The 127,499-nt window shown below is 41.8% G+C and overlaps 7 protein-coding genes across 9 annotated transcripts in view; 3 read left to right on the top strand and 4 right to left on the bottom strand.

The window, feature by feature from the left end:
- FKBP1B (FK506 binding protein 1B) overlaps positions 1–4,127 on the top strand; it is a 35,833-nt gene extending 31,706 nt beyond the window's left edge. Inside the window, exons 2-3 of the mRNA XM_026044902.1 lie at positions 1,931–2,043; positions 3,701–4,127. Of these exons, the coding sequence (XP_025900687.1) occupies positions 1,933–2,043; positions 3,701–3,829 (240 nt within the window). The 5' untranslated portion in view covers positions 1,931–1,932 and the 3' untranslated portion in view covers positions 3,830–4,127. The remainder of the gene's footprint in view (positions 1–1,930; positions 2,044–3,700) is intronic.
- A 3,444-nt stretch (positions 4,128–7,571) lies between these two features.
- Positions 7,572–11,919, bottom strand: SF3B6 (splicing factor 3b subunit 6). The gene is made up of 4 exons (XM_026044901.1): positions 11,889–11,919; positions 11,675–11,793; positions 9,209–9,347; positions 7,572–8,700 (listed from the first exon to the last, which is right to left on the bottom strand). Exons 1-4 carry the CDS (start codon positions 11,916–11,918, stop codon positions 8,611–8,613), a joined length of 378 nt encoding a protein of 125 aa, XP_025900686.1. The 5' UTR covers position 11,919; the 3' UTR covers positions 7,572–8,610.
- A 746-nt stretch (positions 11,920–12,665) lies between these two features.
- On the bottom strand, positions 12,666–17,069 carry TP53I3 (tumor protein p53 inducible protein 3). Its single transcript, XM_026044921.1, has 6 exons — positions 17,015–17,069; positions 16,007–16,149; positions 15,199–15,466; positions 14,052–14,264; positions 13,725–13,921; positions 12,666–12,947 (listed from the first exon to the last, which is right to left on the bottom strand). The coding sequence occupies exons 2-6, from the start codon at positions 16,142–16,144 to the stop codon at positions 12,759–12,761; spliced, it is 1,005 nt and encodes a 334-aa protein (XP_025900706.1). The 5' UTR covers positions 16,145–16,149; positions 17,015–17,069; the 3' UTR covers positions 12,666–12,758.
- Positions 17,070–18,185: 1,116 nt separating this feature from the next.
- Positions 18,186–21,164, bottom strand: PFN4 (profilin family member 4). Its single transcript, XM_026044926.1, has 4 exons — positions 21,048–21,164; positions 20,250–20,387; positions 19,467–19,572; positions 18,186–18,355 (listed from the first exon to the last, which is right to left on the bottom strand). Exons 1-4 carry the CDS (start codon positions 21,162–21,164, stop codon positions 18,327–18,329), a joined length of 390 nt encoding a protein of 129 aa, XP_025900711.1. The 3' UTR covers positions 18,186–18,326.
- A 3,786-nt stretch (positions 21,165–24,950) lies between these two features.
- On the top strand, positions 24,951–29,901 carry FAM228B (family with sequence similarity 228 member B). The gene is made up of 7 exons (XM_026044884.1): positions 24,951–25,100; positions 26,683–26,757; positions 26,893–27,090; positions 27,993–28,070; positions 28,441–28,528; positions 28,634–28,778; positions 29,832–29,901. Exons 1-7 carry the CDS (start codon positions 24,951–24,953, stop codon positions 29,899–29,901), a joined length of 804 nt encoding a protein of 267 aa, XP_025900669.1.
- A 1,262-nt stretch (positions 29,902–31,163) lies between these two features.
- ITSN2 (intersectin 2) lies at positions 31,164–93,955 on the bottom strand. 3 transcript variants are annotated; one of them, XM_026044937.1, is made up of 39 exons: positions 93,898–93,955; positions 78,406–78,498; positions 76,735–76,798; positions 75,169–75,332; positions 74,012–74,212; positions 73,240–73,336; positions 71,940–72,082; positions 71,219–71,282; positions 69,451–69,588; positions 69,249–69,334; positions 68,023–68,285; positions 67,181–67,330; positions 66,887–67,027; positions 66,014–66,101; positions 65,222–65,361; positions 64,210–64,290; positions 62,376–62,512; positions 60,397–60,842; positions 59,093–59,214; positions 57,227–57,402; positions 56,802–56,946; positions 56,166–56,371; positions 55,249–55,313; positions 54,350–54,516; positions 53,605–53,650; positions 53,179–53,300; positions 52,743–52,839; positions 51,845–52,036; positions 40,364–40,485; positions 39,687–39,793; positions 38,836–39,019; positions 38,430–38,528; positions 38,104–38,271; positions 36,638–36,850; positions 35,747–35,868; positions 35,189–35,271; positions 34,966–35,049; positions 33,776–33,949; positions 31,164–32,373 (listed from the first exon to the last, which is right to left on the bottom strand). In XM_026044937.1, exons 1-39 carry the CDS (start codon positions 93,926–93,928, stop codon positions 32,216–32,218), a joined length of 5,379 nt encoding a protein of 1,792 aa, XP_025900722.1. In that variant the 5' UTR covers positions 93,929–93,955; the 3' UTR covers positions 31,164–32,215. The 3 variants fall into 3 exon arrangements, with proteins under 3 accessions (XP_025900722.1, XP_025900719.1, XP_025900721.1); XM_026044934.1 differs by lacking the exon at positions 64,210–64,290; XM_026044936.1 differs by lacking the exons at positions 31,164–32,373; positions 33,776–33,949; positions 34,966–35,049; ... (7 more) ...; positions 40,364–40,485; positions 64,210–64,290 and adding an exon at positions 44,160–46,492.
- Positions 93,956–112,175: 18,220 nt separating this feature from the next.
- The window catches only part of GCFC2 (GC-rich sequence DNA-binding factor 2), a 16,082-nt gene continuing 758 nt past the window's right edge, over positions 112,176–127,499 (top strand). The window contains exons 1-18 of the mRNA XM_026044883.1: positions 112,176–112,446; positions 112,670–112,780; positions 113,619–113,714; positions 114,429–114,647; positions 115,412–115,497; positions 116,768–116,883; positions 118,327–118,513; positions 119,212–119,335; positions 120,505–120,583; positions 120,751–120,863; positions 121,625–121,824; positions 122,549–122,702; positions 122,987–123,108; positions 123,826–123,902; positions 124,756–124,822; positions 125,965–126,111; positions 126,463–126,587; positions 127,254–127,499. The exon at positions 127,254–127,499 is cut by the window's right edge and continues 758 nt beyond it. Coding sequence (XP_025900668.1) covers positions 112,176–112,446; positions 112,670–112,780; positions 113,619–113,714; positions 114,429–114,647; positions 115,412–115,497; positions 116,768–116,883; positions 118,327–118,513; positions 119,212–119,335; positions 120,505–120,583; positions 120,751–120,863; positions 121,625–121,824; positions 122,549–122,702; positions 122,987–123,108; positions 123,826–123,902; positions 124,756–124,822; positions 125,965–126,111; positions 126,463–126,587; positions 127,254–127,368 — 2,409 coding nt within the window. The 3' untranslated portion in view covers positions 127,369–127,499. The remainder of the gene's footprint in view (positions 112,447–112,669; positions 112,781–113,618; positions 113,715–114,428; positions 114,648–115,411; positions 115,498–116,767; positions 116,884–118,326; positions 118,514–119,211; positions 119,336–120,504; positions 120,584–120,750; positions 120,864–121,624; positions 121,825–122,548; positions 122,703–122,986; positions 123,109–123,825; positions 123,903–124,755; positions 124,823–125,964; positions 126,112–126,462; positions 126,588–127,253) is intronic.

Below are 127,499 nucleotides of genomic sequence, written 5' to 3'. Positions count from 1 at the left end.
AATTGATTTTGTACAATTATTTTGATACAATGATTGCTGCTTTCCAGAACTGAATGTGAGCTTATTGAATCAAGCAAGGATACCAGCATCTGAAAGTCCTCACTCGGTCAAAACTCTCATTGATTGCCAGGAGGTTTTTGACTTTGCAAAGCAGTGTCATTGCTCAGGTCCAGATTGGCTTTTCCTTCCTCCGTGGTGTTAGCTAGATAAATAGATGTGCTAAGAGGCTGGAGATGGGCATCTATCCTCGTTGGAGAATCTCAACCCAATCAATTTTTTCACCAGAAGAAAATCAATTAGATGCATTAGCAAGACAGAAAACAAAACACTGTGCTCTTTTAGCTCCCAGGAGATTGAAGAGTCAACTCAAACTGTAAGAAATAGATAACAAAGATCAGCTGCAAAGTTCAGCTCTAAATCCAGATCAGAGCTTCTGCAGGACACACGGACACTCCTACTCGTTTCTAAACTAGATGCACATTTAAAGGGTAGTCATATAAAAATCAGGTCTCCTGACAGAGCTTCAGCAAATGTCAGCACATCTGACTCTCTAAATCTCAGGTTGTCTCTGGGAGCAAAACRATGGGGTGGTGATAGGCGAGGTTACATTTCTGCAGTCATCCCGTCGTGGTCAGTGCTAGAAAATAGGATGTTTTTTCTGAACATAGGAGAACAAGCCTGTTTATTTTCTCCCATGGCCTGACACATCTTCTATAGATGGTAAAATGAGAGTTTCATGTGCTGTGTGTAAGACCAGCAGGTCCACAGGGAGACAGAACATGGTTTTAAATGGGAAACACTGTCTATTAGCCGAGGTGGACGGATTTAGTAAACCAGCAAATCTTTAAATGGAGTATTTGGATAGGATATGGCTACCAAACAGAATGAAAGCATACTAAAATGCCACTAAAGGGTCACTTTTTATTGACTCTGAACTTTCCAAATCAGGCAATTTTATAATAAATATCCCCTTGGCTGCTGAGGAGCGTAAGTRAAGTTTGCATAATGCTTTGAACATGCAGGGTGTAATGGCAATGTGAAGTTTTAATATTAAAACTATTAAATATGGTGATTCTAGAATAATCTTCCGCTGTTCCACAGAAACCTAAGATTTTATAGTATGTTTAAAAATAAAATTCCTYCAAGGAAAGAGTGTCATTTATGATCATACACTTCAGAAAGGATTACGTGCCGTGCCAAAGAGTTCCCCCGAGCTGCTGCTCCCTTCCTGCCCCCTCCATATGGGTGCTATTTTTTACTGTCCAAATGAAACCTCATTTGTTTGTCACTAAAGAGCCTTGTGCAGGCAGCTGCTCTGGCTGCCCAGGCTGCAGCGGGGAGCTCAGRGCTGTCACTGAGCAGATATATTGCATAATATTTGTGTAGAGGGCATGYGCTTGCACGGGAGCCTGCAGAAAACACTGTTGCTGTAGGCATTTCATGACAACCACTAAYGGTGAAGGTTGGGGAAAAATATCCSTRATAGTCAGATTATTCTGTAATTCCTTTCCTAAGGTCTTCTACAAACACACACTTTTCTTTGAAGCTCCTCCTGAGGTGCTTCCCGCTTGCTCCTCACCTCCTTCTATCCCTTTAGCCTGGAAGCTCCGCTGGGCCAGGAACAGCTTTTCCTGGATCTTCCTACAACATTTGACAGAATGGGATTTCTAACCTGCTGTGGTGAGACTAACGAGGAGAATATATTGCCATTTCTTCTGTTTTAGAGCCTGAATTACAGGAAGGCAAAAGTAGTAATTTAGCAGCACTGTTTTTGACTCCTCTACCTTAGCAGTTTTGGACTTTGCTTCAAAGTGAAAATGGATATGAGCAGCTCATGTGACCAAAATGTTGCTTTTTCCCCTCTTTCCACCCTCCAAGCACTTAAATTCAGATGTGGCTGGGACTGAAGCTCTGCATGTTGTTTTGGCAGGGATGCTACAGAATGGGAAGAAGTTTGATTCCTCCAGAGACCGAAACAAGCCCTTCAGGTTCAAGATTGGCAGGCAAGAAGTCATTAAGGGATTTGAAGAAGGCATTACACAGGTACAAAGGAATGATGCTGGCTGAATTTCAGGTGAAGGGTGTGTGAACATGGTAATGCCCAGTGCAGTAATCACAATCTCTGGAAATCACAATGTAGAGTTCTAGGTGGGTTTTGAGAGGTGCTCTATTGGAGCACAATGTTGACTTTCCAGGGACAYATCCCACTCAGGAGCATCGCCATGTTGTTTGTGTTTGGCAGGGGGAGGTTCAGTCCCTTTCCCAGGGGCAGCTGCCACAAAGGGGCACAGAAGCAGCTGGGATGTTGCAGGTGGCAGCATTTTACCTCCATTTGGTGACCCCATAAAAAGCCAAGCTGCTGCTCTTGGTAGCACCCATGGCCATGCTGCAGAGTTTGATCCTTTCCGAGTAGGGTACCAAACTGCACCGTTAAACTTGTGTCACTTCAGATGGGCCAGCTACAAAATTCAACATTCAATGATCTGCACTAAGCCTAGAAGACGGAAAATGTCATCCATTAAWTACAGTTTATCACCACCACAGTAAAATCATAATGGAGCCAAGCAGTGCATCCTGTTGCCAACTCTGCAGCCCAAGCACAAGAGTGAATGAGATCTGGGCGCGAAACCCTTGAGGCTCCCCATTTCTGAGCCCTAGCACGCAGTGTAGGAGGCAACTGCTCCAGTGTCACTATAAACGAGAACAACTTACATATAAATAAAAGGAAAGAGTGCAATGGGAAATGAAACGATGATGCTTTTCYAGGGGAATGGAAGGGAATCTGATTTCCAGCCTTATGGTGCAAGCAAAGCACACACTCCCTTCTCTCTAGCCAGAGAAGGAGCAAGCCCTTTAGATGSGCCCTGAACTCTCTGAAAAGTTTCCCTTTTCCTCTCTATCATTTAGGCTTCCCTCTCTATTATCTGCCTTGCAGTAATGCCCAAGAGGAGTTCAGGACCCATTTGCAAAGTACTGTAGAATTACAGAACATACAGCCTGGCTAGAGCGAAGGGACAAAAGTTCACGAAAGAGGAAGCATTCRTTCTCATGTTCATTCATTCATGTTCATTCTCATGTTGCTGTGAGAGAAGAGCAGGAGGCTCCTATAAACAAAGAACCCGAAAGTGACTTGAGGGGCCAAAACTCCAGAGTTTTATCCCAGTGAGTCAGAAACCACAGCAGATAAAGCACTGGGTAAATCCGTGTATCCCTCACTCACTGACTCCTGTCCTTCAGTTAATGAGTGGCCAAAATTAATTCCAGGAATCATTCTAGCAACAAACTACCCTCCTGCTCCTCCTAGTGGATGATTCTGCTTAAGATTTAAGCAAGTGACTGCCTCCAGCTCAGGCTTTGGAGGGATTTGGGGAGCCTGACTGCCAGGAGAGTTAAAAGCTCTGCTCCAAACTAGGGATCAGTTCTTGATAAATATTTAGTCACCACCCTGTGATGTTGAGCACCTAATGGAAGGAACCTGTGAAGGAACCAAGTTGGCTCTGGGTGTCTAGATCTCATCTGTCAGGAGACCTCAGCAAGGGCTGCTCAGCACCTTGCACATTTCTTCAGAAGCTGAGAGATGAATATCCTGACGGTCTCCCTCTCCTAGCGAGGGCACCAGCCACCTCACAGTGATTTGGYGTTTGCCTCCTTCCTAACACTGTTTCTCCTCTCATCTTTCCCCTTCTCCAACTTCCATAAGATGAGTTTAGGACAAAGAGCCAAGTTGACCTGCACACCCGAGATGGCCTACGGAGCCACCGGCCACCCCGGAGTCATCCCTCCCAACGCGACCCTCCTCTTCGACGTGGAGCTCCTCAGGTTAGAGTGAACCAGGGAGCTCCCTTCCAAGGGAGCTGCTGGAGACATCTGTCCATAACCACCCACCCATCACCTCTTCCCGGCGGTAGGAGAAGCCTTCACTGGAATCCCCATCTTCCCTGCCCAAGCTCTCGTGTCAATCGCTCCTCTCACCTCTTTTCTCTCTTTTTTTTTTTTTAATTTTCGTGATATCTGTATTTGCCTTTCCCTAGAAGCTTTGCTTTGAGAAAAAAAAAATGCCTACCTACCGGTGTAACATTTTCAAGTTGTACATTTTATTTAATTTGCATGTAACAAAAAAAAAAACAGTGATGATTGAAAATATATATAAATATAAATATATATATATATTCCTTATTGAAAAACCACTGCCTTACTGTACACTTAAAGAAAAAAACAAAAAAGGTGCTCAAAAAAATCCAGTGTACACCTTGTACATGAAGGGGCATTAGCCAAACAGAGTTACCTGCGCTGCCACTTTTCTCAACTTGTACGTTCTGCTTGCTGCTGTTTTGAAAAATACTGTCTCATTTAAAAATTAAAGTATATATATATATATAAACAATAAAATCTTGTTACTTTACAGTTTCTCCATTTCCTGTTTTTCTGCTTGTGTAAATATGTCTACTGGAACTGAAAGAAGTTAAAGTGGAATTACACCCGTTCCACCCACAAAATAAATCCTACCTATGGAATGAGGGGGCTGCTGGAAGTGTATTTTTTCAGGCTGCACTTTGTGGTTGTTTATGGATCTCACAAACTTAATTTGTACCTGGGCTCATGGCATTTGAATGCAATAAATATTGCCCAGTCTCAATAGTTATATAAATTTATTAAGCTGGTTCTCCCTCTGTAGGTAGACAGATGAACAACAAGTCATTTACCTGGGTTTCGGAGGAGAATCTATTAAACAAATTTGTCTCCATGCTGTTATTTTGGTTTGGCTTAAACTTAATTTCTAGCATACTACGCTTGTTAAACTGTTGGTTATAGTTCAATTAAATAGTCCCCTTTTTTTTTCTTTACCCTGTGCTGCAGAAAAAAAGAACATACATGGAGATCACGATGCTATTTTTGACTATAAATGACTGGCTTTTCAACTACTGTGGTTTTGATGCATTGATGTTTGCAAATTGGTTATTTTCTTGGGGGAGTATATGCAAAAAAATACAAGTAGCATGAAGAAGCAGATTGCAAARCTTAAAGCAAATGGACAGTGTGGGATGGGATGATCCTTCCTAGAACGGAAATATGAAATGAGCACAGAAAATCCAAACTGGAATCTGATCATCAKCAGCTACAGATCTTATTTCTGTAGTTATTTCTCCTGGCCACAAAGCAGCATTTTAGCATACTAATATATAAATAATGCCATCTCTTACAAACTATTATTCCTTAATTTTGGGGGGCAAAAGTCCAGGGACACCACAGTAACTAGATGACACTTTGTGTTTCACTAATAGGTCTTAAGATAGAGTAATTTTGTGCTATTAAATGGGAATTTTCCTGCTAACCAAGAGGGAAGAAGCCTGCCTGATGCTCCCCAGCTCTCCTGATGTCTTCTCAAAGGTCACCCTCTCTTTGCACTTCCCCGTGTCTGATGCTGGGCTTGATTTCAGCTTGAGTGTGTCCCACATCACAGCCCAGAGAGCTGCCTCCAGCAGCACAACGTGGCCACTGGCGAGTCTGTAAAATCCCTATTAGGGCTAGTTGATAAATTCTCTCTCCCCCATCACCCTTCAGGGACCTTGGCTGGAAGCGAAGCTGACTATTTTTCATGCCACTTTAATGAAAGGAAGTCTGAAAGGAAAGTTAGCTGTGCTTCGTGATGCTTAGGGAAATTAGGTCTTCAAGGAAATGTAATCTCCAGGTCTTTATTTGCCTGCAAATGTGTTAATTTAATTGTACCATCTATCAACAGGGTACATATAATTATTACCGCTATATAATGGATTAGAAAAATCTACTGTCATTGCCTGTGCAATCAGATAGGCTCTTGTTACTAATTTCTGAACAGTAGAGATGGAAAAAAATGACCTTCCAGGCTTAATTTCATGCCCTACTTCCTGAAATATTAAATGGAACATGAACACTTGTAAAAACAACAACATAGATGTAGAATACAAGGCTGGTAACATCTGCCTTATGTGCTGCCCCCTCTGCCATTCACGTAACTGAACTCATTTCCCTGCCCTTTCATATTACATTTCAAACCAAATTTTGAGCAGACCTCATCACCATGATCCTCTGGGCATTCGATTTCCATTCCCTCTGTCTTGCAGGTACAAATTATTGTTTCATTTTACATGCGCAGGGACCCTGGCAGCCCTGAGCAGAAGTATGAAATAGAATAYTTAATGAAAGGCAGCAGCTGAGCTCTCAGAGAAACCCAAAGCTGCTGATCTTGGGGATTCACTGAAGGAATTTTTATTAATCTTATTACCCTAAAGAATTGCTTTTTATATATATTTTTCAAAGAGCATCAAATTCTCATCAAAACAGACACTATAACGAAAGGAATAGGCCTGCCTTAGACAGAAGGAAATGCACTATTTGCTCATGATTTTAAACATATTTAATGAGGCCAACAGAACGTGACTTGAGTCTTACTTTGGTAATTTATTATCAGCATTGTTATTACTACTATCTATTATTTAATATCTATAGGTAGCAGGAATCCAGCATGGCAGCAAGCACCTCTGCTTCCTATTGCAACTTGAGGCCTTCTTAATGCCCAGAACTTTGTGGGCACCAAACCAGTTCTCCTAGCAAGTGTGTTCGTGTGTGTGTGTGTGTGTGTGTGCATATATATATTTATGTAACTTTTAAAAGCCCTAGATTTTCAGCTAGCAGTAATGCCACCTGTAAAGCTTAAGCTAAACCTTTTAAAGTCAATCCTTAAACCAGGAACCTTAAAGTTTCTGGTAACCTGACAGCTGAAGCCTGATGACCAAGGTGGCTCAGGAGGGAGCAGCTATTGCCTAAGAGTAGTGACAAGGACCAGGCTGCAGGTCCTTGGTGTTTCACCCGTTTGTGACAGTTGTACCTGGCAGGAGAGGCCAAGTGAGCCAGAGAGCTGCACAAGAGAGCAGCAATTTACCTTTACAGAGCTCAGAGAAGGGACCCCAAGTCCTGCCTGCTGCTTCCAAGTCTCCCACATCCATCCTCTCCTCCAGACTTCTCCTCTTGTGCCGTGGTTCCATACGGGGTTTTCTCTTCTGACGGACAGGATGGCTCCAGTTTCACTGTTGCAAAGAGAATCTGAAGGGAATGACATCAATACAGAGGAGACACAGAGCAGCTGCCCCCCCTTCCCTCATCACAACACGAGCAAAAGGGTGTTTGTACAAACACAGTTATAACTAAGCCGGGCCAACCCCAGGACAATGGCTGCTTTACTATTAAACAAACAAACAAAMAAAAGTTTATGTAAGACATAAACTACATGTGGAAGCTATATAGTATAAAGCAAGCCTCGATTAAACAAAATGCAGACAAGCATATTTATTCTCATACTAAACGAATGCAGTAACAATATGTTTGAAATAACATTTTCTGAAAAAAAAAAAAGGATAAAAAGTCGAAGTACTTTGTTAAGACAACATACTACACTGAGTATTTTTTAACCTAAATCACAACTCCTAAAGCAAAATATTTAATATCTGTTCARGTCCTGCACTGGCAGAAAGTTGTGCAGACACAAGTTAAATATAAAATTCAAGGTAACAAACTGTCCCCAGAGACAGGGCACCTGTAAATCACACAAGTTCTGCTTGTTCAGGACAGAGGCAGATCTTTCTTTCGAGCACCCTGGCCAGGCATACTCAGCATCACACTCATTTTTATTCACCAGACATGATGCTGATATTTTTAGGAAAAAGCCTAAGGTTTTAAATCTCTGTTTTCTGTCCAAGAGAGGGTACATCTAAAAACTATGTACATAGAATGCCTTAAACTTGAGAATAAAAACTGTAGAAAACAATCACTTCAAGGTATCTAAAATTACAACTATCATCTACTGCCTTACTTTGGCTCACATGTTCTCTATATTCAGTGGCATGAAGTTTATTCCCATTGCTTCTATTAACTGCAGCACAAATCTGATGCACGTAATGAAAATCTCTTACGGCACAAAGTCAGTCCTGCAGGTCAGTACTATTTGAGGGAAATTATTTCACTACAGCTATTCCATCCCAGTCCCTGGGAACAAGTCACCTGTGCTGTTATTTTAAGAGGCCAGTCACTTTTTGTAACTTGCAAAAGAAATTTTATTAACATGGGTTTGGGTGCTGCTTCTAGTAAGAAGTGGCCTAAAAATCAATTTACAGAGTTAAACTCCTTCAAACATTCCCAGAAGCAGAATGTCACACTACCCTCAGTGCAATATGAGTATATAGGTATGATGAGTTACCAAACCATGATTATTTTTCAATTAACAAAACCAAAAAAACTCCATGCTAGGTCACAGAGACTCTTTTTAGTTGCAGTATCTCATATTTAGTAAGTGGTAAATGAAATTCATCTCTGTGGAGACAGTTCATGCATAGCCCTTTGAACTAACTCTTCATATTAATGACAGAAATGTGGTAATTTCAGAAGGTCGGAATCACTGAACATACTTGGTCCCGTTTTGTAGGATCCTACCAGAAAGACTCAAATTAGAGCATTATATCAATAAAACAAGAATACTTAGACTTGATTGAAAGTCCCTACGTTTAGTTCAAGAACACAACAGCGAGGCTTAAAATGAGTTTTTCCAGAGAATTTTTTTTTTTCCAGAGAAAGATCAGTTTATTTTGGTGGGTCTGTATTAATTCCRTATTTTTCCTTGAGAAGCTTAAGCTGTTCTTCTTTCTTCTTTGTATCCATCTTCTGGAAYGCCTGTAATCAAGAATAAAGAAGAACAATCTCAGTACACACTGTTTCCCCAGGAACTGTACCTCATCCCAGAGAACTACATCACTATTTCATACAAGCAGTGCTGCTTAYTTCTCAACCTTGGAGGATTCCACAGTGCACTGGATATTATCAGTGCCAGAAAAGCATCAAGGACTTTGAGGGTTTTTTACTTTTAAACAAAATCTCAGACCCATAATCACACAACAAATCTTGGAGTTGCAACTGTTAAGCTTTTAGGTCCCTGCTACCTCCTCCTCCCTAAAGTGCTGACCAGAAGCACTTTTTTCATATCCTCCATCTCAATGTATTTTTTGAGCATCAAAGAGTCAGAGGTGGAATCTCCAACCAGCCCCTACCTGTCTGGATTTATTTTTTAAGAATTATCCAAGCAACTGCCTTTTCAGACTGAAAGTTGTTTATGTTAAACCAGGTGCACAGGTATCTCAACAAAATAAAATTAAAATAAAATAAAAMCCCCAAGCGTGCTTACCCTGTTTGCATTGTAGTACAAAACGACAAGGTATCTGTTGCACACGTTGAATCCTGACAGGTGATCACAAGCGTTTTTGGCATCAAAGATGTCTTCATAGACAACATATGCTGTTCCTCTCGTTTCGGGAGTGTTCCCACTGCAGAGCAGCATCAGTTTTAATATTAAACAAAATAAATATAAAAYATCTCTATTTGGATTGAGCAACGACAGGTTAGATCAATTAACGTGTCTTCGAAAAAGATGATTTTTAAGTATTTTATCTAGACACTGAAATGCATCCCTACTCTCCAAAATGATATTCCTTTACAATTCAGAGTCAAAAACTACATCAAAACCCAACAGGGCCCCATATTGGATGATATTCCAAGTAAAGCCTATCTCTCCACGGTGAGTACCTGAAGCTGTTGCCGTTAGCAGGTTGTTTTTTACAGGAATTAAGTGGGTCAGCAGTTCCCTAGACAGCAGCTCCCCAGATTAGGAGCACGAGTTGCCCTAGGAATGGTGCTCTTTGCACATCACAAGTCAATTTAAGACACTCACACCAGCAACGYTGGTGCAGCAGCACTTGGGAAAGAGCTGCGTCGCCTGCCAGGCCATCGATTCAGCTCCCTTTGCCTGAGGGATATGAAACATCACAGAAYGGYTSAGGTTGGAAGGGACCTCWAGAGATCATCTAGTCCAACCCCCCTGCTCCAGCAGGGACACCCAGAGCACAGRGTGGCATCSAGGCGGGTTTGGAAGATCTCCAGAGAAGGAGACTCCACAACCTCCCTGGGCAGCCTGTTCCAGGCCTCTGTCACCCTCACAGGAAGGAAGTTCTTCCTCACACAGGGATGGAACTTCCTGGGTTTCAGCTTACACCCTTTGCCCCTTGTCCTGTCACTGGCCACCACCAAGAAGAGCTTGGCAACTTCTTCCCTGCATTCCCCCTTCATGTACCTATACGTACTGATCAGATCCCCTCTCAGCTTTCTCTTCTCCAAGCTGAACAGGCCCAACTCACTCAGTCTCTCSTCATACGAGAGATGTTCCAGTCCCTTAAAACATCTCCAAGCACAAAATCCTAACCRTCCTGGAAAGGTCACAGAGCTGGCAAAATAATCACTCAGATCCCCCTAAAAAGTGAAGATGGTTACAGTAAACCTGATTATCAGAAGAACACAGCTCTCAGGTACTGTACTCTATACAGGTTATAAGGAGAGAACTCCTGAGGACAACGTGTGGCATGAGCCCACACAGGACTGTGGATGAAAATCAGGAGAGATTAAGAACCAAGCAAAGAAAAGGATCAAAATCATTAAAAAAAAAAAAAAAAAAAGCTCAAATGAATGATTTTACCCAATTATCAAGGAAGTTGCCAGCAGTTTTCCTGAAAAGGACATTCCTGCAAATCTCACCTGATGGACCATTCCTCTAACACTCAAATGAACTCCAGTTAATGTGAGTTCTCTCAGTGAGAGCCCCTTGTCCTTTCAGCCACTTCCCCCATCACTTTAGTTGCTCTTTGCTATGGAAGGCAAGATTTAATTGGCTCCAAAACAGCATTATGTAAAGAACTTAGTTCTCTCTCAGTTCTACTTTGTTTGCTGAAGACAGCTATATAATGAAGATATCTTTGTTCTATACACTGAATTTTTAATTTCAACAGTTCTGATTTAAAAAAAAAAAAAAAAAGCCTCTGTATTTGGGACTATAAAGCCTGGTCTGCTTAACTGAGCCCATATTTATGTCCTGCATGGTCAAAACAATCAAAACTTTTGGTATCAATGCATTGGTATCAGTCATTCTAACCCATCTTACTACCATTCTCACTAGCTTTTCCAAAATTGCAGCCTCAGTGAACTCTTTCTGCCTCAAAACAAACAAAAMCCCCCCAAGCAATTTCAGAGCTCAGACCTTCAATAGCTGATGGCACTAAAGGAAGGATCCAAGGTTTGGCTTCGGCTTGTGTAACCTCAGAGCACTAAAAAGGTCTGTTATTACAGTCAGTTCTTCATGACTCACTGACCAGGCAGTGCCTGGCGCACAGTGAGTCCTATATTACTCCGTGAGAAACAGCTTCAGGGGCAGCAGGAATTTATTTTTAGTTAGACTGGCAAACAAAATAGAAAGGGAAGCTGGCTCTGCTCAACTGCTGTCCTTACTCTGCAGGCTAGGGTGCTGCTTACACAGGTGTCTCTTCTCCTTATGAAGTTGCTTAGAATAAGAGATTCCTGGTTCATCCAACAGTTCCTATCAGAGCAAATTTTCCCCTGCTCACTCGCTTGAGATTTTTCACTTATTTTAGGGCCGTATTCTTGTCTAAAGACCTTTGTGCATAACGGAAAAGCTACACATACAACTTTGATCCACGGAGACACCAATGAAGTGCATTGAGCGTGTCCATTTTCATCTGAAAACCGCTGGAAACGGGCGAAAAGGGGCGGGCCGCCGTGGGGTTCCCGCGGGGCGCGCGGCACTTACACCCTGATCTGCCGGATGGGCCCGTACTTCCCGAAGATGTCGTACATCTCCTCGGCCGTGATCTTGTAGGGCAGGTTCCTGATGTAGAGGATGCGGTTGACCTCGGGGGGCAGCCGGATCTGCGGAGAGGCAGCGCGTTAAGGCGGCGGGCCGGGCCCCCCCCGCGGGGGTCACGCGCCGCGCGGCTCCCCGCGCCGCTCGCGGGCTCACTCACGTTGGCGCGTTTCGCCGCCTGCATCGCCATGATGGCGGCGCGCGGGGGGCCGGGGCCTGCGGGACGCGGCGGACACGCGAGGCGGCGGCGGCACGGAAGCGATCCCGGCCTGCCCCGCGGCGGCGCGCGGGAAATGACGTAGCGCGCGGGGGCAGCGCCCTGAGACCCGGCGGGTGGGAGCGGGGAGGAGTCACGTGACCCGCGCGCCGTGCGGGATCGCGCGCCCCGCCCCCAGCCCTACGTCACGGCTCCAGACCCCGCGCAACCAATCACTGTCCCGCACATCGCCCCGCCCTTCGGAATTCGCCCCGCCCCTTCACCCCTTCCCTGTTCGACGTCCCGTCCCCAGACACGCGTCACCCCTCTCGCTCCGCCCCAACCATCGCCCCGCCCCCAGCTGCCCGTCACCCCTCTCGCCCCCCCCCAACTATCGCCCCGCCCTCAGCAGTCGGTCACCCCTCTCGCCCCGCCCCGTCTGGCGCCCCGCCCCCAGCTGCCCGTCACCCCTCTCGCCCCCCCCCAACTATCGCCCCGCCCTCAGCAGTCGGTCACCCCTCTCGCCCCGCCMCCAACCATCGCCCCGCCCCCACCCCATCGCCTTAGGCGGGGGGGACCACCCCTCCCCATGGAAAATCTCAATGGGGGAAAAACCACCACAAATGAACCCAAATCTGGTCCCGGAGGGAATGGCCTCACCACGGAGCTTGCCCAGATCACGCTCTTGCCTCTGGGCTGCCAAGATGGCCGCTCCCGCCCTTTTATTAGTCCTCCTTGGCAGGAGGACTTCCGCGCAGCAGGAATTGCAGCTCCCTGTTCCCAAAGCGCCGCCAACCACCCTGCCCGGGCCTGGCGGCCGCAGCAGGCCATGCCTCAGGGCGCAGGCGGCATCTCGATGACGATTTTGCCAATGTTCCTGTTCTCCTCCATGGCGATGTGCGCCTCGGYGATGCGGTGCAGGGGGTAGACGCTGTGTACCAGCGGCCGCAGGCCAGGGCCGGTGGCCCCRCGGAGATGGGGCAGCACGGTCCTCGTGAAGGCCCGAACCAGCCGCTCCTTGTACTGCCGGAAAAAACAGGGTTTCCGCCGTTATTCCCAGGCCTTTCGGGCCCCGAGGTGTCCCTGTGCACAGCACCCAAAAATGGCCTGTTTCTCAAAGAAATTCTGGCTTTCTGACTGTGTTTCAGACACAGAAACACTAAAGTGCAAAGAAGAAACCCCTTAGATGAATTGCAGTGGCACGGGATGCAGTTCTTTTGGGTTAGACTCATTTAAAACTTCCTTAAAACTCTTGAGAGCATTAGAGATGATCTCAAGGACAAAATCCATCCTAGGGCACCTCTTTTTGCAATATTGGGCGATTTTCCACAATAAAGTCTTTTTAGTTGATACTTTCTGGGCTTCTAAATGGACCTGGTCTCTGCTCAGACACGTGTGGTTCCAGACCATTTCATACGGCTGCTTCTCGCCCTGACCCCAACTTAAAGCACTCTGATCCTTTGAATTTTGTTTCTTTTAGGACTAATCTTTCAACAGTACTTTCAAGTACTGTTCAAGGACAGAACTTAAGAAATACATATATGTAATTTTGGATCTCATTCCTCTGAATTTAGCAGTTATAAATGGTAGAAAGTAGAAAAAAAAAGGAAAAATATAACTTAATTTTGCAGTGCTTTGCTGAGCAGGTAATAATAGCTCAAAGTGTTGCTTCTTCCTTTTTCTGGTGATAATTCTTTAGATGCTACTTCAGCACAGATATGAGAAGACAACTCTCAAAACCCTCAGAGATTTTAAGATCGAACTGTGCTGTGCTATATACTGCTGATAGCCATTACTTGCCTCTTTATCTCGTGATCTCAGCAGGCTGGTGTGTATGCTTGCTCTTTTGGCAAGCAACCTCGCCAAGAAATCTCCGTGCACGTCCCCTCCGCCCAGCAGTCCGTATATGATCCACCGGCCATCAGTCTTCAGACAGTTGAGGTTCTTCTCCCAGTATGAGCCACCAACACAGTCTAAGATAATATCTACTCCAGCACCTTGGGTGGAAACAGAAGAGAGCTTAGAAAATGTAGGGTCAGTGCAAATTCTACAAATCAGTGTCTTTGAAAAGATTATTGGAAGTCCTGGTTGAAATTGAGTTGTTGCCTTCCTCCTAGAGGGTCTTACCTTGGGTGAAAGCCAAGACCTTTTCACTGAAATCTTCCGTCTTGTAGTTGAAGCCCACAGCCGCTCCAAGGTTGGCCGTCGCTTCCAGTTTCTCCTGCGTTCCAGCTGTTACAATGGGAATGGCCTTGGCCAGGCGGACCAGCTGAATGGCCGCGACACCAACTCCACTGGCGCCAGCGTGGATGAGCACGGTCTCTCCCTCCTCTACCTTTCCTGATTACGATAGGGAGCTGATTAAAATTTATCATCAGCTTGGGATGAGAACATGATGGAGGGGGACAAAAGTAAATAGCAAGCTGAAAGAGATGTCCTTGACCAAGGTAGATGTTGTYGAATATAGTTCCACAGGCAGCATGGGACATAGTGAGCAAGTTCATGACATGGGCGACTTTGCAGTGAAGTCAAACCTTTTGGCACAGAATAAGGAACTTCTAGAGAGGGTCCAGCGGAGGGCAACAAAGATGATTAAGGGACTGGAGCATCTGTCGTATGAGAAGAAACTAAGGGAGCTGGGCCTGTTTGGCCTGGAGAAGAGAAGGCTGAGACGGGATCTGGTTAATATGTATAAGTAGCTGAAGCGGGAATGCAGGGAGGAAGGGGCCAAGCTCTTCTCAGTGGTGGCCAGCGACAGGACAAGGGGCAGTGGGTACAAACTGCAACACAGGAAGTTCCATCTCCATGTGAGGAGGAACTTCTTCACTGTGAGGGTGCCAGAGCCCTGGCACAGGCTGCCCAGGGAGGTTGTGGAGTCTCCTTCTTTGGAGATCTTCCAAACCCACCTGGATGCCACCCTGTGCCCTGTGCTCTGGGTGTCCCTACTGGAGCAGGGGGTTGGACTAGATGATCTCTAGAGGTCCCTTCCAACCTCAACCATTCTGTGGTTCTGTGTGATTCTGTGGTTCTGGGAACATGTCAGTTATTTCAGGGTTTAGGCTAAGTGGAAGTTGCGATTCAAGCGCAGAAGCAGATGGAAAGAAACGTCAATCGCCTTCCATTTTCTTCCCTGTGAATACACAGTTTGTGGTGGGTGTTGCAGGACGGGGGCCTGTGCCATGCCAAAAAACAAGCAAACCAACAACCAAACAGAGGGTTTAACCAAAGGACCATCTGTTTCGATGGGAGGGGGTTGCGAGTACAAAATACCAACCTACAAAATGCAGCAGCTGGAAGGCGGTGAGCCAGGCTTCGGGAATGGCCGCAGCCTGGGTGAACGTCATGTCTGCCGGCACGGGCATGAGGTGGCCCTCGGGGACGGCGACGAACTGCGCGTGGCCGCCCCCGGAGAGCAGGGCCATCACCGGGGCCCCCAGGCGCCAGCGGCCCTCGCAGGCGCCGCCGACTGCGGCCACCGTCCCGGCCGCCTCCAAGCCCAAAATCTCACTGGCGCCTCGGGGCGGAGGGTATTTCCCCCTCCTCTGAAGGGAAGCAGAGCGAGAGACAGGGAGGTGTTAGGGGTTCCTTGTGAGCCTTGCAGTGCAAACTGGAGGAACTCGGATGAGAGTGGGACAGACTGAGATGTTTTCCAAGTTGGACTTAGCCAAGGGAACATTTCTATGGTCATCAGGTGTAAATTAAAACACAGGCAGTTCCATCTCCACTTGAGGAAGAACAACTTTCCTGTGAGGGTGGCAGAGCCCTGGAATAGGCTGCCCAGGGAGGTTGTGGAGTCTCCTTCTCTGGAGATCTTCCAAACCCTCCTGGATGCCACCCTGTGCCCCGTGCTCTGGGTGTCCCTGCTGGAGCAGGGCCTTGGACTAGATCATCTCCAGAGGTCACTTCCAACCTCAACTGTTCTGAGATTCTGTGATCTCCAACGCCCAAAGAGCTGTCTGAGCATCCAGGCAGATCAGGACTCCAGTTCCACCTCTCACCCAGTCTCTTATCAATACTTTGGGTGGGGACTTGCAAATCTGAGGTCATTTTCAACCGCCTAAACCCACTTAATGTGCACAAACCTGGAGTAAATCAGCCCTGTTGAGCGCGCTGGCCGCGACCTTCACGAGCACTTCCCCTTCTCCTGGCTCTGGTTTCAGCACTTCCTTCACGTAGAGGTTCTCGGGGCCTCCCGGGCAATCGAAATGCGCAGCCAACATCTTCTCTACCAAAAAAAAAAAAAAAAAAAAAAAAAATTAAATATGAAATAAAGACAGCAGGAGGGCAGACACACTTTTCACACAGATAATATGGGATATTCCTTGGATTTTGCTGCCTGCACAAGAAAGATTTGTGTTTTGGTACTCGGTATGAAGATTCGGACCAACCTGGAAACCTTGGGAACGTCAGTCCCCACAGGGTGGAGCTGTGTGGCTATTTCATAGTGAAAAAGCAACTGCCACCAGTGAGAAGACTTAAAGTAAAGAAAGGTTCTTCTTTTAGACAACTGTTTATTTGTTTCCAGTAATATTGTTTAATCTAATGCCACCAAATTTGCCTATTTTAGCACAGAAGTGGCATGGGAAGGCAGCTTTCCTGTGACAACAGCCCCCTGGCTCCCCTTGCATGACACGTGCTTCTAGGCTCTTTAATTTCCAAATGAAATAAATTAAAACACATAGGAAAAACGAGGGCTTTTTGGGTTGTTACATCTGTCCCATAGTCCCTTTGCCAAAGATCACATTTTTATAAAATTTACTCCTATTTACTGCTATTTACTCCTCCTATTTACTGATAGAGGCTGAGCCCCAAGAGTGYAAGAAAAAAAAACAGTAAGATAACAAGCCTGTGTTGCTTTCAAATATGAGAGTAGCGAATGTTGCTCACTCCTATTTTTATTTCACCTCTTAAATTCCAGAGATGGGCAGCGATAGGAAAAGTGTTTGAAAACAGAGATTGATTTCAGTCAGCACATTTCAAAACAAGTTTCCTCTCAGCGCAACCCTTTTAGGTCATCCGATATGGTAGTAGAAGCCAAAAACAACAACTTAAAGCAAATATTTGGGTCCTGGCTATTATTTATGGCTCACCTGTTTGCTGGAAAGAAAGGAATACTTTCTCCGTGGTGGGATGAACCCCAGCCCGTCCTCGGGAGCAGAGTTTGATCCCATTTCCCCTTCTCCAAGCTCAGCCCCTGGAATCAGCTATTCCCAAGCCAGCGAGGGGTGGGAAGGAGGACACTGTGCTTTATGTTGGAGCAAAACCCCCAAACAGAGTGGGAAATAATTGACTCCAGTCACCTTTCTTGCTCCCCACAGACCTGCTTGTCCCCCGATGGAGGCAGGAATCTCCTTTTCCCWTTGAATACAAGGTTAAGGTCTAATGCTCCCCCCACGGGAAGCAGGGAAGTTGGATCTGGAGCTTTTACTGTTTTTACTGCTCTTTGTACATGCCAAAGCAAAATTGTCAAAGAGTTTTGCTCTCTTAAGTTTGACATTTGTTGATTCAGGCTTTTAAACCTGAAATTAAATTCTTTTTAAAATAAATGAGCTAAAAATTTGTTCTTGTGGCGCTCCGGGAGCTGGTACCTCACTTGTTTCTGCAGTGGAAATGATTGTGGGGCCTGGTCTTCAGCTGGTCCAACCAGAACCTCAGTTTTGCACCATACAGAAACAGGGATCAATCCCACATGGATCCTTTGTGGCCCAAGACTTTGCAAAGACTCATTAAATCCTGGTAATAACATTGTCCCCCCTCCTCCTTATCCTTTTCCTTCTCGGAAGAGGGACGATGGAAGAGAAAACTCTGCAATTCACCACAGTTTTCAAACTTCATATAGGAGTTGATGACAGTGCAGATCAATATGTTAAAAATATGCTTTATTTTTAACATTCCAAGGTACATAGGGCACTGGAAATCTGCTAATACAGCCGTTTCCTTAGTCCCCTGGATTTGTGGGGCTGGGCAAAGCTCAGGGAAATGCTAGAACTGTCTCAGCTTAGGGAGATTCTTAGTTTTCTGATCTGAAATAGGTTAAAAATCAATATATGAAAAAATAAGCATGTTAAACCAAATGTCTTGAGGACATCAGTSTCAATTCTATTAAGAAACTTACTCTCAGGGTAATCCTCTTATAAGCAAGTGCTATTGAAAGTAGTTTTTTAACTACCGAAAAAAATAACAACAACAACAAAAAGGAAAAGGAAAAAAGATCCTCAGACCTCAAGGGAAAAAAAAAAAGTGGGATTTTTGCTGATTCCCCCTGGCAAAAGGCTTCGCTCAGKACTTGGGATGTTGTAAAACAGCAGACAGTTTCGTTCTTGAATTTAATAATTCTTCAAACTTCTGTATTAGATTTTCCAGCGCACAGTCCTTAGGAGCTTGATGAAGTTTTCTGTTGGTTCAGCTCCCCTTCTCTCTGAAGTAGTCTGCTACAAAAGCAAAATAAATAATTTTTTTTWAAAAAGGAATCAACAGTTACAGAAATCAAACACCTTTGCTGTCAAAGATGAATTTTTTCAAGTTCAAAACCATTGCAGACCCTGTTGTAATTGAACAGACAGCAGCATTTCTAGATTRACGTTAAAAATATTGGTACCTATGTGTATGAGGTTTTCTTTCTATTCTACATGGCAAAACCCGAGCATAACTTCATAACTTCAAGCATAAAACATTAGGAGAAACCTCCCATAAGATGCAAAGTCACTGCTATTTTATTTCCTCTGCACAATCACCCAAAACAGCAAGAATAACCTCAAAAAAAAAAAATCCAAAAAAAAAAAAAACCTAAACCTCTGAAAATCTGACCCTGAAGACAGCAACTTCATTCAATAACAGCAGCCCACTACAGACACTGTGACTATTTACAAGATCAAATGGCTTGTGTGCCAGTTGTGAGAGGATTTTCCAAGTGTTGGCATTTTTAGTCGTCTCCTAACTTTCTGCCTTCCTTCCGTGGCAGCATGGAAACGAATCTGAATTTGGACATGGCTCCTGAGTCAGCGAGACTGGCATGGGGCTCAAAAACACAGCAGCACCATTAGGAAGTGCTCCAACAGATCCAGTGTGAAATCGACTTAAAATACAAGGACCAGCTTTTAGATTTAGTAACACTCTTTAATCCTGGTCTAGGTGGAAACAAGCTATAGGGAAAGTTCAAAACCCTTGAAGAGCTCACGTGTCCTTGAAGTAGACTGTAAGTAAATATCAAAGCTGATGCTTTAAGGGGGTGTCTTTAAAACCCTGTGTTAATTGTATTTGTGTTATTACAGGGGAGCAAGGCACCAATTTGGTTAAGGGGAGGTAGCCCTGTTCCAGGGAACATGCCACACAGGCCAAGGAAAGAGAGTTCTGTGCTGTGTTCATCCATGTAGTGACCTTGGAGCACATTCCCTTGGACATGAGCTCTGGAGAGGGATTTCACGGATTTTGGGGGTTTCACAGATTTCTGGGATTTCTGGAATATTGTCATCTGTCCCATTAATGTCTGCAGGGTCCGAGCTAAGCCGTGAGCTGCTGGTGCAGACACTGCATTTCTCTTACCCAGTTTCTCCACGGCTTCAACACACACGCTCGGATACATGCCCGCTCTGTAGGTAGCGATCAGGATGAAAGCATTGGTCTTCACAACTATCAAGCCTCCATCTGGCTAGATAATGAAGAAAACCTGTGTAAAATTACAAGGTTCAAAAAGAAAAGATTCRTATATACATACTGCTTTACATTTTTGGCTGATGCCAGACATTTTCTTTGTCATGAAACCAGTTTTCCTGCAGAAAGAGAATACCTGCAAGCCTAGCCCAGAACACAAATATTGACAGTGCGTGTTTTTTTAAGAGTATTAACTATTAAAACAAATCAATCAACTGCTTTATTATATCGCACAATCTCACTCGTATTGATTAATGTGTCACTGCGCAGCATTTTGGAGACCTTTTACCTTAGTACTGAATGTAACATGCAAGTGAATATTATAAATTTTATGCAAGTGAATTTTATGAAACCTACGTGTCAAACTACCTCACTGATCTGTAATGATGCGGGAAAAAAAGTCACTGAAAAACACTGTGCTTTCTGAAAATCCAAATTTAAGAGCTGCTAAACTTGAATGGAGCGGTGTTCCCTGTTTCATTTGTGTCTCATAGCTGACAATTTCTGTATTCTGATCTCACCCCACACCTCCTACGTGGTACCAACAGAAAGAAAGGAACACGAGAGGGATTTCTGCTGGTGTTCAGATATTCCCATAAGCAGGCAGTGAGGGAGGAAGGCAGGAATTCTTTCCAAGCCCATTTCTCAGGAGCGCAGCAGCACTTGCCAACCTACGTTGTGCAGATAGAGGGAATGCTCATCTGCTCGGACACACTTGTAGTATTTCTGCTTGAAGTAGAGGCCTTCCCTCCTCACTTGCACCAAGTTCTTGTAGAAGGCGTAGATGAGGTTTAAAACATTCTCTTCGGGCACCTGTGTTCATAAAAGGCAGCGTTACAGACCAGCCGTGTGCAATGACAAGCACAGTTCCACCCTCCCGCTTCCATAATGATTAACTGGTTATAATTGTGGTATCTCAAAGGGAAAATAAACTTGMTGGGTTTGAAGCTAGACCTCTAGCCTCTGTATAGTGAGACAGACTGTGTGTTGTGTGCTGCTTTCAGTGTCGCAGCTGAAATTGCTTGGGCTCTGCTTGCTCTCCAGTTCCTCCATGTGTCTTTTAATTATGGTACAAGACTCTGTTCTGTAATTAGAGCCACAAGGAAGCCAATTTCAAATGATCTTTATCTAGGGAAGTGTAACCTTGAGGAGGCTAAATCCCCACATGGCAGCAGAGCAGCGGACACAGGAGCCAGGTTCAGGCTGTCACACATTCACACTAATGAGCTCCAGGGCTGGGTTTGTGCTTAACCGAGAGGMTGAAACAGCAGATTTATGCCCAGCTAGTCCATTGGGATGATCCAATGATCCCTCCCGGCCTGAAATTCCTTCAACCCAACGCAGCCGACAACAGCCACCAGCAGCAGAGGCCTTTGCTGGAGACCTCGGCRCGCCATGCACCTTGCTGGAGGCTGCGCTATCCATTAAGGAGCACGTGCACAGCAAACCCCACGGCACGTGGCGGTCGCTTACGCGGAAGCCGGCRGTGGAGGCGCACACGGTCCTGCCCTGCAGGCGCACGAGGGCCGCGCTCTCCACGTGCCGCGTGCCCAGCAGGCTGCCCTGCAGCAGCGCCTGCAGCTCCTCCATCGCCTCCCACCGCTTCCCGTGGGTGGCTCCCGCCRTGCTGGAAGGGAAAGGGAAAGGGAAAGGAGCAACGAGGGAGTGGCGGGAACGCGGCCCTTTCCCTCAGGCAGCCCACGAGTCCAGCTGTGTTTCTGCAACGCAAGCACTTCTACGTTCTTACTCTTTCTTTCTTTCTTGGTGYTTAGTTTTCCTCTCAGTGAGGAAACAGCCCTCAGTAAAAATACTAAAAGAAAATGAGGGAAAAAAAAAAAAAAACAAACTTGCTACCTTCAGCAAACCAAAGCAGAAAACTCTGAGGAACTCAGTGTTTTGTGGTAATGTAGCAAAAGCTACAGCATTTAACGAGCAACACTGACTCTGGATAGACCTTGTATCCTTATTGCTACATATCCTGAAGGTTATATGAGGGTACAGGAAAATAATGTCAGTCAGATGAGCCTGCAAGGCTTCCACTGGGGCAGCTGTCACGAGGACATCAGACTAGGTCGTTAGGAACACCAACCTCCGGCTAACGGGCATTTAACTGAACAAATAACTGACATGGCGGGGGAAGGAGGCCGCGGGCCGCTGCCATAGCGACCCCGCCGCGGAGCCGCGACTGCGCCTGCGCAGCGCCACTACCCACCTCAGTCGCCTGAACTACAATTCCCAGCATGCAGCGCGCGCACCCTACCAAGGCAGGCCGGCGGGACGCGCGCGAAGGATGCTGGGAGCTGTAGTCCTCCCCGTCGCCGCGGCAAAGCTGGGGAGAAGCGCCCTTGGCCGCTCCGCCGCCCCTCTTTCCCACTAGGCCTCCACAAGGGGCGGGAGGCACTAGCTTCTGATTGGCTGACTCGGCACCACACTCCCTTTCTGATTGGCGGAGAGCGCGGCGTGAGCGGGCGGGCTTCAGTCGCCATGGGAGCCAGGGACGCTTGGCGGACTGCGGCGGCGGCGGAGGGATTCGGGCCTCCGCCCGTTCCTCGCCCCGGTCACTGCCCGGAGCGGCCGCCGGGCGGTGCTCGCCCTGGGGACGGAGACCCGGCTCGTTCTCTCTTCCCCTTTTCCCTGGCCGCTCCTTCTCCCCGCTTTCCCTCGAGCATGACGGTGGCGGGTAGGGACTACTTTCTAAGGCGGAGGGGCACGTCCCGGCGGTGCGTGGAGAGCCCTGAGGCGGCGCCATCTTTCCCGCGCGGGGCTCCGTCATGAGGCGCTGCCACCCGCCGCCCGGGGCGCCYGCGGAGCCGGTGAGCGGCCTCCGTCCTCGGCGTCCCCTGCCCTGCGCTCACCGCCCCGCAGGGCCGTGCTGGGGTGCGCAAACAGACGTCGGTCCCGTGTGCTGCCCTCTCCGGCTGGGTTTGCTGGCGTTATCCGTTACCTTAGTGTTCTTTCTTCCACTCCAAAGCCAGGCGCTGCTGCCCAGCTGCTCGCAATCACACCTTGTTTTATCCTTTCAGACTTCAGAAGTGGTTTATGGTGTTTCTGTCATAACAGATGACCGAATTTAAGTCCCACAAAACAGTGGGTGTTCAAGCAAGTAGGTCCTGCCTTGGTTAAGCAAAAAAAGAGTTGCCATCTCCTACTAAAAGTGCAAGTCAAGTAGAAAAATAGTCTCAGTGATAGCTTGAATTTTTGAAATTAAGAAAAATATCCTGCAGCTAGAAACTTTGCCACTTGTGATTTCTTTAATTAAATAGGTTTGCCAATTAAATAGGTTTGCTCTGTTTTTTTTTTCTTTATCCTGGGATCTCATTCCACTGTCATCTCCTGCTCACAGAAAAGCTCCATCTCTCTGTCAAGCTGGATTAAGAGGGAGACTTAATATTTCTTATTGCAAATTGATGGATGGGATGGTTGCATTGTTTTTCGGTGAGTGATGAGCTTGGAAATTATTAAAGTGTATTTTCCTTATCTTAAGCTCGCCCAGGGAATTACAGCATCCCTGTCGCGGAAGACCAGAAGCCYGAATACTTCTAGCGGAAGAAAATCTGCCAAAGATGGTCCAAAGCAGGAGCCCTTGGCACCTTTGCAGGTAGATGAAGTTATATTTCTCATAGGAAGGTACAAGCACTTGTGTCATCCAGTCATGGGCATTTTTCACCATCTTCGTGTCCATCAGTCCTCAGTGTTTTGCTTGTTTTATATCATAAATGAGTTCAGTGCTAGGTCTGCTGTTGTTTCTAGTGCAGGAAATATAACGCACAGCTCCTTTAATCACTCATTACAATGTATGAAAACCTTTCAGGAGCCATGAAAACTCCTTGCAAGTTTAGAAAGGTTGCATAAACCCTGAGATCAGATGTGCTTTACAGCCTGCAGCTCAGCAGTTTGGGGCTGGGTGGGAAAAGGGGAAATCATTTTAAGAGCTGGGGAGGTTTCATGGAGAACATTGTCCCCCCAGACCCCGTTTTCCTTCTCTGACRGACGCAACACTCCGCATTTGCAGGCTAAACCCTCCTTTCCAGGTGGAGGAAGGCAGCAGGTAGCAGCTGCTTTGCAAATCATGTAGTAGTTTCCTAATTGTAAACCTTTTCCCTGTGTAATTCTGCTTTCTCCTTGTTACAAATTGATCCCGAGATGCTGGTGCACATAAAATAGAGCATGTGGAATTTCCGGGCTGGATCTCGCAGTTAATACTTTAGCATAAACTTCATCTGTTAGAACTCACTAAAAACCACTAAAATGCAGCCAGCCCTATGGTGGAATGCAGTGATTACTGAAAAAGAGCTTTTATATAACTGCAGAGGGCACAAAGGGAAAAAAGAAAAGTCAAGAGGTGCAATCTGATAAGTCTTGAAATCCTTTTGGAGCTGTCAAGCATTCTGTAATAATTTGTGAACCACTTTGTTCTTTGAAACAGAACCTGCTCCCCATTTAACGTGGAGCTCAAAAAAGACATTGGCTAATGGAGTTAGAGTCCAGCTGAAAACCTAACATTTCATCTCCTTCAGTGTAATTTACTGTAGTAGAAAAGAGACTGTTGGTATCTGCTGACAGCAGTTAGAATTCCTTTGCAGATTTGTTATGTTGTTTGGCAAGAATTGTAAAAAAAAAAAATTTATATTTATATTTATATTTATATTTATATTTATATTTATATTTATATTTATATTTATATTTATATTTATATTTATATTTATATTTATACTTTTGAGGCTTTATATAAAGGAGTTTTTTCGAGTGTTTTAATGCTTCTCCCAGGCTAGTCCAACAACATGTTTGTGGATAGCCCAGAGTAACTTACTGGTTGCTGAGACTTGAGTGTCCATGACTGGTTGACAGCAAAACCCTTAGCAGGTGCATTAGTCTACTTGCCATCAAGTGTAAATTTTGCTGTGAAAAAAAMCACAGTTCTGGACATCAAAAATCAAGACCCCAGGACATCTGGGTGTAGTTGAGCTCCTATGTTGGGACTCATGACTCAAGACCCACTGAATTTACCTGCTTTCCAGGACAGCCTTTGTGGCGTGTGCCCGATTTCATTCCTGAATCCTGCTTAGATCCTGGGGCCATCCCTTTTGAAGAGYATCTAAACAATTAAAGTCCTTACTTTAAATTGCTGTGTCCAGTTTCCGTCATTTTTGTTTCATCTGGGTGAAGTGTTGCCTTCTTCCTATCCTATAATATTTCTGAGAACTGCTAAAACAATGCTTTGTTGCCCAGCCTGCTATATTATTTGAAACACAAATAATGTTTACAAGGCAACATGATGTAGAGATGTTAGGTAAATTTACAGTTATACCCCAGTTTGTAACCTGATTGTAGAACCTAGAGGTGAACCTGATTTTTACAAGCAGGGTGACTTTTAATATGGACCTTTTCCTTTTAACATCTGTTCAGAGGTTCTCCTCAGCAGCAGCGAAGAGCACCACAGCAAATACTTTTGGCTGCAGTGTTTGTTTGGGGAAGAAAAACACTACCAGAGATCAGCTAACACAGAAGAACTTCCATCATGTGAAGGTGGGAATGACAATGTATTTTCAAGGCTGGAATGAAAATGATTTTGTGCAAATTCCTGTACAGTCTGAGGTGTATGTGCCGTTGGGAAGAGGAATGAAGATCTTTAAAACTGTTAAGACATCCTTTGAAGCAGCCATATTGAGTTCCATGCAATTTGGAGTGTGGAAAGGTTTCACATGATGCCTTAGACAAGTTTCTGGCTAGCTCTGTAATCATTTTTCCAAGTATCTCATCCTTAAGGGAAGCTTTTCACTGTTTGTCAGTGCACAGTCTGTGTGAGTCTCTGAGCTCGAGAGAGGGCTGAGCTTCCCTGTGTTCACAGAGTCATAGAATGGTTGAGGTTGGAAGGGACCTCTAGAGATCATCTAGTCCAACCCCCCTGCTCCAGCAGSGACACCCAGAGCACGGGGCACAGGGTGGCATCCAGGCGGGTTGGGAAGATCTCCAGAGAAGGAGACTCCACAACCTCCCTGGGCAGCCTGTTCCAGGGCTCTGTCACCCTCACAGGAAAGAAGTTCCTCCTCACCTGGAGATGCAACTTCCTGGGTTTCAAATTACACCCATTGCCCTTGTCCTGTCACTGGCCACCACTGAGAAGAGTTTGGCCCCTTCCTCCCTACATTCCCCCTTCAGGTATTTGTACATATTCATCAGATCTCCTCTCAACCTTCTCTTCTCCAGACTAAACAGGCCAAACTCACTTAGCCTTTCCTCAYACGAGAGAAGCTCCAGTCCCTTAATCATCCTTGTCGCTCTCCGCCGCAYCCTGTATTGCTAAGGTGCTGTTTCTGGAGGGGTGCTGTGATTTGTGGTGCAGATTGGCTGGGTGTAACATAACGTGCTGCCTTAAACAGAGAYATTGTGGCCAAGCTCCATTCTCAAATGGCACCAGCCTGCAGCACAGCTGAGTGTGAGCTCACTCTGGATGCCCCAGGAGGGGGACAGTAGGTGTAGCAGATGTTTTCAGCCTTGCCCCTGGTTTAGGTCTAGGTTGCAAATAAAGCTGGGTTAATGTAGTATTAATCTACTTACATTGGTGGAAATGCTTAGCATAGATAAGCTGAAAGGAGTTTAAACTTTCAGTGATACCTCAGCTGACGTGAGTCTGAAGTGCAAGGGCTGCTGTTCTGAAACCATGTTCTTAGTATCCTGATATTTGTGGTGTGGAGAACAGTTTCTCCCCATTTTAATCTTCAGAAAGGGTAAGATGAGGATGGTGCTGGAAAACTTCACTGATGCTTTGAAGGTTCTTGAGTTTTAAAAGGCACACAAATCCACAAGCAGAGGGAGAAGCAAAGCAGTTTCCTATTTTGGAACGGTTTCTCATTATCTTCCCTCTTACTGACTTACTGACTGGCTATTTTCTTCTGTTTCCTTTTTATACTTGGGCACTTAAATAAACTTTATACAGCTATCACGTTGCTGCTGCTACATCTACAGAGTAAATCCAGCAAGGATTTTGTTGTCTGGGCAATCTCCCTGCCTCTGCCTTACAGGATAACCTTAACCACAGCACAGTAATTATTCCAAATACAAAGGTAATTCTCACTCCTCTTCCCATTTTCTGTTGATTTTTTGTTAGGCAGAATGTGATGAAAGTCAAGCCATCATCACTCGTGCTCAGTCTGTCTTGGAAAGAGAAGATTATTTTGTTAGGGTAAGGAGTGATGTCTCTTTTCTCACTTGCAGTTTGCTTTCCTGCATGTCAAAGTGTTTTGCTACACTAACTACAGCTTACTGAATTCTGAATACAGGGTATAGCTGGGATTTTGTTTTCCCATTCCTCACTTAGGAGGTGGACAGGTATTTGAGGCACAGTGACTTCTTGCACCTGAGAAAGAAGGAGATCCTGTATAAGAAATGGCTGGGGGATGTTTCGGAGCCCCTGCTGCAGAAAATCGAGGAGAAAGTTGACAGCAAATCGAGTGAAGAAATACGGAAAAGGAACGAAGAGCAGCTCTCCCTCTATATAGACTACTGTAACAAGAAGGTATCAACAAGGAGTAAATTTCTATACATTTCTTGAGGTTTGCAGACAGGGGAATAGAAACAAGCCTTGGATTCTGTAGTTCCAGGTGTTTCAGTACTCAAAAATTGCTGTCACTCTAGGAAATATTTGCTTGTTTGTGTATTGAGCACCACATGCCATGACTTAAATTGCAGCATACAGAGAGGAAAAAGAACAAGGACAGCATTTGGTCAGCCCAAATCATGGTGATTTCCTGCTGCCAAAAGATTTTTTGCTGCCTGGCTGGGGTTGGTGAAGGTGACACTCTGGTCTTGTGCTTTTTTTCCTGTCTTTGTCCATTTTCCCTTAACTGCTTAGATTAACTGATTAGATTATACTGTTTAAAGTATAATATATAAATATATATATATATATAATATATAAATATATATATATATTTTAAATATATATATATAATATATAAAGTATAATATTTTCAGTTCTAATCTTGAAATCACGTCCAGAGAGATGCATAAGAAAGGACCTGTGTAAGGATTTAGAGCGCCAGAGGTTGGATGCTCCTGGGACCTCAGGAATGTTGTTTCCCCAGGAAAGCCAGAAATCTTAACTAGAAACATTTTGCAACAATGAGACTGACCTGAGATATTAGGTGGAACTATTGTGTGTGCCCCTGTAGCCATTGCTGGTGGCCTCTGTTCTTTTAGCTTCTCAACTTTATTTTCTTGTCACTACAGCCCCTGTCAAATACAATTTCAGTGAGTCTAGTCTTGTTGGCTCTAAACATTGCAGTGTAAGTTGGAAACAAATAGATGTAATGGATTCCTCAGCACGTTCAGCTTTTTGACAGCCCGTTGGATCTGTTGCCTTTGGGGTCTGGACATGAGCAATGAAGGCTGCAGTGGTGCTGCCTGCTTCTCCTGCAGGGCTACGTGGCTTTGGACACTTACAGCCCTTCCGAGTACGATCCGCTTTTCCTGAGGACGTCTACGGACTGCTGGAAGGTGGGATGATTATTTATGTTGTGGGTTTTCAAAGCACCCTTTGACCTGAGGGAAGCTTAATGGTTAAAGAGGAGGTAGTGTTTTGTTACTGACTTGCTGCTCTGSGGCTGGTGTAAAGCAACACATCCCAGTTTTACAGGCTGAGCAAATACAGATCCCARCTGCTTCTGCAGGAGTGTTTGAAAACGGGTGTCTCTGGGAATGGGGTTTGGGGAGTAAACACAGGCTGGAGAGCACAGGAGGCAGTGGGAGCAGGTCTGTTTCCCTGTGTTCATGTTCAGTGGGGGTCACGTGGGAAGCCTCCTGTCTAAGGAGGGTTGGCTGCCTGACAAAGTGCTTGTGGAGCAGGAAATAATTCTCCCTGTCACAGGTTTCAATACCAGCTTTGCAGGATCCGCTGTTGCAAGACATGCAGAGAAACCTTACTGAGAAAGGCATCATCAAGCAGTGTGAAACAGGTATTAAGGTCCTCAGGAAGACTTTTCTTAGAAGCACCTCGTATTGAGGGCCACCCCTGCTTGGGGCAGTAGATGCTCACTCTGTGTGTGTCACCTTCCCCTCAGGAAGGCTCTGTTCCTCCAGAGACCTGAGCGAGCTGCGCAGGGCACAACTGCCGCTGCTTCCCTTAGGCCGGCAACGCGTGGATGCGGCCCAGTGGCCGAGGATCCTCCACGCCTACATTGCCAGCGAGGTCCACCAGYGGAAGCGGTAAGAAAGAGCCAGTGTGCTTGGAGCAAGGCTGCCCTGGGGCTGCAGCAACCAGCTCTGCGCTTGGCTGTGGAGGAAAAGGGCTAAAAGTGTTGAAATCTCAGGCGGAATGCAGGTTTTTGCCTGAGTAAAGAGTGTTGGGGAAGGGAAAACCTTCAGGATGTGCTAAAAGTTGAGCTTGGTAGCTAAGCTGAGCCTTGGAGTAGGCTCSGGTGGAAAGTTTCATGCTGTTTCTGTAAAGGAGCTGCTTGTCCTCAGGAGCTAAACAGCACTACGGAGAGCTGCACCCAGAGCTCAGGTTCCTAACAGGTGTTTTTTGCCTAGAGGATGCTTAGATTCCAAGCTCAGCAGCAGTCAGTAACATTAAAGGGATGTGGTAAAATATAAAGAAAAGGAGAAATGATCGTTTCTGGGTCTGCACGTGGGCTGAAGCAAAATGCTCAACTGGGGTCCTGTCAGTGTCCTGGTGAGGGTGAAGGGTGTTGAGCAGATGGAGCTGCCCTCAGTTCTGGGCTCTGGCAACTCTGCAAGCCCTGCGCTGGCACCGCGGTGGCCACTGCTGCTCTGCTCCCCGGGCTGGCAACAGCAGAGAGCCCCAGCTGGCCTGCCCCACAGCGAGAGCGCCCTTTGGGCTCAGTGAAGGGCAGGTTCTGCTTTGTTCTGAAAGTCCCAGGGCTCTCAGGCTGCCCTGCTGAAAGCTGGTTCTGCATCTCAGTACGCAGCCCCTAAAGGAACTGCCCTTCCCCAGCGACAGGAGCATCAGAGCTGAAGTGAGAGCCTGATCTTGTCCACTCTATTCCTGCTTTCCGTGCTGCCCTCCTGCACTTTTTTCATACAAGAATTCTTGTAATGACTGTTATTGACTCAAGGCTTCATCCTGTGTGTGATTTAAAGCTCTTACAGGTAATTTCAGGTTTTAGGAGGAAAACTAGTCACAAAACCCACATTTCCTGCAGTGACTCAGCGGGGAAAAAGCTAGTGCAGGAAGCTGGGCTGGGCTGCAGCAATCCCAGCACTGGATGCACTAATAGTAGTTTCTATTTCTGCTTAAAGGCGCAAAGTTGTGGAGCCCCCCAAAGACAGCAGGAGCTCGGGCCAGCTGTCCTCACGCAGCCATCAGTGAGAAGGTACCGCTCAAACACACATGTCAGAGCGCCTGCCAAAGCAAGTGGTAACAGAGCCGTCAGTCTGGTAGTCTGCAATAAACCTGGCCCCTTATACATGAGATTCTGAAGTAATTTTTACCACGTCAGCCAAAGAAATGTAGGAGATGTTGCTCCTTTTATTTCTCGTTACAAGTCTGTAACCTGTGTGGATCCAAAATAATATTTTAGGAAACTTAATTTAAGCTCGGCCCTAGGAAGACATTGCAGAAGTTCTCTAGTTTATTATAAGCTAATGGGTGTCTTTGTATTAAAAGAGAAAAATAACAATTAAAATTAGAATTTCTAAGCCACTCTTGTGTGCTTAGACTCTGTTTCCCCAGGACTGGAGACAGCTACAAGTCTGAATCTGCTGTATCCCATATTACAAGAATATTACATGAATTACAGGAAGTGTGAACCTAAGTAGTGGTCAGAGGGGAAAGCAGATTTCGCCTCCAGCTTCAGCTCTTCCCACTTTGCAAAAGGAGCTCAAAGAGGTTAACTGGGGTGAAGAACCAACCCTCTCTTTAAAGGACAAGGGAGGTGCTCTTGGCTTTGTGCCTGGCTGGTGGACATGTGGCAGATTAGAAAGCACCAAGCAGATAATGATTTTTGTTTTCTTTAGATCTCCATCAGAACTCAATTACTGAATGCCTTGCAAAATAATACTAAGGTGCTACTACCAAGGCAAGGTCATTAGAAGATTTGCTCTGACAGCATGCATGAAATCAACCTGTAAAATGCATATTCATTGCTTGGAGAGGCAGGAAATAATCATATGATCCACAGCGGGAGATGGTATCTCTTTTTGTTGAGAATGTCTAGTACCTTTCAGCTGATCACCAAGCAACAAAAAACGAACAATAGAAGCTGCCAGTGCCCTATAAATTATTTCCTTACTGTGCCCTCAGGGTTCCTGTGCTAGTTTGACTCCATAGGAGCTTAGATGTAAAGCCTGACAAGACGCAGAGTTTTCTCTGTGCAGACAAGTTCCTATCTCCGCCCATACAGACACCAGCTCTCCAAGAGTTGCCAAGACTTGGTTTTATTTAGGGTTAGAACTTCTGAGCCCTGAGACCTGGCAGGAGGGACAGCAGGGCCTGCACTCAGGTGTGGAGCCATCAGGAGCTGCTCAGCTCCCGGGATAAAAAGGGGCACGCGGCGCTCGGAAGTGCTGAGGTGCTTTATCAACAGAGCAGCTGAAGGAGGCAGTAAAAGGACAACAATATCAACCACTTCATCAACAAACTCTCTTTTACCATCCCCGACACGAGCGCCAAGAGAAAGATGGTGTTTTACAACCACTCTCATTTTACAGATTCTTGCAGGGCTTAGCAGCTGCCCAGAATAAACATTTAAACTTATTAARCTTCTCTTGAATTCAATCTTTTAGGTTTTTCTCATTATTTCACATTCTCTGTACAATAAAATATACTTTTTTAAAAATCACTATGCATCAATAAACATCTGTAGACAAATTACATTAATAAACTTCATATCTTTCTCTCTATATACATGTTGGCAATGACAAAGCTTCAAGATTCAGGTGGAGGTCTGCAAACCCGAGGATATGTACATAAATAACTTAGAGTTAGGAAAAAAATCAAAAGCTGAAGGGTATTTTTCCACATAAATGTGGGTCACAGTATTTAAAATATTTTTATAGTTGTTCTTTACAACCACATTGTCTCAGCAGAGAATGATTAAACGGAAGCAGAAAGAAAAATCAAGTTGCAGCGACGGATTCAGTGCAGAACTAAGTCAAGTAAAGAACTACACTCGATTTTTAAGGAACATACAAGGTATTGGAGATTCCTCCAGTGCTAAGGCTTCTTCAGCTTTTCATCTTTAAAGTTATCATCCTGAGATGGGAAGGTTCCAGTGGATATCACTTTTCAGATTCAAATGGAATGATTTATAGCACTAAACTAAACCATTCCTCAGTCTATATGCTAGACTAAGTGGTAAAATACATACATCTTGATGCCACATTTTTACTTAATACTTTTTATGGCCCTGAAATTGGAAACATTGGCATCTAAACCCAGCATATTTCAATATAAAAAGGCACTGAGCTATACTACTGTACACATACACGTATATAGTGCACATGTATGTATGCTGGATACAGTAACATTTTTGTTTGCATAGATCAACAGCAACTTTGAACACAGCAAAGAAGTCACACACAACCAGTAACCAAGAGGAATATGGAAGCAGCAGGAATTCTTGCTCAATAACCAGCTTAGGGCAAAGAAGCTTCATTTGTCCTTCATAAATAAAAACGTGCTCTTAAAGGAGTGTTTTCTGCTCAAAGAGCTGCAGGTCGAAACGCACCCAGACTTCACCGGTTGGAACTTCATGCAGCAGCAGGTGTTTAGTCGTGGGTCCCTTGCTCTCTTGTTCTGTTCTGATCTTTGCTACTGGAATTTCAGTGCGACCCAAAAAATCTGTTGGAGAGAGGCAAACGAGTGGGAAATGTCATTCAGCAAAGACCTGTTGGCTTGGAAGGGTTGAAAGCGCAAGGTTAAACAGCAGCACTGGGAGTCTACAGACCAGAACAACGTGATGCCAATACCAGCTAGAGAGGACACTGTCCCTGACAGGAGGGCTCAGGTCTACGCAGCCGTTTCTCCAGCTGGCACACGCAGCATCCTTACAAACCCTTTTTTATTTCTATCTTTTTCTGCTTTTCATCTTTTACTGCTGTCGTTAAGGTTGCTGTAGGATCACACTTGTGTCTGTAGCAGCTAGAAGTGACGACGTGGGAGAATCTCAACAGACAGAGCAAGGTCATAGGCACTAAGTACTGAGTACCAGAGCATTAGCCTCAGGCTTCCTTGTGACTGGACTTACACTCTTGTGTAAATCAGACAGTAGGACCAAAAAAAAGGGGGGKTTTCAGAAGACAAAATGCTATAGAATTAGAATGGAAAACATGCCTTTATGTCGCAGCTTGATCTGAGGGYTTCAGAAATATCAGTTCTCTTTTCAGTAATGCTGTTTCAAATGTCCTCCAGACTTTGTGTTGGAAGAACAAAACTAAGTGATGAAGCACAAAAAAAAATCCACCTATTCTGGCTCAGCCAACTTCTAATTAGACTTTTAGATAGATAAATTGATTGACTGATCAATCATGGTTTTCACAAGGACAATGATCCTGAAAAAAACACTCTCACTAGTAGGTTTACAGTCCTGTTGAAGAATGATGTAGCTTCTTTGTGGCCATTTCATACACAGACGGGTATGGGCACGAGTGGATGTGTATGGAGAGGTGCTGGTTTACCAGGAATGCCCAGCAGCAGCTGCAGGAGCGTCACCAACCCCATGGAGCCACAGGAATGGGCAGCAAAGTCCCACAAGGGGAAGCCCAAGCTGTGCTTACACATGTGACAACTCCACTCACAGCAAGACACGGCTTATCTGTGTATCTGTGTATCACTGCCCTGAAAAAACGTTGTGGTCCTTTCAAAGCCTGCTGCAAACTCCTGCTTGGCATGTGCTCAGTTGACAAGGGAGAAAAGAACAATCTGCAAATACAACCCACAATCTGCAAATACAACCCAGCACCTTATTTTCAGTATTGGCTGTAGTGATAGAAGCTGCAGTGAGAGTTCTGCTTTCAGTGGTTCTGCCTCCCCAGCTTAACAAAAACCAATTCTGTTGTTGAAGCATGAGATGGGGTACGGTGTGGCTGCCCAGACTGCCCTCTTGAGGAAGGAGCCCTAATTTGGATGGGTTTCTCAGAAAGTGATCACATCTGTAGGCTCTTGGTGACAAGCTMTAAACTCCAAGTCAGACACAGACAAGAAAACCCACATTCTTTTCCTGAAAACAGATGTTTGCACTTACCATCAGGTGCAAACTGATCCCTGTCAAACACAGTGATGCAGAGGACATCCTGATACAGGTCCTTAATGAAGAACTGGCAGGTGAAGTTCCACTTGGGGTTGAGGGTGTCCTGCACAGTCCGCGTCGTGTAGCTCTGCGAGCCCATGCTGATCTCACAGTACGGGTTGCTCTTCCCTGGACAGAAATTAGGGAAACCCCTCAGTGATGCAAGGCTGCTGGACACATCAGCCCTGCTACCACCCAGAAAATGGGGTGGTGCAACCCCTGTATGTGAGACAGCACAGAGCTCATCCTTCACAGAACCACAGAATGGCTGAGRTTGGAAYGAACCTCTAGAGATCATCTAGTCCAACCCCCCTGCTCCAGCAGGGACACCCAGAGCACGGRGCACAGGGTGGCATCCAGGTGGGTTTGAAGACCTCCAGAGAAGGAGACTCCACAAGCTCCCTGGGCAGCCTGTGCCAGGGTTCTGTTGCCCTCACAGGAAAGAAGTTCTTCCTCACATGGAGATGGAACTGCCTGGGTTTCACCTTACACCCATTACTCCTTGTCCTGTCACTGGCCACCACTGAGAAGAGTTTGGCCCCTTCCTCCCTACGTTCCCCCCTCAGGTATTAATACATATTGAGCAGATCGCCTTTCAGTCTTCTCTTCTCCAGAGAAAACAGGCCCAGTTCACTCAGCCACTCCTCATACAAGAGATGTTCCATTCCCTTAATCATCTTTGTCGCTCTCCGCTGGACCCCCTCGAGAAGCTCCACGTCCCTCTAATACTGGGGAGCGCAGAACTGCACACAATACTCCAGGTGCGGCCTCACCAGAGCTGAGCAGAGGGGCAGRATCACCTCCCTTGACCTGCTGGCAACACTGCTCCTGATGCAGCCAGGAGCCCATTGGCCTTCTTGGCCACGAGGGCACACTGCTCACTCATGGTTAACTTGGTGTCAGCCAGGACTCCCAGGTCCCTCTCCGTGGAGCTGCTCTCCAGCAGGTCAGTCCCTAATCTGTACTGGTGCCTGGGGTTATTCCTCCCCAGGTGCAGGACCCTGCACTTGTCACGTGGGCCTCCAGAGCCCAGCAGTGCCCAGTTCATTCAGTGCAGCTGAAGCCACCATGTTCCCAAGTCACCGAGCTGCTGGCTACCCAACAGGGCACCAGTAAAGTCACTTACCACTAGCTCCTTCACTTACCGTTGGGCTTACAGGCCTTCAGCTCCGTCGCTTCTATCACCTGCACCATCAAGCGCCCTATTCCCGAGGTCTTTTGTGAGCGAGCTGGGAACAAAAAGGTAGAACTGAATGGTCTGGTTGCAGACAAAGCAATGGACAGAGCAACAGATGCAGCGAGATCCCACACAGACACTGCTGTGTCCCCCAGGAAAGGCCCCGGGCCGGGACTGGAGGCAGCGGGTACCTTGATAGGCCTTTTCACGCTTCTTCTTCTCCGTCTCGATGTACTGCTCTGATGCTGCTTTGATTTTCTGCACCCAGGCAGTCCTGCAAGAAAAGCGACGCCCATGGTCCAAGCTGCACCTCGGGCTGGACCTGCCTCCCCCAGCAACTCTGTCCCAACAGCTTTTTTTGCCAGTTTTCGCCCACTGGGTTTCAGAGGCATCACGAATCAGTCAAATGAATTCAACRACTGAAGTTCTGGAGCTTCTAGATTTAGCCTAAATTAATGGCACTGGAGGTGCCTTTTCAGTCGGGATTGCTGGGCCACCTTCAGCACTGACCAGGACTCTGTACAACTCCATAAAATTGTAGCATCCAGGGGTGCTACACATGGCTCTGGGCTCCACTGCAAGAGCTGCAGAACAAGCAAAACATTGCAATTCCAATGAGAGTGCAGTGAGCTTAATTCCTGCTTGGSAAGCTACATCCTGCTCCCTGAGCTCCAACCTCTGTCTCTGTCCATAGGAAACGTGGCTGTGTTCAAAGTGCTCAGCCTCAGAGCAGCGCTGGCCCCACTCACCTCTCGTTGATGTTGTCAGTTTTGAGCGTGTAGACCCTGTCAATGTGCGATATGTGGAAAACGGGCTCGTCGCTCGACGGGTCYGTTGGCAGCTTCACCAGGACCTCGTTGAGGAAAACAGGCTGAGGGAAAAGCAAAGGTCACCGAGGCTGCATCACCCTCATGATAAACGGCAGCGCTGCAGGGACTGCATGGGTGTTCCTAAACACCCYGCTTTGCTGCACAAAGAAGGGGTCTTGGAACACAAAATCCCAGATCACTGCGTTAAGGTGGCAGGACTGAAAGGAAAGCTTAAATTCTGGCAATAACCTCCATTCTCCCAGGTTAACAGCTTTGCAATGGGTTGTGCTGCGCAAGGGGAGCAGCAGGGCGAACCCTGGAGACCCTCAGCACAAGCTCAGGTGGCTGCTCTGAATGCAGCCCGGACCCCGACTTGTCCCCAGGACGCTAAGCATGACGGTGTGGACACACACTAAGGTTTTACCGAGCGTGGCCCACATCCCTGTCCACRTTCCCAAACCAAAGGCTGCTTTCAGGAAGCAGTAGCACGCTGCACCTTCTGCCCTCTTCAGAAGCTCAACTATTTTCACCAAAATGCAAGAACCTGCCCAGCCCCGGAGCTCCTGACCCTCTCAGCAGGGCTATGCCCAGGCTCGATGCTATTTCTGGCTTGTTAAACCCAAGCCAAAACACTTCTCCTGTGCAAGGGTCTGGCCAAGCAGCCTCTGCACGTGCTGGCTGCCGGGGAATGTCTGTGTGGTACACGATCCTGTCCGTGTGGTACGTGATCCATTGGGGCTGGATGGCTAATCCGGGCAGACACAAGAGCCTTCCTCACCAGCCCCAYGTCCTGCTGTGCAAACAGTGCGCGGGACCTCTGCGTCCACTCACCATTTTGTACATTTTGAACTGGGAGTTGGATTTGGGGCTGAAGAGCTTATCGGAGCCGGAGGAGACGAACTGCTTCACCATGTAGGTGAGGAGCAGGAAGTCGTTGAAGAGGAAGCCGTAGAGCTCCTTGCTGCTCTTCGCCTTGTAGAGCTTCCCGCTGTGCAGCAGCTTCCGYGGGCCCAGGCAGTTCGTGAGGGAGTTGAAAACCGGTTGCTGGGAGAGACCAAATGCAGCAGCAGCAGCAGCAGGTTAATGCAGGCGCTCGTTCCTGCTCATCCCCACAGCTCCCCGCACTGTCACTGAGAGGTGACACCTCARCTGAGCAGGTCGAAGGCTGCCCTGAAAGGTGGGCAGCAGGATCACCTGCACCTCTGAGGAGTGGGCAGGGAGGGCTTCACAGAATGGCTGAGGTTGGAAGGGACCTCTAGAGACCATCYAGTCCAACCCCCTGCTCCAGCAGGGACACCCAGAGCACGGGGCACAGGGTGGCATCCAGGTGAGTTTGGAAGATCTCCAGAGAAGGAGACTCCACAACCTCCCTGGGCAGCCTGTTCCAGGGCTCTGTCACCCTCACAGGAAAGAAGTTCTTCCTCACACAGGGATGGAACTTCCTGGGTTTCAACTTATACCCATTGCCCCTTGTCCTGTCACTGGCCACCACCGAGAAGAGCTTGGCCCCTTCTTCCATGCATTCTCCCTTCCTGAACTTATACATGTTAATCAGATCCCCTCTCAGCCTTCTCCAGAGAAAACAGGCCCAGCTCACTCAGTCTCTCCTCATATGAAAGATAATCCAGTCCATTAATCATCTTTGTTGCTCTCCGCTGGACCCTCTCGAGAAGCGAGAAGATCCACATGCCTCTTGTACTGGGGAGCCCAGAGCTGCACCCAATACTCCAGGTGCGGCCTCACCAGAGCTGAGTAGAGGGGCAGGATCCCCTCCCATGACCTGCTGGCAACACTCCTCCTGATGCAGGCCAGGATSCCATTGGCCTTCTTGGCCACGAGGGCACACTGCTCACTCATGGTTAACTTGGTGTCAACCAGGACTCCCAGGTCCCTCTCTGTGGAGCTGCTCTCCAGCAGGTCCACCCCTAATCTGTACTGATGCCTGGGGTTATTCCTCCCCAGATGCAGGTTCTGTGCCATTTTTGTGTAGAAAGAAAACCTTAGGAAGTGTGTTGGAATGAACTGCACGTAGTCACATCTGCCTTAGCCCAACAGCTGTCTACGTGGTGGGAGCTGGTGCTGTTCATTTAACAGGTGGAAATGGTATCACTTTTAAACCTCAGCACTTCTCCACTGCCCAAATCACACCAAAAAGAGGAAGGCTCCTCATAATATGGCTGTGAGCAGAATTTAACACAATTAGAGATCAACACTGGATCATGTCCCTGTAACAAAGGCAGGAGCATTCCCATTTCCCCACTGCAGCCTTCCCAAGAGGCACTGTAGGGCACGGGTACCTCGGCGAGGCCCTCGCACTGCACGTGGCCCTGGATCCACTCCAGCCTGTCCGAGTTCTCCTTCTCGCGCACGCCCTCGTTGACCTGGGAGCAGAGYTCCTCGGCGCGCTCCAGGGCCAGCCGCAGGCTGCTGTGATCCGGGTGAGTGTCTGCAGTGTTCTCCAGGATCTGGCAGGAAACAGAAAGGGTGGGAAATCAGGATCAAAACTGAGTCCTCCTCCTGCGCCCTGCCAGAGAAATGCTCCTAAAGGACATAGCTTTATCCACCCTCGCTCCTGAGATCAAACTCCAAAGCCCTCCCACRCAGGACCTCCCCGGGTACTCACACTCTTGATGAGCAGAGGGTAGCGGGTTATCCTTTGCATAGGTTTCAGGAGGAAGCTGGAGAGCGGCATCCCCTTGCAGCGCGGGTCCAGGGCCAGTTTCTGTGGGGCAACCCAGAGATTTAACAGAGCCTCTGCATTGCTCTTCAAGAAACAGTCGCCTTGCTGCACTGGAAAATGCCTGATCAAAGCCAAGTTTTCCAGGCTTTCATTAGAGAACAAGGCTGATATGTAACTATAAAGCACAAACATATAGAGTTATCATGGTCACCATACAAATACTCCTTGGCAGGTTCTTATCTATTTTTGCAAGACTTCTCTCTTCTGGGTTATTTTGATCTGGACGGGCTTCTGAGTAGGTGCTACCCCCAAGAAAAGGAGAAGGTCCAAAAGCTACTGAACCAGGTACCTTCAAGAAGTCCTTGAAATCCGCGTCCTCGTCGGTTTTCTGCTGCAGCAGCGAAGCTCCGTTGAGCTGGCAGCTGCAGAAGCGAATGTAGGCCTGCATGTGAGCCAGCTCTGCTGCCAGGATGTCCCCGATCATCTGCACCGGCATCTTCTCTCCTCCCGTTTTCTTACGCACCCGCAGGGCTCTGGAGAACAGAGACATCAGCACCCACGTGCTGGGAAGGCTGCAGGGCCTAAGCCAGGGTCCCTGCAACACTCAAGGCCACAGAGAGCACCAGGTAGGGCCCAGCCTCGACAAGGAGGGGCCTCTTGGCACAGGGGAGGCTGAGAAGAAGTATCAGCCTGGTGAGTGTACGTGACTAAGATTTTCCTTGAGGTTTTTTGAAAAAAATGTCATTAATTGTGACAACTGAGCAGCATCCTACTCTAATAGATTATCTGCTTTATGAAGATTATTTTTTAAAGAACAGAAGGTCGCAAAACCTTTGTTTTTTAGAGAACAGAAGGTTTGCAGAAAAGAGGAGACCACCTCCACACTTTATCTGGGGGCTTTATTGCTAAGATACTGCAGTAAGAGTGCATCTGTTCTCGCTATTTATTCCTCCTATGTCCCTCCTTCCCTAGGAYCATGTCCTAGTCCCTCTCATGACAGCTCCTCCTTTAGGACGAAACCTGAATGCACTTAGCTGTTCTGAACACACACATGCACAGGAAACAATAAGCAAAGGCAGAAATATTTGCTATAAAGCCAGAAAACTTCCTGGGGACCAAGAGAATAAAGATCTGAAGAAGAAAATACACAAGGTTAAGTGACCTCTCATTTAGGAAACACTAAGGTAGGTAAGTACTCACTTCAGGAGCTTTGTATTTGACATGATAAGTTCCTTCCAGTTAACRAAGATCAGCCCCATCTCTCCTTCTGTGAGACAGCCTGATTCAGCCATTGGCTTCTGGAAAACCTGCAGTCAAGAGAGCAGAAAGGTGAGCAGCTCTTCACAGATAGGGGCAACCTGCTCCTTGCTTGGGCTGCAAAGTTTTGCTCTTCYGAATGCTGAGTGTCCAGTTTCCTGGGAGAAGCAGGGTGGGTTCCTCCCCAGCACCCAGGAGAGCTGCTTCTCCCAAGGACTCGGCCTCAGGGCGACGCTGTGGTGCAGGAAGGAGCCGGGCACTTCTGTGCACACAGGGCACACTGTGCAGGGGAGCAGCACGCCGGGATTCCGGCATCAAACGCTGCTCGGCTCCCACTGACACATCCCGCGCCTCCATCTCTAGGACAGGCACAGTTAAGCAGCGAGTGAAACTACAGCTTCCTTTGGGGCCCTCCCTGCAGGTATGAGAGTATTTGTGTAATTGCCCTGCCTAGTGAGGCAGCTTCCAGTGATCACATCAGAGGTGCAGGCAGCCAAGAAGCTTTCAAGGCACTTTGGTACCTCATTTTCTTGAGGCTCTGCAGTTTCGCCAGAGCACAGACCATCACCTTGAAACTGAACTGTTTGTCCAAACGCGTCCTCCCGTGCAAGGCATCTCACCTCTACGACAAGCTGAAGATCATCCATGTACCTTTCTTCGGTCTGAATGAGCTCGTGAATGTAGCCCTGTCTTTTCCTTTCCGTCGGGTGCATGGTGTCAAGGCTTTGGAGATCAGCACACCCTACAAGAAGCAAGCCAGGAGTTTAGCTCCCACCTCAAAGCCATCAGATCTGATGAATTAAATGAAATAGCATGAGAATCCACCAGCCCGAGGGGCAGGTGGATATCTATCTGCACAGGGGGGCTCTTTTAAAACCCTGGTCCAGCAATGAGTCTCCAAATGTAGTCACGTAGCCCTCCCCTTTTAGGCCAGTTTTGAATCTAAAACCTTTCTATTTCTTCAGATGTGCCTCGTTCTTGACCTGTGACACACAGCAAAGACTCCCAACTTTGTCTCCCCACCTGCCTCAGGATTTCTYTTCTTTCTCTGCGATGCTGTAATCCAAGCTGTCTCTTTTACTCTTACCTGGGGCAATGTCTTTTGTGAGATGAAGCAGGCTAGAAGGTGCCTGGGATTGATTTGCGACATTGCACCTTGAACTCCCACTCTTTTTCTAAGCTCTCCTGACATGACTGTTAAGGTATAATACAAACCACCAGTGTGAATGCATAAAGTTATGCTGCATTAGTTAGTTGCCTAACTTCACAGCTGCATAACTTTTTTTTTTCCCTAATTCAGAAACAAAAGCAGCCAGACATGGATTATTTCTTATGCACTTGGATTGAATTAGTTCTTATGCATTCAGTTTGGAGAATCAAAAACATGCGCAGCATCACACAGGCAAGTGAYAAAAAACCACTCTGTTTTCTACCATAACATGCAGTCCCTGTAGTTTCTTATTACTTACACCCTTCTCTTCCTTGTACATTGGTAAACATGACAGTGTTTGACATTTAGTAACTAAATCAAAACTGCTAAAAAACAAAGGAAGGAAGAGGTGAACGAATCCATCTAGATGGGCATGGAAAGTCAGACTGATTTATCTGTTAAGACACCACAGGCCAGGCAAATACTGTGGAGTAGCAGGAAAAACACAATATTAAGGAGCATTTAAGAGCATCCTATGTGTATCATTCGACACAATCCAGAAAACTGGGATGTGATTTTCTTCTCCTGGCTGCCAAGTTTTAGTTTTGTTTGGGCAAGAGGCCTCTGAATAGTGAAATGAAAATTAGTAGCAAAACCACCAAAAAAGAAGGTTAAGAAAGACTGAACGTTCAGATAAAGTTGATTTGAGGTGACAGTGGCTGCAATGGGACCTCAGAGGCTGGTGCAGATCCCACCACGTTGGCAGCTCGGAAGCAGCTGCAACACTTGTGCTTATGTCTCATGTCTCTGGGTTTTGTCTCCTTAAGAGCTGAAATAAACTCTTCAAGGAAGGGGCACCTTCCCCACATACCTAAACCAGACCTGATTTTATACAGCTCAGCATCAGATGCAAAAAAACCCCACTCATTTAATCTGTTCTTGCACAAAGGGTGTATTGGAGCTGTAGGGTTTGAGGCTGAATGGTTGCTTCTTTTGAGCTTAAATAAGCTCCAGCTTAAAGCCCTGAGTGGTGATGGGTCTGATGAAATCAGCATAACATGCGTAGGGTAAAAGCCACACAACTGATTTTAGGGAATTAGGCAGTTGGGTCAACAAGGAAGATAGGAGAGAGAATGGAAGAAAATACCCACGATATTTGCCTGTCGATGCCAAATCCCAGGGTGGCTGCAGCAACCCCTGCCATGGGAAGCAGGGACCGCAATCTCTACCCTTCCTCCTCCGACGCTCCTGTCGGCCCCTTCCCTTGCATCAGTTCTGGCACTTGTCTGACTCCCGGGGAAGAAAATAAAGGTAAAAATCTTGTGGTGCTGCCATTTAGCAGCCAGGAATGTGTGTTTAGGTAACAGAATTGCCTCTTTTGCTGCAGAAAATCGTCAGTTTGACTTCGGTYGTACAACCCCTCATGACTTTCGAAGACTTCTGAGATCTGCTGGGGCACAAAGTGCCTTTTAATCCATCTCCCCAAGCTCAACGAACAATAAAAAAACACATTAAAAAAGAAAGAAAAAAAAAAACCAAAAGACAATGATGTTTAAGAGAGTCTGAGCTCCAGCATCTTCCCTGAAGCCAGCCCAGCAAAATCGCTGCTTTGGGTACCTAAGGAAGGCTGTTTAGGGAAAAAAWGTGGCCTTTCAAAACTGCATTTTTAAGAAGGGTGTTTTGTTTTTTTTTTAAGGCTCAAATTATAGCTGGATAATATATACAACTGGATATAGCTGGAAAAGGAGATAAGATTTTGAGCTTCTCTGTATTAATCCTACCCCCCAACAAGGTTGGTTTGCATCACATCCCGAGGAATAGCCTGCAAAAAGTTTAAATCCAGCCTCCCCATCCAAGAAAATTTAAATCCAGCCTCCCCATCCAACAAAATTTCAGTTCAGCCTCCCCACAGCTACACGAGGTTAGTCAGGGAAAGGCAAAACTGCTTCCTCAGACACAGTGACCCCAGCGCTTGCACCAAGCTCTTGAGGTGGGGAGGAAGAGCCCTCCCCGGACGAGCAACAGAAAAACCACAGCAGACCAGCTGGATCCTTTCAGGCGTCCCTTTAATCAAGCACATTTGCACAGTGATCGTACAGCTTCGGGTACAGCAGCACATGAGCCATTGCCTCATGCTAAGCACGGCCTGCGTCTGCTCGGCGCAGCAGCCCCCAAACCCTCCACATTCCAGCTGGGAAGCGAGCAACAGGAGATGGTTTCGGCAGCGCGCGCCGGCACACGCRTTATCAGCTTGTTACATTAGGTCACAGGGCCCCACGGCGGCGGGCTGGAGTTGGCCAGAATTCCTATGACTGCGCTTATTTATGGGTGTTTTCGGCCCAAAAATGTCACACGGGGATCAAAGAATGGTTGAGGTGGGAAGGGACCTCTAGAGATCATGTAGTCTAAGCCCCCTGCTCCAGCAGGGACACCCAGAGCACAGGGTGGCATCCAGGTGGGTTTGGAAGATCTCCAGAGAAGGAGACTCCACAGCCTCCCTGGGCAGCCTGTTCCAGGGCTCTGTCACCCTCACAGGAAGGAAGTTCCTCCTCACACRGAGATGGAACTGCCTGGGTTTCAACCTGTACCCACTGCYCCTTGCACTGTCACTGGCCACCACTGAAGAGCTTGGCCCCTTCCTCCCTACATTCTCCGCCCGGGAGCCCTGGAGCGCAGGGMACAGGGATGTGGGGCTGAGGCACCGGGCGGCAGACGCTGTGGGGAGCAGCGAGGCGGCCGCGGGGCCCCTCGGGCTGCTGCCCATGAGCTCAGCACATCCCGCATCCYGGGCCTTCCCCGCATCCCGGGGCCCTCCCCCTGCACGGATGCCGCTYGGAGCAGCAGTGGCCTCTCGGCTCCTTCCAGCTCCCTGGATTTTGCCCCGGCCTTACAGCGGATCCCAAACAAGGGATGGACGTTTTGACACTGGTTTTATAAAGGCGGCGCTGCTGATGGCCCCGCTTTGCTCCATGGGCTGCTATCCAGGGGAGATGGGATCACCCACAACCAGAAATTTTTAAAATTTAAAAATTTAATTTTTTTTGAAGTTAACTTTTTTAAGGAAAACAAAAGATGATTTAAACTCAGTTTCTCCTAGCTACCCCTCTTCACTAATACAGAGAGTGACCTTAAATCTCATCTTACCTACACCCTTGGCCTGGCCTTTCCCACTGATAATGTCACCTAAGCCAAGCCTGCTGTCCCCGGGGTGCTCTGGTGAGCGCCCTGCACCTCTGCAGGCAGACTCTGCCCAGAGACAGATACCGGGGGCAGAGACTTATTTCCATCAGTGTTTTAAAATCTATCATCATCATCATCATCAGTGCAGTTAAGAGTGTTTAAAAAGGTCCTCGGGTAATACTGAAACTCTAAAAAACACCTGTGAAAGCCCCAAATTGCTGCAAAACTCATTAATTAATAGTTAGGATTGTTCATGGCCATAGAGACGATCATAGGGCTACTTGTGTGGATCCGTACCGGTTCCTAGGCCTCCTTCTGACTTGGAACACGGAAGCAGTGGGTAAAATGCCAGTTCCTTCAGGAAAACACCACAAAACTGTTCACTAGAACCTCCCAGACCGCATGTGAAATCGTTTTTCACTCTTGCAAAGGCAATTTGTAGCAATTTGGCACTGACGGAAATCTGTTGGGGACTGTTAGGAAGTCAGTTTGGCTCAAATCCCTTAGGTTGAGAGCGTAATTTGGAAATGGGAAAAATTCACCCCAAGATTATTCAGCTACAAGACTGCAGCGAGTGTCTGCTCAATGGCACCTGAGCAGCACAACACACGTTTGCCTGTGGTTCAGAGGCTGAAGTGCTTCAGAGAAGACAATTTGGGGTGATTTAGTGCATTTTTGCAGAAATACTTAAAAATGAAGTTTCAGAAGGAATAACAGAACCAAGTCACCTGGATCACTGCTCCTCAAGAAAGTCTAGCACGTTACATGCCCACAACAACACTGTTTCGTTCTATAATAAAATAATCATTTAGAGAAAATACATCCAGAATAAAAATCCATTTGTAGTTTTATGGAGGCACATTCCTGTAGTCTCTATTGCACAAAAGATAAACCTCTGCACTAAAGGGCACATAGACATCATTGGATCAAGTATATTAAATACAGTAACATTCCACTCTTTTTCATAGAACTTTTGGAGAAAGGCTTTTAAATCTCTGTAACAGGATTAACATTTTCCCGACAGTACCATCACAACATTATATATAAATATATGCACATATATATAGATATAGAGTAAACGTACAGTGGTTTGTAAACATTTCTGATTGCATAAAGCCACCTTTGCCTCTGTTACATACCTGAAGCCAACAAAATTAAATACTTTGCCTACTAGATTTCTCTTTTTGCTACAGGATCAAGGAGCTGTTYGCTGTTAAATTAACCCTGGCATTTAAAGGGGCCTCAGGGCAGAGCCTGAAGCCCCGTTCCCCTCTCCACGTAGGATTAAGACTCCGGCACCTTTAGCTGCCCCATCTTGCCAGCGGGCCCTAACCATACCTCAACAGAGCACTTGGAGATGACCATTTAGGTCTGTTGTTCAACCCAAATTCTTTGTTTTTGCTCCAAGTATCCGCTAGTCTTTGCTTTTTTCCCCCTGGTAACTGCCCTTTCTGAAGGTTGCCTATACGTTACCTATACATTGGACTGCTGCTTCAACAGGTACAAGAGCAGCAGCTTTTCAGACGCTGGTGGCTCTGGGCCACATAAAGCACTGACCTGAACTGCATCTGCACAGAAAGGGGCAGGGAGAGGGTCCAGCAGCATAGAGACTGGGCAGCAACTAGTAACTCTGCTGCAAGCCAAAACTGAAAGCAAAATATTGGAACAAAGGAATAATTTCAAGGAAGATGTTTAGGAATTGGATATATGGATCCCAAACAACCTGTAATCCTTCTATTATATGATTGTGAAGGAAGAAAGAAATTAAAAACATCCTCTATTTTAGTCTATATATTTCCTTCCCCACTCAAAGGGGTATTTAGAGGCTGGACTGCATCAGATCTAAATCTTAGATCTTGTGGCGTATTTGTAATCACAGTGACTACCAGTAGCACAGACAAGGTGGGGATGATTTTCAATTTGAAAAGCTCAGCATAGAGAAGATTAAATCAAGTCCAATAGAGCAAGAATCAGCAAACATTTTAATTTGCAAAGTATAAACATTACAACATGAAAAGAACACAACTACCCATTCAAAACAGTCGAGATAAACTGTGCAAATAGTGGGTCTTTGTGTGTCTGCAATCCCACCATGCAAACGACAGCTGGATCTGCATGCTAGTGATCTACGCTTAGCAATATGAAASGAAAATGCTAGAGGAAACAAGAATGGACAGCAGTGAAAGCCACACAAAGACCCACTATCCTTTCTGCTTTTACAAACCAGTTGTAACTGTAGATTGTAAGAAAAGCCCCAAACCACCACTAATTTCTTGTCTGGATCTGACATTCAAGCGAAGCAAAATGATTGTGTCAGAGGTGTGTGGGCAGAGCTGGCCACCCTGCCACCTCCACGCTACAGTCAAACTCGGATAGTGGGTCTCTGAGGTGCTTTCACACTGGAAGACAACATTGGGTCCTAAAAAAAACAAAAGATGAAGGATAAAATGAACACAAATTTGAAGAGTGAAACACGAGAGTTCGACGGACAAAGAACAACATCAAAAAAGGTCAGAAAGGAATGAGTAACATTCAGCTTTCTGAGAACAGGCAGCATGCACTTCTGCTCTTGCAATTCCACATTTATCAACATAACTGGTGTCAATTACTCATCACCAGCCACCACTGATTCTCAGCAAAACACTGATTTTTTTAAATGAAATAAAAAAGAGAAACTTCTATTACGCAGACTCAACATACACGGTCACACTCTAGTTTTGTTAAAGGCAATGGCAAAATTCCCTGAGATTTTAACAAGATTTCACACAATTGGACATTAATTTGGAGGAGATAGTGAGCAAAGTATCATCAGAAGTTCTCTGCATCAGCACGTAACATTAACCTGCTTGATTCTGTTCAAAGCCTCACACCAAATAAACAAACTTTGTCTACCAATGTCTATAAATGCACATGCTATGGGCTGTTCTAAGAGGGGACTGCAGCCTCCAGACTTTCAACTAGAAGCTTTGACAAGCTTGATGTGCACTGGTATCAAACTCTCACTACGTCATGAAGAAAGTGAAGTGACTAAAGAGCTAGACTCCTTCAAGATGAGTTGTCCGCATAGACATGGAGCTCATCAGCTGGGAGGTGGCTTCATTAGGACACCCAGCTGCACATCCAGCTTGTATCCCCAACTGCGCACAGCTGGACCTGGACAACAGTGACCAATTCCTGCTCCTGGCTTCCTCCTGACTGCAGGATCCTAGAGCAGCAAGGACCCCGAGAAGGCAAGTGTGAGATGTGCCTGTGACTGCTGGAAAGCTCCCAAAGGAGCAAGAGGCTCAAAGGGAAGCTTTGCTAATCAGACACAGCTCTCACAGTTATGACCTTCCGTGCACAGAGATGAAGAGAAAGGAGCTTCTGAAGCTGCAGTTCCCTGCTATGTGTACAGGAATGGAACTTGCCTCGTGTCTCTGCAGCCCATCATACTGCAAGCTACCTTCTGGAAGAGCAAACAAGTAGAGGCAGATCTGGTCACTGCAGTGGACTTTACTGCCCAACATCAAAGTTACTGTMAAAGCATCAAGTTTGTACCTAAGGAAGTTGTAATTTTGCCATATGTATAGAGAGAACAGTCTAGGGAAACAGGAGGCTTCTCAGGGCTTCTAGTCTGACCAGACATCCTTGTCTTGGATCATCTGCACAGAGAGATGGACAGCACTGCAGGCCGGCTGACAGAAGGCAGAGAAGGAGCTCTGCTTAAGGAGGCCACCTGCAGGCTGCATCTGTGCACCAGGAGGAGTAACTCAGATGCCTGATAAACCTCAGCAGGGCTTGGCTGCAYGACAGGCGGTGCGGGAAGAGGGACGATGCCCGTGCACGGGTCAGAAAGGGCTGGTGCAACATCCCAGCTCGATGAAAGGGCAACTGCATGAAAGGAAGAGAGCTCTGTCCGACAGCAGGAAGTTAAAGCCTTTGCACTCCTGGTATAGGTAAGACCAGCTGACTCACTTTCCCAGCTCTTGGAAGGGTATTTATGAGAGATGAACAGATTACAGAATGGTTAAGGTTGGAAGGGATTCCCTAGAGATCATCTAGTCCAACCCCCCTGCTCCAGCAGGGACACCCAGAGCAYGGGGCACAGGGTGGCATCCAGGTGGGTTTTGAAGACCTCCAGAGAAGGAGACTCCACAASCTCCCTGGGCAGCCTGTTCCAGGGCTCTGGTACCCTCACAGTGAAGAAGTTCCTCCTCACATGGAGATGGAACCTCCTGGGTTTCAGCTTATACCCATTACCCCTTGTCCTATCACTGGCCACCACTGAGAAGTTTGGCCCCCTCTTCCCTACATTCCCCCTCAGGTACTTAGACATACTGATCAGACCTCCTCTCAGTCTTCTCTAGGCTAAACARGCCCAGCTCAGTTAGTCTTTCCTCATAGGACAGAGGCTCCAGTCCCTTAATTATCTTTGTCGCTCTCCACTGCAGCCTCTCTAGAAGCTCCATATCCCTCCTGTCCTGAGGAGCCCAGAACTGCACCCAATACTCCWGGATCTCCAGTACTGAAAGTAACCTGCAGCAATACTGAAAGCAACCTCTGCAAAATCTGCAGAGGTGGCTGGAGTAACTGTCTCATCTTGGAAAACCTCCATCTGAGGTAAATACATGTGCAGGGGGGAAAATCTCAGCTAAGGAAAGCACAAGGGAAAGGCTCAGGCTAGTTCCATGGATAAGACAACAAACTGGAAAAAAAGAAGTTCTCTTGCTCAGAAAAGCCACCAATGAGGTGAGAGAAGGTTCTAAGGGCACATATTTAAGGCAGAGGAAGATGGGCTCAAAGGCCTGGCCACCAGGAAGAGCTCTTGGTGCTAAGTGAGCCCCATCTACCCAAGGCACATTCCCCACAAGAGCTGGATGAAAACTTAAAGGACGCCTATCAGCCAGACAGTGTTAACACACAGAAGAGCTGACCTTGAATGGCTGAGCAAGAAAAAGAACAGGTATCTGTTCCTATTCTTTCAATTTAAATCTATAATGCTAGAAATACATATAGTATATATATTAAAACTTCATGCAAAATGTATTCTTTGTGCACCCCAGGCTGATTTTTGTGCCAATGTCAGAATGAGGGCTATTAAAATGTTGTTACACCACGAGTAATGCCACCTACCGAGTGCACTACTCGGTACTGTGTTCTGTAGCTCACCGAGATTTGGGTTGTATTTATAAGTCCAACTGTAAAAGCTCTCACTGGTGTCTTCTTGCAAAGACCCTATGCCAAAAGATGCAACTAGAGCAGCACCACCAAAACTAAGCTTTGTTGTCAGCACAGCTTATTTTGTTTGGAGAGCTCACAAGCGGCTTGAGAGAATCATCTTGGTGACATAAAGGATTTCTTTGCTAGGGAAGTTTGCCATTACAGCTCTAACTAGCAAGGCCCAGGAAAGATTCTGGGTACGTAGGCAGTCCAATTTACAGTGTTTGAATTCAAGGGAAAAGCAGCATTTTCATAAGCTGTAACTGAATCAACATGATCTGCCCTCTGCCTTCCAAATGCTGTTACATTCAACAGGCTAGAGGAGGAAGAAACTGGTACTCTTCAGCAGAAACATTGTAATACTCAGATTAACAATTCCTTGAAATATAACAGTTTAAGCATCATATCTGTTGTATCTCAAGGCTGTTCTCTAGAAGGCCACAGCAACCTTTGTGTGAGACAAGTCCTTGGTGATTTCTCCAGAGTATGCGCAAAAATTTCTACATTACATTTCAGTAAGTGCAAAAGTAATCTAAAGAAATCACAAGAAGGCTGAAGGTTCAATTAACACGCACTTTAATGTTTGTTTAGTTATGAGAAGTAGCTTTAGGGCAGGCTGCACCAGCAAGACTTGCTAGCTCAGACTTTACTCTGCCTGGAAGCAGCTCAGCCAAYCTGGGCTGTCCCAGGAATCGGTGCCTCCGTTGGGAGCCCACGGAGCTCCCAAGCCAGGCTGCATCCGAGCTGCCTCTGGACAGGACATTGCTGCTTTTTCCTGAAGTTTCTACATGCAGATGCTTTCCATGTCACACAGGACTGACAAATTCTAGCACACAGCTGATAAACAAGGCAACTCATCCAAAATACSCAAAATTTTCGATTTTTTTTCAACTTATTCTTTCTTCCCCCTTAGGTTAATTTTCCTAATTAAGCATCAGTAGATCTGCCTTGTAGAGAACAGCTTCCTCAACAGGCTCAAGCGTAATGACCACGTAAAGATGATGTGCAGCATCTCTGCTCTTTGCTGACTGCCCCTGGCTGATCTTCTCAATGCGCTTTCAAAGAAAAATTATGTTGACACAGCCACAATGTGACTGGAAAATAAGGGCTTTTACTCAGCAACACTGAAATCTGAGAATAGGACAGCCTAATGGCACATCAATGAAGGAAGAGAAGAGCTTAATCACCACTTCAGATGCTTCCAGTTACAAGCTGAACCTAGCATTGCTTTCGCTGAAAGTTAATGGCACGTGTAAATAGCTGTCACCTAACTAAATGGAAATATGCCTGGGTGGATAAGCTAACATCTGTATCACTTTCAAAAATGTAGAGTTTTGACACTCAAAACCAAGCACAGTCTTACTTCCCTAGGCTAGCTTGATTTAGTATATGCCCTTCAAAGTTCACACTCTATCTAACCAAAAAGAAAACACTTTTAAAGTATTTTAATGATGCAGATATGCCCAGTTTTAAGAATTTTAAGTTTAATCTAAATACAAGTGTTTTGATATCATAGCCCTRGTGGCCAGAAGCATGAAAAAAATAAAGTGCTATTAAAAACATTAACACAGATGTAGGTTAATTGAAAAGAAAGTCTCAGGAATGGTGCATACTGTAATTTAAGGACGTGCTGCAACGAGCAACCCAGGCAAAATACTTAATTTTCATAGTCTAAGCAGTGCCTTCAGTAGCAGCTCTGCCAATACTTTTCTAACAACATAACTATGCTGACCAAGGCTTGGGTTGTGTAAGAGCCCTTGCGTAGAGGATACTACAAGTTAGGCTCAACCAGACTTCTGGATACTTTTCTTTATCCTGAGACAGCTAAAAATGCCAGAACACATTATTTCATACAGCGGCTGCTGCTCAGGAAAAATAATAGCTAAGGCAGGGCTTGTTATATAAACTGAGAAACTTTTGCATGAAGATGCATTCCCAACCCCTGCAACCTCATGAGTTGATTTAAAAGGTGATTTAATCACCTTTTTAATCACCCCAGAATGAAAATCTCAGGGAATGAAAAGTCTGAAGGGCCAAAACTGTTATCGAGGAGAGGGGAAAGCAGAAACCTTTATGCTGCTTATGTGCAAGAAAAAAGGTGGAGAAACTTCCAGCCTTCAGGCAGGCATCTATTCTAGCATCCAGTTCTCAGTCTGCTCCCGATGACTCTTCAGTTTATTATATGTTTTGGTATATAGCAAATTTTGTTTCTCAAAATTGTATGAGCACAGGATCAGTGGGGAGCCAGGACATACATGTGCCACGGGCTAGGCCACTGGCTAATGCTAGAGCCCTTCCTTTTCTTTTAGTAATCATCCCTACTGAACTGATAAATCAAATATCAGCATCTTTAAAGGAAGGTGGCTCCTACTGAATCTAGTATTTTACCTCACTCTAGCACTCTGCTATTACCCTCTGGCTGCTTGTTAAAGTGCTGGTTGTTTGCAGATTAAGTAGAAAAGTGAATGAGGAAATTCATGTGAAGCTTGAGACTCCAATCACAAAGCAGAGGAATAGCCACAGACCTTTGAAATATGGTAACAAAATGCTTTTTAAAAAAACTGTTTCTTACATTGCTGACTTGGGTCAGAGTCTGTGGTCATCTTGACGTAGTTTGAGGGAAAGAGACCCGTCACACCATTGATTTCTCCTTGCCACCAGTCAGCATCATCTTTGTTCAGGACATTAATGAGCTGCCCTTTGGAGAAACTGAGCTCATCTTCGTTGTTTGCCAGGTAATCATACATTGCTATGACTTGACATACTGCAAGGGAAAGAAAAAAAAAAAAAGCAGAAATGCTACTTTTGCAGAAGTATTAAGGTTATTCTTGAGTACGGAACACAATTATGGAAAAGAAACAGTACCTTCATGGACACTGCTACATAAGGAGGTAAACAGATGATTCTACCGTGACATGAAACTGCCTTCCCTTTTCTTTCCCTGGTACCACAAGTGTGCAGCTCTATCTCTCCCCTTGCCAAGGGGTCTGTCAGTGATTGCTAGTGATTTCCATATTACTTTTGCTGAGATGGAAGCAAGGACCTCACAGGAAAGCACAGGCTCTTGGGCAATCCAGAATCTTAAGGAGTCCATGCAATAAAATTCCAAAGTTCTTGCTGGAGGAGATAGACTGCTGATCCTCCTGGATTTCTGAATATGAACATCTTTGTATACCTGAGGCCTTCTGCTGTGGGCTAYAATAAAGGATACATGCAGGACCCCAGAAAGAGCTGTTCTGATTAAAACATTGTGAGATTTTATGTTTCTCCCACCTACGTATTATCTGAATGGTTGGGTCTGTCCAAAGGCTCAGATTCTGATCAGGGCTTCAACATTCCCCAGTGACACCAGAATAAAGTACTGCCATATTAGTACATTCATTATGCAGTTCAGCTTACTGTTTAAATAACTGCAACAGTTATACAAAATATTCTAGGTGAAGCACAAATAAAGTGAGTGTTTTTTTCACCTGAGGGAGCAGCAGATGTTGTTCTTTCACTGCTTGGACCCAGTAATTTCACATGGCTGGCAGGAAACCATCCTTTCTGCCTCTTCTTTCCTCTGGCCTGTAAATGTTAAAGGTTATTACACAAGTAAGACAATAAATAATTTATAGATTGGAAAAGACTCTGGACCCTTCCAACCTCAGCCATTCTGTGCTTCTGTGATACAACATCACTCATTTCCATGAATATGATCATTCCCAGTTTTACGGGAATTTCTTTTTCATGACCATAAACAAGACCAGGAATGCAAGGCCGAACTAAAAGTTTTTTCCAAATACAATTTATACAAGGAGAAAATATCTTTCTAGCCAAGCTTTCAAACAGTATGCTTTATTCCCCCTTCCCAATTCAAATTAAACCAAACACCAGCTCCTCCCTGTTCACGAGCTCACAAATTACCTGCAGCTCTCCTTGCCACCAACCACTCGCATTTTTCTTCAGAATAAGTATTAGCTGTCCTGGAGCCAGACTAAGCTGCTCAGTTCCTGATGCAACATAGGCAGTAGTAACTTGAGCAATTTCTGCAAGAAGAGAATATAAATTGTGCCTGTTGTTTTATTTTTTCATTATATTAGGAGCCAAATCCACAGGAATTTATACATGCTCTAGGTGTGCCTGCTTGAGCAGGAAGGTTGGACTAGATGATCTCTAGACGTCCCTTCCAACCTTGAAGATTCTGTGATTCTGTGAATACTCTACTATATACATTGCAGTTAAGCACATTAGTCACCATTAAAAAACACTGTTGTGAATCAGGTCCTAAATGGTTTTAAGAACTTACTGTAAGAAACAGTGCTATATAATAAAAAGTTTGCACACACTTACCAGGTTTCTTATTTATTGTTCCAGTTTTGCCAGCATTACTAGAACTCTGCAATAAAGGCACAAACCCATCATTTAATATGCAACGCAAACAGTAAATTTGCACTAGTTTTTAATTCACATGAACTGAAATTTTCTTTTGCCTTAAATACTCCTGCTTGTCTGAAAAAGAGGGCATCCTTTTTATCCTCTCCCAGTAGAAGTTGCAAGAGAAGTGACATTAATCCTAACTTTACATGTTCACCCTTCAATATGCAACCCTAAAACCCTTTGGTTTTAGGGCATGACTCAGGTGGTCTGTTTTAGACGTCTGCTTTACAAATAAGAATAACTTTGCCCTAAGAGTGCCCAATTCTTCCTAGATTTATAAGTAGATGTTCACATCCAATTAGATCAAAATGCTTTATTTCTTAATCAAAACATTCACCTCTTATGTAGCAATAGAGACCTATAACTTTTGCAAACTATGGAAAGACAGGTGTTGTATGCAGACAAAAAAGTACATTTTTACTTCAGATGTGTATTTATTGGAAGAGCACTGGAACACCTATGCAGAAAGCAGCAGTGTGACACTGTGGCTAAAGCAGTGAATCAGGATTCAGGCTACGTGAGATACAGATCGAGCTTTTGTCTTTATCAATGACTTTAACCTCTGCTTAAAATCACCACGTAAGAGCTAGATATGAATAATATAAAATCTAAAGAAAGCATCTTGCAGGAAAGCAAAAGACTCAAAACACAGACTCACTTCTTGATCCTTTGGTCTGACATAATTGGAGGGAAAGATGCCAGTCCTGTCGTCAATGCTCCCTGTCCACCATTCCCCTTCCTTCTGAGTCACGAGTATCTCCTCACCTTCCACAAAAGTCAGGTCACCGGGTTCAGAGCTCGAGTAAGAATAGAGTGCAACATACTCTGTACAGGAAACACACACAAGGAAGGAGACAACGGTTCAGCTAGGGGGATGAAAGCACAGCAGATGCAAGTAACAAGTATTTTTTAGATCAGTGTTCATCATCATGTTGGTAACACAGATTGTGTCTCAGTAAGTTTATGAATCAACCTATTACCTGCTCAATCATAATCAKCTTGCCTCATGCTTACAGCTCTGGCTTATCTAGGTACACAACATTTTTCCAGACAAATCTACTCGTCACAGTTAGAGTTACTACTCTTTGACCATCCTGCAGATCAACAGAAACTTGTAGATCACAGCTAGAGATTTCTCTCTTCTATGAATCACATCACCTCAGCTCCACATTTCACACCAACCATTTGTATCACACACCTACATCTGACTAAATACGTTATTATCTGATTAACATGGAGATGGAAAACATCAAGGGGAATTAAAATATAATTGTGGAAGGATGTAGAACATACTAGAGGAAAAAGTCATATTTATTCTTCTCCATATTTGTTTCCTCTACTCTCTATGGATTAAAAGACAACAGTCCACAGTTTAGAGACTAACAATCTCCTAAGTGATCAGTTATCCTACTGATTTTCATAACAGTAGCTTGATATTTTCATTGTATCTTTTGGATGAGCATTGAAATATTTGCTCAGAATTTCTTTATATATTCAAGCTTATTCTTATGCCATGAAAAAATGTATCATTAAGTGACATAATCCACATGGTCTTACCCTCTCCAGCTGTGTAAGACTGTGCATTGGGCTTCTTGTTTACAGCTGCATAAATAGCTTCTGGTCTGCAGGGAAAAAAAACACCAACAACATATTTGAGTAAGAAAGAAGGCTGATTAAGAACAATGTCTATTAAGACGACAATAAACTCACTTTAGTTGTCTCAATGTTGCCCTTTTCTTTAGATAAAGGCTACCCTGATTCTCAATTAGTGACGAGTGTTATTGGTTTTAAGATGTARGCAGAACCCAAGAGACTTGCCCTCCCTAAAGAAGTGTGATGAGAGGCTGCAAAGCCTATTAAGAAATTATGCCATCCAAAAGAAGCACAAATAAGACTTTTTGTCCCAATTCTCTCATTTTTAAGGAGTTTCAAATAATTTCTATTGTAACATATGAAAAGATCAATTCACAAACAATGCTGCAGCCTTTCTAGGACTAAACAGACTTTGAATAATTACTTGAAAASTTACCTACAGCATGAAAATAGATATAACTATCTTTTAAAAGAAAGAAACACCGCACTGTTTCTGCAAGACRTGCCTTGGGAGCTTTTATGATGCTGAGTATTAAGGAATTCTCAGCAAGTCATTCAGTATCTGGCACCCTCAGAGTAAAGCAATTACACTGCTAGACGGCTGACTCGGTAACGAGACAAGAAAAAGTTTAACAGTTGCTAAATAAATTAAACACCACTGATTTTTCACAGCACTCAGCCTTGGAAGACCTTCTGCTTACACAGTAGTAAGCCCAAAATGACTTAGTTTGCAAAAAGGAAACAACAAAAGCCAGAAATTGCATTTTGCCCCGGGTAAACGTAAAGCACTCCAAAGGTTTTGCTCTCTCAACTTCAGCATTTTGTAAACTGTGGAATAAAATAATTTTTATTTTATTTAAATAAGTAAAAGTCTCACTCACTGCTCTTTCTTGATTTCAGTCCCAGGTAAGAGCTTGACGTAAGATTTTGGAAACCAACCCCTTCCTCCATGTACCTCTCCAAACCACCAGTTTTCCTGCTGCTCCAGCACAGTGATGATATCATTCTTTGAAAAATTCAAGTGGTTATCTTTTTTTGCAGTCCAAGAGCAAAGTGCTTGTGCTTTTAAGTTCTCTACAGGTTGGCCCTGTKAAGACAGAAGCACAGGTGTGTTACTACCCAAAACTGATGCAAGTGTTAAAAAAAGATGCATCATTTCTTGCATTCCAAGACAGTTCGTTCCTAAGTGTTGGCAGAATAATTTGATGCCTGGACAACATTCATGTTGCTCTATATATGCTGTTGGTTCAGGAACAAACCCTCAACTCTTTCTTATTTGTCACAGTATCTTGTGTGCCAAGTTCCAGGGAAAAGTCTTAGGAAAGAGACTGCATGGTGGTGTTCTCTGTTCTACCAAAAATATATGGAATTGTATCAACGTATTCCAGTGGGGAATCCAAATCAGTCTGAATTCAGACTAGTTTATTCTCTAGCCTTTGGCAGTSCCATGCCATAAGGGAAAAAGGGAAAAAATAAGTCCATATAATAACATGAATCTAAAAAACTTCTCATTATACCTGTCCATGAATGGGTGAAACAGAACCAGGGGAGACAGTGCGGGTAAAAGCTGATTTTTGCTGCCACGCTGTGTTAACATTCAGGCTTGAAAAAGGTACGTTTTGGTAATCAGATTCTTCTACTGATTTACTTGGTGAGAGTGGTCTGCAAATTGAATAGAAGCCCATTTAACACAAGACAACTTTGATTTAAAAGCACATCAAGCAGAAACACTAATTTTATATAAATAAAACAATTACTCTATACAATGCAAACCAGACTGTCAAAGATTTAGAATACAATTTCAGGTAGATTCTTCAACAAACCTTCCACATTTTTACTTAAAAACAAATGCATAAGGATACTATATGGTACATAATATACAAATGTTGCCTTAGAAAAAGCAACTTAACATAAATGTAAAAACAAAACCAAAAATCCTTACTCTGAAGCAGCTGAGGTAGTAGATAAAGATACTGTAGGAGGAAGTAAGGCCTTCTTGGGAGATAAMGGTTTTTCTCCTTCTGGTATTTTTTCTACATAATTGCATGGAAACCAACCAAAATGTCCCTGGAAACTCCCATAGAGCCAACCAGGCTCCCCCACAGTTTTTTCATCAACCTGTGGATAGGAGGATAAAAGCAAAACAAAGCAAAACAAACAAAACCCAATTAACAGCAMGAAGCAAACAAGAGATCTAGTGCGTGGGCACCTCCTGGCATAACGTGAACCGCAGTCATCAGCACTTCCACTCTCTTCCCTTCACTGGGCAGCTGGTTTTGCCCAGTTGAAGGAAGAATACGATGCAACTGCAGCCAATTTCTGTGAGTTTAAGATGTGGGTAGAGACAGGACTCCAAGCTGTTGAACTCCAGAGGCCCCTTCCAACCTTAAGGATTCTAGGATTCTGTTACACTCCTTCAAACAGGGCCCAGGGAGGCTTGGGAACAGGCACAAGACCTGGAGCCATTCTGGCTTGCCCAAATTCATGATTGTATTTTGCTGAACGTGCCAGGCCAGCCTGTCACCACTTCTGGCCACAGAACACGGAGGCTGGTGCACTTGATACACTAAATTATTCTGTTTACAGAACTGTCATCTTCTGAAGTGAGGGGCTATAAACATATTTTTTTTCAGCAGTTTTATTTAGAGGAATGGAGGACAGGGCTGCTGAGCCTGAAATCAGCTGTATTCAAAAACGTGACCAAAAATTCCAATTAATATTMAAGTCTCCATTATGTTCTATACATTTAAACATACAATAAAAAAGGGCTAATATTAGCAGCTCCAGTGCTAACAATTAATTAGGCCAATTGGGATTTGAGGTAGACAAGGGGCAGGAGGTAGCTGGCATATTTCTAAAAGAGGACATCGGAAGTTAAATGGCACCAAGTTATATATAACTGAGATATATAACAACGTCTACTTCTCGTTTCCCCCCTTCTRTGCTTCATTGGCATAAAAATGCAAATACACAATTTAGTACCAACACCTAAAGGTTTTAAAATTGTGTAAGACACTGCTCTGTAAACCTGTCATATGCCTATTTCACTTACAATCCAAATGAGAGGGAACTGTGTGTCTATTAGCTGCATATACATTACTCTATCACCACAGCTGTAAGTCAGTTTTCATACAGATTGCTTCTGTTTTCCAAAAATATTTGCATGCTAACAAATGAAATAACTACAAGAAATAATACAGCTTACAAGCCAGAATGCCTTATCTTCCTGCTGTTCCCCTATGGACACCATATGCCACTGAAAACACACAGGGATGCTTCCAAGAATGGACTCGAAATAAACTACTGTAAGTGCCTGTCTGAGGTGCATTTTCAAAGGATGAGTTAAAAAAAGATTAAGAATATATAAGGAGACACTATTTAGATGCCTTGATTATACAGAAGAGCCTTCCACAGCTGCTGAAGCCTCTCTGTTTCATCTAAATTCAAATGCCATTAATCATCCTGTCTAGGCATTCATGCCACTGTTTACCACACTCACATTTCAAGCTGTCCCTCGGAAGTCTATCAGTACATGTAAAACAAACTAACAAACTGAAGTAACTGCATCATTTCTGACTTACTAAGTTTAAAAGGCTTTGTCTGGAGTTTATAATTGCTATTCCAAGCTCATTTTCAACATGTGTCAGATTTGTAAGTCCCTAAGGAAGACTTTAGCTAAACTAATCCTATATAAAAATATAGTAAACCTAAAATATATTAACACAATGTTTTTAACCTCAAAGATCTTGGGACTGGGGGAGCTGCCTGCTCTTTTTTTGCAGGATACATACGATTRACAACCACTTACCTGTATCACATCCCCAGTATTAAAGCTCATTTCATCGTGGTTCCTTGCTTCAAATGGATATAAAGCTCTGTAATTTACCAAGGCAACTGAATTCCTAGACTCTGAGGCACTAACTGCATTGCCTGAAAGGAGGAAAAATAGAGTTACCCTTTTGATACAGCTGAAAGGCATGCATTTAATTGGAAGTTTCTCATTCTGAGCAATAGATATGAATAGAACAAGACAACAGTTCTTGTCCTGCAGACACTACCGTGGGAGATAAATAGGAACAAGAGGCTGAGGGGATGCACATAATTTAAGAGGTTAACATGCTGRTCATCGTAAATAATACAGACAACAAAGTGAAATGAAGTGAAATAAAGACAACGAAGTGAAAATCTTCTGAAGGGGGGAAAAAAAAAAGAATAAAGACATCTTTATCTTTTCATCCTTTCRCACTAAATAGCTTTGGCTAAACCTAGTGCTTTAGTATAGACCTTTTTAATACAATTAACATTTTCCAAGGTGAGAACACACTGATCAACAGCTAAGTGTCAGCAGCACATGTGATTATTTTAATTAAAAGCTTAAAATAGCAAATATCACATGTTTCTGATTTCTAGGCATCTCATGTTCTCTGATRCTGTTGCTGAACAGCTAAGCATTTATCAAGGTGGAGCTGAAAATGAGCAGAAATCTGATAGGGTCACCCCAAATTGGTTCTTGCTGAATTTGGCACTAAACTTGGTTTTAAGAAAAACTGGTGAGAAATAATGAACAAGGGAACTAATAAAAATGGACTTTAATGTAAATACTGCTTTATCAGCATTTTCCAAGGTCCAACAAGGAAAGTCAGGTTGATTTCAGATCTTTTTGCTAATAAAATGCTAATATAGAAACAAAGTGGGTTGCAATGAAAAATAAGTCACTTCCCTGAGGGCTACCTGCCCACACAGCCATCATCTTAAAAAAGAAAAAGTAATAATAATCTGTCTTTTTAGCATTCTGCCCTAATGATACAAAGTTCAAGTCTAATTAGAAAGCTAAAATATTACTGTTTCCAGCAGCTATGATTTATCAGCCAAGACCACTTGAAGACATGTCGCAAAGCTATGGATGTGGAAAACGGATAAAATCTACTCAAAGTTAATAAAACCAGTATAACTTTTACCTACTAAATTCATGAGTATTGCTTTTCTAATAATATTTTAGATGACTGCTATGTTGTCATGTTAACAATTGGACAATTCAAAAAAAAAAAAACGGTATTCAAGAAAATAAGAACAACTGAAAATTCCAACAGACCTTCGTTTTCATTAATTTACCTTCATTTTTCCATGGTGACTTAAAAATTTTGCTTTCTGTTGGTTTCAGTAGATCTGCAAACTTCTCATTGATGTTCGATTTAGAAATAGGTTTCTCTGTCTCTTGAGAGCTGGCCACTGCTTTTCTCTTCTTTAGTTCTTCGTTCTGCTTCCGTCTCTCCTCGGCTTCCTTCGCTATTTGTTCTTGTTTCCTTTTATCTTCTTCCAGTTGCCTCTGCCTTTGCTGCTCTGCTTCTCTCAGAACCTCAGCTTGCTTGTTTTTGCTCTCCTGTTCATGAAGCTGCTGTTGATTTTCCCTTTCTCTCATCACAGCAACTGCTTCTTCAGCTTTCTGTTTCTCTTGGATTTTTTCCTGTATTCGTTCTTCCTCTAGCCGCTTTTTTTTCTCCTCTTCTTCCCTTCGGATATTTTCCTGCCATCGGTTCTCTTTCTCCCGTTTTGCTTTCCTTGAAGAGACGAGGGAGAAGAGAAAAATGTTCATGTAAAAATGTGTGAGATAGTGTTCATGGGATAAAAACTGCACTTACAAGTAAAGTTGTGTCCGTAGTGTTGGTTACTTTTCATTGTGGGCCATTCTTTGGGAGCAGACTATGCCTTTACTAGTATGTATGCCACTATATTTCACATATAAATAACAAATAGATTAAGAGTCTTCATTCAGAAACACTTTGATGTGGTTACCTCTGTAGTGGGTACTTCTGCTCACCTACATTCTAAGGTGGAAGAAATGATCTGTTCATTTAACAAGGGTGGTTTTAAGCTTTCACCAGGGTATTTTACAATTGWGAGATCTGGATGCTAAGATTTCCAAACAGATTCAATAACAGAACTGGTCCCTGGCAGACACATAAAAATCATCTTTGCACACTGATCTTCCTCTTCTGCAGCAGTGGCAATTTATAGTCAACATATTCGTTCCCTTGGCTACCAAACCACTCTCTTTAGCAGGGAGAAAGAATCTGTAAATCTTTCTGCATTATCAAGTTACCCACATTTTAATCTGTGCCTCAGCTTGCTTGACAAGACATTACCTAGTTGAACACAGTAAAAGACACTGCATCTTGGCTACCACGACATTCTCCTGGTCTCACCAGTTCCCTGAGTCTTTGGGCTACAGCTTTCTGAATTTCCATTCAGAACAGTCAAAGCAAGTTAGAATCATTAGAAAAGAAACATTCAAACTAAAACTACAAAATAGAGCAACTCTTTCCTCATATTAAAAACCTGATTCAGTGAAATTAGTGCAATGAAGACATTTCAGAGCTGAGGACTCTCCACTGAGCACCCTCATCCGCCTATTCCCTGCCACTATTTCAGTCTGGACTATTAAGCTGCACCACCAAAGTGACAGCAGTAAAATAGTCAGCTGATAGGAGAAGGTCCAGAGGGACTCAAGAGGGGCAATATTCAAATCTAAAAGCTTTGATTTCTCAATCAGCAAAATACAGTAAAAATAAATAAATAAATAAAACCAGCTGCAAATGAGACTAGAAGAAAATAAGAAGAGAAATGTAAATTTGGGTATTTKATACAAGGTTTGGCTTAGCAAAAACACTATCGCATATCAAGGAACACATCTTTTCTTAAAGATGTATGTGAATTTTCTTATTGCTCTTTTAAAAAAGAAGCTAAAACTTAAAACTAAAAATCTGTTCACTCATCCAGCTTTCAAGATTAACACAGGAATTAAGAAAATGGGAGAGACACCAACTGCTTAAGTATCAGGTGACTACCACTGTCCAGAGSTTTTACAGGAACTTCCATTTCTAAGCAAATGGATCAGATAAAAACAGACTGGAGAGCTGAAAGCTGAACCGAAAGCTGAACCATCTTATATTGGTGTTATTCCATATTAAAAAATTTCTCTAAAACAACTAGGATGGGTTTCTACCAATTAGACTTCTTGTTCGTTACAATTAATGCCTTAAATGACCACRGCAGTATTTTGCTTTGGAGACTGCAATGCTTGGACATGGTACCTTGCAGCCTCGTCTTCCAGTCGCTTTTTCTGGGCAAGTTCTGCTCTTCTCTTTTCTACTTCTCTTATTTTATTCTGCTTGATCTTGTGGAGCTGCTCCAAGGCTAATTGCTGTGTGTTATAGCTTTCTCTCAGGTCCTAATGAGAGAACACAAGGAAATACATTAAAAGAAATAAAGACTTTTATTTTATTATTAAAAGAAAAGCATTAAGGCATTTCAATGCTTTGTGAASCAAGTACTAACACAAATGGACAAAGTAATATTAAGTTATTAATAACTCTTGAAAGTCACTGTAAAGAAAGTCCAACAAACAAAAGTATGAGAATGGCTGGCAGGTTTGCAAAGCCATTTATGTAACTTAGGCTTTTTCAAGGAGCCCTTCCAGTCATGCACCTGCTGGAAATGGAAATAAAACAGAGGAAATGGGAAAACACAAAACTGAGCAGCAAAACACAATGTGACCTAGGGACAATGGAGCATATCTTAAATACCCAGAGGTATTTGTTAGGAGGCTGCTTTAACGGAAGCCAACACAATACCATAAACCTGAGGTCACATTCCTGCTTTTCCTCCTCTTCGTTCACAACTGTAAGACATAACTGCAGAGCAGTTAAGCTCAAGCAGCAGACTAATGTAATTTGGGCAGGACTGGGATGACCACTCTCATTAAAATTAGAAAACTCAGTGAAAATATTCCCCAGGTCTGCCACAGGGAAACATCTAAAGCCACCACCTCACACTAGAGTCTTCATGACTTGATTCTGTTCTTGTTGATCCTATCCTTCAACTCTTAGTCCACCTCCCTTTGAGTACAAGTATATTYATGGAAAACATCATCAGGAATTTTTGGTTTAATTAGATTTCCAAAAGAAAAAAAAATCAGTTATACTACTAATAATTTGGAATGTACTTCACCATGTCCCAAATGACTTGCAAGATGCTACATTCCCTTTTCCTTATGAACTCTAGTGCTACATATCATCTATAGGTATATCTCGAATTATCTGCACCTATACCAATAATCACGTTGCCTAAAAATAGTCTAAGCTATATGAAAAAGGCAAGGTAACAATACTTCTGTGCCAATGCAAGTCTACATAACAATAAACTAAATCCAGCAATTTTTTAATTTCCTTTTCCCTCAAAATGTATTTGGCTCAAAATGCTTTTTCTTCTCATTTTGAAGACCACTGTGGAAATAAACTGCATCATMAAAAACATGTGTTTTTGTTTTAAGGAGAGAATAGTCCTTTTGCAGGATGGAAAGGTCAGTTAAATAATTCTGAGAATAATTTAGGAGAGTTTAAGAGATATCTGGCCCCAGGAGGCAAAATAGTGTTGAGGAAAAATAGCCACTAAGTTTTAGTGTTGGGTTCATCTGGAGGTTTAACAGTGCTGCATTTGGGATGCTGTAGGTGATATCCTGAACATTGATACTATTTTCTCAGAAGGTAATTCCTGACCTTCTGCTGCATACCCATGAGACAGAATGCAAAGATGGAAAGGTGGAGGCAGACACTATGTATATCAGAGACAGATTTTTTCCCCCCTCCCCAAAGTCATCTTAACTAAAAAGAGAAATATCTGAGTAAAACAAGTAAGTGAATACAGTCCGTTAACATATTATAAGATGGATATCAGTATTTTGCAGTTTGGCTTTGTAGGCAAGTAACATTTGAAGTTTTTAAGAGGACTGATAAGCAAGCAGAAAGAAAAAGATGATTTTCTAGCAGGAAATCCATTTAACAGAGGTCACATATTCAAACAGAAAGGGTAAGCAGAGAAAAACTGCGAAATAATTAAAAGCAATAGAGCCAAAGATTAGAAAATAACCTTAAGTAAGAGGAAGAGGTTGTTGAGACAGCTTAGCAGAGACAAAAGGCACTGAAGAACAGAATCATCCAGATTCTCACGCTGTAAGATAAGGTAGATAAAAAGCCAATTAAACCTTGCAATGTATTTTTAAAAACATATTTTAGGGAAGACTCAACTGTGGATGCAGCCACTGAACATAGCAGAGCCATGCAAGTGAACAAGTAACTGAAAAGGCCTGTAACCAACGTTACATACAGCCATCTTTTAAAGAACAACAACAAAAAAAGCTATAAAAATGTCTATAATCTTTTCCTTGCATTCTTTTTCATGAAAGGCATACGGCCCTCACACCAGCCCAACATAAAACCCTTACTTTAGAATAAGGCCACTATGAAAAACGTGGTAAAAAAGTTGTGGAGATACATGCAAGCCTGCCTGAACATTGCATGCGTTTTTAGGTAAGGCAAGAGTCGTCTCTGAAACACAAATGCCTTCAAGTGCAGTAGTGAATGTTTATTAACTTCTACACAAATAAGTGGTCTATGTTACTCAAAAAACACCTGAGACTGCTACGAGATCTTTTGTGATACACTGGGAAACCCTGTATTTTTATTTAAAGTTAAATACTAAATCTGCAATTCAGAAAAGGAAGTCAGTAAAACCTCAGTATCCTAAAGACAGAATTTGCAAGGGGCTGAGAAACTCTCACTCCCAATCAAACCAAGTTCTAGAGGGCACAGTTTGAAAGTGAGCAACAGCTGATTCATACAAAGCAATGAACAGTAAAATGTTAGTATTTTAATGAATTAGCTTGAAATGCATTTTTTATTGCACTATTTATTCGCTGTAGGACCTTTAGTAATTTTCATTTGACATTCAMAGCTGGGAAAGGCTTTTCAAAGCGGAGCTAGGTAAAAGACTAGCACATAAAAACCCAGCCTGTTGGAGGTACCATCAATCTTTATGAATGGACAGTAATATGAAGACAGTGCTTATCAGTCTAACACCATATATTTCAAAATGCACCTACCTTAAGTTGACTGTTAAACGCATCCATCTCAGAGAGTTTAGAAGCAGTTTCTTTTTCAAGGGCATCTAACTGTTCCCTAAGTCTTTGGCATAATTCTTCCTTTTCGGAGGACTTCTTGTGTACTGAACTGATCCCTGTATCTGCAGAACCCCCCCCCCAAAAAAGGAAGGCCTTTTAATGGGATGTGCATTTTCATGAATTATGTTACTTGCTCCTAGTATACATACATTCCAAATGCAGAATATCTGTCCTTACAAAAACTTCCTGATTTACTATTCTGTTCTCATAGAGCACAGAAAAGAACTAGACCCAATACTTGAGACACACAAATATTAGAGGCAATATATACAAAAAATAATTTGCAATTTGTTTTTATATCACTTTCGACTCATCCATAGGAAGCTTCTGGGGATTTCTAGAGTGATTTAGTGTAAATTTTATGTAAATGGAGTCTCCTGATTTTACAGTATCAAAAAAGACGAAGTTGTTAGTAAGAATCTTAGCATCTATGGGCTGTGCAGTAAAGGACAAAGTGTTAATAAGGATCCAAATATCTACAGGTTGAACAGTCTGTATAAATAAATTTTCAARCAAACTCTTTGCCTTTTCAGAAAAACATGTTACCCTGCAACTAAAACATRGAAAAGATAACAGAAAGTAGTTAYAACGATTTTAAGTTACCATATGCTAACGAGATAACAGGTTTGATTAATACTCCATTGGCATAAATCTTCTCTACAAAATGAAAAGCTGCAAATGCAATTGCAAGAGAAATCACTTGCATACACTTACTCTGAGTGTTGTCAAGCTGAGTATTTTTAATTCTTTCACTTAACAATTTCTTCTCAGGAACTAAATAGATTAGTTTATTCTGATAGTCCTGTGGGTATTGGAGAGAACACAGGTTTTTAATATTGTTACATATTGGTAACTACAAATAGGGCAAATTTTCAAACATAATCTAAATAAATGTTAATTAAACATCRTGACATATTTTTATTTTAGGGGAGAGGAAAAACTGACTTTTTTTACACTCCCAATATATGCGCTATTAAAAATTCAATCTTTTCAATCCACAAACATTAACACAGCTGGAAAAAAACTACACTTAACAGATTTTGTAGAAGTATAAATATTACCATGAGAACATGTACACTGACTGCCTCAAATCTAACATGAAACAACATGTCATGACAAACAGGGGCAGATGGTAATTTGGTATTTTTAAATAATTAAATGTCTTCTTATTTGGAGGAGAAAAAATATCCCCCATACCAAAAACTTAATTCTCTCTGAGGAAAATACTAACTTCAACTGGCACTTTTTGATTTCCATACTCAAATTTTTAGGAGGAATATTTTTTCTGTCTAGAGTCAAATAAGAATTCATAATGGAGAAGAAATCACTATAGCCTGTTTATAAACAGAGCTGTGGTTTTGATTACTGTCGTGATTCTACTATCAATTTGTAGCACATGTAATCATTTCTTTAGCACTACAAAAGCAAATTAGCAGCCTCTGGAATGTCGATGGCTTTGCCAATTTCCTCTCTGCACTGTAATCAAAATGATTCATTATTCTTCCCCATTGAAACTTAATAACATCATTACAGAGACAAAGAACAGGAAACAAAGGAGAATTACAAGCTTAAACGAAGGCCATATACCTGAAGCTGCTGTTGTAGCTGCTTGACTTCCATAATTCCTTGATCATATTTTTTATCTAAAGCCTCCAGCTCCGTTTTTYGAATTTGCTTTTTGCTTCGAATATCTTGCAATCTGTCTGAGATCTGATGATGTTTGTCTGCCTAGAAAGAAACCAAAAGAAAACTATATGTGAGCAGCAATTCCTAAAACAAGCCAGAACATCTGCTTTAAATTGCTCACCCAAAGCAAAACAAAATTCCTGATGTGTTTTAAAACATTTCACTTAAAGATAGGTAATAAAATTTATGTCTTACTAGGGCTTCTAATTCAMGATTAAGGCTCTTTTTCCTGGAGGTCAACTTGACAATTTCTTCTTGTTCCCTATTACGTTGATTAAGGAGGTCTTGGCGACGGATTCTCTCCCATTCCAATCGTCGCTGGCGCTCAAGTTCTTGCTTGGCTGCCTAGAGAGAAATGAAGCCAGTTTTAATTACAACAGAGGTACAAAATAGAGACCATTATTTGATATAATATGCTCTGCTAGTAAACAGAGTAACAACAATGTGAACACTTAAACTTTTTTGAAGTGATTTTATATACTTCAGCATCGGAGAACAAAGAAAATGATGCTACAGGATTCCTGATGGACCTAACTCCTAGTGAAGAAAAGCTACCAAGAGTGACATAACTCAGAGATCAATTTAGCTTAGAATATAGCCTATAAATGAGCATATTAGTGACAGATATTACTCATAACTTCTGAGGATTTCATACAGCTACATAGAATAAGCAAGTCTTAGCATGCCTAAAGACACAGGAAAATCAAATCTGTCTCAGAATCAGCAGGTATAATATCATATCAACTGTGAGGTTCAGTTGAATCTTGCTTAGAATACAATTTTTCTTTCAGATTTCTAAAAAAAAATCCCATCCAATAAATTCTCACCTGTGCTACCTGCAAACTTTAGCACAGGCCTCATTAATTTATAAAGGATATGATGTTTTAGGACAGAAGTGATACCCGCCAGAACAGCTTGCCAATACCCAGGCAAAGAGACTGAGCCACAGAGAACATTCAGGAATTGAGCGTTGCATCTATTGGGTGCTGCATGTGCACATTCATTAAAGCATTAAAATATAATTTCAAGAAAACAACCTCCCGCCTTTCTATTTCTTTCCTCCTTTCTTCTTCCCTTTGTCTTTCCAGCTCCCGTTGTCTCTCCAGCTGTCTTTCCAATTCAAGTTGTTTCTTCCGTTCCTGCTCCTGTCGCTCCCGCTCTCTTCGCTCCTGTTTTTCTCTTTCTTTCTGAGCTTTACGTTCTGCCTCTCTCTGCTGCTGCTCCAACAGGACCTGGCGGCGTTTCTCCAGCTCCATATTTCCCCTCTCGTAGTTGGCCTTTCTTTTGTCCTCAAATGTTACTAAAAGAAGGAAATGTGGTTTAGTTCTGTCCTGTGTAAAATGCTGCTCTCCAACCAAGTACCTCTGCTACGCCCTTAAGGAAATATATATATGTTCTTACTGGTGAGCTGAAGCTGTCTGATCATGGTAAGGTAAGCATATTTTTAGTATTGTTTTGCTTTGCAAGAATGTGCTACTTTTAAATTTTCAGAAGTCTATTCCAACAGCAAAAATGTCACAATTTAAAACTGACAGAACAGCTTGAATTTTAAAGGAAATAGAAAAGAAGTGCTTCTATAAACTAACAGAAGACTCTTCCCAAAAGGAAATAACTATTCCATTAATGCAAGAAACATTAATATAGAGGGGAAAAAAGTCTCTGGAAATTCTCCTGGAGTTAAAACCAGCAGAAAACAAAACAGGATGAAGCCCAATTATGCAGTGCAGGATAAAAGCAGATACACAGGAATGACCAAGGCTTTAAGCAACCAGCCTTCCGTAAAGAGAAGCAAGTCAGGTCTTACACTTCTCGTAAAAGACATTTGCTGGCAGCATTTGCAATGTGACAGCAGAATCTATACTGCGTATATGTTGTTTTCAGATAATTGAGCAATATATTGGCATCTCTTGGTTTCAGAATACTCCACATGCAGAACAAATAACACCAAGAGCTTTTTCCATGGCATTAAAATATTTGGCCATGAAGGATTTCTTTTTCAAAAATACATTATTAAKGGTATTGAGAGCAGCACACTTCTTTCCTAAGCTAAATATAGTCCCTATCTCTGCTTTCCCAATTTTATTAGCTGTACCTGTCTAACTGCATCTGCTCAACAGCCTTCCTTCCATCCAGGATGGACAAGATCTAGCTCCTGAACTGATGCCCCTTTGGGATTTAATTATGTCTTCTGCTTTCTAAATGTTTCAGCATCCTTTGAAGGCAACCCTATACATTAAGAATGAGACCACGAAGCACATTTCACCTGGCTGTTTTTTCTGAGGTTCCTCCTCTTGCACGGGCTGGTAAGATGGCAGAGTTCCATTTATATTTTCAGTATATTTTCCGCTTCTAGAAGAGGAAAAAGGTTAAAAAAAAAGTGGAAGGGAGAGAGAAATCAGTTATTTTATTTGTAGAAAACATTTCCACTGAAAATGTATTATGTTTCACTGTGCTCAGTACGTTACCTGAAAGAAGGTGGCACCAGTTCAAGAGGCAAAGTTAGTGGCAGAGGTTGTCCAGCTTTGGCCATATCAGTGAGGTGCATGGCTAACACAAACTCATCAGCCTTCAGCTGTCCATCTCCATCAATATCAGCCAGGGACCTGCCCAGTTTTAATAACAATTCTCATCACAACTAAATAAAAACTCTAAACTCACATCACAACTCACATCACAAGCACAACTGATAACTGAAATAATGTATTGTAAAATATTTTTAAGGTGAAAATTCCTGTGAAATGATGTGTAAAAATAGTTACAATTATTAAAGCAGTGGATAAAAAGAGATATTATTCGATTTAATAATGTGTTATTAGAAAATCAGAAAATACAGAAAAAAAATAAAGAAAAAAAGGATAGAAAATGTTAAGTGACATTTATGATTTGTTGCATCAGCAATAGTGGAACCAGGAACAGTATCCAGGTCTGTTTTTAACCAGCTCTACGTGACAGAACCCATTTTTTTAAACTCATTTCTGCCTTAAAGGAAAAAAAAAAAAAAAAGGAAAAAAATGTATAAAATTACATCTGAAGTGCAGAGCTGGAATCTCTGTGTAGAATTATTTTTCTCCTTTGCACCTTGTTGGCAGTGCAGCTGTCAGTGCTGCAGGGAAGATGTAAAATACTGCATTTCCCTGCAAAAGGCAGGAAAAGGATCACCTGCCCCCTCTAACAAGAAGGCAGAACACACAGCCATATCATTAGCCTCCTTGCACTTAAACTGCTCGCCACACAAGGGAAAAAGAATGAAAAGCTTCCAGAGATGCAGGAAAGAAAACAGGAACCTCTCCAAAAGAATAGTGCAGGTACAAATAACTGCAGCTCTGCGGCCTCTGACTGGATATAGTTGAAATTTTTAATGAAAGCAAGTGCTCATGCCATTTTTTTTTTATTACTACGTGCATTTAGCTGAAAATATTAAGCAGAAAAATCAAATTCAGAGAAAAACAAAAGCGTAAGATGATAAAATGAGATTTTTATTAGGCCGACAGACCAAAACTACTAACGTATAATATTACCATTATACAGGAATTACCATGAACACCTTATACCAGGGCAAATACCAGTATTTCTTTGCTTAGGACAAAACTGTGACAACCTGTAAATCCTCTGAATTGGTTCAGGGACCTCCTTGCACTGCCTAATGGCATCTGCAGTCTAGGCATGTTAATAAGAATCATGTGGGAGGAAAACAGCCACTTTGGACTCGTTTTATTCATCTACTCCAGAGTGGATGAACACAGCCTGGTACTCCCTTACTGCCCCCACAGCATGCAGCCCAATCAGATAAACTAATAATCACTAATAAAGGCAAGTCTTAACGTGTGTGTAATATGTTGGTATCTACAATCTACAGGAAGCAATAATCTGAGAAGCTACTACTTTTACTCTCCTGATACATTAAAATTAACAAATTTGGACCGCAGTTTGTTTCAGGACACTACTTCTGAAATAAACAGAGCTTCAGATGAACTTAAACAGTTTACCACTAAAACTGAAGTCAGTATCAGTGCCATTATATAGGGCAGAACAAAGAGTAAAAACACTGGTCTTCCTRAGCAAAGTACTCTACAGAAAGTTTAATAATTAACAAAGAAGTTTAAGAAGTAGCTGAGCTTCAGTTTAGGATTTTAGAGCTCTGGTGTCTTCTCTACTCAAATTCTTGTTGAACAAGGTACCTTTCCCCTCTAATGTCACAAGGGCATCAACTTCATGATCAGTAATTAAACTTACCAAATAGTAGCCAACTGAGTCTGTGAGAGGTTTGATTGCAGAAGCGCATTCCTTGCCTGAAATCCTTAGTGGACAGATTGAAATATTAAACGAAAAGCAAAGACTCATATGCAACAAACACAAACAGGTTTTTTTTAATATTAATCTAATTTACTTTCACTAATGACTGACAGTATTATTTACAGGCTTAACAACAGGTACTAATTCAAGTAATTAAGATTTTAGTATTCTAGGGTGKTTTTTTTTCCACTCAAAGCTCCGAACAGAAAAACTGATATGAAAAGGAGTATTTAAGGTAATCTGCATCAGYCGTGCTTCTGTAACAGCTATGGTCTGCCTTGAGTTTGAGCTAGTAAACTGGAAAGGTGTCAACTTTTATCAGATGAAATCTCCAGCCCTCAAATTAGCTGAATAAGATAAAAAACAGCAAGAGTCTCTTTGGAATGAGGGARGGGTCCTCTCCTCTACAGACTAGAAAACGAAGGCAGAAGCTTGGGAAAAAAGAGGCTGGGTAAATACTCAAGATGAGAATTCTGGGCATGTACATAGTGACTTTATGCCAAACTCTCCTATAAGACCTAAATATTTCAGCTTTGATGTTACATGAAAGTCAATAGACTTTCATAATTTCAGGAAGCCAGGATTCCATCCCTAAGTCTTCTGGGTTCCAGAGGCAGAAAATTCTGTTATTTCCCTCATTCAGATCAAAAGCCATACTCACCTGATAAATATCCGCTCATACTTTTATCAAGACTGTTGAATTTCTGCCTGTATTTTAGTCTGGAGGCCTGAGGAACTGCCCAGTCGGAGGATACAATCTTTGGTGAATTCCCAGTTAGTGACGCACTAGAGGAAGAATTTGAACTGCAATATAATAATAATAATAAWAAATTAATTAGTAAACATACACTAAGATGTAGCATCTTCTAAAAACACGAAAAAGTTTCCACAGAACTTCAGCTCTGTTAACTTACTATAAGTATTTTCAACATTAATATGAAATTCTACTGTGAAATTAGGAATAAATAATATAAAAAGAAATTCTTGGCTTAAATACCCTATCCCTTTGGTATCACAGGTATTTGTCATGTATTTCACTCATGGATCACTGCAAAATAATACTATAGGAAACCATCTTAGCTTTCATGAGAATGTTTAAAAGAACTGTGAAATATGAGAAAGAGATATATCAATGTAACCTGAGAAGTATATAAGGAATAAAAAACATAAAACCATGAATTAAAAAATCATAATTTAACAGCCAAAAGCTGCTTCTAAAGTTGCTAAAACCACTGTTTCATCTCTATCCTTCTATTAGTGACAATAACAGGATAATTCATTCTGGCTCTGCAGAATAGTGATGATCAGCTGCCTGGTTATGCCTACATGTCTGATTCAAAACAAAACAACAAGAAGAAGAGATGATTACAGGTATTATATTCCAAATCAACCTATTAACATCAAGGGTATGCATCAGGAGTCCAAATCTAGATGTTTATTCACCCAAGATACCTTGCGTGAGCAGCAGAGAGCCTTCTTGATTGCCCTCTGGAAGATTGTCCCTTAAGTACCCAATTAGGGTTATAAGCCACTTTGTCAATAACTAAGCTCTAAAAATCAATTAAATGATATTTACACTTTTCCATTATTCAGAAAACAAATCCATAGATTACTAACACACTTTCTACATGCTGGCTAATTATGTGGTGTGATTTATATGGAACGAGCATATCAGTTTATAAACATTGGTTTTATACCTACTTGCTGAGTTTTACTTCTACTTACTACTGCTGTACACTCCCTTACTTTTGACATGAATTCCTCTTTGAACTCCTCACCTACTTGAAAATATTTTGTTAGATTTACCAAAAACAGTATTCATTCTATTTTAAGACTTTTCTTTTAAAAAAAGGGGAAAAAAGAAAAAAACTCAAAAATATAAACAAACATACAATAATTTTTAAAAGGCATACTATTAAAGTTTAAGATAAAATCGTTTTATTTAAGCTTAATTGCCATACCTGCTAGATCCTAAATCGATCAGTGATTGTGCCTTCTGTATATTAGTGCCACCAAGCCCTCCTGTCACAGGAGCAAAAGAACCTGTATGGGGCAGTGCTGAAACCAACAAACAAAAAGAAAAAGAAGAAAAAAAATTRAACAGGTATCAGGTAATGCTTTCTAATTATTGGATTCAAGTAAGAAAAGACAATGAGTTCTGCTAAGATTGACTAGTTAAAACTAATTCTATGAAGGTGAATGTAGACAAAATACATTTTAAAAAAAATCAGTAYGCAGTTAATTAAAACAGTCAGATTTCACAGCATTTATGAATGGTTGAGGTTGGAAGGGACCTCCAGAGATCATCTAGTCCAACCCCCTGCTCCAGCAGGGACACCCAGAGCACAGGGCACAGGGTGACATCCAGGTGGGTTTGGAAGATCTCCAGAGAAGGAGACTCCACAAGCTCCCTGGGCAGCCTGTTTCAGGGCTCTGTCACCCTCACAGTGAAGAAATTCTTACTTATGTGGAGATGGAACTTTCTGGGTTTCAACTTATACCCATTTCCCTTTGTGCTACCATTGGCCACCACTGAGAAGAGCTTGGCCCCTTCCTCCCTACATTCACCCTTCATGTACTTATACATATTAATCAGATCACTTCTCAGTCTTCTCCAGAGAAAACAAGCCCAACTCAGCCTCTCCTCATACGAGAGATGTTCCATTCCCTTAATCATCTTTGTTGCCCAGATTCTTATCTCTGAAACCGAGTACTGGACTATATTAAACTTACTTGAGGAGAAAGTTAYGGGCAAAGGCTGAAGGAGGCTGGACGTCCCGTTTGGCAACGATGAGGTACTGACAGAAGGCACCAGGGGAGCAGAGAGAACCAGCGGAGGGATGGAGGTCACTGAGGTCAGAGAGGACATGGGCGCTAGCGGTGGCAGCGCRGACATGGACGTTGGCATGGAAAGGTTTGGCATGCTACCCATTCCTAGAGCAAATTCAAACAATTCAGGATTTAGCATTGCAGAGGCTCCAGCACGACACTGGCTCCTTTATTCTAGATAAAAGCTACACAAAGCAGCCTGCATCAAGAAGTACTTCGCCCCTAAAGTTCAGACAACACTGTTCACAGAAAATGCAGAAAGTACTGAAAAATTAAATGTAAATCTCTTTGCCAAGCAATTCATTCTCAAGGTAGATGTAGCTAATATCTCACAAAATATTATGATCTTGCTCTCTACTATTACAGGATAGTTACTTCTTTTAGAAGCCTTTCTAGGTCTGACCCTTGAGAAAGTTATAATGGAACTCAAAGCTGTGGCAATCTATAAATCTGCCAGCTGACAAAATATTAGCTGGCAGATATGCACAGAACACCAGAATACAGTAAAGAGGAAAAAATAGTTATATTAGATAATTGTATGAAATTAATTGTATAAGTTATTCATAAATTAATCACATAATTAAAATACGCATTCTGATTCGCTTTGAAAAAAAGATATAAAATCAACTGTCTCACCAGAACTTTGGTTTTTGCTCAGTTTAAATTAAAAAAAATCTATATATGAGAGAGAAAAAATAAATTTAAATAAGCAGGAGGAAGACAGAAAGATCCCCAGTACACAGCAACTTGCTGCAAAGTCACATGGCTGATATGAACAGGTTTCTTGCCCCTCATATAAATATGGACTAAAAGGTTAGTTCTGTAAGGTCTAAGCTATTTCCGTATTATTAAATTTCTACAATAGATGAAATTATCATCAGAAGTGTAGAGACTTCATTCAGTATCAAGAAAAAGGTTTTGCAAAGTTCTTTGCAAATATAATATCTTTGTTTCTTTACTGATCCATGYAATAATTGAGATGAAATTAATGTTTGACTGATTTCAGATGAATCTGGGGATTTTCATCCATGAACACTAAATATTTTTATGTTCATATGTACCAAAGCGAGCAGACATCAATGGTGAAAATACTGGAGCTTGTTTCATGACAGGAGGGAGAACCATAGGCAAGTGTTGTCCTTGTAATTTCAGCTTGATGAGCTTCATGGCTATAGAAAACTCCTGTTGATCCATTTTTCCATCCTTGTTCAGGTCTGATAGCGCCCTTAAAGAGAAAGGAACAGAAGCCCACATGCAAGAAATTTGAATTCAACTTTTTCATTTGATAGGAAGCTTTTCTATCATTTTTAGGTTTTTTTTTTTTTTAATAAAATCAAACAAATATTGCAACTATTTGATTCCGAAACATGGTCATACAGAAAACTTCTAAAGACACRCTATACCACTATGAAAAATTACAGAAATTAGGCTTTTAAATTCGAAATATTCACCCTCTACCTTTGGCATTTTTCTAAATAAACTTCCAAGTAACATCGGTAATACATGAAACAGTGCATACACCAGCAAATTGACAAAACAGCTGATAAATGAGACACAAAATCTGAAATCTTATCAATAMTTAAACAGACCTTGTGTAAAAATATCAATAAAATCACAAGAAAATGATAAGAATCCTAATAGTTAGCTGTATTTTCCCCTTTACTGCTTCCTTCTCTTAGTGTTCATTAAAATATAAGCTAAGAAACTATACAGACATTTCATTACCATTCTTTCTAGCCATTTTATCAAAACATGTATTTTCTTAAATATTCCTTCACAAGTAAATTCCTCTTACTCCTTAATTATTAAGTTTCTATTAATGTGTGCACACCCTGATAATAATGAAGTACCCTGAAATGAACACAATGTTCTGGTGAAGACTGAGGAGTTATGAAAGAAGAAAATTTCTGTTTCACATGTTGCTATCTRTCTATCTATCTCTATATATACRTTGCAAAGAAGAGCATTTTTTTTTCCAGTTCCTGTACTATGGTATCGGGCTGAAATACAGCAGTCTACTGCAACTGACCCTCTGCTAACATACTGTAGAGGTTTCCAATTGCTCCTGTTTTGTCTTTTTTAAAAAAAAAACCTTTTTGGTACATTTTCCACTCCCCTTTTAGCAGCATATAATTCTTTGGAAACTTTAATCTTACTACAGCTTTTTAGTATTATTAGTTTTTCAAATAACATTCAATTTGGTACCTCCAGAAATTAACTAACCCATCATTTACCTCTTTTCCATGTTATTATTTAAAATACTGGGGCAAGGTTTAACAACCACCTCTGTGGCACTTTAACAGGCACTTCCCTCTAAGAAAGCCCTAGAGTTTGTTATTATCTTTTGCAAAAAGCATTTACTATAGTTTTAAAGACAGTGTTCAAAACGATATGATTTGAATTAACTCTGTACCAATACAGACTTCAAAGTAGTATCTTTCTAAATTCTTATTGTAAGTRTGGGTTCAATTCTTCCTCTCTACTCAGTAAATTTGGTAAAATTAAAATTCAGATTCAGGCAACATTCCTATTTTGCTGAAAGTATCTTTTACATAACACTACATACTGAAGATATTATTTAAATGCTACMCATCTCCTATCTTAAAAAATGCAAAAGAATGACTTACCATATTTCAGCTAGGACTGAAGCTGGTAGACCTGACTGTAAGAAAAAGGTACGTGCTTGATCACCTGTGATAAACAAGAAAAAAAAAAGAATCAAGAAAGACTCTTAAATTAAAACCATGGGTATTTACAAATGTCAGAATTTTCAGTTCTGTCAAAAATATCTCAGTACTCTTGGGGAACTCAACTTCAGAAGGGGAGCAGCAGGTTCAGCTTTCTGGAGTTGAGCACCACAGAACTCTGTGGTGACAGCAGCTGTCAGATGTTGATGTAATCTGTAATCTTAATGCCTTGCTCTGAGAAGTTGTGTCAACAAGTTTTAAGTCAGAAATCTACAGCTGCCAAGATTCTTTATAGATGTAAAATTCAAAAAAAAAAAAAAAAAAAAGACATACAATGTAAATGATTGAAAATTTAATTCTGATCTAACTCCTTTTCCAGGAAAGGAGGTGCATGCTCTTTCTTTCTCTCATACAATCTGACTTGACCCAGTACTGCCACTTTAGAAAACTTTGGAAAAAATAACATGTCCCMAAATAACATTCAGATCCTAAGAAAYATTCAATAGTTCAACATTTCAAAGAAGGTTGGGAGCTTTGAGCAAATTCATATCAGGTTCATCATCAATCATTAGTGATTGTTACTGATTGTTGAAGAGAGAGATAATAAAACATGGATGATGCTATTTGTGCTTGCCCAGGAGTGAATTATATATGTTTAAAACAAAGATTTCAGATTATTCTTCCTGCATCTTTTTCCTCTTATACAGAGGCTTTCATTTTAACTGCTTTTGAAATAAACAAACAAAAAAAAAAGGCCTGAGGAAAGAGTGGGAARGCTCTGTGGTCCAAAAAGGGCAGAAAACAGAAACACAGGAGTCAGCAGTAGGACAGAAGGGTGGGGAAATGAGGAAAATCACAGAATCCAAGGGCTCAGGACTAGTCTTTAGAGCCTATTCACTTGCAAGGAACATGAATATCCATTAAGTCACCCTTGCACATTGACTTTGAGATTTTTCTTGATTCTTCCTTTTTAAAGCTGCCTGTTTTAAAGAGCACACCAGCACAACCCAGCTGTTTTAGAGAAGAAAAACCTGAATGCAACTGCAATGGATGGCGGGCAATTGCAACAGCCTACCATCAGCCTACGTGGAATTTGTGGATGGCACAAGGGTTAATACTTTTCAGTGGCCACTAGGCGTGCAAGCTGTCGAGGTCTCTTCCCAGGCAACAAAGCTCTCTGTCGAGSTCTCTTCCCAGGCAACAAAGCTCTCTAAGGCCACAGTGCTCCCTAGGACTGTTCAGACAAGAGAGTCACTTCTTGTGTCTCTGCCCTCTCTTGCTACAATAGCTGCTCTAAGTGCTCCTTGGCAGCCTCTCATCGGAGCACAGATTCAGCCTGATACTCCTCGGGTTCTGAAACCAGCCAGTGACAGCACTAAACTGATGGCTGCAGAGGTGCCAGGGTTAATAAAAAAGAACTTCTGGGCTAGATTTTGGTCTAAAGCTTGAAGAAGTTTAACAGTAGGAACCTGCGGTTTTATGCCCTGAGTGATGTGACCATGGTGGTCCTCTAACAAAGGGCTAGAAAAGGATATCGCTTCCAAAGTGTTTTTACAAAGCTACTTTGTGTGTACATGTGAGTCCATGTAAAACGCAGAGTCCCAGACCAACCTGTAATGTAGCCTCCTGTKGGTTTCAGGCTGTCGAACTGCTTGTCGTGCTTTGCCCGCTCTTCTGAGGTGATGGCCCATATGTTTGGGCCTCCTGAAAAAAAAGGAGAGAGATTGAAGACATTTAAAAACAAAGTAGTGAAACCGCAGCTCGGTTTCTGAGAGGCAGGACCAGCTTTGGGCACACCCAGCGCCTACCAGTTTGACAAGGATGTGACAAAGCCCAGCCCAGCTTCCGCGACGCGCAAGCGGTAGCTGAGCCCATTCTCCAGCCCTGTGGCTCTATCCTGGGCTTTCAAACGAGCTTTTCCAAGCTGGTTTCCTGCTGCTTCCAGGCAGGAAGCGCAGAGCTCCCACTGCTTGGGTGAACAACCGTGCTGCGATGGCCCTGGAAGGCCCTTGGAGGGACAGCGAGGGCACYGTGGATGCCGAACACTGGCCCCCTCTCCAAAATTAACATACGATTTACTAGCAAAAATTCAACACAGTAACATTTTGCCTTTTTTTAAATTGGATGCGATTTTCACTAACTTTATGTATAATATTATAGCCTCAAAGTAACAAAGCTAAACTGCAAGGAATAAATACATTTACAGAGCAGTGTTGATAACACGAAAAAGAACCAGAAATGACTTTCAGATATATCCAAGCCTACTGCCAAGGCATCTGGGCAGGTGCCCTTTGCAGGAGGGCAATTTTGTATTCTCTTAAGTGAATCCATTTGCTTTTCAAGAAGGCATTTTAGTTGGAAAGTTTTTGAGAAGATCTAAGTTTCAATCAAAGAACTAGCCAAAGTTCTGAACGAAAAACCACAGAGCAACTCTGAAAAGCTATTTAATAAGATAAAAACTGTAAAAATACATTATTTTCAGCATTAATACTTCCAAAGAACTGTTAAGCTGTTCTCAAATATTCCTATTGGTTGCTGAAAGCATAAAAGAAACAAATAGTGATTCTGATATTAAAACAGAACATTTGGAAAGAACATTACAAGAAAGTGCTGCAGCTTSCCACAGAAACCGAATTCCAGAGTGAACTAATGACATCTTCTTTAAGAGTTGTTTTCATCCCTTTTTTTCACAGTAATTCCCTTCCCACAAGGTTAACAAATGGTAAGCAAACATACAGCCCAGGACATACATATTAACACTGCGAATCACCTCTCTATTTATGCACATAAGCAAACACATTTTCCCAAAAGACCTAACGCTGCCTCTTAACAAGAGCCTGTTAAGGCTGTCACCCTCCTTACATATTCACACGAGGAATTCCTTATTAATATGTAAAAGCGTTCGGTTTAGAACAAGAAAGGAACCAAAAAAGAAACCACAGCAAGAGAAAGCCATGAATATGAATGACAGAAGAGACGGGAGCACATTAGGATGTCATTTTTAAGCAGKTGACTTCAAAGTTTCACTTCCATCTTCTGCTCTAAGTAAAGGCTACCTAGGGCACTGGATGATGCTGCCTTTAGGAGGAAGGAGGAAGAGGATGGGATAGAAAACATGGCATCATGTCCATGGCTTCTGGCTGCTCTTCTGTCCACTGTCTCACCATCACTGCAGTCAAAGACACTTTGTTCCCAGAACAGACCTGCCCGCTGGAACAGACCCTTGAGGAATTTTTCAGGATTTTTCCAAGAAGAGAAGGGGTTTGGGAGAAGAAAAAGGAAAGAGAGGGAAAGAATCATGCGTCAGTATGTTGGACTGAGGACCTCCACCTGCTGGTGCCTCTATGAAGCAGCCTGAGCCCTGACAAGATGCTCACCAAGAAGGTGGTAGAGGACCTCCATGTCCTGCCCCAAGCAGCCATCTTTTTTTTTCCTTTGGGAGTTCAGCCTCAATTTAAGAGTCTTTTTGCACTTTGGAAGATAGGGGCTTACTTCTTTCTTCTGATTAAAGGAGTCTAAATATACATTTAAGATATAAATAAAATGCAAAGGAAGTAGGAACATGGCAATCAAATTTGAAGCTCTCCTCATTTCATATTCTAGCACAAACTCAGCCAAACATCCCTTGGAATAAAGTCTGTTAAAGGAGTTTTTTCTGCAGTTCTTCATAGTATTGATTTAAATGCATCTAAACTTGGTATTTTAAAGAGACACCAAATCTTCACGCCTGTAGCTGTAGGACACAACATTAACTTAGCACCTTCAAGGTCGCATTCGAGAAGTGTTTCGACATCTGTGTCCTCCTCTCCACTCCTATTTACGGTCTCCTGCAGTGAGACGGTGCAAAGACTCTCCAATGAGCTGCTGTCAGGTCTACACTTGAACTCTGCCATACGTATTATCACAAGTAGCAAACACAGGTGCTTCAGGAAACTCTGAACACACGCTGAAAAGATGAACCTGCAAATAATTTCTTTGCAAAGGTAAGGGAAAAAAAATCCCTTTTTCCAAGACAGGGACCAAAATTGTTTTTTTCTGATGACCGAGTAATTCCATAGAGATATGTTCTCATCTACCAGGGCTTTTGTAGACCTAGAAGAAAATGATGTAATGTAACAGACCTTAAAATACCAAAGCAAACAACTCCCATGTCACTCAGTTGTTCCATTCGAAAGTAAAAATACAAAAATATGTATACTTTATGAATACACACAAAAAGAAACCACTCATTTCAGACAATTTTGGCAACATCAACCTACAAGCATCCAATAGTAATTCAAAATTTAAGATGCTTAAGAGAAGTTATCACAGCAGTGGTTTTCTTAACTCAGAAGGTCGAAGAGAAAACATTTACCAAATTCTAACTGGAAATGAGGAAAGCACTGGAAAAAAAAGAACAGTCCTCATAAAGGACCGTTTACAAAAACAAAGTCCCCACAAAGCTGTAATTCCTTACAAGTGGCTAAACCTGAAAAGTAAAGTTTTCTTCATCAAGAAGAAGGGATCTAGACAGCAGCATGACTGAGAGAGCACACAACAATCCAGATCCAGCAATGTGCTTTTTGGTACTTGTCTACAACTCAATGCAGAAAGCCCCATAAAACCAAGTTCTAATCTAAAGCAATTTAAAAAAATCCACGGAATACACTGTTAACAGGGGTCAATATTCACTAGTCAATTAAAAAACCTGTTAAAAATCAAACCTTATGGTAGGGATCCACTATATGCATGCTCATGTCTCCCCAAACATACTTTGTGAAGGATTCACTGCTTTCTCTCTTCCAACTTGTATTGCAACACACAACAGATCCCTACTCTGAATTTCCCAACCTGTGCCTGTCACATCTTGTGCTTTTTCTGTGCACTGTTGAGATGAGTTTGGCTCATTGGGTAACTGAAGACAGCAATAAGATCGCCCTCCTTAGTTTTCACTTCCTAATGAACTAAACCACCTCTCGGCTGCTTCTTGTACATCGTGAACTCGAGCCCTCCTGATCATCTCAACARCCTCTGCTCCCTTTGCTCCAGCACCAGCCTCATACTGGGGAGTGCAGAACGGGACAGGGAACGGACGAGGGCACGGAATGCACCCTGAGCAAGTTTGCAGATGACACCAAGCTGGGTGGAGTGGCCGACACTCCGGAGGGCTGTGCTGCCATCCAGAGGGACCTGGACAGGCTGGAGAGTTGGGCAGAGAGGAACCTCATGAGGTTCAACAAGGACAAGTGCAGGGTCCTGCACCTGGGGAGGAATAACCCCAGGCATCAGTACAGATTAGGGGTGGACCTGCTGGAAAGCACCTCCACGGAGAGGGACCTGGGAGTCCTGGTTGACACYAAGTTAACCATGAGTGAGCAGTGTGCCCTCGTGGCCAAGAAGGCCAATGGCATCCTGGCCTGCATCAGAAGGAGTGTTGCCAGCAGGTCAAGGGAGGTGATTCTGCCCCTCTCCTCAGCTCTGGTGAGGCCGCACACCTGGAGTACTGTGTTCAGTTCTGGGCACCCCAGTATAGGAAGGACGTGGAGCTTCTGGAGAGGGTCCAGAGAARGGCAACCAGGATGATTAAGGGAATGGAACATCTCTCGTATGAAGAGAGGCTGAGTGAGCTGGGCCTTTTTTCTCTGGAGAAGAGACRGCTCAGAGGGGATATGATTAATATGTATAAGTTCAGGAAGGGAGAATGCAGGGAGGAAGGGGACAGGCTGTTCTCACTGGTGGCCAGCGATAGGACRAGGGGTAATGGCCACAAACTGAAGCATAAGAAGTTCCGTCTCCAGGTGAGGAGSAACTTCTTTACTGTTAGGGTAACAGAGCAGTGGAACAGGCTGCCCAGGGAGGTTGTGGAGTCTCCTACTCTGGAGGTCTTCAAAACCCGCCTGGATGCCACCCTGYGCCACATGCTGTAGGTGTGCCTGCTTGAGCAGGAAGGTTGGACTAGATGATCTGTAGAGGTCCCTTCCAACCTTAAATATTCTGAAATATTCTGAAATATTCTGAAACTGCAGATATGGTCTGTAAGCACCAAACAGAAGGGAAGAATCATTTCTAGACTGGCAAGCATTGAATTCCAACATGGGAAATTTGGACTCAAGGTCTAGAAATGTCTCTGCTTATTGCTTCCTACAATACCAGGCCAGAAAGCCTGGGAGAAACCACCACTACCRGAGTAAGCTTCCCTACTTGCCCCAAAATCCCAAGCCATATGTGCAGTCTACATGCATAAAAAGAACAGACAGGATAACAGTCACACATACAAACAACCCAATACTCATTTAAAATACTTCCAATACTCACTTCAAGTAACTTCAAGACCTCTTAAAGATGACATTATACATACTGACTTGCCTTTTTATTATATGGATTATTGTCAAATTCAACATATGTGCATACAACTACATAGTGTTAGAAACAAGCAGCTATGCTGGGGCTCAGGCAACATTTTCTGCTCCTATAAACTCATCTAAACCGAAGGAAGAACATCTGAAGGTTTAGCTATGGAAGGATCATGGGCTTTGGCATGACAGCTCTTCAAATGCCATTACAACCCCACATCAGACTGATAATCCTCTGAAAATAGTCAAGAACTTGCTTTGATAGGCCACCAGCATGAAGCAGGAAGAAAACCTGCATTCCTAGAAGAGAAGAGAAAGATTTTGAAAATGCTGTTTTAAAACCTTTGCTGCTGGTTGGCTTTTCCCCTAGGCGAGAGAGAAGAGAACCAGAAACCAGTATCATTAGTGGAAACAGTGAGAGGACCCTTTTCAATTGTGGAAAGTTGCAAGGCCTTTCTCACATTCTCCAAAGCTCTGGGTGTTTCTCCTGATAGGTTTTGCTTGTTTGTTATGCTGCAATCAAAAACATGCTCCTACAAGCTACAAAGTTAATTAATTCCGCAGAGATAATAAACGTAAATTGGAAGAGCGTTCCTTGCACACACAGGTTGCAAGGATTTGTAATCACATGCCACTCTTTTAACCATCAAAAAATAACATTAAAGCTTCATAATGACCCTAAATAAATATTTATCCCCGTGTTAAAGACAAAGAAGCTTCAATACAGGCGTGCAGGAGCTTGCTGGAAGCTGCACAACAAGGGTTTCTTTGTAATTCTACCACCAATTGCATCACTGTCCCACACTGGCAGATTCAAGAGCACCTTTTGGTGCGAGATAATCCTGCAAAATCACTTATTTCAAATGGGATTTAATTATGGCCATTAAGGCACTAATTCCACACAMCTGAAAGGCAGACTCATACTTCTAATTTCTCCTCCCTGTTGGGTAAATTTTAAGTTTTAATACGTACAGAATAATTGTCAGAATTCTGAATATTCCAGATTCCTCTTTCATCTTTCTGCTATTTCAGGCATTTATTTTCTCCCTGTGCTGCTTCCTTCTATTGAATGTAAGAGAAAACCCAGCATTTTCTTCCAATTTAGGAGCGTAAACATGTTATGAACTGCTGCTTCTGTGGCAGGAATTCTGTCTTTTCTTTGAGCATCTCTCCCAAAATGCTGCCTACTCTTCCTTCATGGATGCACCTACATAGTTAAAAAGGAAACACCTGTAAGTAAAGCTATRTTCAAGAGAGGAAAAGGACTCCCACGTTTCCTTTATAATTTGGCTTTTAACTAAAATAATAAGAATTGTGCCCACTAAAGCCAAGAATACATTGGGTTTTTTTACATTTTGGAAAGTCTCCGACTGTGCTATTGAGAAGGAATTGCTACAGATACACGGGCTGTCACACAGTGCCAGGAAAGTGCAGGGCCACACAGATCTGGCCAAGAAATTCTTGCTTAATTCAAGGACATGCTTGTGGAGCGCAAGCAAGGGAGCAACAGACACTGTAACAACAGTGCAATTGATAATCTCTTCGTTATGTATAGGATTTCTWGCTATTTGGGTGCGTTAGAAATCTGTAGGGGCAACAATTCCCTAAAATCAAATTCTGGGACTTTATAAACTAATYGTGTGCAAACAACACAGCAGCATTATTCTGTATAATGCAATAAGTTCTTTGATGATACAGTAATTGGATTCCAACTCCAATGCATCAAATCCATCTGTAAAATAAGAACATTAGAAGTTCTCTGTTGTGCAACAGTCTCCATGTACAAATAATGAAATAATATAATTCTTACTTTTAAGCTGAGAATAATCCCTAATACAATTTAAAGATACATAATATTCCAATTATGCTAAAAGCCAAGATAAAAACACTTGTTTTCTTAAAGCTTTTTTCACAGTGTCACTTGAGGATTTCAAAGCAYTTAAAATATCAATAGCAATGGGATAATATTTCTAAACTGCCTAAAAATCATAAAATCTTTTGATTCATTGTGGCTATCCATTTCCAAAAATCAAATTACTGCCAAGCTCAACTGAAATATAAGGCAACAGAACAAGCAAACATTTAAAAAACAAAACAGAACATGCATAGTGAACAATAGCAATTTTGCCTTCAAATAGGTAACTGAAGAACTTTTAAGATTTTTTAAGATTACATGTGTAAAAGTGTTGTAAAAATGAGTAAAAGTGACTGATCTGACTTACACATTAGCACGTTACCTTTTGCACTAGTTTCTGTAGTGTTTGTGACAGCTCATTCAATATCATTTTATATATATATATATATATTTTTTTATATATATATATATATATATATATATATATATATATAAAAACATATAAAGATGTCTTTAGGAAACTCCACCTGGAAAGGTTGCACCAACGAAAGCCTTTTTGTTGAGAGGTATGAAAATTATTAACGTATAAATTATCAAGACATAAAAATTATCAAGAAATTATTAGACAATTGTTATTGATGTAAAATGAGCAGCTTTTGCCAAACTCTGCCATATTCAGCTGCAAAACCTGTTTCAGTTTTTCTTAACTGCTGGTTCTCCTTTCTTCTCAATATGAGGGCACCAGGACGATAGGCTTATCCTCCAGTTTAGGGCAAGTCAGAAGCTCTGCTGAGTGAATCCTGCCACCTCATACAGAATCAAAGCATTTGAGGACAGCTGAGGAGAAAGTCTGCCTGAGTTCAGACTAAAGTCTTTCCAACTCTGAGGAAAAAAAGAAAAAAAATAAAAGAAAAAGACGGTTTCTTTGCTGCTGTTGCTGCTCTTCAGAAATTGCAATGAGCTGACAACTTAATAAATTACAAAAAGATAATTTGTTTAATTATTGTCTAGCAACTCTCTGTGGAATGTAGCAAAACCAATAAGATTCAGGTCAGGTTCCAGCTGCAAGTAAATATGTTGGACTAGAAGAAACGCAGGCAGGAAAACATCAGAGAAGAGGACGTAAAACAAGCCCTGAAATTCAGTGAAGTACTTGAAAAGATCCTCTGACACTAACATACACTGACTTAAAATCAGAGCAGAACTATGCTCAAAGAATATGGCATCCTTTTGAGTAACCTTTTATAATTCTTGTTTGCTACTGGAATAAAAATGACATGTTCAGGTTCCCATAACAGCAGCCTTGATGAGGAAATCCGGGACCAAGAGGAAGCTTGAGGGGATATATTTAAAAAGGAGCCATTATGATACAGACTTGGAAGTGGAAAAGAGAAGAACGACTGCATAGAAAAAATATACAGGAAGGGTGGGAGAAAGCGACAAAGGGGAGGCATTTCCTGGTCCCTGGAATAAATAAACAAGGAGATAAAGTAGGAAAAAAAACACAGTAGCAACCAAGCCAGTTCAGATCTAGTATTCATCTGGCTAAGTACTCTGTTTCCAACCTGTGARCATCTACCACAAGATTTAGGAAACACAGAATCCTTAAGGTTGGAAGGGACCTCCAGAGATCATCCAGTCTAACCCCCCTGCACACGCAGGGTCACCTACAGCACATGGCACAGGGCCGTGTCCACAACCTCCCCGGGCAGCCTGTTCCAGGGCTCTGGCACCCTCACTGTCAACAAGTGTTTCCTTAAGTTTCTGTGGAACTTTTGGGGCTTCAGTTTGTGGCTGTTTCTTCTAGTCCTATCAGTGGCCACCACTGAAAAGAGGCGGCCCCATCCTCCTCACTGCCTCCCTTGAGGTATTTAAGGACACTGATCAGATCCCCCCTCAGCCTTCTCTTCCTCAGGCTGAACAGGCCCAACTCGCTCAGCCTTTCCTCACAGGACAGATGTTCCAGGCCAAATGAGGCAAGGGGTGTGGTGATTCCTCCCCAAAATGTTTTCTCAGTCTCCTGAAACAAAAGTTGTAGCCCGTTAACGGAAGGAAAATCCACCTATAACTATCTACAGAATCCAGGGGTCTACTGTAGCCATCGTGCCAGCTGTTTCTTTAATCATTCCTTGAGTGAAAGATGTTCCATATTCCTGATCATTCCTGTTACCCTCCTCTTTATGATGCTAGGTCTAACAGCAGGCATATAGGGAAAAGCTGCAAGAAACCCCAAGGGTACAAAAATAGGAATAGGAATAAACCAGGTTGCCTAAACAGGTCTCCATATAAAGTGGAATTACTCCACAGTGGCTCAGAGTGGCTATTCAGAGACTAGAAAAAAAATAGTTCTTCCACAGGTATTCCCTATTAACTTCCAGAAATTGGCCATTTGGGAATTGTTTTGAGCCAAAATGGGACACCTTGTCAACTTCATTTACTAACCACAGAATAGATCTTTCCTCTCTAAACTCCCATTCCACATCCCTGCAACTTTTGATCCCATCTTGAGATAAGTAATCCCAAAACCTGAAACTCAAAGAGCTCTACCTTCCTCTTCTGCTATGAAAAACACAGTGAATATTCTTTTCTTATTAGCCTTTTCTATATCACTATAGTTTCACAGGCTTCTATCATATCCTCGCTGTAGTTCCCTGAACAACTCTAATCCATTCACACCTCTTAGGCCAGAGTCATTCTTTCTTCTTGGCCATCTTCATCATCCTCCATGACCCATTTCCAATTCCAGGCTTTTCAGAGCAGAAACATGGATCCTGTCAATAGCAGGTAACCTTCAGAATGATAAACTTAGGAGGTGTTATTTTTSCAAGCCAAGTTAAAAAGGAATGTTTACCAATTTCTTAATCCAGCCTGAATATGAGAATGTGGTGGCATTCCCATATACATCATCCACATTAGAAATAAATAGTTCACACATAACTCACACCTGTGGGATTTTTCTTACCCTGACAAGCTTGAGGATATCTTGTGAAATACAATGTTATGAAAGGAACTTCATTCACGAAGCAACTATTCAATTCTAAGAAAAACAACAGATCTCTTAAAGGATTGATCTTRTGTATTGAAGAGCACAAACCTGTAAGATTTCTAATTAAAGGAGCTCAGCATAGTATAAATGCATTGGACAGACTATGGGCCAAGTCTRAAAAATGGGTTTATTCTTGCCATAACAATTGGAGGGCTAAACCTGAACTCATTCTGCCAATACCAATTAACATCATCTGTGCACCACCCAAAGTGGACAGGCCACAAYGGTGATAGAAGACGTGGGACTTAGTAGAGGTTACTACGTGACATAGTGCCAAGCAGCCCCAAATTACAACTCTAAGAAGTGGTTATCAGATGAGTACAATTCCCAAACTTCCTGAGCTAATCCCTTCTYGGAGAAAATTAATTTTTTAACAGTCCAAGCCCTTTAAAGCTCTGTCCTGTAACTGCCCCCTCAGCTGAGCCTTTGGGCTCTTGATCYATTTTGGAAAGTACACGGAGATCTTTGCAACATGTTCTTCTTATGGTTTATGTGTTTTGAAGAACAGTAAAAATCACTATGAAGTCTCATTGACACCCCAAAATAAAGCAGCTTTACATTACACAGTATTGCTATTCTAGATCAAAATTGTCTTGGCTCTTTACAAGATGTAATCTTGCCTTATATAAACTACCACATAATATTAACAAAGCAAAATCCTAGCAAGACAAAATAGTTACAGGCTTAAAGTAAGTTAACAGATGGAGGATAAACACTAATCTCTACTAGGTTGTTATCTAATTTTTCTTTTCTACTTCCAYTGGGTTGGAAGGAATTTCCCAGGTCAGTATGTCCACTCTGGCACTGTGTCAAGACGTGATAAGGCTCTAACTCCTTCCCAAACTGCAAGCTCCTCCTGGAGACAAATCAGATTTTTTGCTTCCACTAAGTCACAGAATGTCACTGCTGACAGCACCACTCTCGCTTGCAACTTAACTACATTAACGGACAATTAATTCCTATTTAACCTTGTGTTAACATTGCCTTTAAATAAAAGCTATTCTCCTTTCTTAATGTTTAACTTCTTAATAGAAAAAACAAAGTAAACTTATTTATCACAAAGCAAATAAAATAATTTTTTAAAAGGGACAAACCTCCTGTCAACCATTTTTTAGTAGGTTAACAAAGCCAATCTCTTTAGTCCTTCTTTGTGTTTGTTTCTCTTGGATAACACTGAGGTCTACCCTTGTGCCCATTCTGTTTTTTGGCTTTCCCCTCCTAAGGACATGACCCAAACTCTACCCAGTACCTCAGAAGATGTCTCAGCAGGGCCTTATACAATAGCATATATAATTCCCTACTTCACCCAGTCCATCTTAGGATTCATTTCCTTTTCCTCAAATCACATAATTACTATGTGATCATCAGATGCATCTGCTTATAGCCAACTGTTGAGCTCCTACCCAGCAAAAAATTCTTGGTAGCCCATAAAGACATGACTAGGAAGCTAGCTGAGGACAGCGTAATAGAAATGGGACAATATTTAATCAGACAGTGATATCCAGTTCACCCAGTATAATTCTGGCTGGACAGTGACTCCTAAGTTCGTGTCATCAATTTAATGAATATCCACTTSCTTTTTTACTAATGATGCTGGTATTTATCTCCCTTTTAATAATTTCTTAACCCATGTTATTTTAAATAATTTCTTAATCTTCTTTTCTTATCATTCCTCTATTGCCATTTTCTCCAGGTAATTAGAAATGTTTCGCACTACACTATTGTAAATCATATGCTCTACTAAAATCCAAACACAGAATTTTTCACGCTACACATCTACAAAATCCAGTAGTGAAGAATGGTGCAATTGTCCTTAAAACTTGGCTGCATTTATTTAATATTTCCCTCCACCTCTAATTACATTTTCCTTCCAAAATTTGATGATSATTTGCATGTCAATCATATTATCCTCACGATTAAACACTAATAACACACTGTGTATTCTGCAGTCCCATAAAGACTATTCTTGACTTGTTAGGTTTAAGGAATACATGTTAATATGGCACATACCACTGAAGAGCTGTATTTTTTCAGTCTGATAAAGGAAGCCTTATATCCCTCCAACTTGCTTTATCTCAATTGATATCAACTGTCCTCACTGAAAACTAAGAGTAAGATTACTTTATAAATCTAAGTAAAACCACTGAATTTTCTTCGCCATATTTGTTTCCTCTCTTCCTTCAGTGTCCAGTTTACTTGTAAGCTCTACTTGATCTTAGCCTCCTTATCTATACTGGCTGACATTTAAGTCTGGAGTTCCCTTATCTATGATGCACACCAGGTAAAGAGTCATGTTGCATTTATACAGTTTCCAGCTGAACTGAGAGGGCCGGGTTCTTCCTAAATCAAAATGTTTTCAACAACAGATCTTGAGGCAGCTTTAAAAAAAAAAACAAAAGAGAAAATGCAGCTTAACTTAAAATCAGTGGACCCTTTGCCCTTGCCTTCAGTGGAACCATGGCCTCATTCAATCAGCTTGTRTCTAGCCTAGGCACCCAGACACCTCGATGCAGGACCAAGAACCACAACTCTTCACAGCAGCATAAAATCCCCTTTGGCTCACAGAGGTTGAGAAGCACGTCAAATACGAGTTGCAGGTACTACATTTTGCACCTCAGTTTTCCAGATGCTATTTTCCTGCTGGATCACAAGAAATTATATCAAAGGAAACAGGCAGTAGGAAGGAAGGACAAACAACAACAGTAACAAAAAAAAAAGACCCACAGTCCAGGAACACTGGTGATACTTAAGGAAACAATYCTTTTAACTCTTGCCTCTGGTTACTGTATCAATTCCTTCTTTAAGAAAATGACTATTTCAAAGTAATCTTGATTTATTTTACTAAATGCCACCTGTAAAAGCTTTTACAAGACTTGAAATGAATCCTGAAGGAAGCTTTGTCCAGATGGAAAACTACATGTTCACCAAAAAACTGTTTTTTCCCTCAGAGCTTTCCCATAGATTAGCAGTATTCGGACTCTTGGACCCTTACAGGATAAGCTGAAATCCTCTACAGAAGATCTTTGATCTCTTGTTTGCAGACTGGAGAGATGGATCTCTGCGATCCACCTGGTGCTAGATGTATGTTTTACAACTGGCAGCCTTTCCTTACAAGGAGAAATACGTTACCCAGTCTTGCTTGATCACATAAAACATCACTGCAATCTCTGCATTTTGCACAGGACTTAAATTTGCAAAATGTGTCAGATATGCACTGGGACACTCTTCAAAGTCCTTTATCCCCCTCTCTGAAATTCCAGCATCCACAAAGGTCACCCTGCATGAAAATGGAGGGTCAAATGGAACAACCTTGCAGATCTTCACTGCAGAGAAGGAAGGCAAGTGGTTAGCAAGAGTGGATGTCGCTAGAGCACACAACACCTCAATGGGATAAAGCCTTCATGGGCCACATAATTAGAAGACAGTATGTCCCTTCAGTGTTACATTCAGCCTGGCCTTCAGCCACATGCTCAAGGGCCTTGGGAAACTGTTGAAGATATATTCTGAACAACTGCCCAAGGTGTCCTCATGAATCTCAATCTCTGACCTGGAACTCAAACACACGGAGTTAAATGTCCTTCCTGCTGGAGGTCCTGGGCAGGCCTCCCTTTCTCTGCTTCCATTCAGATTCATAATGCCAGGGCATTTTCTCTCATACTTGAGATAATCCCAGTATCTTGCTTTGTCACTTGGGCCCTGCAGTTCTTGAACTCAGTATCACCTCATATCATGTAATATCTCCCCTTTTCTCCTCCACATTATCCAACTCAGCAAGCTCAGCCTTAACCCTGAATGCCAAAAGCAATCCCCAAACAGAAACCACTTCATGCCTTATGCAACTAGCAAACTAAAAGTTAGGTTTGTTGTACCTTGATAAGAATAAGAGGTTCTCTCTCCAGAAGAAAAACACCATTTTCCTCCAGTAGAATAGAAAAGGAAAAGGTCAATTCTCTGCAGATAAGAGGGGTGGCAGGCAGCCAGTTTTCTCCTCTCTTGTACTCAGGCTGCAGCAATGCCTAATGGTTTAGTTGCCTCATGCATAACCTCATTCTTCATCTAACGCATGAAGTCACTACCAAGGTCTAATACCTTAATTAGAGGTTTCCACTGAGCAATGAGTGGCAAATGCAGGTGATCTGGTTTGAACAAAAGCAACAGCAGTAACAAGTAGGAGGGAAGAGGAACACAGATTGAAGAAAAACTAACTGCTAAGGTTGCTCAATATTTATCCTGAAATGAAGTTAAGACTATTCTTCCTTGTTTTCCCTTTGACTAGCTTCAAATTTAATCAATTCTCATGAGAAATGTGACTGCTAAAAATCATGCAATTGTTCAGTATTCTGAAAAGGGGGAAATGATTTAAATTTCTGGTATTCTCTTACTCAGAGGATTTTTCAACACARTAAAATCCTGTAAGGGGGAAACTGCTTCCTTGGGCATAATCCTTTTGAGAGTGCTGGGCAGTATTATCCAGGGGATTTTTTTAATCAAGAAAAGGATCACACTCAGCTGAACTAACACACTTCTAAATTCAGTAAGTCAGACATGTGTTGAGTGCTCCCAACACCCTTGCAGCCCTCTGTCAGTGGGAGAGCAGAGCTGAACCACAAAGTCACCAAACATTACACATAAATCAACTACAGAGGCAGCAAAGATGATGTATCTGGATCCTCTCTGAACAGTTTTCTAAAATGCGAAAGAGCATATTAAAATATGACAGTAAGAAACATGTGGTTTTGCTATGTTGAAGAAAGTAAAGGAAGATGTTATATTTAAAACCTTCCCTTGCATATATGCTATGCAACTCTTTTTACTTCTGATAGTTAAAGTCTGTGAAATGAATTCCAGGTGGAACTGCACCCCATGATGATGTTCACGATCACACTGATTTTTTTTTTTTTGCAAAGTCTTTTATGTGAACATAAAGCAACTAAGTCAGAGACTGAATTTAAAATAGAAACATCCTTCCTTTGCATAAAAAACACTTCATCTCATTTACTCTACCTCCTCTTAGCAGAGAAGAGCTTGCAAATTAGTTAAATACAGACCTCCCAGTCATGTAATAACCTTCACAGATAAATGAGACAAGATGCACTTTTTTTTTTTTTTTTTTTTAACTCAACTGCCAGACTTGCCTATCTGGAATACCAAGTGCAAAGCATTTTTCCTATATTTGTCCTTTCATTTTGACAAGCTCTTTAAACACAGAAACAGCATTTTTCTCAGCAGATATAGCAACCTGTGCCTTTACAAATAAACACGGAGAGTTCCAACTGACCACCACATAGTCAACTTATGCACACACAAACACAATTTTTAAGTTTCGTCCCTTATACATCTTTGAAAGGAAATCACCAAGAAACAAATCCAAAACTTTCTACAGTACCTGAGTAAAGAATTAAAAGGAAAATTCTTACATTTCCTAAATATAAAACATTTGTAGCCAATGCGGCAAATTGGTTAACATGCCATTTGGCTTAAAACGAACAGTATATTAGGATGAAACACATTTTGTGCCAAATTACATAAGAGAAAAGGTATGCAAGTTTAATCAACTATTACTTAGCATATTCCTAGCTTGGAGTCAGTCAGTATTTAGAACAGTCACACATTCCTCAACCCCTTAAATGATATGAGATTTTTGCCAGGTGCTCCAGGCATTGCTGCACTCTAAATTAGACTGCAGCAAGGCTTGCTCTGAATTTCTCCCAGTCCTACAGTACAAATGAAGCTACAGGAAACAATCTGCAGCAAACTGACCATATCACTGCTGCAGAAACTACAGTCGGCTGTTTTTAACACCAGTACTTTGTCAAAAATACAGACATATGCCCCTAAATCCTCTAAATGATTCCAAGGGAGCTACTCACCGTTCAGGGCTGTGGGAAACTGAGCCATCATGGTCCCCAATGTGCCTTGCTAGCTCTTCGCCATCTGCAAGGCAAAAACATCGTGCCATTAATAATGCAGCAAGGGCAAAACGCAGGGGGGGACGTCACGTCGGTGCCGCTCCGCTCGCGCTTCCCATGGCAAACAATGCAGGGTTTGAGGCCACTGCTGAACAAGCCCAATTTACACTGGGAAGGGGGTGGGGGATTTTTTTTTTTAAACATATGCAGTGCAGTTTCAAACCTATTCTTAAAGGAAAACGGGACCAACTGTTTAGCAGCTCCTGCTTAACACACACAAGCAGCCGACGCTGCGCCGGAACATACGGAGCAGGGAACGATCCTCGCCTGGCCAGACGACAGGCTCAGTGCCCGCATGGATCTTTTCTGCTTCTCCCTGGGAAATATTTATGCCGAGCAGAAAGATTTTCAATGTGCAGCTCTGTCATGGTGTGTTTCTGTTTAGAAAAGTGCAAGAACGCCTACTACTGAAATTCAGGCATTCAGCTACTCCAGACAGACTGTACAAAGAAAATATTCTTGCATTGTGCATTCTGGAAAAAAATGCCCAGTTTTATAAAAACTTGCAGTCTGTTCTCCGTGGGTAACACCATGAAGTGATCCCTTTTCTTTCTGAGCTAGTGCATAGTGTGTCAACAGCAGCACTCAATACAAGTTACTTTCATAAAAGGAAATGTTARGAGTACTACCACTTACTTTACTTCTCCTGTGAATAGCATTTTTACTACCTGTCAATGTTAGTAATTCTTTAGAACTGCAAAGTGGTTGCCAATACTTGAGAAGTACTTAAGGGAAATGCCCGAGATTTTTTACACATGTGAAASTAAGACATGAGACAGTTGTTTCTTTGAATAATTGTAGCGGAATATAGAAATTTAGAGATGATTATCCACCACTCTAAACAGAAAATCAAGTCAAAAAAATGCATTTTTATTCCAAATTTTTTAAAAAAATAGAATGGAAGGGTGGAAGAAAACCTGCTCAAAACTTACTGGTCAACTGTGAGCAGCTTTGTCATGCGCCTGCTGCTCTTACATTTCTAMCATAGGACATTTCAGGTCCCTCTGCTACTCCCCCTTCAGATATGAAGCCTTCTCTCTTCCCCCAAACACAACCACCAACCGCAGTARTAAGTACAGAAATATCAGCACCCTCCACACTAACTTCTGCACAGCTAATCAGCCCTTTTTATATATCCCATAATAACTAAAATCAAGCACCATAATGAAATATAAACCATTAATTTAATCAAATGATTTCTAAGCACCATGGTTGCATGCACATTTTGCCCTCCCTAAAAGGAGAGTATTTTATCTGAAGTTAATTTGTTCTATGTTGCTTATATAACTGTCTAGGGAGGAAATAACATAAAATATGTGTGTATGTGTATATAAAATTGAAACTATATATAGAAAATTTATTGGCAAGTGGGTGACATTGAGATCAGCTGAAGAAAGAAGGAAATAAAGAAAAGCAGAGCTCCTAGTCCAAGCGAGAAACTGTAAATTGAAAGGTATTTTTAGGTTGCTTCTCAGGCCTTACCAGCAACCTATCATGAGACACTTTCAGTCTATAAATAGCTTTCCAGACAAATGCTTCAATGTTATTAAGCATTTCTATAGCACGTTTCTCTGCAAAAGCTGTGCTGTGCTGTTAAGGAAGCCAAAGGAGAATTGTGAAACTGAGTAGAGAAACAGCATGTTGAAAAACATCCCCAGAATCAACAGAGCAAAACTCAGCATGGACAAAAACTTCCACCCGTTTACATTTTCTTACACATTTATATAATCCACACATTTCATTTTTTCCTCCAGCATACCTTATTATTTGCAGATCATTTCTTTAGTTTTTAAATTAGTACTTACAATGAACAATAAAAGCCCGATAATGTACTGATGCACTAAACCCCCAAATCTTACTCAGGTGTTTTAAAATAGTTAGGGCTATAGAGAAAGTCACGCTCTGCATTCCTTGGTTTTGCTGGCCTGAGCTTTCTAAACTCTCAACCCCTGACCATGTAACTGGGAGAAGTGACCCTTTTTATACACATGGGTAATTCCCCTCTCTGTCCGTATTCTGACACCTCTGGAGTCCCAAATTTATCCCACCTTAACATCCATTTAAATAGTCCAGTTCTGCAGACAAAGCCCTGGGGTATTAACCTGATGTAGGTCTTTCCAATTTGCAAAATCTCTGTATCTAAGGAACATGGATAGTCTCATTTCCACCAGCCAGTTTAATTCTAACAACTGTCCATAAGGCTTATGATCAAAGTTTACTTTCACCTATTTCAAATAAAGTTGCTTTAGTTACCATCTGTAAAAAAATATCTTGCACCTTTAAAGCACTGATGAGCACCATTCATTTATCACAAGAAATCTCAGCAAAATGTTTTAGGTTTAGGCTAAATTTCTCTTTTAAAATGGCTCTGATGGCTTTTAARCATTAATTGCTACACAAGTTGTGGCTTTCTGAAATATTTTATTATACCACATCRCAGAGAAATTCACCGAAAAAGAAAGTCTCTCCATAAGGAAGACTAAATAATCAGTACCTCAAAGAAATTGCGTGGACAAGATAAGGGCCACTACAACTGAAGTATTTCGCAGAAGAGATTTCCTTCTGCAAAATGTTCTAGAGAAAGTGTTTGGTGAACTAACTTATCTGTTTCAACCACGAAACAATAAAGCATATAACAAAACAGTGGCATTGATTCCCCTTCACTGCAGACTACGTCAAGTCCTGCTGCCACTAACATGAAAACAGGAAAACTTGGAGGTCAGGTTGAAATAGCAGGATTGCAAGTTCTTGTAAACAAATGGTCTGCCTAGTCCAAATGCAGTAACTGTTCTCACCACCTCATCCGCTACATTGCGGTTTCTACTACTGCTCTCAATATTCGCTATAGCTATAGGAAAAAGGAACCGGGGAAATCGCAAGGAGGAGGGACCATGCTGGAAGCATTAGGGAATCTGAGTTSGGTGGAACATGGAAGATAAATAAAAGATTCATTGTCATAAAAGGCATATTTTTGTTTATCTCTCATAAAGACCAGCCTCACTACAGTCTTTGTTCATATTYATATGTAATTCAAGTTGAAGAGACTATTTCTAAGACCAACCACATCCATGTACGTTCGGTAAGAACAAAGTCCCTGTGCAGGAGGATTTCTCACGCCAGCTTAACCAGAAGCAGAAACCCTAATACATAGGAGCAGTATGTATGGGCATACTGTTTCTCTCCTGCCTCTCCCAAGGGCAGAAAGAAGATATATTGCCTATTTTTGCTCTAAGAACCTGTTATCAGGAACAGAGATCTCAGTAACAGTAAACTGATTTACTGTTTCTAGCATCTGTAGGACTGAGCAATGTAAAGACTATTCATTAGAATTGCAAAGCAAACAGTGAAAATGTATTAACTCACGTGGATTTTCTGTGCTTTTTTTTTTTTGGTAGGTCAAGAGCTTATTCCCTTCACAGTGCTGTACACACTGACCTGGCCTCCTCYAAATGCACCTTAAGCAGCTTTGCCAGGTCTATCCAGCCTGAAGACAAATCATCCGTAATGGTAACAAAAATGGAGTAGATCTCCTGGTAGCTACCAGATCACTGACTCTTCCTGCTCTTCTGTTAATGTAGCAAGTCTTAGTTAATATTTTGACAGTAYGAGGAAAAAAAGGGGAAAAAAGTGGTAAATATTTGACTTCTAACCCTACCTTAAGTCCAGCCCTTGTTGTGGAACTAACTTTCAAACAATGATCGTTAAGGCAGAACATGAAAAACATTTTTCTGACAAATATTTTCTTTTAAAAAAAGCATAATTACAGTTATTATATATAGCTAATTAACTAATTATGTATAATTTTCCATTCCCTTTGATTTGTGCTTTTTGGTTATTACACTTCTGGGAGCAGAAGSTTCATGGAACAGCACCCTATCATCAAGGTGAGGCCTTGTACGAATTAAGCATATTTAAAAGTCACAAGATATTTTAAAGGAAAAAGCCTTTAGAAAAAGTAACCCTATAGACTAAGGCAGAGACACTTCTGGTTAATTTTGTTTCCCTGGGAAGTGCCATGTCTGCTCTGCATCGTGCTGAGAATATTCAGGAGTAAGAACTTCTCTCCTGTTCCATAATCTTCTTTCTGACCTACCTTGGTCTACCCTTGTGCCCTGGTTATACAAAAATGGACACCAGCCCCTTCCCTCTTTCTTCCAAGCAGTAACTTGCAAAATTGGGACTTTTATCACACAGTTGAGGTTAGAACTGATAGGGAGCTGACCAAGAACTGCTTCAATAACACATTTAAGTGGTTCAAATACTGGTTTGGGGAACACTGCTTGAAGGAATTGCTACCTCATACTTGTCACAGATAAAACATGAAACAAGTTTTAATGTTTAATCCTTCTAAATCAATAGTCTAGGCCTCAAGTATAAGGCAAAACACAAATGAACCTAATGAAAAAACCCACAACTCTACCAATGCAAAAATGGCATATAAAGCAGTAAGAAGAATTTGACTATAAATTTTGTAGGACATGGTTTGTGTTTGGTTATTATATTACAAATTGAAATGCTCAAAACCTCTGCTCCCACCTAATTTAGTTTTCAACATTAAAAATTTCCAAACATTTACTGGCTTGAAAAAGGCTTAGAACCCATTTAAATTCCCAAAGATAACATCCTGCCCACCTTGTCTGAACCTAAAAGACCTTCTAAATGTACTGACCAGGTTGGAGTCTATGCCAAATACTGGAGTCACTGTTTTTCTGCTTAAAAAAACAGAAATGCATTGTCAGTATTGACAGGTTTATTCCTCATTCAGACTATCAAGACTCAGTTCAATTCCCTGCTCTCTCTCTGGAGATTTAACCCATTTCTCCTTTCCCCTATGAGAACATCTTCCCTCGTTTTATTGCACAGTCACAATTTAATGAAAGTCACACACGAGGTCTGGTGTAGTAACATGAGCAACAGACTTCAACCTCCCACGTGACGTTCTCTATCTTTAAATCATGGTGTTTTGGGTCCCTGTCTAATCCTGCCCGCGGTTTTAGTCCTTTTTTTTTGAAAAAAAAAAAAAAAAAAAATGAAGAGCAGATTGGAAGGAGCAATGGGAGTCCCACCTCACCAGTAAGTTCCCTGTTTAAATTTCACTCCATCTATATGAACTTCCAGAGGAAAAGAAGGTAATTCAACCCAGTTCTGACACATCCTGAAAAAGTACATTTGTTAATCTGATTCCAGATAAGAAGAAATATCACCTCCTTTGCTTGGTAGGTTGGTTGGTTTGTAGTTCTTTTCTTAAGTGTTTGTTTTCCAAGATTTTTTTTTAAAGGGTCCTACTTGTAATCTTCAAGAAGCAAGCTCAGGCTTCATAACCTTCCCAGAGCAGTAAAATAAAYGTGCTCCTGAATAGGTGATAATTTAAAATACACTCATGTCTTTTTTGCTTCCTGCTTTCTAATTTACATGTCCTTCCATTCCATAAACTTGTACTTGTAGATACTGTTTTGAGACACAAAACTTTTTGCACTTAATTCTTTTCAAGTATCATACAAGCTCCCCAAGATGCTATGCTGGGAAGCCCCTACATCCTAAAAACTGCAGTTCAGTCTCACTCAACTTCTGCATTTTGGTTCCTGATTTATATTCCTATGAGCTTAGACAAAACACAGCGCTTTGCTGAGTTACTTTGTTTTTCTTATTTTCTTATTACTTTATTAACAATTTTATTACATATTTTCYGACTTTACCCATGGGTGGAGGCATTCAGAGCATGTTACTTAGGTGGTTATTYACTTGAAATCTTTGTATTTGTTCTCAGCACAGAACAGTATTCATACTTGCAGATTAATGAAGGCAAAATATTCAGCAAACTTGGATTTACATTTTAAAGTATCTGCTTCACAGGTAACTTCCCCAAATTGAATGCAGTGACAAGCAGAAAGGCCATAAAAGGCCCATACGGTGCAGAAATGCAGCTTATCTTTGATAAAACAAATTTAGAGAAGCCTCACTGAAGAAATGCAAAGATCAGCCTGAGGCGGTGAAAGCACAAAAAAATGAACTGTTAMAACGGGCAACAGAAAAGCCAAACTGCACTGGCCAAAGGGAGATAAAAGTGTTTTGGTGTCCCTGAGGATCAAAAACAGCCCTGAAAACACATCTGTAAAACACTGAAATACCAGTCAAAACTACAGGCAAAGCTGGAAAGCCATTGGAGTGCCTTAACACAGACAAAAAAATATAATCTTACACATTAAGATACCTACATGAGATACCTACAACAATTGAATCTACAATATTATGATCGTATGATTAGTAGTTAAAAAAAGTAATTAGTTTCCAGGATCTCCGAAGTTATTTAGATGAAGTCTGGTACTTCTAACTAGAGAAGAACATTTCTTCCAAGTCATAAAAGAAAGAAGCAGGAGAGAAAAGGGAAATGGAATTTCAGACTTTGATTAGTCTACAAATCTAGTCTTTAATTCTTGACTTTTGAAAGACAATTGAAAACAATTGAAAACAATGCATCATAGAACCAGAGCTGATTTACACTCTCATTTATTAATATAGCCATAATAGGTCATTCTTTTGCATCGCAACTGCAGTATTTTTAGAAACAAAGACGAGTAACTCCCATTTCCTGATCCTCCCAAGCATTAATTCATATATACAAAGTGCAGATGCCACYCAGGACTTACGCCACATCCCCTCACAAGTGGAGCTTGCATCAGGACTAGAAATTTGCACTGGAAGGACCAACTCGGAATTCCTCTCTGCTACTGCTACAGCAACAACACCCATATCAACACATTTTGAGTCTTATTTACTGCTCTTCTAACTACAGTTCCAAAAGCAATGATTTACCTAGATGAGCAGGGGTTTTCAACTACTTATAACTGCTAAAATTAAAAAAAATACCTCTCMTAATTGGGCTCCATTAAATAATTCCAGGGCTTTGTGCTGCTACTGTCATCATGTTACATCACTTGAATTTCATCATTGTTTTCTGAAAATAAGTTATACAACACTGTGCTCATTGATGCAGTGATGTCCAACCCATTATATCCTATTTTAACTCTGGGATAKAGCAAAACAACTTGACTTCAGACCATTCTTACACTAACAAAAGCCTAAATTAAAAACCAAACAAACAATTAAAAAGCCTTAATCAGCCCTACACGTCTTCTACAATTTTTACAGTCTTGCAAGTTAGAATGGGGCTCTTATAATTATCTTTTAATTAGTGACCTGCCTTGCATCTTTTCAGCATTGCTGCTAATGGCAAAATAGTCCCTAGCATGGAACTGCAACATGCAATACTACAAAGAATGTGTGGTTAATAAGATTAAATAAAATTAACATTAACAGACTATATGTGTACCAAACTAGAACTTGCTCTCAGAAGTCCCTCTTCTACCCATGCTCTATGACAGCGCCCTAACAGTTTAAAACTCAACTCATGATAACTTGGCATTAATGAAAAATACAGAGTTTATTTAGTGACACTTTTTTTGAGAGAGAGAACACATGAAGTATCAAAGTTCATGAAGTATCAAAGATATAATTTCGAGACTTATTATTCAGAAAAATCCTCCTAAGTTGCCCATCAAAAGAAACTGAAGCCTTCTRCTGACTGTAGTTAGGTGCCCCACACTTTTGGGATCTGCTTAATCCTTTAAAAATTCTGTAGCTATAGAAATAGCAGCTCTAGAAAAACACTATTAAATAAATCTGTGAATTAAAATAAATCTTGTAAATTAAAAAAARAAGCAATGCAATAAGAATAACACGCTAGTAATTAGCATAATTACATTTTGAGCTCATCTTTTAAGGATATGAGATATGAATAATCAGCATGCGCTTYGACTAATCAATCATGTAGCCAAATCTGACAGAAGAGTGCAGGCTGTGCTGGTATTAACATCTCCAAGAGCAATGAAAACAGGCAGGGAGGCACAGAAGCCATCAAAGTTTGTGTATAAATCAGACCCCAGAGAATCCACATGGCAAAACGCTGCTCTGAACCATGAGAAAATCAACCATGAGAAAAAACTCACATGTGACTAGATGCAGACAGCCAAAGCCGCAGGAAGCAAAGCTCTGTGCTCGCAGCTGGGGCAAGAGCTCTGCCTGCCTTGGCCCCTCGTTCAAAGGAAACTCAGCTGCAGTCCAAGATCAGCTTCTCACTTCCACAGACAAGGATTCAGAAACAGATTTCCAGAGGAATTTAGGCATCTACATTTGCAACGAAGCATTCGAGAATGCCAAGATCACTTAAAACAGCTGCTTATGGCACTCTGAAAATCCGACTAGGCATTCACTGCTTGCGTTCTTTACAGTGTTTCCCTCCCAAATCATCTGTCATATCATCTATTATTGACCACAACAGAAAATCTTATTTTTCAAAGGTAAAGTTACTAGAGAATAATGTGTTTTTAAAGTTGAAAAGAACGCAGTAACTGCCTTCTTCACCGCAAACCTAAGGTCCACTTCTGAATCTCAAGTTATGCTTCATTTTGCATTTTACCAACAAGCAATAGTGCTTGAAATGGATATAATAAGTTCATAGAAAGCAATACCTTAATTAACTTTCCATTATCTTTGTTACCTTTGCAGTCAGCTCTGATCACCTAAGATTAAGTGAAAGAGGAAGAAAGGGCTCTGACTTTCCCATATCATTCAGCCACACAAGTGTTCCCACCTAAAAGCAACAACAGCAATTCATAAATTTAGCAGCCTGCTCTTCTCTAAATTTTCACAAAAGGAGTGTTTATCTAACTACCCCAAAAAGCTTAGCAATATGGCCAGATCCATCACCCAGTACCCWGCCAAGAGTCTGGGGCATTACACTGAACTGAAAGTGGCTTTCAGAGTCAATATGAAGTTGTTTACATGTAGTCCAAAGGACAGGACCAGTGCTGCTAAGAAATGATATCATTACAAGAGGGATCTCTTGTGACTTTTTTGCAATTTCTTGTGTCTTTTTTTTTTTTTTTTGTGATTTCTGCTGATTTTTGGAAAAGTTACATCCATCAGGGTGCTTGAAGAAGGTGACTAGGTAGAGCCAGCAGGCATTTATCCAGTGCAAACCCTGCCTAGGTCATCCCACTGATTTCTGTGATGCTCTGTGGATGAGGCTGTAGGTCCTGCGTATTTGGACCTTAGGAAGGTTTTCAACAAGGTCTCCCACAACGTCCTTAGAACCAAACAGATAAGATATGGACTATGAACTGGGCAGAAAACTGGTTCAAGTACTGCATATGAAGAGCTGTGATTAGCTGAGAAGCCTCTTTCTAATGGTGCTATTCTCAAGTTGATATTTCGACCAATCCAGGTTGAATCCTTGCTTTTGCTGACAGTTCAGGCAATGGGATAGTTGTTCCCACAAGAAGTTTGGAGGACACCAAGCCGAGAGGAGAGGTTGACAAATTGTAGGGTGGCTCAAGCACCAGAACTGGCTGCCCTGGGAGGCTGTGGATTCTCCATCTGCCAGGTCTTCTAAGCTCAACTTGCCATGACTCCAAGCAACCTGAGTGATGCTGGCCCTGCTTCAAGTGTGGCTTGGACCCRCTGGTCCTGGAGGTCCCTTCCAACCCAAACTATTTTATTTCTGCATTTTAGGCAAAGGAAGCAAATGGAAGCAGTTAAAAGCTATTTTAAAAATGAAGATATTTTAGATATTTCCTTTCAAGTGAAAACAAGCAAGAAATGAACATTAAAAGAGATTCATCCAACTTCTGAGACACTTTAAGAAAAAGAACCCAACAAAAAAACAGAATTCAGGATTTCCAAAGGAAGTTCAATGGAACGTTTTTTTGTTTTGTTCTGGTTTTTACCCACTTACACAAACTGGCCCAACTAAATGATATAAGGCAATACAGAGGTTTTACCTATAAGTTCTGAAATAACAAGTGATGTCTCAGGTCAAAGACTTCTGACTGAATTTGCAACAGGATCCTGTGATCTGACTACCACGCGTTTTCAATGACTAATCATACGGTCTTTCTCTGACAGATATCCATTTTTAAGGATTATGAAACTTTTTAATAATGCCTCAAGTGAGGCACCTAAGTTAGTTTTCATTTTTAAAATCCTGTCCCATTTTCCCCCSCCTTCAGGTTCAACCAAGTAGCTGAATGAGGCTTTACCAGTASTGGATTTAATTTCACAGTCAAGAAGCAGCTAAAGGTGATGTTAATTTTCTTTTCAATATTAAAAGACCACAAAATAAATATCTGTGAATAAGCCTCCTGTAAGAGCCTGCATGGTCCCTATCACTGTAATAACTGAAATTCCATCAGCCTTCTCAGCAACACAGTTGAAAATCATTAACAGCCCCTTCTGCCTTGATCTATCTCAGCTTGTCTGCAACAACAGTGGGGGGAAAACCCAAATGTGGGCTGTATTTCACTGCTGGTGTAACACCTCCTATGTGAGATAACATGGTACAGTGATAAACACAAACGAGCCCATTTCTGTTTGCTTTATAAACCTTGTTTTGTATTAGTCACAACTAAGAACGCACTCAGGGACACATCTCATTCCCTAGATCTTGTATAGACAGAGGGGGAAAAAAAAATAACCCTCCCAAGATAGTAGTAAAAAGGGAGAGCATATTCAATTGATCCAATTTGGGTATCTGTGTTAGGAGGCTAATCTGAGCAAAACCGCTCTCTACCCGAGAGCGCCGAGCAATCTAAATCCAAGCTTACAGGGACCTCTTTCTCTCCAAACTTCATATAGCGCCAGACATCTACATTTAAATGACTCTCAGAATCCAGAAGCAAGGTGGTGTGAGCCCCCTCCCCACCTTAAAATTAAATAATAACATTAAAAGATACAACAAGCAGAGATGGTGAACTGGACGGATGAGGAAGAAAATGGATGAGGGAAGTGTTAGTTACAGTGTCAGTTACAGATCAGTGGAGTTTTGGAGGAACAGGCTAAGGGAAATCTGTCCCGGGAGCCACCGGAGCCCAACGTTGGGCGCCGAGGCCGCCTGTGAGCGCTGTCCACCGGCTCCCAACGTTTTCCTGTGTGCCACAACCRTGGGAACGGCTGCACCGCAGGCCGGCGTGGGGAAACAGCGCAAAACGTGGGGGTTCCCAAAGGGCTGCGCGGGAGGTAGGAGCCGGCGCCAGGGCCGGTGGCTCCCAGTAGATTCCAGTGCCGGAATGCATCTGCCTCGGGGGATCGCAGGAGCAAAGGTTAAGGGCTTCAAGCGCGACTTACGGCGCGACCCGCGCCCAAGGTCTGCGGGGTGACAGGTGTCACCCTCCAGGAAACCCACGTTCATTTCCTTAAAATGCTGCTTATCGCCGCGGTGCGCAGAGAACGGAGCGCTCGGCGGCTCCATTTTACTTCCCGAAATCCTGCGTTTCCCGGTGTAAAGGGGAAGGCAGCCCCTTCACAGAGGGAGCGGGGCCGGGACCACGGGAGCCCCTAGGGGCTTTGAACCCCTAGGAAGGAAATGGGGAGACTGACCCCCAGTTTCCCACCCTCCTTGGGCTCCCCCGGGGAAGACCAGGGCGCTTTGCCCCCCAAACTGGGCCCTTCCCGACCCAAAAGCGGCGACGACGGCAGCGTTAAGGCCGGCGGGGGGCGGTCACGCGTGGGGCGGCCGCGTCCCGCCGTTACTCCCCCCCCCCAAACACAGCCGCGGCCTCGCCTCAAACTCGGGCAAAAAGCGTTTTGCGGCAAAACACGAGAAAAAAAAATAAATTAAAAAAGAGAGAAAGAGAGTAAAAGAGTAAAAAACTGTTAAAGCGGAAAAGYAAAGCGCCGCGGAGCCGTGGGTACCTGTTGCGCCGCCCGCTGCCTCCCGCGGCGGCGTCAGCCCCACAACATGGCGGCGGGGGCGGGGGCGCCGGGCCGCGAGGGCGGCGGGCGGGGAAGGGGACGGCGCCCGGCCCGGCCCGGCCCGGCCCGGCCCGGTTCGGTTCGGTTCGGTTCGGGGCGGCCCCAGGCCCAGCCAGGGCCGCGGACCCTCCTGCAGTCTCGGCCTGGGCAACGGCGGGAAATCTGTGAGAAGGAGACTCGGGGCGGGAGACTCGGGTGAGGGGGGGAAATAAATGGTTCCACTTTTAAAGGTTAAAAATGAAGTGTATTTGTTATTGGAAAACCACTTGGGCTTGGAAATATCCAGGATTTGTATTAATCACTTGGACTCTTAAGCATTCCCAGGCCTTTTTCAATGATGGCATTCTGCAATATGCAAAAGGTAAAAGTGCTTTTCTGCTTTATTCTTTTTTCTCTGTATAGATAATTATTCATCACCTTCCAATACGGAGCAGATCTTTCCAGGCAGTGACTCATTCTGGGTCTCCCATGGACCTTTCCAGTCTGTAGCACATTTTACAGCTGATGAATCCAGACCAGTCTCACTGTTGTGCTACAGCCAGAGAGGCCCGTGCAGCTTTGCGGGATTTTTCCTTAGCCATCCAGCGTGTGCCATGACAGCCTGTGGACGTTTCCTTACCCTCATCTCATGCTCTTTGGATTTAAGGCTCTCCAAAAGACAGTATTTGCCTTCCTTAAGGCCCAAAAAGCCTGCCCCACATTTGGGTTCTTGCACACAGGYGGCACCCCAGGCTCTGATGCACAGGGTGCATTGGGTGCATTAAAACACATGCTGTTCAAGTGACTCGTGCTCACTCTGTGATTTAAATCACTCAAATGATTTAAGTCACCACTCAAGTGGTGACTGGTCCATCTAGGCCTGAARTGAGGCGCTGGTTTTATGAGCAGTGCTTTAGTTTTTGCCAAATAATTGATTGAGATAATAGAATAGCACTGGGTCACAAAGGATTCCTTTTGAATGCAATTAAAAAGTCTCTCATATGACAATTCTTTTTCATTTAAATTCATTTAAATGACTTTCAAATGTCTCTTAATAAGTAAGCTTTAATCAATTTAGTATGTTATAGTGATACTGCATAGTTCTGTATATGACTTTGTCATGTAGGCAACACCTACAGCTTGCTTTGGATTTAAGGTAAATGCTTATTTAGAATATAACAGGTTTCACATATGCAAACAGAGAGGAAGGAGATGACTGTGMAGTAGATAAGGATTCCTTATCTATTCCTTCCTCCTCACAGGAAGAAAAAGCTCAGGTTAGTGATTATTAYCGCTATTCTCTATGTTGCAAACCTCCTCAGAAGAGCAAGAGAGACCTCAAAGCTGTTACATCTTCAGCACTGAATTCCACTTTACATTGCACCACTAAGCGTGGTGCCTAACAGTGTTCACAACTACTGGTTATGAGTTTTATGTTCTTATTGTTAAACATCCCCCTTGATTACATAAATAGGACAGATGGGGGAGGATGCATCCATGTTGTTGTTGTGTAAGATGCCTACARAGAAGCAGCAGTGTAGCTCATGTCGAGATAACTGCAAATGTTGCCTAGTACCTTCCCTATGACAGAAAATTTAAACCATGAAAACCTAAAGTAAAATGAGCCACATTTCCTGGGAAGGGAGAAGTAGGGAATGAAGCACAATTCAGCTGAGACCACAAAGAGAAAACTGTGTGTGAGGAATTATCACTAAAAAGCTTTATGTGTTCTTACTCTAGGAAAAAAAAAAAAAAAAAAAAAAAAGGCTGTTTCATCTACACTGTCACAAACAAGCAAAACTACTCAGAAGTATTAGAACAGTAAATGTCTGTAAAATTAATTAGCAGGAAGAAGAACAGGACTTCTGTGAAGACACACCTGCATGTAGCAGTCCCGCAATTATTTTTTGTAACTAGAGCTTGTAGGCATCCAAAGTTTAATGTGAGAAAAGTGCAACCTTTAAGTAGATCTGAAGTAACTCTTAATTCCCTAAATGGAGATGACAAAGAGATTTTGTCAGTGATGTTTGAAGCAAAACARAAAGTATTATTAAGCATGTTTAGAACTAAAATAGTCTACTTTGATGAAGGTGGAATTTCTAGAAGTCCTGTTATAGACTCTGCCTTTGGATATATGAAGGCTTGGGGGGTGAGGTGCTTTTKGCAAGCTTAAACAGAATCACAGAATGGTTCAGGTTGGAAGGGACCTTCAGAGATCATCTAGTCCAACCCCCCCTGCTCCAGCAGGGACACCCAGAGCACGGGGCACAGGGTGGCATCCAGGYRGGTTTGGAAGATCTCCAGAGAAGGAGACTCCACAACCTCCCTKGGCAGCCTGTTCCAGGCCTCTGTCACCCTCACTGGAAAGAAGTCCCTCCTCACATGGAGATGGAAYTGCCTGTGTTGCAGCTTGTACCCACTGCCCCTTGTCCTGTCTCTGGCCACCACTGAGAAGAGCTTGGCCCTTTCCTCCATACATTCTCCCTTCAGGTACTTATAYATATTGATCAGATCCCCTCTCAGCCTTCTCTTCCTTAGGCTAAACAGGCCCAGCTTGTTTAGTCTTTAATCATATAAGAGATACTCCAGGCCCTTAATCATCTTTGTTGCCCTCCGCTGGACCCTCTCCAGAAGGTCCATGTTCCTCTTGTACTGTGGAGCCCAGAACAGCACCCCATACTACAGATATTCTCCTGGAGGCTCCAGGAGGCTGGAACTGCAGGAATTAATTTGCTTGTGAAGAAAGCCATTAAGGTTAGGGAAATTACTTAATAATAACTGATGAGTAATACTAACGAGAGCTGTAAGGAGAAGAAACCAGTGGTAGGATATGAGTTGCTCCAGACATAGGGGCAGGGTTACAGCAACCAAGAAGAGGCCAATTAGATGAAATGTGGAACAGAATCAGAAAAGGAGAAGTAGGGTTTAGTATAAGCAATACCTCAACCTTTAGTACTGCTGTGTTATTGCTTCCTTTTCCGCAAGTACTTCTCTTGCAACATCTGAGCCTAAAACAACCTGCTGAAAATCTACCAACAGTTCTGAAGATGGGTAAGCTAGAAATGTTGAAAACAGAATTTTTATTATCATTTTAACACTGTATAATGTACTCTGTTACAATGCACAGTGTTACATGTACTCTGGCATCAATTCCCAGTTAAAAACCATTTTGCATTCTGTAGTCAGGGAAGATCTTCACTGGTAGCAAAAGATCATGAATGTCGTTCAGTCTGAACTCGGCAGAAGAAAACATGACCTTTTTTTTTTTTTTCCAGTTATTTGAAAATACCACATATTTTCTCTGCAGTGCTGCTGGAAGACAGACCAGACACTAATGCTTTGTGCTTCCAGTCCAAACTCTCTGAGCACGCAGGGTCTAAGTTAGGGATATCTCTTCAAGCACATGGTGAAAACATTGGAAGTTAAGCAAAGAATACAGTTTTTAAACATCAGGAACCAATTGCTGCCAAGAATAAACCATATTTTGTGAATAATTACCAATCAAGGATCGAGAAACGTTCAATAAAGTGACAACTACTTCTGAATGGTCAAAAAACAGTAATTGCATCCATGCTACTCGTGGTCTCTTGCTAATGGGAAACATTTCCTAAACTGGAAAGTCCGCCTTGTTGTCCTAGCTATTTAAAACTTATTCACCAGCCACACCTCTCTGATGAATGAGAGGCTCTGCCCCTTTATTTGAATAAATATTGTCATTCACGCGCCCTTTTTTTTTTTTCCAAGCCTCCTCCTTCTCCCCTCAGCTAAGATGAGCTGCCACTTAATGCTGCAATATTTATACACCAAAGCGTTCAAATGTTTTCTTCCTTCTGAGCAAATCTTTGATAGCTTCTTCAGCTTAGGTCTGTATTTAAGCCTGGACACAGGTAACACAATGGGATAAACCAAGGGACAAGTTAATATTTACACCTAGCACAACAGAGGTGGTGCATTTCTGATGTTGATTCTGAGTAATAGTTATCAAAAAAGCATACAAGTAACAAAACACATATGGCATCAAAAATAGTATTTTTGAGAGATCTTCTTTTGAATTCTGAACCAGAAACCTACACAATTCTAAAACAACAAATGTTACAAGTTACTGTATTAGTGTGCAGGATTTTATGCTAGTTAATATCTCTATAAAATAAAAGTTCATGTCCCAACTCTATTCCCTGCCAAGGACAAATATTATTTTGCAGGGGAGGGAAGGATAGATTGTGCTTGTTCAAAGTACAGGAGCAAAAGACCAAAGCTCCTTTGGCCAATCACACTGAAATTATTTTGAGATTTATAAAATAACTGTGTAAAGATAAAGCAGATTTCCAGGCAGGCCAGAATGAGATGTGATGGCAGCATTGACTCATATAGACTGAAATTTGGGAAATAAAATTTGCCAAGTATAGCACAGGAATCAGACACATACAAAACACACATGAATTTTGCAGGTTCAAGGTGCTGACAGTAACACRTCAGTGGTGTTAAGCAAGGTTATTTGTTGCAATTTGTAATCCATATGCTATAGCTACTAAATAATACCTTGGAAAGTCAGGCCTGCAAATTGTTTCCAAAGGTAATTGTTTCTTTACTCATATGTTTCACTACAATGAAATGCCCCAAKTTGCTTTTAAAGGATAAATGAGGTATGAATCATTTTTGAAATAAATCATATCAGTGCTGCAACATTTTGCGTTTTGCTGTGAATTGGAAGTTTACCAGATTTTCAAATTATTGTAAAGATACAAGCATGCTATAGAGACAGTAAGTGCTGTGATACAGATATGAGACAAAACTTTGTGAGAGAGTAAAGTATACRTATGATTAATACTCAAAAGCTCTGTATTAGAGGAACTCTTGCCTGCCAGATGCAATGCAGACAATTTGTGGTGCTACTGCCCTCCTCTGCTTGCCTGCTGCTCTGCTGGATTTTATTATCCACCACAGCGATAACAGGAGCAGATATGAAGTGGGTTTGGAGAAATTAAAATCACTGCAGTGCCTTCAAATAGTGACCTCATCTATCTCTCTATTTCCCTTACTTCTTCAACGCTAAATGGTTTAAGGCAAAATTATCTTTTCTGTGGTCAAGCAGTGTCAGGACACAGGCTTTCATTGCTTAATAATGGAAGGTGGCTGGCACAGGGCACTGGCATCCCWTCCAAAGTGATATTCTGCTGCTTTGCTGCTGCTGAATTTGCCTTCCCTCTGGAGGGTCATCTTGATGAGATGCTGCTGTCTTCGTTAATATCTTGGCACTCTGCAGTCATATCCACTTGAATGACAACTACAAACAAGGCAGTTCCATGTGCTAGAAATACGGAATGTGCAACATTTCTGTCCTGTTTGATAAGCAAAATCCTAGATGACTTCGTTTTATGGAAGACTAGCTCTGTCCTGCATAGGTACCACTCACGGGGCTGCCTATATGGGAGGATTTAAAATTAGATGGAAAGGGGGAAGTTTTACTGAAGATTTCAGTAGTGTCACAGCAAAGAAAAGGAGCTTGGTCACGACTATAAAAACAGAGTAATAAAAGGTCTTTGGGAGAACTCATAAGATCTACATCTACTCTAAATACACATGGGCATTTTCAACCTTTCTTTGACTTCATCCCTCCATTGGAGATGTCCCATAGGGAAAGCAGATGTATTTACAGCCATAGGACCTCCTTGAGCCAGTGCCTACAACCTGACTTTCTAGCCCCAAACCTTTAGTTGTAATTACTTGTGGAAWGACTTCATTTCTTCAACAAGACCCTCAAGGTTCTTCAGTGAAGATGGGTGGTGCGCACAGGGTAATCTAGAGCTTTTATATTCCTCATTATTCACCCTTGGGCTTTATTTAATACCTCTCCCTCAGAACCTATGCTGAACAGAAAAATCCTGTTTTTTTTTTTTCTAATACTACTGAGTGCTTCACAAAATGCACTTTTCCTCACAGGATCCCTGAGGCAAGTTAATATTATCACTTCAGCTCGCAGATGGAGGACAGCGTGGAGGACAAGTTAAGCAAAAACACTTCAAATGTCCCCTGGTTGTGGATGCTTCTCTCRGGACACCATGACCTTCCTTGCAGGACTTGTGGTTTCATTGGTAACTTCTTTTACACACATCTCATCCAGCACAGCTCAAGTCAGCACTAAAGAGCCGCAGAAAGGAAGGGGAAAAAACACAAACATAAAACGTCAGGAATTAACCCATGCATGACGCAACCGCCACACACCAGCCCCTCCTCCTCCCCTTAGGGGTTAACCGCGAGGACCCGCCCCTTCACCTCATTGGTCAGCCGCCCCTAGCTCCGCCCACCTGCGGGCGGGCGAGGCGCCCCGGGAGGGGGCGCTGCGCATGCGCGCTAAGGAGGCGCCGCGGCCGTTGCCGGCCGTTACCGGCGCCATGTTCCGGCGCCCCCCGCGGAACTTCCGCGCACGGCGGCGTGCGGCGTTTAGCGATGGCAGCGACGAGGAGGAGCAGGAGCTGCCGCCGCCGCCTGTCCCCGGCAGCGACTCGGAGCAGGGAGCGGAGTCTGAGGAGGAGCCCGGCCCGTCACCGCCGCGGGAGCCGCCGGGCAGCCCCGCGGGCCAAGGCGGAGAGGCGGCCGGGGCGCGAGGGCCGCGCCTCGCCGGGAGGGCTTTGCTCAGCTTCGGCGGCGAGGAGGAGCGGGAAGGTGAGCGGGGAGCAACGCCTGCCCCTGGGGAGCGAGCGAGCTCACCAGCCGCGGGGTGGCGTCTCTGCCCTCAGGCCCCAATGGTCTTAAAAGGGAGGGGTGAGGAGAGACCCTTGTATGCTGTGGACACTATATAAATCACAGAAAGAAAACTAAATGTCTGAATTATGTGGCTTTCCTTTTCAAAAACATTAACTGAATCATTTTTCTTTAATGTGGATAGATGATGAAGAGCTCTTCAAAATTAAAAAGCCATCCTTCAGTGAAGTGACTTTCAGGATTCAAAAGAAGGAAAGTCTGCCGTCCCCAGAGAGAGAAATTGAGGAAAGCAAAAGTAAGTATTTCAATTAAAAGGAATTTTCTTGATTGGTTACATGAAAACTATTTTGAAATTGTTAAATGGGAATGTTATGCAACTGTTGCTGTTAGGTGTCTTTTATTTATTAATTAACCATGAAGAAAAAGTGCATAAAGTAATATAAACTATCTTGAGATCGGAAATATTTTCTGTAAGAGATTGTGATTTGGATCAGGTGTGTGTGCATGTTATATATAAACCTGTTGTCCTCCTACTAAATATCCGCCCCTGCCATGAATTCTTACAAAAGTGTAAGTCAAACTTTGTTTCAATGAACACTGCATTGTGTTTAGTAAGCTGATGACTTATTAAAGATATAGTAGCAGACAAAAACACTTTTTTTTTTTTTTTTTTGGATAAAAATTTTTTAAGCTAATTGAAGACAAGTAAATATAAAACACTAGCATGCAGATGACATTTTAATGTGAKCCTTAGGAAGCAGGCTTCATATTAAAAATAGCTTCTAAATAAAATTCACAAAGTCAAGAGATGAACCAAACAGACTGTGAGCTATCAGAGTGTTAGGTGTGATCTAATAGCTTGTGTAGCTGTTTCTGTGCTTGTGATTGTGCTCAGGGTGTATGTGCCCTGTCTCTCAGAAGATTGTACATGTTTAGATCGAACACACATTCCTGACTCATGAACAGTGAACTCGGAACGTGGGAAGACTTAATGTGTTTTGATTAGGGCAGGTAGAGGTAGACAAGCAACTAGTGTTTGCGTTATGGTCTAGGTAGCTACTAATAACCAGTTTTGATACATTGCCTTATGGCCGCTGATGAAGAAATCACGTCTGTTTTTTTCTTTCATACAGAAGCTGATGACACTGAAGTTCCTCCCGAAGAAGAGGAGGAAGATGAGACTCATTCTTCCCTTAGCGAGGATGGCAACAACAGCTCAGACTCAGAAAGTGAGTCCAGCCCTTCAGAGAGAAGGAAGCATTTATCAGCAGGTTTAGTTCTGGGCTTTTTTTTTTTTTTTAAGTATTTGTAGAACGTTTTTCATTTGAAATATATAACAAGATGGTTGAGATGGAACCCACTCAACTTGAGTCATGTAAAGGCTGTTTCTCATCTGAAAACAAAGTGGCAGTTTCACACCCAAGGAGCATTTCCTTGTATGTGTTTTGACATTCCTATAAGGATAAGTTGAATTCCCTAGCCTTTTCGGGGGGATTGATTATAAAGTTGTTTACGTTACTGGCTAGTAACTGGCTAAATTTAGAGGAGATGAATTCTCTTCACATAACATTTAGGTTTTTTATCAAAATTATCAAGCATGATATTCTGCCCTAGCCATGTGATTTGGAATAACTTCATGAAAGAAAGTAAAAGCACTGTATTGAAGAGAAAGAACATAAGAAGCAGGAGAACATGGGAATAAGAAAAAAATGCCTCTACTAGAGAAGGCTCAGCTGCAGAACTGTTTAAAGAGAAACAAAGGCATTAAAGGCAGAGTCACTTCTTTGTTTGATCCTAAAGTTATTTTGCGTTTCACAGAAAAATATCTTGGGTGTCTCATGCTCAAAATTAAACAATGAGCTTGTTATAGTGATTGTGGTCATTAGGAGCAATGTGTGTGTTGGTTTTCGTCTTTTGCTTAGATTTTTCTTTCTTTGATCCAGGCAATATCCCTGATGCAGGTAGCATTGAGGCTGCTCGAAGGAAGSGTCACTTAGCCAGGACCCAAGCTGATTATCTGCCCTTGCATGTTTTGAACAATCAACATGTGTCTCAGCGAAGAGCAAGCTCTGATTTAGAGAGCGAAGATGACACTGATATGCATCATCTCAATTTTGCTCCTAAAGCAAGAACTCTTAGACAGAGGATGGCTGAACACCTAGGTGAGTTTGTGCTGTTACTACTGGTGTTTGTCACTTTGTTTTAATAATACTGTCAAGAATGTTGTTGATAACACACCATAATGTCCTGCTCCTCGGGGACCTTGGCAGAAGGTGCTCAAGGTTTATGCCCAAGCAGAACTTGGGTTAGGTGGGGGGTACTGGGGTACTAGATGATTTGAGAGAACTTCTTCATGTGACTTTTTGGTGGTATTGGCTACAAGTAGCATGTCTTGTAGGAAGACAGCATGCAATGTTCAAAAAATTGCTGTGATACAAGACTGTCTCTCTTCAGAAAGTTTTCTAAAATTTTTCTCCTGCGTCTTAATGTTTGATCTTCTCGGTGCTCTYTCTTCATGGATGTTATGGATGTTCTTAAAGTTGCTGTGCAACAGAACTGTACTTTTATTTATACATATTATATAAAAATTTGAGAAATGAAATGCTTCTAGTGGAAGCATAAAAATCTTATTTATTGTTACTGCAGTAGTAGTTGTCTGAGAATCAGTATRTTGGGGAACTCAACATTGATGCCAATATTAGGAATTCCAAAAGCCATTTCCTGGTATATTYCTTACCATTCAGTTAGGGAATCTTTCATCTGTAGTTTCTTCAACTGCTTTTCTTTTTTGTGCACTTGGTGCTTCCTAGCAATGGCTACAGAAACCATTATTGCTTTTGAGGGAGAAGAGTATGGGAGGGAAAAACAAGATACAGTTACAGGTAATAATGYTTACTTAATTTAATTTTATTTTTTAACTTACCAGTGTCTGTGGATGATGGATCAAGTGAAGATGAAATGCAAATCAGGTGGGAAGAGCARCAGATAAAGAAAGCTGTCAAACTTTCTCAGGTGATCTTTCCTGACCATTGCATATTACCTTTTGCTCTTAGGSAAGAGAGCTTGTTGTGGTGTGCCACCATATCTTCTGTCTTCTAATTGGAGAGGTTTTGAGGAATTTATGTGCTGACTCTTGAAGGAAGAGAGGAGATKAGAAAAAAGGGAAGGTGATACTGGAAATTTCTCCTTTTTCATCTAGGTACTTAGAAAGGAGATGGTATTGTCTGCTTCAAAGGAAAACTCCCTGGAAAAAAATGGAGAATCAAACTTTACCTGATTTTTCACAGTCATGCAAGGGATCTGGAAAGTAAAAATAAGCAGATAACACTCACGCTTACATGATGCAAAACAAAACTGAGGATTTTATTGTACTGAATCTCTGGGTGACAGTCTCTGAGGGCCCCTTCTTAGGGTTCTGCAGGATTTTGTCATGTCATTTCATTCATCATGTCATTTATTTATTTTGTTAAGATTCTGCAGTTTTGTCAAACAGGAAAATCTGCCTAATCAGTTCTTTTCAGTGTAGTGTGTCACTGAGAAAAAGGCATCCTGTAAAACTGGAGTAGTTAGAGAAGTGGGAGAAAGTTGCATCATCTTGTTGCTGAACTTAAAATCCAATAAGATTGAGTCCTCAACTAGTTGAGGATCTTCATCCTGCGCTTGTTTCTGTGAGAGCCTTAATTTCTCCTGTTCAGGAAATAGTAGAAGACCTTGTTAGTCATGGACTTGATTGATTCAGTTGAGTGTTTTCGGCCAAGATTTTGATTTACTACTAATCTGTTCTAGAACGTAGAATGTTTTGGGAATTTTTGAGCTATAATTGGTTGTACTTTATAGTTGAGCTGTTTGATCAGAATTAAATGCTAGATGGTGGCATTAATACATGTAATGTAAAGAAACCATTTTATTAATTATATATTTATGTTTAGAAAATGGGATTACTCTTTCTACTRTTGATACTACTACTTGGTAGTAGCTTAATACTATGTTTATATTTTAATTAAGATACTAATGAGGTCTTAGTTATCTGTAGAGAAGGATTATGTGTCCTTGCTAACTATGAAAGTYTTCGGGCTGAGAAGAGGAACGTGTGTTAAGTATAACCCATATCATGGACTATTTGGTGCTTTCTATAGTGTATACAAATGATGATCAAGCTTTTTGCTTTTGTGTTGCATAATCATGGAATACATATTAAAATATATTATTTATATTCAGATGATATGTCTTGATAGCTGCAAAAGTAAAAATGATAAAAGTTTGACAGGTTTCCTTCTTGTAGGGTACTTACGATGAAGCTTCTCTGCATAAATCTAAACCAGCCAAACCAAGGTTTGATCCTTCTGTTTCTCTGCCTCCTGTGACCTTGGACATTGTAAAGAAGCGACTGACTGAAAGGTAAATACCGTGTCTGTGAACCTAATTTTTGAGTTGTCCAAGGTTATATTTTGTGACAGAGTAAGAAAAGATGAATTGAGTTTTACTCTAGTTTTTTCCCCTTCCCTTGAACATTAGAAATCCTTGGGTAGTTATTTCATATTCAGTATGCTTGCTGTAATGTCCACTACTACGGTACTATAGAATAATACAAGTTTTGAGTTTTATCTGGCAATGGCACCTTAGTGATGCTTGTATGAAAAAAAGTATATCTTATGTATCTTTGTTTAAGGAGGACTTGGATTTCTCATGTTCTATCACTTAGCCCTATTTTCATTAAATAGAGCTTTAAAAAGTAGAAAGGCAGCACCTTTCTACAATTGCTAGTGTTGCAGCACGAGTGTAGGCACCATGTTATGCTTGCYAATCAAATAAAACTCAAAGCAGGTCAGCTGAAGGACTTCTGTCTCGCAGTTGGTAATCCTAGGTCTTTTCTGGTGGTTCTTATTCCAGCTGCAAAAATACCTGAGCTTTCCCCAAAGCAGCAGTGGATTCACTGCAGCCTATTTAGGCAAACTAGATCCTGCTTTGATTTTTTTGAGTGGACCTCCAAGAGGCTGTGTGAGAAGGACAGCTGGGGTCAGGCATCCCAAGGTAAGCWGTCCATCCTCTCTCAGCAGTGAGAAGCAGCTGTTTAGATAAGTTTAGGCGTGTAACCTTAGAMAGCTGAAACAAATGCCCGCAGTGGACTTACCAGAGAGAACTCAGTGGATGCTTTACTTTGTACAAAATATCCCTAACCTGCTTGTTTAGAAAAGTGGAACTAAACTGGACTAAATATTTTTGTGGATTTTTTTGCCATCATTGCCTACAGGGGAATGAGTTAAATGAAATAGAAATTTAAATAGAGGAACAAGTGTGAAAAATGAAACTATTAATACTACCCAGAGTAGAATAATATTTGGAAAGCAGCAAGAAGGGGAAAAGAWCCTCCTTGACAATAGTAAACTCTATAAAATTGTTTAACTTGATGAAATATTTTTTTTTTGACTTCTGGTGTGCTAGAGAACTTTTTACCATGGTGTCATGTCATGAAGAATGTCTTAGTTGAGCTATTTTCATTGCAAACTCTACTTAAAGCAAATAAAGCAAGCTGTGATCTGCTGCATGGTTCTGTTAAAGGCTTCAGGCTCTATCAAATCGTGCAGTCACTTGGCGCTTGGGTAAAATATTAGTGATTCTTGTAATACTAATGCCACATAAAAATTTGATTCCTGGAAGCACAATGTTGTTTCCACACCTCATCCTTCTGAAAATGTTGGCGTGGTTAAATATGCCAACTCTTTACAGTACAAATACTGTTATTAGCAAAGGCAAAGTTTTATCCGTTTATTTGATTAGGAAGGCACTGTGGGGTTTATGAACTTGGCAGAAGCTTTAGTAGTCTCGATTTTTGTCTTCTAGGATAACATCATTGCAGGATGTGCACCGTGCCCACCAGAGAGAGTATGAAAAATACATGGAGGATGTTGAAAGTTCGAAGGTGTCTGTCCAGGAATTAGAGAAGTCTTCAAATGCGTCCCTGAATTACAAATTCTATCRGGCTATGAAAACATATGTAGAAAACTTGATAAACTGTTTGAATGAAAAGGTATGTATGTGCTGACTGGAGTTTCCTGCAGGTATAATAAACAGATTGTGCTGTATTTGGAGGGGAGAGAGGGTTACATTCACTTCTATRGTCTTATATGCTTTTATTCAGTATTTCATACAAGAAATAATGARGATTTCATGTTAGGATCAAGTTGGGATTGAGTTAGAATAGTGTGAGGATACTTCTCTGTTATTTGCTGTGTTTGCTTCCTGGGTTGCAAATCTTTCCTTTAAATGGAAGGAGGAACACACAGAGACGGGGAGGAGCTGCCTGAAGTGTGCCCTTTGTGAAAGTGAAGTCCTGTTATGCTGTGTTAATGCAATGCAATAAAATGCGTTTGTTATTTCAGTCTTCTTTTGTAGTCTTAGAGAATAAATATTAATATTTCCTTTTATAGCTAATGACTCTTATTTCAGCTCTTTGTATTTTAACCAGCAAAGTAAATCCATCACTAGTGACCTGTTGAATGCTTTTGTGTGAAGTGTTAAGGTAGCTGTATGATAAGCACAAAGCAGGTTTTTTGTATTCTGCAGTTACGCACAACAGCCTGAAAAACTTGACGAGCAGGAGTTTAATTTTCAGTCTGTGATACTTGTAATTTCACTGCTGTATGGAATTCCCCTGGAAACTTTTTTGTTTATTTTGTTTTTGATTTTAATTAATTGACAAATCAATTACTGTTTGCACTATTTCAGCTGGAATACATTAATGAGGTAGAGCTGGCTATGCACGTACTTCTTCAGCAGCGAGCCAGAGCACTACTGAAACGAAGGCACGATGAGCTGAGAAATGAATCTGCTTATATTCAGCATCTGTCAAGTTCGTATAAAGATTAAAATCTTTTTCWTATTGAAATGTTCACTCTTTCTGTGTGAAACGCAGAATCCTTTTTGTGTTGGGGAGTCTAGAAGTGAACCCAGTGGTCCATATGTGGCCTCACCGGAGTTAAGAAAAGGGGAAGGATCTCCTGTTTTCCTTCCACATTGATGTATTGTTTGTATGCACTGCAAATCTTTAGTAGCTCTTATTTTAAAAACCAAAAATCCATTCTAYGGGCTAAAAAAACTCTTAAAACATAAAGACCTCTTTAACTGAGCAGACAAAGCTAACAGCCRAGTAATAGCCAAAATGACTTCAAGCTCTTAGCAGATGAGATTTTGATTATGTGATTAATAGAGATTTTAATTACCTGGTTATTTACCTTCCTTATTATATTTAACATTATTGGAAACATTATTTAACATTATTTAATTATTTAACATTAGTGGAATTATTTAACATTAGTGGAAATGCTATTTTTTTATTGTAGTACTTAAGGATTAGAACACACTTTTGTATATTGAGTGCACATCACCAGCTCATACTGCTACAAATGCATGCCCGTAACAAAGTTTGTTGCTGCTTATTTCTCTGTTGGACTGAATCAGGCTGGGAGTAATTTAGGTCATGTAATCACAGCAAACAGTGCTGATGGGAAACTGTTTCCCAGTGGTAATCGTGGGGAGCTGACTTGTCATCTAATATAAATATTGTGACTGAGAAAATGTGAAGCAGAGTTTTTCCAATCCTTTACATTGTTAGAGTAGCATTGGGATTTGGTTCAAATTTGTAAAATTTCATTTTGGACTCAAAAGCTAAAGGAACGCTAATCCTTACACCTGCCTTTTTGCTCTGCCAAGAACCTATTAGGTGAGGTACTAAATTTTTATAGCATTGCATAAAAACTTATGCTCACTGGTGAGCATTGTAATGTCATCAGACTCAGCGGACTTGGGCCTCTTACCAAGTGCTATAAGGAAAGAACCACATCTGATTATGATGCATCATAACATATTTACTCTGCTTTACACTGGAAATTTACAGTTTTGATCATAAGGTTTTATTTTTTCTTTGGCAGTTTTCCAAATGATGAACAATAGAAAGAAAATATGCTAAGTTGATTATTGTTAACTTTTGTTGTTTTTGTGTGTGTTTTTGTCTCTTGATAGACAGTAATGACAAACCAACAAATGGCAAGTTAGAAGATGCTAAAGAGACTCAGCTTCTGCAAACGTGTGAACACCGAAGGTAACTACTGCACCTTTAGTTGTAGATGTAGCATAACTAAGATATGTCCATTTTAGATTGGTTTCCTGTTATTTATCCATTTTTTTCTCTAAATTATTTTTCAGTACACTTTCTCCTGCTTACCTACATAGGGAAYGATAACTAATCTGATTTCATTCCAAACACAGGACTTGCAGACAGCAAGTGAGAGTGTCTTTGGGAAAAGTTGATCACCATGAAGGTATGTCCAGTGATGATGAGTTCCCTCCACCAGAGATGACTGAGTTCCAGAAAAGAAAAGGTTGGTATACAAGAAGAAAACTTCTTTCTGCTTTTTAAAAAAAGCTTTAGAAAAGTTGAAGAAAATACTGTATTTGAATTGTGTCTAAGTTACACAATAAAAAATAAATGCTTTCAAACAGTTCCTATTAATGGCTTGGAGGGGAAGTATAGATGTATGGTTGTAGGTTTTTCAGTATGATTTTTGTTGTGGTGGCATTGCTCATACCTGGTTATAACCTGAAATAAACTCTACTAGATTATGCCAGAGTTAGTCTGCCATTATTTGATGTAGATTTGTCTTGTAAAACACCTGAAGAATTTTGTATAGTCAGTTTGTTTTCTGAAGGACAGAGTAAATTAAAGGATGTCTTTTTTTATTGTCTTGAATAGGAGGGGAAAAGGCATAAACAATTGGATTCTAAAATTATATTTTATATAGAAAAAAACAGAAAGGTTTTCAGGTCTGAAATTATAGCAGTCATGGTCTAAACCTTGAAAGAAAGATCATGATTCTTGAAAGATGGGTGGTCATATAAGTCTGTGGAATAGTTCATGAACAAACTTGCATTTTTGTGATTGTGTGCCAATATCTATTTTTTGCTTCCTGAAGTCAAATTCTCCATGGAGTCTATTTTAGAATTCGTTTGTTAAACATGCACAAGATAAATGACAACTGTGATTGTATAGATTTCCTATGACCTGTAGACACATAAGTTCTTCACCTTATATGTCAGTAAATGCTGGGTTTTTTTTTGTTTTCTCAATGAATGTTATCTGCAGATGATATTTTAGAGGATAGTAGGAAAATCTTTGAAGATGTTCGTGCAGATTTTTCTGACGTCGGGCAAATCCTGTTGAAATTCCAGGAATGGAAAGAGAAGTGTCCCGACTCCTACTGTGATGCTTACATCAGCTTATGCCTACCAAAGCTTTTAAATCCACTAATCAGAGCTCAGTTAATAAGCTGGAATCCTCTCGAGGTAGGTGCATCAGCATATATCTTAATCAAAAATCCTGTGTGGCATTGCTGACTACTGCCCTACAGTTTCAGTGCAGTACTCAGAAGTGCTGCAGTCCAAGTCTGTTTTGGTTATGGGCCTTAACCATCTCCATAAACCTGTATTTTTCTTTTTCCTTTTTTTTTCTCTTTATTTCTTTTTTTTTTTGTGTCTTTAATGGGTGAGATGTGTGGTTATTGGTGGCGATTTAAATTGTATATCATGAGAAACACTGTCTGCAGTGAAGATGTCTTCACTGGAATTTTTCTCTTTTTTTCGTGGCTAGTATGGGCTTACTGGAACCAAAGATAAGAAAAGTGTCCTGTCTAAAGAAGAAAGTTTTTTTCCTTGTCTTTTTTGTRCATGAATCACTTTTTTTTTCCTATGTTCTAGTACTAAAACCAGATGTAGTTTTTTTCTCAGTTATGCGTAGCACAGTGCATTGGAAAACAATAAAAAGATACTGTGTTTTTCTAAGGTTTTCTTCTTATTATTTTTAGCATGTGGCTGGATTTTTTTGTTTTTAACTTATTTAGTCTAAGCCCCTCTTGCAACTCTTCTGCAAGAAAGTTCCTTAAAGCTGTGGTTGCCAAAATAACTTTCAGGCGTTAATTTCTTACATTACACCTTAAATTGAGTTGTAGGATGTATTTTTGTGTGGAGCGTTTCWGTCAGTTCTGATCAGCTAATAGTAATGATCTTTCAGCAGAATTTCATGGAGTTGGAAGAGATGCCCTGGTTCAGAGCTGTAGAAGAATTCAGTGATGCTAAAAATCTGTCTGAATCAAAAGGTGATGATGATCCTGATCAGACAGTCTTGCCTAGAGTGATTGAAAAAACAATTCTTCCAAAAATTACAGGTATGTTAAGTTTGTCTCAAATGTTCACTGCAGGTGACAATCCAACCTTCAAGACAGTGGTAGTCATCATGGAAGTAGTGGTAGTTATAATTTGGAACAGTATTCCAATATGTAATGATYACCCACTTCCACCGGGTGAGGAGGCTAACGTAGACACATGAGACTGTTGTGAGAAGATTGACCTCTCTAGCATGCAACACAAGTAAATGTTTAATGCTTTGAAACTAGAGCTGGTAACCATTTGTGTGCATCATGATCACAAATTCCTATATATTTTTTTTCAGGGTTTATAAGGAATGTCTGGGATCCTTTATCTACTGCACAGACCAAGAACCTTGTACAGCTTTGCAGTAGCATCTTTGAGAAGCAAGTTTCCTCCAAAAACGAACGCAGTCAAGCAAAAGAGGTAAAAATCTCTGTGGTTCTGGAGGAGTAGGGGAGGAAAAGAAGGATGGACCTTGTGCATTGCATATGCTTTCTGTACGTGCTGCTTCTGTGCACTTAGAGCRTTGTCCTGAAGTTGTTAGTTCTGTTTATTCATTTGTTTTGTCATTTTATAGCAAGGAAAATTCAAAAGTTAAATTTTAATCTCTCAGATGATCCTTACTGAAGGGGGTTGAGCATTATCATTAGACAGAAATCAGCTCCTGTATCTGATAAAAATCTCATGAAGACCTACTCTTGCTCACCTGCAGAAATAACTTTAAAAATTTTAGACTTCTCTTTAAGTATTCTTCAGAAGTTGAACTTAAGTTAGCTCAAGTTATGCTCCAGTGGTCAGCTTTTTAAATTTATAAATTAGTTCCAGAATAGTGAAGACGRCAATTCTTCCTTATTTTGTTCTATAGATTTTTTTATTTTAAAAACCCCAAAGAACAATATTAATTAGCTAGGAAAAAGATTGCTAATCTTTTAGTACTCGTTAACAATTATTTTTGTACAATTAAGTCGATGTGTGATGCACTCTCCCAGCCTGATTCAGGTTTTATTCTGATGTAGATCTAGTGTTTCTCTAGCATCAAAGCCGTGAAGTTGAGTGGACGTTTTGGCTCTTGATCCTGTAAGCAAAAGCTGAAATCTTTCCCTGTGGGGAGACCTTAGTAACTCTTTTCCTCTTTAACAGGACTTGATAAATGCAGTTGTCCTAAGAATGAAGAAGTCTGTAGAGGAAGATGTCTTTATTCCTCTGTATCCTAAAAGGTAAGCTGCTCTGTGGCCTTTTCTCTATTTATTTATTCTTGTACCCTGCTTTTCCACACAAACTTATGAAATACTGTGGACATTGTAAGGGGCAATGGCACAGACATGCCTTCTAGTCTTTTATTAAAGAGAAAGTTATGTGATCCAGCTCATGTTTATGAACCTGCCCTAACAGAAATAACCCCACWCAACTAAGGCTTTTTCGATTGTGTAACTAAGTGCTTTGCAGTAAAGGGGATCCACAAAGTCTTGTTCTGTAATAGTAACTTGTCCGTGGTAGTTCAGGTGTCTGCTTTTTCCTTTTGATTCCTCTTGTTACTAAAATAAAATTTATATTGCTTGTGCTTATAAGTAGGCACTATTTCAGCAATGGGAAATTAGTTGGAGTCTGTGAGAGATCAGATATGTCTAGAAGGGAAACTTTTTGCTAAAACTGATGTGACATAAAGCTAATGTGACATGTGGCATCCAGCCACCCTGTGCCCCGTGCTCTAGATGTCCCTGCTGGAGTGGGGARGTTGGAYTAGATGGGCTCTGGAGGTCCCTTCCAACCCTAACCATTCTATGATAAGCAATACTGCTTGGAGCTGAATCCATGAAATACAGACACAAGTGTTTCCAATTAGTAATTTTATTGGAGCTTATTTTATAGCATTATAATGAATTCAAGTTCACAGATGTTCTCTTAAATCTTTTATTCTGATTGCGCTTATCAATGCTGAAAAATCCCAAACAAATCTTCATTGCTATCTAAGAAATCAGTTATCTGTCTGGCTTGTCAAAAAAAAAAAAAAAACAAAACAAAACAAAACCCACTAAACATCTATTTTACCTTTCTTCTTTCTGTGACCAGTGCAGTGGAAGACAAATTATCTCCATGTTCAAAATTCCAAGAAAGACGGTTTTGGTCAGCTGTTAAGGTAAAGAAAATGCACACAATTTTTCTTTGATAATCATTTTACTTAATATTTTTTGATCAGGAAATACATTTTCATGTGAAAAAATATGTGTGCGTGTGTGTATAAAAAACAATTCCTGAGCATGTTTTTTGGGGGAGAGTACTGGTTGGTCTGAACCAAGAAAGATTCTATGGAAAACGCAGATGCTGGATTGCAGTGTCCCTGTCTTGCTATTTCCCTTGTAGTTCCCTTGTACGGATTTAACAGGCAGCCTTGGGGCTCAAATGCACTGCTTGTTACCATGCTCTGTATTTTACTGATTTACTGATGTGGAAATGCTCTTCTTTATTTGGATTTATACTATTAGCTCATGCAGTTAAATAGAAATGTACTATAAAATACTCAAGTGCATAAAGATRTGATGCTTTGAGTGTATTTTGAGTATGACTATAAAGATGATATTCTGTGACCGTGGGGTAAAACATCCCGAGTTTACCAATTACTTTGCAATTTATCTCTTCTGAGCTAGGGGCAAAAATAGTCAAGTTTCCTGCACATGGTTCAAAAATGACAAGAATTACGAGGAATAAATAGGCAAGAGATGAAGAAAAAAAAGTTTCTGAAATAAAGCACACGCAAAAATCTCTTTTGTGTTTCTCTGGCCCTTGGCTCTGTACCTTTAATTTGCTAGCTTTTTCCGCCCCGCCCTCCCCGCCTTGCACTCTCTCTAAGTTTCTCTTAGAAGTGCATCTCACTTGTTATTGTTCCCTTTTTCTTGCAAGGATTTGTCTTAATGCTCTTTTTCCCTGCTTTCAGGTTTGACYGCCAGCACTTCTGTGGAAAGAATAAAGCCTTTTTGTGTATTTGGGCCTTAGCTTTAGTGATCTATTCAAGGGCAAAGTGTTCTTCCCTGTCTCAGGAAGTTACATACTCATATGAACATACAGTTCATATTCACATATAGTTACTATATAAGGCTTAATAGTGGTTACCTGACAAATAGATACAGTTACAGTAAGTAACAGGGTTACAGTAAGTCTGTGGGGAGTAAATTTTATTTTAAATTGATTGTAACTGAATTGGATAGACCTCATACTATTTTCTTTTAAAACACAGGACTATACTTTTTAGTATACATAGTCTATTTTTCTTCATTAATGCAGCTGCTCTCCAATATTCTTCTGTGGGATGGAATTGTACCAGAAGATACAGTCTGTGATTTAGGACTGAGCAAGTTGCTGAATCGTTACCTCCTTCTGAACCTCTTAAACACACCGCCGGGGCCAGATAACACAGAAAAATGTAATAAGGTAAAAGGTTTTATGTACGTTTGGAAAAGGTGCTGTACTGAAGGTGCTTGCACAAAGAAAGGTTTAGACTGAAAGTGCAATGTAATCATTCAACACTCTAAAAAATTTGTATGACCTTGATGAGTAAAAATTCTTACTGCTTGGTGTTTATTCCAGAATATAAGTTTTTTAAGAGTCGCTTCTTGTAATGATGGTATTTGGCTTAGTTTAAAAGCAAAATAAAACTCCACAATGCTATGAATATTAAACACACTAAAAGAAAAGTCCTTCAGRTGAGGTGGTATGACTTGGTTATGTGTTTGTTATTTATTTACTTATTTTTTTTTTTCCAAATATGCTTTGGTTGAAAAGGTGGTGTCTTGCCTCCCACAAAGATGGTTCCAGAATCTTAAAAGCRGATCAACTCTTCCCCAGCTAACGAACTTCAGCCAGCATTTGTTGCAGTGCGCTCGCACACTGCACAAGAATAACCTCAGGTAGCAGCTCACAGCCCTTTTTCATATGCTTTGTGTCAAATATTTCTAAAATTCATTATGTCTCAAACTTTATACTTAAATGGTGCTTTTATCACAGACATGTATTTATGGCAAGATAAACTGCCAGAGAACGATCCAATTTAATAATGTATACACAATTTCCTTCTGTGCGTGTGTGTGCTTCTTTTAAGACAAGACTTGGGCAGGAATTAAATGCAGGACTTTGGTGACAAAAAGTCAGAGATGTTGTGATGCTACTGTCAGAAAATTAGTGATAGAGAATTGAAAATACTCTGTAGTGACAGAGAATTGTAATGTGTCCTTTCCAAAAAGGATGCATTTCTCTGTGTTTTGACATTTCCAAATCAAGAAGAAACACTAACAAACAGCGTAGCTATTAGGTTATTGAATATTCTAGATAGATCACTTTTAGACTCCATACAATTTGTAATGTAAAAAATGGAAAAACTTGTGCTTTTCTTGTGTAACGTGGTAGCTTGAGACTTGGAGTTTTGGATAGTGTTACTTAGTGTAGCCAAGGTCACCTAATAACTAATCGAGGAAAGATAACCTCGCTAATGAAGAAAGATATTTTAATTACCAAAAAAAATGCTTGAAAGATAAATGCAAAATATGTTAGTAAACTGACTTTTTCCCTTTTTGCAGGGATGAAACAAAAGATGTTGTTGTTCTGTTGGTTAAAGTCAATGCTCTGCATATTGTCGAAGACTTTATTGAAGAGTACAAACTTGAGCACCTTAAATCCATGATTGGAAAATAATTTTTTTTTTTTTAAAGAAAACAATACTTAGATTATCRAAGCAAGCCTGGTGTTCATGCTAAGGTAGTTAATATTCAATTTAATTGATGGACCCTGCCTCAAAGATCTGTTGGGGAGCAGTTGGCTTCACC

Source organism: Nothoprocta perdicaria, unplaced genomic scaffold (genome assembly GCF_003342845.1).
Source record: "Nothoprocta perdicaria isolate Ctin4 unplaced genomic scaffold, notPer1 scaffold_39, whole genome shotgun sequence".
In the NCBI taxonomy this organism is placed as follows: domain Eukaryota; kingdom Metazoa; phylum Chordata; class Aves; order Tinamiformes; family Tinamidae; genus Nothoprocta; species Nothoprocta perdicaria.
Note: the sequence above shows the minus strand (reverse complement) of the source record. Positions and strands in the feature narration are given on the sequence as shown.